This window comes from Colletotrichum graminicola (assembly GCF_000149035.1).
Source record: "Colletotrichum graminicola M1.001 genomic scaffold supercont1.2, whole genome shotgun sequence".
NCBI classification, from domain to species: Eukaryota; Fungi; Ascomycota; class Sordariomycetes; order Glomerellales; family Glomerellaceae; genus Colletotrichum; species Colletotrichum graminicola.
The window spans coordinates 811,889-948,849 of NW_007361006.1; the positions used below are offsets into that span (position 1 = coordinate 811,889).

At 53.4% G+C, this 136,961-nt stretch overlaps 30 protein-coding genes across 30 annotated transcripts; 18 read left to right on the forward strand and 12 right to left on the reverse strand.

Annotated features, from left to right (window-relative positions):
• Nucleotides 1-4,187: 4,187 nt before the first annotated feature.
• Nucleotides 4,188-6,545, forward strand: GLRG_00700 (uncharacterized protein; the record flags this gene model as incomplete). The annotated part of the gene is made up of 4 exons (XM_008091385.1): nt 4,188-4,891; nt 5,027-6,109; nt 6,171-6,351; nt 6,408-6,545. The coding sequence occupies 4 exons, from the start codon at nt 4,188-4,190 to the stop codon at nt 6,543-6,545; spliced, it is 2,106 nt and encodes a 701-aa protein (XP_008089576.1).
• A 1,232-nt stretch (nt 6,546-7,777) lies between these two features.
• Nucleotides 7,778-10,178, reverse strand: GLRG_00701 (kelch domain-containing protein; the record flags this gene model as incomplete). Its single annotated transcript, XM_008091386.1, has 3 exons — nt 7,778-8,696; nt 8,754-9,687; nt 9,746-10,178. 3 exons carry the CDS (start codon nt 10,176-10,178, stop codon nt 7,778-7,780), a joined length of 2,286 nt encoding a protein of 761 aa, XP_008089577.1.
• An 850-nt stretch (nt 10,179-11,028) lies between these two features.
• On the forward strand, nt 11,029-12,901 carry GLRG_00702 (WD domain-containing protein; the record flags this gene model as incomplete). The annotated part of the gene is made up of 2 exons (XM_008091387.1): nt 11,029-12,715; nt 12,780-12,901. 2 exons carry the CDS (start codon nt 11,029-11,031, stop codon nt 12,899-12,901), a joined length of 1,809 nt encoding a protein of 602 aa, XP_008089578.1.
• Nucleotides 12,902-13,914: 1,013 nt separating this feature from the next.
• GLRG_00703 (transcription factor IIA) lies at nt 13,915-15,042 on the forward strand (the record flags this gene model as incomplete). Its single annotated transcript, XM_008091388.1, has 1 exon — nt 13,915-15,042. One exon carries the CDS (start codon nt 13,915-13,917, stop codon nt 15,040-15,042), a length of 1,128 nt encoding a protein of 375 aa, XP_008089579.1.
• Nucleotides 15,043-19,560: 4,518 nt separating this feature from the next.
• On the forward strand, nt 19,561-19,986 carry GLRG_00704 (uncharacterized protein; the record flags this gene model as incomplete). Its single annotated transcript, XM_008091389.1, has 2 exons — nt 19,561-19,703; nt 19,764-19,986. The coding sequence occupies 2 exons, from the start codon at nt 19,561-19,563 to the stop codon at nt 19,984-19,986; spliced, it is 366 nt and encodes a 121-aa protein (XP_008089580.1).
• Nucleotides 19,987-29,465: 9,479 nt separating this feature from the next.
• On the forward strand, nt 29,466-30,622 carry GLRG_00705 (methyltransferase domain-containing protein; the record flags this gene model as incomplete). The annotated part of the gene is made up of 5 exons (XM_008091390.1): nt 29,466-29,479; nt 29,566-29,656; nt 29,721-29,863; nt 29,934-30,005; nt 30,061-30,622. 5 exons carry the CDS (start codon nt 29,466-29,468, stop codon nt 30,620-30,622), a joined length of 882 nt encoding a protein of 293 aa, XP_008089581.1.
• Nucleotides 30,623-37,160: 6,538 nt separating this feature from the next.
• GLRG_00706 (uncharacterized protein) lies at nt 37,161-37,965 on the reverse strand (the record flags this gene model as incomplete). The annotated part of the gene is made up of 3 exons (XM_008091391.1): nt 37,161-37,425; nt 37,479-37,563; nt 37,668-37,965. 3 exons carry the CDS (start codon nt 37,963-37,965, stop codon nt 37,161-37,163), a joined length of 648 nt encoding a protein of 215 aa, XP_008089582.1.
• A 1,061-nt stretch (nt 37,966-39,026) lies between these two features.
• GLRG_00707 (alcohol dehydrogenase GroES-like domain-containing protein) lies at nt 39,027-40,198 on the reverse strand (the record flags this gene model as incomplete). The annotated part of the gene is made up of 2 exons (XM_008091392.1): nt 39,027-39,957; nt 40,023-40,198. The coding sequence occupies 2 exons, from the start codon at nt 40,196-40,198 to the stop codon at nt 39,027-39,029; spliced, it is 1,107 nt and encodes a 368-aa protein (XP_008089583.1).
• A 1,503-nt stretch (nt 40,199-41,701) lies between these two features.
• On the forward strand, nt 41,702-42,761 carry GLRG_00708 (isochorismatase; the record flags this gene model as incomplete). The annotated part of the gene is made up of 3 exons (XM_008091393.1): nt 41,702-41,986; nt 42,111-42,587; nt 42,705-42,761. 3 exons carry the CDS (start codon nt 41,702-41,704, stop codon nt 42,759-42,761), a joined length of 819 nt encoding a protein of 272 aa, XP_008089584.1.
• Nucleotides 42,762-44,423: 1,662 nt separating this feature from the next.
• GLRG_00709 (uncharacterized protein) lies at nt 44,424-44,691 on the reverse strand (the record flags this gene model as incomplete). The annotated part of the gene is made up of 2 exons (XM_008091394.1): nt 44,424-44,519; nt 44,605-44,691. The coding sequence occupies 2 exons, from the start codon at nt 44,689-44,691 to the stop codon at nt 44,424-44,426; spliced, it is 183 nt and encodes a 60-aa protein (XP_008089585.1).
• A 3,087-nt stretch (nt 44,692-47,778) lies between these two features.
• Nucleotides 47,779-49,448, forward strand: GLRG_00710 (NCS1 nucleoside transporter; the record flags this gene model as incomplete). The annotated part of the gene is made up of 3 exons (XM_008091395.1): nt 47,779-48,024; nt 48,081-48,297; nt 48,352-49,448. The coding sequence occupies 3 exons, from the start codon at nt 47,779-47,781 to the stop codon at nt 49,446-49,448; spliced, it is 1,560 nt and encodes a 519-aa protein (XP_008089586.1).
• Nucleotides 49,449-51,611: 2,163 nt separating this feature from the next.
• Nucleotides 51,612-55,572, reverse strand: GLRG_00711 (SET domain-containing protein; the record flags this gene model as incomplete). The annotated part of the gene is made up of 2 exons (XM_008091396.1): nt 51,612-54,731; nt 54,796-55,572. The coding sequence occupies 2 exons, from the start codon at nt 55,570-55,572 to the stop codon at nt 51,612-51,614; spliced, it is 3,897 nt and encodes a 1,298-aa protein (XP_008089587.1).
• Nucleotides 55,573-58,394: 2,822 nt separating this feature from the next.
• GLRG_00712 (sphingolipid long chain base-responsive protein LSP1) lies at nt 58,395-59,748 on the forward strand (the record flags this gene model as incomplete). The annotated part of the gene is made up of 5 exons (XM_008091397.1): nt 58,395-58,451; nt 58,524-58,581; nt 58,680-58,813; nt 58,872-59,055; nt 59,114-59,748. 5 exons carry the CDS (start codon nt 58,395-58,397, stop codon nt 59,746-59,748), a joined length of 1,068 nt encoding a protein of 355 aa, XP_008089588.1.
• Nucleotides 59,749-60,109: 361 nt separating this feature from the next.
• On the reverse strand, nt 60,110-60,515 carry GLRG_00713 (LSM domain-containing protein; the record flags this gene model as incomplete). Its single annotated transcript, XM_008091398.1, has 2 exons — nt 60,110-60,340; nt 60,405-60,515. The coding sequence occupies 2 exons, from the start codon at nt 60,513-60,515 to the stop codon at nt 60,110-60,112; spliced, it is 342 nt and encodes a 113-aa protein (XP_008089589.1).
• A 5,355-nt stretch (nt 60,516-65,870) lies between these two features.
• GLRG_00714 (DNA excision repair protein) lies at nt 65,871-69,686 on the forward strand (the record flags this gene model as incomplete). Its single annotated transcript, XM_008091399.1, has 1 exon — nt 65,871-69,686. The coding sequence occupies one exon, from the start codon at nt 65,871-65,873 to the stop codon at nt 69,684-69,686; it is 3,816 nt and encodes a 1,271-aa protein (XP_008089590.1).
• A 3,796-nt stretch (nt 69,687-73,482) lies between these two features.
• On the forward strand, nt 73,483-75,055 carry GLRG_00715 (uncharacterized protein; the record flags this gene model as incomplete). The annotated part of the gene is made up of 4 exons (XM_008091400.1): nt 73,483-73,722; nt 73,801-74,318; nt 74,365-74,537; nt 74,592-75,055. The coding sequence occupies 4 exons, from the start codon at nt 73,483-73,485 to the stop codon at nt 75,053-75,055; spliced, it is 1,395 nt and encodes a 464-aa protein (XP_008089591.1).
• Nucleotides 75,056-76,972: 1,917 nt separating this feature from the next.
• On the forward strand, nt 76,973-78,120 carry GLRG_00716 (NmrA-like family protein; the record flags this gene model as incomplete). The annotated part of the gene is made up of 4 exons (XM_008091401.1): nt 76,973-77,149; nt 77,217-77,354; nt 77,407-77,458; nt 77,534-78,120. The coding sequence occupies 4 exons, from the start codon at nt 76,973-76,975 to the stop codon at nt 78,118-78,120; spliced, it is 954 nt and encodes a 317-aa protein (XP_008089592.1).
• Nucleotides 78,121-79,029: 909 nt separating this feature from the next.
• Nucleotides 79,030-80,433, forward strand: GLRG_00717 (peroxin 13; the record flags this gene model as incomplete). The annotated part of the gene is made up of 3 exons (XM_008091402.1): nt 79,030-79,087; nt 79,132-79,644; nt 79,697-80,433. 3 exons carry the CDS (start codon nt 79,030-79,032, stop codon nt 80,431-80,433), a joined length of 1,308 nt encoding a protein of 435 aa, XP_008089593.1.
• A 1,233-nt stretch (nt 80,434-81,666) lies between these two features.
• On the forward strand, nt 81,667-82,593 carry GLRG_00718 (uncharacterized protein; the record flags this gene model as incomplete). The annotated part of the gene is made up of 4 exons (XM_008091403.1): nt 81,667-81,687; nt 81,795-81,880; nt 81,961-82,110; nt 82,215-82,593. The coding sequence occupies 4 exons, from the start codon at nt 81,667-81,669 to the stop codon at nt 82,591-82,593; spliced, it is 636 nt and encodes a 211-aa protein (XP_008089594.1).
• A 977-nt stretch (nt 82,594-83,570) lies between these two features.
• On the reverse strand, nt 83,571-85,991 carry GLRG_00719 (dihydrouridine synthase; the record flags this gene model as incomplete). Its single annotated transcript, XM_008091404.1, has 3 exons — nt 83,571-83,652; nt 83,715-85,610; nt 85,666-85,991. The coding sequence occupies 3 exons, from the start codon at nt 85,989-85,991 to the stop codon at nt 83,571-83,573; spliced, it is 2,304 nt and encodes a 767-aa protein (XP_008089595.1).
• A 1,326-nt stretch (nt 85,992-87,317) lies between these two features.
• GLRG_00720 (calcineurin-like phosphoesterase) lies at nt 87,318-89,016 on the reverse strand (the record flags this gene model as incomplete). The annotated part of the gene is made up of 3 exons (XM_008091405.1): nt 87,318-87,347; nt 87,405-87,557; nt 87,610-89,016. The coding sequence occupies 3 exons, from the start codon at nt 89,014-89,016 to the stop codon at nt 87,318-87,320; spliced, it is 1,590 nt and encodes a 529-aa protein (XP_008089596.1).
• Nucleotides 89,017-96,163: 7,147 nt separating this feature from the next.
• Nucleotides 96,164-97,153, forward strand: GLRG_00721 (SUR7 protein; the record flags this gene model as incomplete). Its single annotated transcript, XM_008091406.1, has 1 exon — nt 96,164-97,153. One exon carries the CDS (start codon nt 96,164-96,166, stop codon nt 97,151-97,153), a length of 990 nt encoding a protein of 329 aa, XP_008089597.1.
• An 834-nt stretch (nt 97,154-97,987) lies between these two features.
• Nucleotides 97,988-101,557, forward strand: GLRG_00722 (WD domain-containing protein; the record flags this gene model as incomplete). The annotated part of the gene is made up of 2 exons (XM_008091407.1): nt 97,988-98,008; nt 98,150-101,557. The coding sequence occupies 2 exons, from the start codon at nt 97,988-97,990 to the stop codon at nt 101,555-101,557; spliced, it is 3,429 nt and encodes a 1,142-aa protein (XP_008089598.1).
• Nucleotides 101,558-102,099: 542 nt separating this feature from the next.
• On the reverse strand, nt 102,100-104,840 carry GLRG_00723 (uncharacterized protein; the record flags this gene model as incomplete). Its single annotated transcript, XM_008091408.1, has 2 exons — nt 102,100-104,554; nt 104,617-104,840. The coding sequence occupies 2 exons, from the start codon at nt 104,838-104,840 to the stop codon at nt 102,100-102,102; spliced, it is 2,679 nt and encodes an 892-aa protein (XP_008089599.1).
• Nucleotides 104,841-105,806: 966 nt separating this feature from the next.
• On the forward strand, nt 105,807-107,179 carry GLRG_00724 (uncharacterized protein; the record flags this gene model as incomplete). The annotated part of the gene is made up of 3 exons (XM_008091409.1): nt 105,807-105,942; nt 106,010-106,143; nt 106,217-107,179. 3 exons carry the CDS (start codon nt 105,807-105,809, stop codon nt 107,177-107,179), a joined length of 1,233 nt encoding a protein of 410 aa, XP_008089600.1.
• A 1,185-nt stretch (nt 107,180-108,364) lies between these two features.
• On the reverse strand, nt 108,365-109,577 carry GLRG_00725 (uncharacterized protein; the record flags this gene model as incomplete). The annotated part of the gene is made up of 3 exons (XM_008091410.1): nt 108,365-108,856; nt 108,915-109,386; nt 109,450-109,577. 3 exons carry the CDS (start codon nt 109,575-109,577, stop codon nt 108,365-108,367), a joined length of 1,092 nt encoding a protein of 363 aa, XP_008089601.1.
• A 6,351-nt stretch (nt 109,578-115,928) lies between these two features.
• GLRG_00726 (Tim10/DDP family zinc finger) lies at nt 115,929-116,325 on the reverse strand (the record flags this gene model as incomplete). Its single annotated transcript, XM_008091411.1, has 2 exons — nt 115,929-116,112; nt 116,228-116,325. 2 exons carry the CDS (start codon nt 116,323-116,325, stop codon nt 115,929-115,931), a joined length of 282 nt encoding a protein of 93 aa, XP_008089602.1.
• An 838-nt stretch (nt 116,326-117,163) lies between these two features.
• On the forward strand, nt 117,164-118,877 carry GLRG_00727 (lysyl-tRNA synthetase; the record flags this gene model as incomplete). Its single annotated transcript, XM_008091412.1, has 3 exons — nt 117,164-117,329; nt 117,392-117,565; nt 117,622-118,877. The coding sequence occupies 3 exons, from the start codon at nt 117,164-117,166 to the stop codon at nt 118,875-118,877; spliced, it is 1,596 nt and encodes a 531-aa protein (XP_008089603.1).
• Nucleotides 118,878-119,704: 827 nt separating this feature from the next.
• GLRG_00728 (uncharacterized protein) lies at nt 119,705-121,879 on the reverse strand (the record flags this gene model as incomplete). Its single annotated transcript, XM_008091413.1, has 3 exons — nt 119,705-120,900; nt 120,962-121,349; nt 121,406-121,879. The coding sequence occupies 3 exons, from the start codon at nt 121,877-121,879 to the stop codon at nt 119,705-119,707; spliced, it is 2,058 nt and encodes a 685-aa protein (XP_008089604.1).
• Nucleotides 121,880-133,346: 11,467 nt separating this feature from the next.
• GLRG_00729 (immunogenic protein) lies at nt 133,347-135,140 on the forward strand (the record flags this gene model as incomplete). Its single annotated transcript, XM_008091414.1, has 3 exons — nt 133,347-133,618; nt 133,673-133,862; nt 133,920-135,140. 3 exons carry the CDS (start codon nt 133,347-133,349, stop codon nt 135,138-135,140), a joined length of 1,683 nt encoding a protein of 560 aa, XP_008089605.1.
• Between the last annotated feature and the right edge of the window lie 1,821 nt (nt 135,141-136,961).

Below are 136,961 nucleotides of genomic sequence, written 5' to 3' on the forward strand. Positions count from 1 at the left end.
CACTAGTGGACGTACGGAGTAGATGTTTGGTTATGAGTCAAGCATGGAAGCTTGCAAGTGGTTGCGCAGCAGGCTTGTCCAGTCGCCTCGTGCGTGGTACAGCCATCCTTCGGTACCGTAGGACCCACTGCTGCGGAAAACACTGAGTTGTTCGTAGTTCGCTGACGTTGATTGTCTCTCCAATGTTGTTAAGCTTGGATTAGGTGCAGCCTACCGCGGAGGATGACATTATGCGTCTTCGCTCATAGCTCACCTATACGATGAGCGAGCAAGTCCGGAGAGGATCGGAGAAACGTGCTCCAAGACGCGCCTATTGCTCAGGGCCTCTTCGATGATCGGATGGATGGTCGATATGATTGGGTTGCCCGTGGTGACGTCTCGTTCGGTAACGCATGTCGGCGATCAGTCGCAAGACAGTCGAGCCAGTCCACCAACAACCAGCCTCCTAGATAATGAGGCCAGGAATGGTCAGCCATCAGCCTGCCTTTCAGTACGCAGGGCCCAGTGCACCGGGTAACTCGAAGTGGGCGGGCTTGCGTTTCCTTGTTTGGCAATCTGGATCGTGTCTGTTACGAATGAGCCGTCTTGGAGATGATAAATGATGAAATAATTCCGCGGTTCCAAGTGCGTAGCCGTCGCATGTACATACAGTACTCCGTACATACTAGGTATTAGGTAGGCTACGACCTGGTGTAAGGTGTGATTGGGCATGGTACGTATGGTCGACGGAGTCAGGACCCATTTATCGCAGCAGCCATGCCCATGTCGCGAATCCAGAAAGGTCTCCAACACACTGGGTCGATCACGTAAAGGTTTGGATCCCACTCCGTCCCCTGTACTTTGAGACGGCGGTTTCTTACACGGGAGGTGGAGACTCCTTCTTTGCTGTATCCTCCTGCACGTTCTCTGGAGAACTGAGATTGGTTATTGTGGGTGGTGGGAATACCTGAAAGTAGACAGTGGATACAATGGTGTTTCGATCATGGGGCGTGTAAGTCTTTGCGCCAAGACGGGCTGCTCTAACAGACTGGCGATGTTGGCGGATCTTCGCCTGGACCATCTTGTCGTGAAAGGCAGCCAAGGAACCGTTTTCCTTTTCGGGGCGGTGCGGGATAAGTGGTGTAGTGTAGTGCCGGTGGGGGCCGCCGTGTTGTAAGCGGATCCAGGAACAGTTCGATAAGATAGAACGAGCACGGTGCTGCTACCTGCGGTCCGATGTTCGTCGTCGATGCCAGGGGAGAAGCATCTCATGAACAATGAGGCATAGCGAAGTGCATTCACTGTCGGACATCATCGAAGAAGGACGTTTGGTCGGTAGAAAGAACCGTGGGCCAGCTGAAGGGGAGGGGATTGAGGAAGTAGAGCGAGCCAAACAGCATGGATGTTGGCACCGTTAGAATGTTAGAACGGATATCCATTCGCCAATACGCAACGTACCGCATTAGGCCAGGGTTGATTGATGCAAATGGGATGTCGATGTGCTCACGTGCAGGTCGGCTCTCGTCTTGATTAGATAGGTTGTTGCTTTTTTCTTTTTGATGTCCCTGGTTCTGCCTCATCTGCTGTCAGTCTGCGGTTCTCGGCCTCGAGTTCCCCGGGCGTCAGCTGGCCGACACACACTGAAGTCATTGCTTTTTTTACTTCCTCCCTGTCTCTCACTCTCTCGTCTGCCGCACCGTCTTTGGTGGATCGTGACACGCCCCTTCCTGTTTGCCTGGAGAGTAGCAAGAGGAGGTCCCCTTGGCCCGCTCTGGCCGGGTATGGCCTGGCTGGCCTTGCCTTGCCTTGCTTTGGGATCTTCATTCGTCGCCATCGTCTTTGCCCCGCGACGCACTTGCCTGTCCGGTCTCGACTCCAGTGTCTTGCCTCCCTCCTCCTTGGTTCCTTCCGTTGCCGCCTCCATCGTTAATGTGGAGCAGGAGCCCGTTCCGCGCTACGTACCTTGCCGTTCTTTCCTGGTCACTTCCATGCTGTGGGCGACGGCAAGTACCCCGTACTCTGCTCTGCACTACCCGCAAAGTACCTGGCCAGGCGCCACCCCAACTGCCTTACATGCACACCTCTGTAGGTATGTACAATGTAGGTAGGTATGGTAGTGTATCCGTACCTTCGTCCAGATATTCCTGTCTCCCGGACCAAGCAACCAATCAGCCAACTCCATGGGTAAACGGTGTACTTCTTCCCTTTTGCTTGTTTTCCAGCCTGCCAGCCTCTCTTCTCCTTTTGCCATAGGCTGAGGTAGACTTAACAGCGTACCTGCTACATCAGACAAGATCGGACCCGTCTTCACCTTAGCCGTCCTCCACCGTTTGTCGTCGAGGAGTCACACTTGCAGTCATCGGCCGTTAAGGTGTGCGTCTGTGTGGTGCCATTCGCCCGTGTTCCTCCAGCCCCTGCCCTCTCTCTTCAGGTTCCTTTCTGCCTTGTCTTTGGGACGAGGAGAGAAAGAAGGGGGGGGGGGGGGGGGGGCCTAAATGCTACTGGGCCGCTGTTACAGCAAACTCGTGCTCCAATCTGGAAACACCAAAGGTCAACCTTGTTGACTAGACGTACCTGGGACTCTAAGGTCGAAAGGGAGACTCCAACGATACGGACGATACGGACGATACGGACCGTTAGTTCCCATTGCCATTCCCACGGTTCATGTTGCTACGCTTGCCTAGCTACCTACCTAGGTAGGTAGAAAAGAGGTAATGGCAACGAATTCTTACGTAGGTAGGTAGCAGTCGCAGTCGATCGTAGACCAAAGTAACCAGTGACCTAGATTATCATACCCCAGTCGTCAAGACCCCCCAAATCCAAACCCCTAAACATTGGCCGAGCTTTCTTCGAGAGACCGTCTCCTGTGCTCTGGTTCTCGCTCTGCCTTATCCTATGGATACCCTCCCACCACTTTGACCCCGACACCAGGGCAACCCGGATTTGTTCCTGAGTCGAGTCAACGCATGCAAGCACATCTCCATCCAGATCTACCGTCCGACTTCTCATTCATAACCCCTCCCCCCTCCCGGCCGGCTCCTCGAGGTCTGCTCTGACCTCGACCTTTGACAGAAACCGCTGTTACAGATCACATTTGCATACTACCCACGCCCATCGCTCCCAATCCTCAGCTGCTTCGACAAACAGACTTGTCGTGTCGAGTTGTCAGGCTTACCGCATTCACAGCTGTGCTTGCACCGGAGCCAACGCTGTGTATACGGTACCCACGAATAACCTTGCCCAAACTATAAGACGACTGCGCATAATCATAATAATAACATCGACACCGCCCAAGCAGCCGGCCATCATTATATAGCTCCTCTCGACTCATCTCGACTGACCGTCTGTCTGACTATCGATAATCTGGAACCAGATCGCCACAAACCCTTTCGGCTTCACCGCCCAAGGAAGGACCTTCAGCGGCTAGACAGAGTTTCGGTCGCAGAGTCCGAGGATAGGCATCATCAAACCGTCATCAACATTGCTACCTACACCAATTCTCGGCCAGCGCTGGATCGGGCTTGCTTCTTAAAGACCAACGACTTGCGTACTCCGACAAAAACGATCAAGCCAAGTTCGTTTGCCCCCCTGATTTGATTCGTCTCTGGCCTTCGACGCGACTCTACAAGTCATTACCAATACCACGCGCCGTCGCCGGAAACACCATCCTCGGTCGGCCCCCAACCCACCTTTATTCGCCCCCCTGGTCAAGCACGGCTACGGTGAACCGTCCACTCAATCAGGTACAGGGCGGCTTGGCCTCAGGGTACCTTGACCACCACTGTCCTTCACTTTCAGCTGCCATCATCCATCCATATATTTCCACAGCGAGTCGCTTCTGCCGAAAGTCCCCCCTACCCCCGTCTCATCTCTCCGAGCTTTTCTCCAGTGGGAAAACACATCCACATAACAGCTTGTAAAAGGAGAGATCAGATCAATACAACAAGACAGAAAAAAACAAAAGGCAACCGCACAAACAGATCTTACAGAATTCCACCCCTCTTTTATTTTAACCCTTTGCTTTCTCCGACCTGGCCCTCTTGACATCTTGCTAGTTGAGACGCGGACTCGATCTCCTTTTTCGGGACTCATCCGACGGCTGCAGCAAGTGGCCCGATTTAATAAGTACCCACAGAAAGGGTCGAGAAACGTTCTGGGAGCCACGGGCCCCCCTACCTAACCCAATACAACGGCTACTTCCAGCCGTCATGAGGAGCGCTTTTCGCTGGTTCAACCCAACAAGTACCGAGGACCCAAGGGACCCGTCGCCCCGGTCCACCGCCGCCGCCCACAACAGCGAGGACAGGCGCACGCCCAGCAGAAGTGACTACGCCAGCGCCGATAATATTAGTTATCGTGCGTCGACCTCCTCCTTCACCACCACCGCCGCCGCCGCCGCTCCTGCATCTTCTACTCTTGACAACGCTGCCTTTGCGACTCCTTCGCCCGGCTCCTCCAATTCTGCCTATCTCACCTCCAACTCTCCCTCCCCTCAGCCACTCACGCCCACCCATCCTTTGGACGTGCGTGATTCCCGCGCAGGCCTCTGGACCTCCAAGCCAATCACCATTGCCACACCCACAAGCACGAGGGACCCTTCATCCACCTCCCCTCCAGTGCCCCCCGCCAAATCTAGCTTCGACAGAAATCCGTTCGCCTTGCCCGACGACGTTTTCGACTTCCCTCCTCCCCCCCCGACAAAGAGTATTGATATGACCACTGGCCCAGCCATGGATTCGGCCATGGGTCGGAGTCGTCAGGACTCCTTTGTCAGCGCTGGTCCCAAGCCAATTTCTATGGCGAATCCTAACCGCGATCATGTCAACCGCCAACGACGAGAGTCTCTGGCAGGCAGCCTGATGGGCGGCGCAAGCTGGGGAGGAATGTCTTTCGGCAGCTTTATTCGCGATGAGTATGTCCCCCATACCCGGCGTCAGTTCATCGTCTGCGTCTCCCGCATTCCTCGGTGGCGACCTGCCACATGTTGCCCGACTCACTAAAATCGCTGCCCTTGCGCGCAAGAAATCGTACTGACCGCCCTCACTAGCATTGCCATGGCCGGCACATCACCGTTTGCCCACCAAGCCTCGCCATCTTTCCATTCTGGTTCCTACCTGCCTAAACTCGAGGCTAGCTTCATGAAGGACTTCACCTGCTGCGGCCTCAACCTGCCCAACCTCCACGATCTTCTGCAGCACTATGAAGAATCGCATACTCAGCCCAGCCCAAACACAGCGCGTAACGCACCCTTCTCCTCTCAGTTCGCCGCGATACCTACCCAGCCATCTTCCAGAGCCAGCAGCGCAAGGCCCCAGACTCAGCAACAAAACACCACTTCCATGTCGCAGCTCGGCCAGCAAAGTCGCCCAGGCTCTAATCTCGGCGGGGGCATAGGAGGTCTTGGGATGCAGCTTGGTCAGCAAAACATGTCTGGTCAGCAGCACGCACAAATGTCGCATCTTGACGAAATGGATGCAGTTGGTGACATGGAGATGGACGACGCTTTGGGAACAATGGAGATGGACGACAGTGCTTCTTCAGTGTCTCAGACTCGACAAATGTTTGGTCAACAGCAAAGACCCCAGTTGCACGTCAACGCCTCGGGTCTCACTCAAGGTCTTCGGACATCTCAGCCGCCTACTCCTGCAGCCGCAAGCTTTGGTCTGCAGCACAACCCCACGGTATCCTCTGTCAACACGCCCACGCTTACTACTCAACAAACAACGCCACAGCAGCAGAGGCCGAACAACGGGTTTCTCCAAAACTCACAGATGCCTTCTATAGACGACATGGACGAAGACCTGCCGGGAATGCCTATGGGTGGCAACATGGAGCTCAACGGTTCCAACTTTGGGGACGTAAACTTCGGCAACTCCAACGGCAACTCCGAATTCTGTATCAACGACCCCGGCAAGCATCTTTTCAGCCCTGGCGGTGCTTTGACCAACCAGCAACGAGCTATCCAAGCACACCTCATCGGAATGGGCTTCGACCCTAGCCAGCCTAATAGCGCGGCCAACAAGGCTCTGATCCAGAAGTTTGGGGCAATGATGATTCCAGAGGAGCATAAACCTTTCAAGTGTCCTGTCATTGGCTGTGAAAAGGCATACAAGAACCAGAACGGTCTCAAGTAAGTTTCTCTTGACTCAGTAGCTTTAATGTGGTTTGTGGCTGAACATGACTCGAAACAGGTACCACAAGACGCACGGTCACCAGACACAACAGCTGCACGAAAACGGCGATGGAACTTTCTCAATCGTCAATCCCGAAACCAGCACACCGTATCCCGGCACGCTGGGAATGGAAAAGGAGAAGCCGTTCTCATGCGACGTGTGTGGCAAGCGCTACAAGAACCTTAACGGTCTCAAATACGTGAGTTCAATCCCTGCCTCAAACTATCGAGTTGCCAAGTCTAACCCGAAGAACAGCACAAAGGACACTCAGCACCTTGTAACCCCGACTTCAAGTTCCTGGCTGCGGGACTCAATAACCTCGCCAGCCTCCCGGGCCTCATGGAGAACTCGATGTCCAACCTGCCCGGTATCGGTGAAGACCAGATGATGTAACGGAGCATTCGACCATGCGATTCTCTCGCGCCCACCGGTCCCGACACTCGGTGGGTACTTTCAAAAGATTATCGTGGTCACCTAAATCTCTCCTGCAACCTGACTACGGTCGTGGAGTCGCGACTATATATTTCGGCCACATAGGTGGCTTGCGGCATACGGCGTGGCGTTTCGTTGCATTCATGGATAGCTCCCTGGTCGACCGAGCCTGCTCTTCTCCGTTTTTATACCCTCATAGACTTACCAGTATCGCTTTGCGACGCTTGGCACGCGGCACATCCCCTTTTAGATTAATACGCGCCTCTGCGAAAGCGAACGAGCGTAGATGGCTACGAGGCCATGATAGGAGGTCAGCGTTGTTTGGTTTTCTTTCTGATTGAGTTTTGTCGATAATTCGACTTCCTCGCGTTGGGGCGTCTTTTTCTTTGCCATTGGGAACGGCAGGCGACGAATGTGTTGCAGACACGTTTACAGTATGTGTATGCACAGGATGCTATCACGGAAATACACGAAAAGGCCAAAAGAAGGGCCATGGGGACATGACTGATGGATCTGGTCAGGAAGGTGGTCTTGTATGAGTTTGGACAACAAAGGAAGAACGAAAGAAAAGAAAAAAAGACCCAGACAAGGATGTCTGTTTTGCATCGCGGCCATCAAGTAGTTCCTTGCCTTGTCGTTTTCGTTGTCTTTTTGGAGATGATTGTCTCCCATAAGGTTTTGGGGGTTGCACGTTGATGACGCATGATTCGTCTCAAGGCGTCGAAGTCGGACATTGGATGGGAAAAGTTCGAGTTTTTGTTTTCATTGCGCTTTAAAATTTCCCAAATTATAGAATGAACGTGTGAATGGAATCAAGGACACTTCTGAAGTGAAGAAGGGGAAAAAAAAAAAACAAATCTCTTCTCTGCTACTGAACTTTCGGGATATCGCTGTCTACAATAAAGACTACAATGCCACAACTCCACCATCCAAGTAAAAAACAAGAACCGCACCTGTAGTAAAGCAAGCAACACCAGACCATGCAGTAAGCCATCTCGTCGTTACTTGTTCGCCATCGTAAAATTGAGGGAAGATAGACCGTGCCAGCACGTCTAGCAGCTCAGGTGGTCTTGAGTACCTCACCACCAGTTCGTCCGCTGCCGCATGTCCCCCTTTTGAAGCAAGCAAAGTATTTTGCGGGACCCAGCGCATTTTGCATCATTTACCATTTGGCATCTATTTGCCATGAGACCTCAGCTCATCTCCATGCCATCTTCATCATCGGCCTCGCTGTCAAGGAGTTGTGTGTGGTTGCTGCCAATACTCTCTTTCCGACTTACGATGGAACAGCCGTCACCAAAACGTGAGCCTGCCAGCCCGCCAACATACTCCAGTTCGTCGCCACCCACAACGCGGCCTTCCATATCAATTTCTTGAGACAGCTCAACCAGCGCTGATCGTGGCAGTCGCAGGAACCCCTGTGTGCGGACAATGCGACCCCAGTGTGTGAGGCAGAACTGCGCTGCACGTTTGCGGAGCCATTCCTCATTTGCAAGCCCAGCACAGTGCCAGATGATACAGGCATGATCGACATCTAGCTCCTTGGAAAGTCGATTCACGCAGAGCAGCCGGAGATGGGGAATGCCGTAGATGTTTGACATGACCAGTAGGCCTGCCACGTCCGACAAGTCCGTAGTGGCGCCACTCTCATTGACTGATGTTCCATGGATGCTGTCTGTGTATAAGTAGTACAGGAACGCCTTAACCACTGTATATGGTTCAGGTATGTGCATCTTCTTGGTATGGAACTCTGCCATCTGGGAGTTATAAAGTCGGGCAAAATGCGGCCAGCGAGCTTGAAGAATAAGTTTATGAACGTGAATCGGTTGAGACGTAGGGGCGTCAGGTGCCAACCAGTTCTGGTCAGCAGAGGCGTCAGCAGCTCGGCTCATCATATCATCGTCTTCGTAATCGCCCTCAAGGGCTGTGATGACAAAGTCAGTGCCACTGCCACTCTCAGGGGGCTGATCGAATAATTTAGCCAAATCAGCACCAAGGCCCTTGGAAGGCTGGTCGACCACTCGCGTCGTTGGCCTCGACTCTATGCGTGGCTCAGAGGATAGGTTGTTCCCGAGGAAGCCAAACCGGCGCAGATCAATCTCCATGATATCACTGTGAGATGTCTTGTCAGAAAGACACGTACGACCAGGTACTGTTGAAACAACTCACCTGAGGTATTCCTCAAACCCGTTAGGGCCCAAATCCGATGCAGCCGGGTCGGTCGGACAGCCAAGAAGCCAAGCCTTCGTGCCATCCTCGTTCATTGTGCAGTAGTGCCAGCGATAGCCCGACTTGAATATATCACGACCCTCAGCGAGCTTTTGCCATCGTAGAGTCGCCAGGTCCAAGGCTGATAGAGAGCACTCCTTGGAAGTAATCGTTGCCGCTGGAGTGACGAAGTCAAGGAGGGTACCCGAAGAGTACACATGAAAATGGATACCAGACCCTTGCGAGGGTATGTTGGGCCCGGACACGAACTTGAGGGACGAAATGGTTCCGGGAGCCATGGGAGCTAAAGCCTTGAGTTGAAATGATGGCGGGTTTACCTGCTGTGTCCGGGAGTTGGCGGCATACCCAGACGTCCCAACGACTGGCGGCGGATGTGCCAGTGAGTAGGGCTGTCGCGGCGAGCCAACAGCTCGACTGGTACCCGCTTGGCGGTCGTAAATACCAACTTGAGGTGTGGATTCGAAAGCTGGACTCCCTTTGAGGTCGAGCCACCAGAGATCACCGATCTTGTCCATATCCTCGGAAAGCCCGCCAAAGACCCATACTCTGTCACCCCATATATAGGCTGAGTGGTCAAATCGACCTACGAAACGCCAGGATCGTGACCAGGTAAAGGTCTTCAGGTCAAGGTAGCAAATGTCGTCGAGAACGTAATTATCATGACCGGTGATGCCGCCAACAATGAAAAGCTTGTCTTCGTGTAGAACTGCCGCGTGTCGTGCCCGGCCTTTCGGCACAGGACCTGTAACTTGGGGCTGTGTCCAATGCGCTGTCTTCAGGTTGAATATGATCAAATCGGATAGGTAGGTTCGATGCTCATTTTCGCCGCCAAAGACGAGTAACTTGTCGCCTTGATAAAGGGTAGCCGTGTGGCCTAGACTCCGTGTTAGATATGATGAAAGCCGCTGCGAGTCATCCCACAGAGAACTTACCCATGCGTACGCCGGGAATATCGCCGTAGTTATCCACTAGACTCCACTGATGGCTAACCAAGTCCAGTTTGAGAACGTGGTTGTACACTTCATCGGTGTACTGATCAAACCCTCCGAAGGCATAGATGTGGTTGTTGCCGCAGTACGTGACCGAGGCGTTGACCAAACATGCCGGTCGCTGCCCCAAGGTTCTTGTCACCCTGGGACGATACCCATCTAAGGTACCCCTGTTCTTAATAGGCGAGTTGGGCATGATGTAGGTATTGTTACTCGACGTGGCCGATCCTGGTGTTTGGTCCATCGGCGACGGGGTCGGCTGCGACAGCGCAGTCGAGGCTTGATTCGGCGTTGTCAAGGCTTGTGAGGCGGGTCCGCCGAAAAGAGACTGGGACAGCGCTCCGGGTGTTGCTGGTGACGGTTGGGGCTGGGCCATGATGGGCAACGTTGCTAACAAGTCATCTCAATCGCCGAAGTCGCTGAAGAGATGATGTCGCTGCGTTGTAGGCTGCCTAAGCAGGAGTGTATTGTGAGCAACGAAAGGGCGCGAAACGAGAAGGTGATAAAGGACGTACGGCGATGGTTGCCGTCGCACGCTGGGATAGTGGAGGTCCTAATGTTCCTGCATTGACAATCCGAGGCTCCGTCTCCTGTCGTGGCAACTGCAGACGGTGTGAAGAGGGGCTCCTCTGTTGATTGGCTTGCCTGGCTAGCGGCAGAGCCTGAGCAGACGACCACGTGATTGGCAGCAATGCCAGCGCCCCTTGCAAGGGTACACCAGTCGTCTCCTTGTCGAATTCCCAGAGCCGGTCCAAGCGTCGTTGCTCGGCCGCAACGTAGGTGGGGCACAAAGTAAATAAAAGATGTGAGAGTTCCTGACCAGCTTCAAGCTCTCCTCTCTCCGTATCCAACCTCAATCACTTCCACTCTTCACCCTCACACCCATCTCAGACTTTCTTCTTCTACACCCTCAAGCTGGCTCAAACCTCTTAAAAAGCCATCCGACAAGAATAACCAGAGTCTATTAGATCCCACTGCTGTCCTCAGCCATTTGGTCGCCCCCCGACTTAAAGCCTTTCTTGTCCAGGCACTACTTCGACTTTCGAGCAACACACAACGACAGAATACTAACAACAACCACAATATCCAGGAACCTTTAGCTAGAGTCTCTTGGAGCTCGTTCGATTTTCGGAGCTCTCAACACCTCTTCCTTCGGCGCATCTGTTGCATCCGTCGGAGATTCACCACTCGCTTTATCACGATACCACATACATACGCTATTCAAAATGGCCACTGCATCAGTATCAACACCCGTCAAGTCCCACAAGGGTCTTTTCTCTTCCCGTACCGCCGGCGGACGGATGCCTCTGACCCCTTCCCCCCGTCAGCATTCGACCACCTCTGTATCAGTGAACCTGAACTCCTCTCCCTTCACCCCTGAAAAGCAGTCGGGCAACGATGCCTACCGTGCATCTGGCAAGTCGACCTACGGTGGCAACCTGACTGCACACCTGGCAAGATCCACCACAATCAAGTCATCCCACCGCGACTCGCCCAAGTCCAACATTGCCCGAGGTGTCTCGACTCCCCGCAGAGCTCTTGAGCTTGGTGTCTCCGACTTCACACTGACCAGCTCTGGGGCCTCCAAGACTCCTTCTAGCGCCAAGTCTAAGAAGAGCTCCTTGAGACAAAAGACAGCCAAGACTACTGTCAACTATAGCGGTGACCGGTTCATCCCCAACCGTAGCGCCAGCTCCGCCATCTCCAACGCCGGTAGCAGCAAACTCGATCGCCCCGATAAGCGGTCCAAGGCTAGCTCTAGCGAGTCTTCAAATGTTCTTTCGTCTGCAACCGACGACGCTATCGCTGCCCTCGAGGGCCTCAACATCGAAGACGAGGAGCCTACTACCTATTCCCGTCTTTCTCCAAACACGGTCGCCTACCAAGATTCTCTTGCAAGTGCCTGCGGCGTTAGTCTCAACACCCGAATTCTTCAGTTCAAGCCTGCACCTCCTGAGTCTTCCAAGCCTATCGACCTTCGTCAACAGTACAACCGTCCCTTGAAGCCTGCCAGCGCTACCTCTGCCCAGTTTCGCCGTCGTGTCGCTACCGCGCCGGAGCGTGTCCTCGATGCCCCTGGGTTGATTGACGACTACTACCTCAACCTTCTCGACTGGAGCTCTGGCAACCAGGTCGCCATCGGTCTTGAGCGCAACGTCTACGTGTGGTCCGCCGACGAGGGAAGCGTCAGCTGCCTTCTCGAGACCAGTCCTGACACGTACGTCAGCAGTGTTAAATGGTCTGGTGACGGCGCGTACGTCGGTGTCGGGCTTGGCACCGGTGAAGTCCAGATCTGGGACGTTGCTGAGGCTCAAAAGGTTCGTAGCATGTTTGGCCACGACACCCGTGTTGGTGTCATGGGTTGGAACAAGCACCTCCTATCGACTGGTGCACGCAGCGGGCTTGTCTTCAATCACGATGTCCGCGTCGCGGAGCACAAGGTGGCAGAACTGGTCTCGCACACCTCTGAGGTTTGTGGCCTCGAATGGCGATCTGATGGCGCCCAGCTTGCTACTGGAGGCAACGACAACCTTGTCTCCATCTGGGATGCCCGCTCCCTTTCTGTCCCTAAGTTCACCAAGACCAACCACAAGGCCGCTGTCAAGGCCCTTGCCTGGTGCCCATGGAACATGAACCTCCTGGCTACGGGTGGTGGCTCGTATGACCGCCATATCCACTTCTGGAATTCTACTTCGGGTGCTCGCGTCAACAGTATCGACACCGGCTCGCAGGTCACTAGCCTCCGCTGGAGCCCTCACTACCGCGAGATTGTCAGCTCTAGTGGCTTTCCCGACAACTCGCTCAGCATCTGGAGCTACCCGACCTTAGTCCGCAACGTTGAGATTCCTGCACATGAGAGCAGAGTCTTGCACAGCTGCCTCAGCCCCGACGGACAGATGCTTGCTACCGCAGGTAAGTCAGAAACATGTAGCCCAATGTACTCCGACTATGACATTTGCTAATTCCCGCCCACCAGCCGCTGATGAGAGTTTGAAGTTCTGGAAGGTCTTCGAGAAGAAGGCGGGAACTAGCGCCGGTCTCGGCAGCAGCACCTCGTCGTCCAAGGCGGACATGGTCAAGCAGATGACGATTCGGTAAATGTCTTACCGACCAGGCCTGGCGAATGTCGGTCCAACGACGTCATCAAATGTAGGTATATCTCCTCTGGCATTTGTCGGTCATGGGTTCCTAGCGGTTGGGGTCATCTTCAGCGAGGAGTTTGGGTTTTGTTGCATCCGACTCTGCGTGGCATGAAAGGGCTTCTCCACGACGGGAAATGAAATTGCTTGGTCATGAGTGACCGCAGACGATACCATTCAGCACGGGATAGATTGATTTGTACTGCTTTTGAAGAAATGCACCCTAATTATGTGCTTCCTGGTCAGAGAGGGTCAGCAGCAGTTAAGTGACAGATTGCCACCCTCAAGCAAATAAAACTGGTTTTGAACACTTTGAAGGCTCATGCCAACCTTTCGAGACGTCTTCCCCGTGCAATTGCGGTCCTCCCTCACCCCGCATTTCGGACATACACTAGTGTACAACCCACTTGTCTTATCTTATCATATGAATGGGGCCTTGGTGATCATTAATACCGACACGTACCCACCTACCTCAGTACCTCTCTGAGTTTAGCCTTCCCGCAGCAGGTAGGCAGCTTACTAATGACCAAACGAACGCCTGCTTCGATCCTCAAATCGAAATCCACAACAAAGACAACCTTGTCCCATACACACCAACAGTCGCAAAATCAGGGTACCAGCGAGCCCCTTTCACCAACTGGGGTCCACGAGAACTACGAAGTAAACTTCCAGAGTCCAATCTCAGTTTTGCAGTCGTCGAGTTTTTGAGCGCGCACGCCATTCTGGGCAGCAAGTAGTGGTGGATTAGGCAGGCGAACGTCAAAACGGGCAATCCTCTGACTTGGCAAGCAACCTACAGCGTGACGACGGAATACTCGCCACAACCGATCGATTATCCCACAGAAGGAACGTTGCGTGGAGCAGAAAGTGCGTCCAGGTGCTTCGTCCATTGGTTTTCTCGCCCCCAGAAGCCTAGCTTTTACTGAACTCCCCGACAAGTACGCACGCGATAATTGTCAACGGATTTTCACCATGTCGAACAACGCGGTCGGTGCGGTCTATGAACAGATCATCGCCGAGGTCATAAACTCCTCGCGCGTCGATTTCGAAGAGGGCGGAGTTGATGAGAGCGTTCTCGATGAACTTAAGAAAGGCTGGCAGGAAAAGCTCTCCCAGCTCGAGGTGGCGAGTTTCCCTTGGGATCCCCCGAAGGATGCACCTGCTCCTGCTGCACCACCGCCAACGACTGCTGCACCCCCACCAGCCGCTCCATACTCTCAGGCTCAGCTGAGTCCTCAGATTCCGGGACCCGGCCTACCTCTGCCTGGTGCCCCTCCTGCCAACCAAGTTAGAAATGTGCCAGTCAAGGAGGAGCCGTACATCAAACCAGAGCCGGGCATGCAGAATGTGTCTATGCCTTCGGCTCAGCAGGAGGGTGCTGGCATTGCTGCTTACCGCGCAGCTCAACATATCCAGGGCCAATTCGGTGAGAAAGGAGCCGGCTCTATCAATGCCATTCAAGCCTCGGCGACCAACAGACCTGCCGGTCAGCCGGCCCTTCCTCAGATGCCTGGCCAGCCTACGCAACAGCAGCAGCAGTACCGGCCTGGCGTGCCTCAACAAGGCCAGCAGCAGCAGCAACGCCCCCCTAGTAACGGTCAACCCGGCGTGAATCCTTCGCAAACCGATGGGGCCGGTGACGACATCGACTTTGAAGGTGTACTGGTCCACCGCGATGCTGATGGCAACGAACGCGAGCTCGGGCGCATCGACATTGACCGCATGATACACGCACAGATTGCAGCGAACGCCAAGAGCATGGAGGGTGGTGGGTTGATGCTACCACTCAAGGAGGCCACGAGACACAAGTCCGCCGCCACTACGCACTCCAAGGGTAAAGAGCATGGTATAGCTTCCTACGATGGCTACGACGACGATGAAGTTGATGAAGACGCGATCAACTCGGATCTTGACGACCCTGACGAAGATAAGGACGAAGATGAAGTCGACGATGAGGGTTTGGGCCACATCATGCTCTGTATGTATGACAAGGTCCAGCGCGTCAAGAACAAGTGGAAGTGCGTCTTGAAGGATGGCGTCCTTACCGTCAACGGCAAGGAGTACGTCTTCCATAAGGCCACTGGAGAGTACGAGTGGTAAAGCACTCTTCACAGCCCACCTAACCAACTCGGGCTTTGAAGGCATGAAGAAACTACTGGGCTTCGCACTCATTGAACATGCGACGTCGAGTTCAGGGGTTTTCTTTCAGGAGATTGCAACCTTCTGGGCTACAAAGCGGGAAGTTGCTTTTTGCCTACTCGGTGCCTCATCAATATCGTTTCGGAACGGCTCTGTCTCCCCCCTCCACCCCTCGACACAGTGTTTTCGCTTGGACGCGAGAAACCCAATTGGATCACCCGACTAGGTTTTTTTTTCTTGCCTTCTCGACCAGCAACCGAGTTGATATCCATATCATTCGCAGCAACTTGGTGTTTGCCTTGACACACGAAGGAGACTTGCATTCAGAGAAGATACAAGAGGCGAGCTGGGCTGACGCTAATCAGAAGCAAGAGCTTAGAGAGAGAGAGAGAGAGAGAGAGAGAGAGAGAGAGAGAGAGAGAGAGAGAGAGAGAGAGCACGTCAGAAAGCATCACCTGCTGAGAGGGGGGCGAAGGAAAGGTTCATTGAAGCCATGCAGTTCGTCAACATGGGTGAAGTGTGCGTGCAGGTGACAATTTTACGGAGCAGGCGGATCAGAACAAGGTTTCCTTTGAGAGCATCAGGAAGGTTATGGATGGAATGCTGACCTCCTTTTTCATTTCACGACACCTAACAACTCCTACAAAAGTGTACAACAGTAAAACATGCGGTTTCGTTACCCTCAGAATAAAACCTGCTGCCACAACACCCCCTCTACCTGCTCCCCATCCTTGCGTTGACGTGAACGTGAACTGGTCGCGAGATGGCCTATAGTATTCCTAGAAAGCAAGTTCCCATTGCAGGACTGGCTTCCTTTTCATGGGGTAAGATTTACTTCCTCTGCTCTGGGGCTCTTAGCATATGGTAGCGCCCTCCTTCAACCCCGTTGGAACCGTCACCCAATGTCCAAAGGGCCATATCGACTACGGGATCATGCCACAAAGCTGCTTGTGCTCGATGTCTCGGCTTCGCTGTTCCAAACTCTATCTAACATGCCTCTTGGGTTGCCTTGCCGACCCCCCCTGGGGGGGGCCCGTCAAAGATGATTCCAAAACAAACAAAAAGCAGACAAACACACAATGATGCGTTTTTGTCTTCCGATTTGACTCTCTGCGCCGGCAGTTATCCCATGTGTACGGGAGACCGGCGGCCAGACCCAGAAACGGGCTGGCGACAGAACAAAAGACAAAAGCGGTCAAGACAGGTAAACCTGAGATGGCTGGCCCGTCAAGTCACACAAACATGTAGTCTCCATGGCTGCTACATCCCTTTTGCTCTGGAGCCACGGCCATTTCGTCTACAGCGGCCTCCCTCGATCTTCCCCATGTGACGTTCGGCACTGTCTTTGGAAGGCACCCGGGAAGACTGGGTCGGGGAATATACTTCACGCTGTCCGTTGCCGCGGCTTGATCAGAAGACGAGCCTAATAAGCGGCTCGCGCTAGTGGTGTATCATCCTACCCGGGCTTAAGCGGCAAGGCCAGATCGGCATTCCGCTAAGGGGCGTCTCTCAGCGTCTGCATTCTCGTCAACTGTGAACCAAGATTCCACTAGAGCAGCCATGTACAAGACCTAGGTCCGGTGGCCGAGTCGCCCTCGGGCCATTACAGACAACATATCCCATTCCGGATCTGATCCCATGTCCTCTAATGGTCTGTCAAAAATGCCAACTAGCCGTTGGCGTGTGTGGAGAATGGCCTATCACGCCCACGCTCGCGCGGGCCTGTCGACCATAGACCGCCGGTCCGTCCCCCAATCCTGCCCGCATCGAGATCGCCTCTCGCCTCGTCTGGCATCTTTATTGACTGGCGAAGGGACTTTCAGGACTTAGAGCTGCTGTATCGTTGAGCCGTGCCCATCCGGCTGGACGCAGAGCTAGACGTAGAGATCTACCCCCCACCCCCAAATGGGCGATCGAGTCGTGGTGCAACCGTTTTTGCCATCCGCATGCCCCAGTCCCTGCGTGATTGCGGTTTTCAAAGCCCAAGAGAGAGGCACAGGTGTGCCTTGACCGGGAAGGGAGATGCCAGGGGAGGGGTGCCAACGAGCTCCTCGGTCATGAGCACCGAGTAATCACCGGAGGGAGGGGCCATCCGTACGACGGCGAGCTCCTCTCCAGACTTGTCCACGGGGCCGAGAGGGCCCAGCTGATGAGAACCGAACCCATCGACAGGAACGAATCAAGGGCGTCGTCCACTTTGGACAACACCCGGCCCTGCCCACCGTCGCGTGCTCACAATGCTTGCTGGTCGCCAGTCTCCCTTGGTTAACCCCACAGCGGGTATTCGTGCAGAAACGCCAGCGACGTAAGGCTTCTACAGGGCTGCCATCCCGCCAGCAGGGTTCCGTTTAATTTGGAAGCCTGTTTGGGTAGAGGAGAGCGGTCTGTTCCATCGTCTAGAAATGCCCATAAGAGAGACTTGGTTTGTGGGTTCTGATCGTCATCTTCCTCGTGGCGGGTCCACCGGCGGCTGTCCTGAGGCCCCCGCCTCCCTGGGCCCGGACGGGTAAATGAAATAAAAACTAAAATTGAAAACTGTGCGATAGGCATCGATCGAATGGCACGCTGGAATCGACCCTGGCGAACAAGGGATGGCGGTGGCTGTTTCGGTCTCATACGTATCACCTTGGTATGGCTCGTCAACGGGGAAGGGTATCGATGCATGCGTGGCAGCCCGCGACAGTTGGACGATGTTCCTACTGGTCGTGGATGGGGCGAGACGCTCAGAAGCCGTGTGACGAGCCCGCCATTTCAGTTGCTTCTCAACTTTTCAAGGCGGGGACCTGGTGTTCAATGACGGCGCTTAGGTTAATGTAGAATCCGCTACCTGCTGCCTGAACATGCAATCTCTCTGAGCGGCGCAACAAGAGCGAGACGCCCATCAAGTGGCACCACCGCCCGTTATTGGCTAGTCTTCGAGCAATAGCCAGGGAATAATCCAACCCCCATGATCTCGAAGGTAAGGAGAGATCTTCGTATTATGTATTATGCATACCCTCGAGCTTGATGCAAGGTCTGATCCGATTCATTTGCAACTTGCCCTTGCTTTCGATGATTCCGGCCGCGCCAAGAGGACTGGCTAAAGCAGGGTGGATGGCCTCCAGGCGACGTTTGAATCGCATCACTGTTGGATGATGATTGCAAACTGCTGTCACCCGCGTCGTGCTATGCCCGAACTGAGCATGCACGTTGTCGTCAGGAACACATAGGATCTGCTTCCAGGCAGCTTACATTGCAGCCGTCTCGATCCACGGCCGTCTGGACAGTGGTACGAAAGTTTTTGAGAACATCCGTCCAGGATATGAAAACCGATGGGCTTTTTAACGCACACTTTAACCATCCATCTGGCTCTGGCATTTGGGAGAACAACTTGGTCTTTGTGGTCGCAAGTCAATGCCGAAGTTGTATTTGAAAGTACTCTGGTTACTGATTACCGTTGGATATGACCTACATGCAATCCAAGCCGAGATGGTAACAGCAGCAGCAGCAGCAGCAGCCATCTAAACAAGCCGGCCTTCGAGGTGTGCGGTTTCCGTTTGTGAATGAGGAGCAGGTAGTGCTGACCCGAGAACTCGGAACCGCTATTGCAGGATTACATCCAGAATTCTCCTCCTGTTGGTTAGCTTCATTCGGAAATTTTGCTCTTGTGTGCTCCTCATGTCGGACGTGGATTGCTTAAAAGGGAGGGGCCTAATTGGTGTAATCATTTATACGCGCTCTAAGATTGGCACCCTATCTCCAGTTCGTGGGCTGGTTGTATGTTGCCTGGCCGTGCTGCATATTCCATGATTGTACACCACCTTTTTTCTCTCTCTTCTCCCTCTAATCGTCTACGTAACGATTGATTATCAAGCTGCATTAATACCGCATCCAGAGCCATTGCGTCGCTGGTATGTGGTGGGCTATACACTGTATATTGTGTCAACAAGGCAAGGGCCCAGGCCTAGGGTATCTGCATGGGTGAGGCGATGGGCTTGAGGTAGTTCCCCAAAGGAAAACCCAACAGTGTTCCATAGTTATGCCAGCGCCCACGGCGCTGTAAGTAACTTCCATGCCGTAATCGTTGCGATCGGCGAGCAAGACCCAACGGCGGCATATAAGCGGCAACACTCGATTGCAGCAGCCCGCCGTAGCCGCAGTAATGACACGAATCGAATGAGTGTACGGATACATCGGCGCTGACATCACGTCGCTGGAGTTGTCCACAACGTCACAGTAAGCGCCAACCAGGTGGTCAAGGTAGGCAACGTCTTCAGAAGAGTATAAAAAGTAAAAATAGAAAAAGGAACCGGAAACTCCGGACGGGATTGATGAGCAAGTCCACTTTTGCTTCCAGAACGCTTCCCGCGGGCCAAGGATATGTCCTCTTGGAACCCCCGGCTCAAACGAAGCGCTGCTAGACCCTCGAGATGACCCATTGCACAGCCCAGTGTATTTAAGGGCTGCACAGAGCCTCGAAACGAGGCTCAAGGCTCCATCATGTCGGCGTATTTGACGCCTTCTGTGAATCGATCTGCCCCCTCCGAAAGGAGTGAGTGGTACACCCAGGTCATTCTACTCGGCCTGCTCGGTGGAGCCCATCAAGGTCCTCCGAGTTTGTGTTCCGAACTAGCGCCTGTCGTGTAAGATGCCATAGTACTATAGTAAGCACCCTGGTACAGTAGGAAGCTCACCATCATCAGAGGGACGGACAAGCGACCACCCAAAGGTACGAATGGACGGAAATTTGCCAACGAGCAACCCCTTGCCGTCGACGGGGGCGGAACCCCCTGGACCGTCGAGAAGCTGCGCGTCAACATCGATGCCTGCCTGGCCTGCGAGACGACGAACCGGCGACAGTCACTCGGCAGTAGCGTGGACAGGTTCCCAGGGAGGTTTCGCGTTCCAGACATGTTGGCAAAGTAGACTCATGCGATATCAACTCCAACCGTAGGTGCTGTAGTAGGCTATCTATCTCTCTTGGTTGTGAGTGACGATGCAAAACTCTCGCATCGCCAGCGTCGGGCTGTCATGTCTCTCCTCTCCGCGACGAGCACTTTGCAGGTAGCCCGAGGTTGAATTGAATATTCGGTCGCTAGCGCCTGGGTGGCGCACACATTGCTCTCCAGACGATCCGGCTGGCGTTGGCCATTGCAAAAGTCCCTCCTCGCACCGGTCATGTTCGATTAAGGTTTGGTGTCGTCAGCGGCGCCCAATGTCACGAAAAGATCACTAGCCTGGAGTTGAGACCTGCAGGTTGCCAATTAGTAGCTGCTCTGCTCAGTTGTCGGTTCCTGCCTTGCTGCGTCCCCGAGTCTTGCAAGAGGGCTTGAGAGAGCGCATCGTGTACCGGCTCGAGGCGAGGATTCGTCAACCTTGCAAATTGGGACATGGCAAGATAGGAGACGACTGACTGGAATCCCTGTTGCGTATTGTCCGCGGAGGCTGGGGTTCGTTCGGATTCAGAGACTGCGTGCACAAGAGGGCCCACATGGCTCTGCTCATCTCTGCCTACCTTACACTAGGCAGCTACCTAGTGTAGGTAGGTAGGTTGCGACTCAGGTGACTAGGTAGTCGGGTAGTGGATGGGCACGGTGTGGGTAGCGGCCAAATGCAGTACCAGAGTGTCGGGTCCTTAGTGTCAGGGGTCAAGGGTTGAGCACCACTGCCAGCTCATCTAACCCCCGATGTCAGCCTCAGGGCCCTCAGACAGCATTACGGACCCTGGGACGTTTTTGTATGCAGCGCCGAACGGAAGCGGGAAAGCCGTGGAACTTATGGCCAGCAACGGCCAATCATCCGGTCGAAACCCCATCCATCGTCTCGGCCATCGATGCCATGTTGGAAGGAACTTTGAGTACAATTTCCAACACAGAGGTTTCGTTCGATTAGGACTCCGTCTCCCAATGCTTGCAAGGGAACTTGATCTAGCCCCTTGACGCCCTTTTGAGGCTGGCTGGCAGCCTGCAGAACAAAGGATTTGGTGGGACTGAAGAGACAAGGGCAAAAAGCCGACCATGGCCACGCTAGGTATAGCCGCTTAGTCGTCAACCGTCTCGTGGAATTAATACCGCTCGCGCCGATCGGTCCCAGCAGGCTGGGACCAACCATGGCTTCCGATGATGCGTACGTACCCCTCGCAACGGTAGGTGGGCCACCGAGATTGTCTCAAGGGCAGCCTGGTATTGAATTAGTGGACTAGAGCCCATTGCATTGGACTCCATGATAAGCATGACCCAAACTCATTCCGATTCCTTGTCTGTATAAGTACTGAGATCTGTGTTTCAGGGGGTGGAGGGGAGCACACATAGGTATGCTGGAGCTCAAATGCCGCCGGAGCCTGCTGACGAGGCACCCCCCCCCCCCCATGCTGCAGAAGTGAGCTGGCTGCATGACGCGGTGCGACCAGACTCTTGGGAACGGGCCTTGCAATCAATGGGCTCAGGATATCCCTCCCCCCCCTCATCCCGGCCGCCAGCCATGGGGATCCGAGAGCTAGCGGCGAGCCGTGGTAGCATATTGTGTGTGCCACGTGAGTATCAAATGCCCGCGAAGGAGCAGCATGCTGGCCCCGGCCCCAATGAGGATCTCGTGGATCCAATTTCCATGTACTCTGTACTCCGTAGGCACGGAACCGGGCCTCCAGGTACAAATTGTGATGCATGTATACTTGGGAAATGGCTTCTAGGACCCGGGTGACTTGTGTTGTTTCGGATCTTGGCGGTCCTGTGTCTCGATGAAAATAGGATTGCAAGTTGGCCGCCCTACGCGGGACCGGTTCAGTATTGGACTTGGACGAGTGTTAGAGCATTAGAGCCATTGCGCCCGAAGCGCTGGCAGTCATTGAGTCCGATTCGCCCGTAACTGCGGCGTACCTATCATCGACGAGTTTCGAGGCACCATAGTCGGGAATGTCGGTTGCGTATTTTGAGAGAACTTGCAGTATTGTCGAGAATGCGGAACTTTTGCAGCACTCTAAAGGATGTCTGGAGCATGTCAAAAGCCGAGCCGGCTTTTTGAAGCAGCAAGGCAGCCAACCGGTTTCCTATCCTGGTGCGCGGTCAAGGCGGCTAAACTTGTCGTAGGATTCGCGAGAATTCCAAGAAACCCAAGTTGCCAGCGCGGTGGGGAGGGAGGGGGTGGGGAATCTGAGAAGCTGGGTGTTCTGACCTCACCCCTGCAGAAAAGAAAAGTACACTACTCTCACGACAGGGCGGTGGGAGTTGATGTGAACTGAACTTGGCGGGCTTGTGGACTGCGCAAAGAGTACCTGATCCAACGATTCGCTGTCGTTGCGTCACAGACGCTTATCCCCAACGGGCCGGCTGCGATTCGGTGCTGTGACTGACGAGCGTTAGGCAGTGAACCTGGTGGAGGCGGATTAAACATGGCTGTTTGATACGCCTTTGCACCTCTGTGGGAGGGCTACCAGACGAGAAAGGAACTGTGACAACTCCTCATTTACGGTGACGGTGAATAAGGAGCTAGGGTGTGTACCAATGTAGGTTGGGAGCGCTGCGGCGGGGGAGGAGGGGCGGTGTGCGTCAAGTTTTGCTCAGGCCCATGTGTGATTGTACCCTTATCTGGCTAGGTAGGTACCTGCCATCTTTGATATGTTTCTGCGCTAAGACATCCGGCAATATGGACCGTCTCATGATCGTCGTCTCGCTCGGCAACTTGCTTTTGCTAGCGGAGAAGTCGCAGTGACTGTTTGTGAGAAATAGAGTAGAGTGCCGGTACACGGGTCCAAGAGGATTGGTTATTCAAGTGCGCGTGTTGGATCTCAGGAACCGAGGGTGGGATCGGGTAGAAGCTGAGTCGGTGAGCTTAGTTGGTATCGGTGGATGGACTCGATGGGTTGTTGTCTGTTTCCTTGGCTGTCAACGTTGCATCCAATAGGTAGAGTAGGACCACTAGTCGACGGAGGAGGGATACCGGAGGCGACTCCCGGCAGACGGTCTGAAAGGTTCTTGTGTCTTTATGTCTCGACATCGTCCGAAACCCGGCACGCGCTGATGTGACGCAGAGACATTGGACAGGCGAAGGTGCATCCATTCAAGGGGCGGGACTTGAGCTATAGGTGAGGTGGGCGGGTTCGGAACAGTGAAATGCCTGAGATTGATTGATGGGATCACTTGTTCGTTTTCCTGTCTGGCAGTCTTGTGTGTTTGGCGAGCGGGGGGGTTCTCCTAGCGCAAAGTGCAAAAAACCCCAGTTGCGTCTGCCGATGGATGTCGGCCGAAGGTGTCCGATGTGACGAGAAGCCGCATGAAATGTCCGCATGACGGCAGGAGCATCCTTCGACGGATTTCAGGGGTGCAGTTACTGGTTGTTCCTTCTTGCCGTATTTCTTTTTGACAGTGCACGTATTTATTTGTACGTGGCAGGCAAGGTTGACATCGGACGGTACCGGAGCAGAGAAGCACCGAGGGCCGGTCCTGAGACGCCCGCCGTACCCTACGTACCTGTCTAAAGGAGATACTCGAGGATGAAATGAGGTGCCAGTGGCATGACAGACGACAAGCTGGCGGGACAGATTTTTGAAGGCGTGCGGGTTCGCCGACGTATCCTACTTTACTTTGGTGCCTAGTTTAGCATCACAAACACGAATTGGTACCCGTCGCTGGTCTGCTGGTCTGCTTGGCTTGTAATGCTTACTTGGTCCCACCCCACTCGACCCATGCCGCGACGCTCAACTTCTCAAAGTGTGAGTCCATCTTGTTTCACCGAATCAGGGTTGAGCGGAGAGGCGCGCACGATTGGAATGGGGCGGCGGGAGGGGGATACAAGGGGCTAAGGTGGTCGAAGATGAACATCTGAGTCTCTTTGGTCAAGGTGGCTTGCAGGGGACGGGGCCGATGCCGGGGCCGGGGTCGGGGTGAGGCGGGACCAGTACCTTTTTGCTCGGATAGTCAAGACAGGCCGTGTCGGGCACTATGCACCTTGCTTTGTAGTGTATTGTAGAAAGTTAAATGGGGAGCATCCGGATGCAGCTGATGCCGGTACGGCCTCAGACGCCTCTTGTCGATATAGCTTACTAACCCACCACGACCTTGTACGGTGGTGACTGTCTGTCAACGGGTTGCTCATTACTGCTCTCTAGCCGCTCTGTAACTGCCACAGTCCGATAACACATGGGTGGCGCAGAGAATCAAGGTTGTCACATGTACATCCGCAATGAGATGGCTCGACCTTGGGCGTCCGTACGCGGTTTACGTACAAAGAAGATGTTGGACGGACGGCTTACAGCCCTGTTCATATCTCAGTCCCTAGGGACATAACATGGCATGGAGGTGGGAATTTGAAATGGGCTGGCGGGTACCCTCCCCTGACTCTCCACCAAATCTACCCTTCTGGTACCTTACCTACCTAGGTAGTCGACGTACTTATAGTACACTAGCGCCGTTGCCATACTACTGGAGTGTGAGAGGGACGGACCCTGGACATGCAACGAAATGAGTGAACCAAAGTGAGGAACATGGAGTTCGCAGTGGGTTACCGATACTACTTACCTACTCCCTTTGGACTTTGTAGGGACCAAAAGAGAAGACACACCAGCCCCCCTTTCGTTCCTAATCCCCTTCTCTCACATCTTCTTCCCCTCTCCCGCCCTCCCGCCGTTTTCTTGCCGACCGGGCAGTCGAGAGCGGGTTTCAGATCGACATGTGCCGCCCGATCAGCAGTGGTACCTAGTGCAGCCTAGGTAGGTACGAGGCTCTTGGATTCGACAAATACCTAGGTACGTACCTAGGAAGGTGGGACATGGTGGAAGTTGCCTTTGGGACGATGACCACCGCGGGTTGCGTGGGGCGGCGGCGAGGTTGAAGACGAACAAGCGGCTGCTTCAGTGGCGCCGGATGCCGTACGCTAGACCGATGCAGGCATGGCAAGTCAAGTCCTCCCAGGGTCAAGCTAAGCCGAGTCAAGCCAAGCCAAGCTGTTTGCTCACATACCTAAACTCAGTCGGTTTCTCGTAGTTTTTACACTAGATGGTGTATGTATGGTACGTATACCAGAAATAACTTGAAGACGGGCACACACTTATATTACCTCCTACCTCTTTAGATAGAGAGGTACCTAGGTACCTAGGTAGATACTTCCAAGTTTAAGCCTTAGACTGGGGTGGGTTCCTACTTCCGTAATTAGACGCCATGTACAAAGAAGAGAACAATGTGAAGGAACGGCATGGTAGGATGAGGTGAGAAATAGGAGCAGGAGGCATGAGTGGTGCAGGCAGGCAGGCAGGCAGGGCCGAGAGGAGGCGGAAGGGGAAGGAGGGGAGGAAGGAGGACAAGGGGAATGAGGAGAAGGAAATGACGATGGTGAACAAAATCGGACCTGCCTTCATCCTGGCAGTGGCAGGCTGGTTAATGGAACGTGGGAATTTGACGCAAAGAAAGTAGGTACACTACCTGCTCTGCTCCGTACACCATCGTCGCCAAAATAGAACCACGGAGCCCCAGGATACGGGTTCCGGTTCCCTATTCCCTACCCGCCATTCTTCCCGTCTTTTTTGACTGGAGCTTCCCCTCCTCGGGTTTGCCTTGCTCTGCCCGTACATTCGTCCTTGTGTTGTGTTGCGTTGCGTTGCGTTGCGTTAGCTCAGCCCACGTACTTGGTCCGGGTAATTTGGGCAAGTATAGGACATGCGCGCTATCCTGCGAGCTGCTGCTACTGAATGTATGGGCGGATGGGAACCCACCCGCTCCTGTCCTATCCTGTCCTGTCTTGTTCCGAACCTCACCTCACCTCACTCGCACGATATTATCTCAATCGACTTTTCCCATCTCGCCGGGTCTCCCAGGTATATCACGAGCCACCCTGTTCGCTCCTCGGTACCGACATTGTCCCTTGCCTTGCTGGCCGACCATTCTCTCTTTTGCCTTGCCGTCCTCCTCGATCCTCGATACCTTCACCAGACATCCATCCGGACGGACTGCTCAGCCCGTAGTTAAGATTGCAGCCAAGGTAAGAAGACATCAGGCCCTCATCTGCATTTGCAGTTGCCTCTCCCCAACTGTCATGACCCATGATGACCGGGGCCAGGAGAAAGCCTAGGGTCGGCAAGGCGAAATGGAGATAGAACGACGACTCGATGAGAGACGAACACAATAATAAGCACGCGTGCGCGCGCTCCCACACGCACCTGCCAAGGCGAGACTCTGGAAGCCCACCAGGGATGGATCTTGGAGATTTGATTAAACTTTGCCGTTTCCTACCTTCAAGTTACAACCCATCATCTCAAGGCCCCATTCATCACATCGACGCGCCCTCCAGTCTCCAGGGGTGGGGGGGCGTCCGGGAACCTTTGCCCCAATTCTTACAGCACCGATGGCAATGGCGGCCGTAGTAGTGCAAGGGACAGGGGGTGCGGGGGGACTCGAGAATGGAGCGCAAAACAAAAGAAGCCCACTGACTCTACTTACTTAATAGCGGAGGATCCCCTCGAGCCACGGAACGCCTGCCAAAGAGTGTTCAACATCTATACAAGAAGAGCAACGTTTTAACAAGACCTGCCCGTAGAATTTCGAGTATCAACCCGCCCGTTGCCGTCACTCCATCCTCGTCTCCAACCAACGACGTCACCCTTTCTTTGGTCTACATCTATCGTCTTTTAACGCCGCCGCCGTTTCTCCACCGGCCGAGAGGACACGACTCGAACCCGACCCGCCTCTTACACGCACGACCTCTGCCGTGCTGTTCCCCAAGACCTAGGTACAGATAAAACCACACTACCTGGGGTGGCCTTGCATACGGATACAACAACTACTACTATACTACTACTACCACTACTACTCCTCCCACCTCTGTCGCAAGTACACGAGACCGAGGGGATATCTCTCTCGCTTCCTTTCCCTCTGGACACCATCTCAAAGTAGCAACAGCAGCACCATCACTAACCGCTTCCCCACTATTGCCACCACCACTACCGTGGGCAGCCGTATGCAGTAGACTGACGATTGCTCTCTCACTGAGCCCGTTCGCCTACATCTGCACCAACTTTGCGTCTTACCTGGAACGTTCACTGGCAAAGCTTTGTCTTGCAGTGTTCCCTCCCCCTTTTTAACGTCGCAGAGTACGTCTCTCTGCTCTCTCTCCCACTTGCACACCACTCGCACACCACACACACACACACACACACACACACACGACTGCACAAATCACTCCATCGCATTAGCCTCCGCCCCTCAAGACGGGTACCAAGGTCGGGAGGTCCTTGTCTCTGCAGGCCCTGCCCTTTGCGCGTTCGTGCTCTCTCGGCGATTGGTATTTGCCCCTTGTTTTTCGCTCCATACCCATCAGATCGCTGCTCCTCCCGCTCCCGCCCGTCGCCGAAACGAACCCGACCCAACCTGCCCAACAGAGACTTCAACCTCGTCAATCACATACATCACCTTGCAGCACCAGCGCCAGCGGCCACTTTGAACCTCGACCCCGGTCGCGGCCTTGAACTCGACCCGAAACTTGACCACCGTCTGGTCGACATCTTTCTCTCTCTTTCTCCCCTGCCATTCTTTTGTTCGTTTGTTTATTCCTTATGCCTCGGTCTGGCTGGTCAACGTAACTTCTCACCGTTGCCGCATAACCTGCCTCAACCGGCCTGGCTGTATTCCCCATTCTTTCCCTCGTTTGCGGCCCTGAACCCATCTACACCAACGCCAAGACATCAAACCGAAACCCTTCTTCTGAAACTTCAACCCCAACCCATCCAACCCGACCCGACCAACGGCTTCTCGCCTCCTGCAACGCCGCCCGTTGTCTCGCAACCTATCACCTCCATCCAGTCAACACGCAACGACAAGAAAGCCGCCGATTACCGCAGCGCCGGTCCTCGTCTGTACGACCACTCCAACTCGTTGTGTGACCCCGGTCGACTCTTTTGGCCATCCAGCCGAGCCACGACGAGGCTGCCCGCTCGCTCTTACCATGTACGTCAATTGCAGCGCATTTTCTTTTGCCGCCTGACCCCTTGGCTCTCACTTCAACCTCATTCTGCTTCGTCTCTTTGTCCCTCTCCCTCTCTCTTTCACTTCCACCCTAGCATTGGTCATCTTGTTACGTTCCCCTATATCTTGCCCTGCCTTGTTTGGTGCACAATCTGTTCCTCCTCTATTCTGGCTCTTCCTGGTGCCTGTGGCAGTGTTGCGAATGGCCAAGGCCCAGCAAAGGTGATGTGGGAAAGATCAGCCTGTTCCACAGATGAACACCTACATACACACACAAGTATACGCACACATGTACTCTGTACAATTTTACTGCCGTTCTAGCTACAGGCTCAATTGCAACTGTGTGCATGCAGGTACATGTACTGTTACGCTATCGAGGCCCATCACTTGGCCCTTGTCTCTGCCCTAAGTTAATGCACCTCAACCCTTGTCATCCTCATCCTCATGCCTACCTTGAAGGCAAAGGGCGTCCTGCAGTCACATAACCATTCGCCAGCTTGTTGGTTGGGCCATGAGTTGCTGACAACCTTGTATTGCACTGAAGAGGTGTCCTAGGGGGACCCAAAGCAGAAAGATGCGTTCAAGTCAATGTATGCGCGCGCTCGCGCACGTCAGCTGGTGCAAGTGCAAGTGCATAGGCATAGGGTGTCATGTGTATTGATGTGGCACCCATGTTGGCCAACGCTGCTGCTGCTGTGTGTGAGAGAGGAAGAGGGAGAGAATGAAGCGGTGTCAGTGTACCAATCCTCGGAATACAAGAAGCTGTCGAGCTACCCAGATCCCTTGACGCAGGAACAGGACTTTGGTTTCGTCACAGTCCCCCTCCCCTCTTTTTCCTACTGATGTCCGTTACATCTCGCTGCAGCTGGCTCGTTCCTTCGTTTCCGGCACCCTCTTCCTCTCGCAAAGAAGGGCTCGCTCTTGCGTGGGTCCCCTTCTCCATAAAAGTCAGTTGTACTGGGCGGCCTTATTCCCTGGATGCCATCAGCGAGTGCTTCTATCGACTTGCAGCCGCCTGCACCGCTGCCATCACTTCGTTTCGTTTCCCGGTCCAGACTGCACACACACACACACACACACACACACACACACGCACACACTCTTAAATTGCCCGCTTCTCAATCCCGCCACATCTACTTCCCTTTTCATGTTTCAGGAATCACCAGCATCATCTCATAGCTTGAGCTGTTGATCCCTTGTCAACGCATGTTTCGACAAAGCTGACTTGCCAAAGTTCATCGAAAGGAAGGCTGCCGCAGAGGCAAGGCGGTTCTCTACTGACTTACGACTCCTGCTCCCGGCTCTTGAAGATCTCCATCCAGCGCTTCCTGGTTGATGTCCCAGTCCCATCTCTCACTGGGGAATCATCTGTTCAGCCATCTCGCTCTCTCGTCTTGAACAGCGAACTCCATCAAAGCCCACCAGCCTCACAATCCGCATATTGTCTGTGGAGTGACAATGTCTCAAAATAGGTATGTCTTTCTCATGATTATGGCCATTGCCATGGCTTCGACATAGTTGTGTTCGCCGAGGCCAATCGCTAACCTGCCCTCTCCAGTGGGACCCCCGATACCTCGTCGCATTACTCTGATCACGGCCGCGTTTATGAAGGGTTTCGGCGAGGAAGATATCTGCTTCCAATCGATGAGGCAAGTTGCTCTGAGAGTCGACTTGTGAGAGATGGAAGCCCCCTCCCCGACTAACAATCTCTAGGCCGAACAAGACAGACTGGACATATTCCACAAGCTCATCTTCCTGGCAAGAAAAAGCAAGTTACATGACGCGCTACTTCCTGATAGGGCCCAAGTTCTTGATCTTGGGACGGGCACTGGCATTTGGGCGATCGACGTCGCTGAGTAAGAAAGCCTATCCTACTCCTTCTGCGCCAGATTTTAGCACTATCGTTTGCTAACACCCTCGCCATAGTTCGCTTTACAAGGGCCCGGACAACCAGGGTCGCGTACTAGGGCTCGACCTTGCTTACATCCAGCCCCATGTGTATGTTATCGTGTATTTCCCGCGGGCTTGGCAACATAGGCTGACTTTTCCCCAGAATTCCCACATGTGTTTCGTTCGTGCGCGCCGATGTTGAGGCGCCGTGGCCAGCACCAGAGCAGACCTTCGATCTGATCCACATACAAATGCTACTCGGGTCCATACGAGACTGGCCAGACCTCTACCGAAAATCTTTCAGACATATCAGGCCCGGTGGCTCGATTGAGCATGTGGAAATCGAGTGGATGTTCCGTAGCGACGATAACACCTTACCAACGGACTCGCCCCTCGTTCTTTGGGGTAACACCTTGCGACGTGCGATGCAGACGTACAGGCAACCAATTGACATTTTCGATACTAGAGCCGAACTTCACGCAGCGGGTTTCACCAACATCACCGAGAACATAGTCAAACTACCGATCAACCCGTGGAGCGCCGACAAATTCGAGCAGGAGATTGGCCGATGGTTCAACCTTGGCCTCACTCATGGGTTCGAGGCATTGACACTCGCACCTTTCGTCCAAATAGAAGGTTGGCCAAGGCATCAGGTGGACAGGCTGGTGGAAGACCTGAAGATGGATATCTGTCGGCTGCACGTCCATGCCTACTGTAGAATGTGAGTTTCCGTATGCAGATTGCCGCCGAGGTATCTGTAAGCTCTTCTTCTGAGCGCGGTATTCTAATTGACGGGTCTAGGTTTGTCTGGACGGCTAGGAAACCCGGCCAATGATCTGAAAGGGGGCAACCCAACCTGCCGAGGGGGGTTCCCCATTACACAAGACGGGGTTTGCCAACGTTGGTGATTCTCATGCCGTTATCCTCCCGTTTGCAAGCCGGTGTGGGCCCGAAATGAGACGAGGCGAGCCTGCAAAGTCGGACATCTCGCAAAGAGACGCCTATCAATTGGACCGCTATAGCGATTCTGTTTTCTATGTTTACACCATCCAACTTTCCATCACCTCGGGCTCACTGCCAACTGCCTAATTAATTCGGTTGCCGCGCTGTCAGCGAGCCAACCTGCAACTTACGATTCCCTTTGCGGCGCTTCTTCACCCAACCAACGGCATGATTTCCACCCTGCAGCCCCTCGGAAATGCGGTTTGCGCTGTCTAGACTCGGTCTTCCTCAGGGTGGGTGGACTTGTGGACGATGATATTGGTCATACCGAATTACGCTCGCGGATTCCTGCCTGAGATCTCGTCGGAGTCTGGTCTGGTCCTACACGTCACCACATATCTCTCGATCCGTCCAGGGCCGCCGGCTGCCCGCATCACGTTGGCTAGATGCATGCACACACGGTGGGAGACGCAACGAGTCTTGCAACCAGCCTGCAGCTTTTCCTACGCGATGTCAATCCACCTTGCTCGAGTAGATCTGTCGCTAAAGTCACTCTACCTGGCTTACAATCACGCGTCGTACAGAATATACCACAAAGTCAGCCAAGCCTCCCCCTAGAAGCCGCCTTTAGTGCCTCTACATGGGCTACATGCAAGCAAGCACCGACCCTCGCACGCATTAACAATATAACCCAATTCGGCGCGTTAACCCACCGTGGTATATGATTATACCAACATCATTCGTCCTATCCAGGCCCTCTGCCTTCCTAAGAAAGCACCTGGCACACTGAGTTGGCTCATGTAAAGTACTGGCCAAGGTCGGTTTGCCTCCTTGTTCCCTATGTCTTTCGTTATACAATGCACTAGTAGGGATGAAACGGCCCGGTCCAACTAGAATATAGATGTAGTTGAGGGTTTCCGTACTTGTTATTTCCCTTTCTTTCCTCCACGGCGTCGAGCGCGGGCCTGAACTTGAGGCGTTGTCTATCTGCATGCGCATGGGAAAACGGGATGGTGTGGATAGAGAAGGTCGACGAGAGACACGTCAGCCGGCGGATCGAGCCACGACTGCGTTAAGGATGGGGAAGGGCTGGTGTCTGCGGCCGTTGTTTGTTTTCTTTCGAACCTGTTACAAGTTGGCTGTGTAAATAAAATAAAACCGGACTATGATGGATGATGATGCCAAATTGCGGCCGCGCCATGAGGCCGCTTGAGACCTTGACTGACGGCCCGGCCTGGGTCACGGCCGGGTTTGGTGTTCTCATCCATTGATGAGTCGTGCTCTGTGGCTGAGCTACGAGTACGATCTGATGTTGCAAGACGAAGACTCGATCGAGGTGGGCTTTTTGGCGCAGGGCGAGGAAGAAGACTCGCCGTATCTCTTTCCGAGTTCGCAAACAACGCAATCCTAGATGGGATTGTAACTGAGTTGTTGCCTCGAGCCTTGTGGAACAGTTGGTTCTCCTTGTCTTTCCCCCTCTACCCTGCCCTGCCATCTCCATATTCTGCAGATCACATTTCTCCCGCATTGCTCATCCGCATCAGTCAGCCACTCCTGGTTGGATGGTTCGACTGTTAGCCGGCCCTTTTCGCCCATTCCACTGAAAACGTGTCAGTCGTGGGCTACCTGGCAACGTTGCAATCCCTTCGTCAAAGACCCCTACCAGGTTGGGCAACTACACTACTGCATGGGCTTTGGCCGGGCAATAAGACGTTCAGGGATGCCTAGCCGACCGGCGTACATATGCGGAAATGGGAGAAACGCAAAAACGGCATTGTCGGTCGAGCATGCCGCTAAGGAACGACAGATCATGTACGTGCTTCATGCCGTAGGTTCGCAACTGAGAACAATGCGTATTTGCGTATCCCCGGGTCCTCGACGAACCGTCCCGTTTGCACGTTTGAACGTCTTCTGAGGTTTTCCCTAATGCCTTCCTTCCCTGCCGATCAGGCCACGCCCTCATCTTCTTCCTCCTCGCCCCTGCCCCCCACCCTCTACCCTTCTCAATGTTTGCCTGTGGCATTTCGCTCAGCCCGGGTGAGGTTGGAATAGGGCAGGATTCGCCCACACCGTGGAGTCGGCTGGCCGCACCAGCCTCCTCGAAGTGCGACGTGCATGCCGCGGAGAGAAGCCAGACGCCTCCGGACCCTGCAGTCGCCGTTGGTGGATTTGCCGACCTCTCTTTACCCAAATAACTCGCTTCAGAATTCCACCCCGCGCCCTTCTCGCCCCCCCCCTCCTCCTCCTCCTCCTCTTGTCTCTCCCCACCCACACGCGATGCAATACATGTGCATGCGCTCTCACGGATTAGCAAAGGCCACCCCCACATGTCCTGTTTGTCTCTCCCTTTTCCACTATGGATGTACCTGTACACGATCGAGCGCCTGGAGCCGGGAATACGGATCCCTGATATGAGTGGCCCGCGTGAAAATGGGGGTTGCCGTCGGCCATTTCCTCTATCCTGTGGCCGTTTGGGGTGACAGCGAATGTGTAGGCTACGGTAGAAGGTAGGAGTAGGACCAAACGCGAACACAAGAGTAGCCTCCTATCCTCCCTTTTCCCTTTCTTTTGAATCGGGGTTTTTCTTTTCCTTCTTCTTTTTTCTTTTTTCAATTTCCTTTTTCTTTCCCCTCTCTTCTGTCTTCCACAACCGCTCGTATCTTTTCGTGACTTAGCCCAAACAGAACCAAGCTTGGCCCAAGGCTTTCAGGCCGCTTGTCGGGTGGGAGCTGTTATGCGGGAACAGCTGGCTCTGCAGGTTGGTTGGGCACGAAGTTGGACGGCCGCGCCCGTTGGTAGGGTCGGCAGGATCACGGCCCGCAGCGATCCACCCCCTTTACCTGGAACCAGGTTGGCAGTACTCGGGAAACAGGTTGCCAATGACGACGTTGGACGAGGCGCGGTGATGGGAGACAGAGGGCGGGGGGAGGAGCGGAGCTGGCAGGCAATCGAGGAGGCGGAGACGAGCATTGAATATTTGTTGTTCATCTTGTCCATTGTGGGGGCCAAGGCGTGAATCGATGTCCTCGTATCTCGGGGAAGGGGGTTCCGGTGTGCTGTTGCTTCCGCCGTCTTGGATGCGGTTGCTGTCTATCGCTTATGCTACACTACTTCTCTGTTGTTGACGTGGTGAGGGATATGCAGGTTAAGGGCGCCGATCTCGATCTTTTCCGGGCCAAGAGCACACTGCCCTGCTTTGACATTTTTCTCTACTCTGCATCAAGACCAGATCTTGCTTCTACACATACATCAGCGCTGTTACATGAGTACGGAAACTCAGAATCACCAGAAGTCACCTTTTGAGACTACATGCTTCATCTCGACCGCTCTGGGCTGCTTTCTCTGTGCCGGGTCGTGGTCCTGTGAACTCGGAGCTGGACTCAAAAGTCTGTATACCCTACATATCCGATGCAAGGGTACAGCATAGGAACCTATATACCTCCCCTGGATATGAATATCATGAATGATATTCTTGGCAAAACATGTCTCTCGATCTTTCGTTGCTTTTGGCTGATGTATCAATGTACTGTAGTGTGAGCCACCATGGTCCTTACTGGCTGCCCGCCTAGGCTGACCACCACCGCGGAAAATCATTGCTCCCATTCGACCACTTTGTTTGCTTCCATGTATCAACCCGAGGGATTGGTACCGTAGCGTGGGGAGGTAGTGGCGGTGGATTTGCGAAAGTCCCCAAACTTTTGTATTCGTCTTGGGGGATAGGACCCTCCGGCCTTGGTCCCCGGACGAATAGTATCCATATCGTCCAGTCCTTGGAGGCAGATCCATGCTCCTGCTTGCGGTACTCAGTCGTGTTCTGTACACATGCGGTTAGAGAAGCATGATAGCAATCGTTCGCAGCCCCCCTGGTTGCCACGGGAAGCATTGGTCGACATTGATATCTTGCACGGTGCGTAGTCCACAGGGTGTACTACGGTGCAGGGCAACTTTGGGTTTCCCGGCTTCCTTTTCCTGGGCCTGTAGACGGACAGGGCTCCGGGGAGGTGGACGCGGTTGATGCCCAAATTACGAAGGCGGCGCGACAATAGCTCTGCAGCACCAGAATATGGCCTCATCGTACCCGGCCTTGTTCTCAGCCCGGTGGTGAAGTCCGTTGCTACCTTTCTCCAAGCCCCGTGGTTGCGGTGGTGTGTAGGCTGGGCTAAAGAGGTGTCTGGTTTGGTTTGGTTTGAAGGGGGATCCAAAAGACCGGATCATGAAGATGCACAATCGGGCTCAAGAGACCTTTGTAACGCGCTTTCGATAGAGCCAGATGACATGAATATTGACGATACTTGGCCGGCGCCCTTGTAGGGAGCAGTTTGTTCGTCGATTAAAGGCGGACTTGAACACCAAATAAGACTGGCTAGCCGGCCTTTCATCGCCGTAAGGCTTCATTATCTGGAGGTTGTTGGTACGGCAGCTTGCCTGCTGATCCTCACCGCCTACTCATCTAGAGCTTCCGAGCCTGCGGCAGTCGCTGATGAAGGAATGATCGAATACTTGCAGCTGTTACCAAGTCTACTTTGGGGTTCTTTCTGGAACGTACGTGTCCTAGTTGGTACTTGTCATCGAGGTGCGGGAATCGTATCGATACGAGCAGATGCTGGCTGATGGGGTCGTGGATGGAAGCGATTCAGACGTCGGCCGAAGTTGACGCATGGGTTCATCCTCTTTGTGGACCATGGGTTGATGAAGACAACGAGGCACAACTCAAGAGTTATAAAATGGACTCAGAGGCATGACTATGGGAGGCCAACTGCTGACGAAGAGTGCGTTCCACCTATGGATGCTCGCTGGCTTGTGTTGCAGAGGATAGTCTTGAGTTTCCTGCCACAAGTAGCAATAAGGGAAGCGTCAAATGTTTTTCGCCTCACTCGAGTATCATATTTGCTGCCCTCAAGGGAAATATGGAACTCAAGGTGATGTGCGTCTGCGCGGAAGTCTCAACATGATTCAAAAATACATACGCATGCACGCTATCATACAGCTATTCGGCAATCCAGACCTACGAGCAACAAGCAAAGGGAACCGACAAGCACTGAAACGTTTCGACATAACATCAAAACGCTCATCCCGTGCCGATTTCTGTTCATCGTGATCAGGCTGACACAGTAGCTCCCGTTCATGCACGTCCTTTCCATCGGCTCATGGGTCTAGCATGTGGGTTGTAGCCTCTGATGATGGCATGATGTTACTTATACTGAAAATGAGAATGACACGTCCGGTTGCAAGCTGACGGCGGCAAATCAGACCTTGCTAATAATTTTCAAAGGGTCTAAACATTCAGCATTGGCTACACACTCATATCGAAACTACACCATCCGGTTCTTACCACAGGCTATAGTACGAAGAGGAAGGGGAGTAGGTTGGTAGATTGTAAGCCTGCGTAAGAATACTGTTTGAAACGGCATGCCATGACGCCGAAATACCCGTCAGACGAAAGGAATACATGAGAGATGAAGAGAAGACAGAAGGGGGACGAGTTTCTCGAGAGATTGTCTTTGGCACCATCATAATAGGCTTTACGGCTTGTCCTGTTGCCATCTCCAGATATTCCCCCAGGGGCCATTCTCATTCTGGTTTCCCGTGCAGGTCCAAGCCATACTATGGCTTGGTTTGTGCGGATTCCTTTGCTGAACAGCCACTGTGTCATGACGGGTTCCGAGCCAGATAAGGGTTGGGAATCACCTCGAGGCCTGTCGCGGGAACCGGCTGCCTCGCCTCGGGGTCACTGGGACCTGTTCCGCGAGTTCCATATTCTTGCCGCAGCTAGGCAGCTTCCTGAAAGTCTTGCAGAGTTGCGCATGCGCGAGGGAGAAGGGCCGCTCCAGTCTTGACGCCATACAAAGGGATGGCTCGTTCGAGATACGAGAGGAACAAAACGAATGGTTCAAATAGTTTCCTGTTATTTACCCGCAGGAGGCAGGTTTCGCAGCGTGCGTAGGCTGCGTTTGACGTGTGATGTACAGAGTCTACATAAGGAAATAATAAGGTGCCTGTCAAGGAAGCGATCCAACGACCGAATCCAAGGCCGTCAGACCGTTCTCTTTCTGCGTTTCCCAGACAACCAGCTCCGTAGCGGTCCAACAGGTCTCGACCGGGAGCTGTGCGACGGGATACATGAACCTCTACCAAGGGCATCGAGCATTCACGTCATGGTTCCAAAAAAACACACCCTCCACCGATTTCTATATCCCTCCCGATACCACCAATTGCGCTCTTTCCCTTTAGATGCAGTTAGAATTAATGAGGGAGCAACCAGCCCCCGTCACGTTTTCCCTTCGAATCGACACGAGATGGGGAAGCTCGGAGTCGGCGCGTTTAGTGGTGGGCGGCGTGGGTCTCGCCGTGGTAGCCGACAATCTTGAAGCGGCCGAGCATCTCTCCGACGGTGAAGAAACCGAGGCACTCGGCGGCGACGACAGCACCGAAGGCCACAGAGGCGGTGTTGATGCGCGAGGCGATGTCGGCGGGCTTGGCGGCGGCGGCGGAGTTGGCGGTCGATGACACGGATTTCAGGAGGGTGTTGGGGTTCTTCAGGATACCCAGGGCGCGCTGGAAGTAGGACTGAAAGGTGCTGACGGGGCTATACCGGCCGTTAGAAGCTAGAAGGCGGATTCCAATACCAGCGCCACTTACGGAGGAGCCATCTTCTGGCCGTGGAAGACGATCTTGGACAGCTCAAGGCCGACGCGGGAGTAATAGACAACCCAAGGAACTTGCTCTGTAGTGGCATATCCGTCAGCAATCGACCAAGCAAAGTTGCGGGAGAAGGCGCTCTCGATCACGCTAGTCCTCAAGGGACCGTTTGTCCCGGGTGACACGTACTCTCAATGAAGTTGACGACCTTGCCAGTGCGGCCGCCGGCCTTGCCGAGGGCGCTGACGGCACTGGAGAGGGCGGGACCGGCGGCGCTGGCGGCGCGGCTCAGGCCCTGGGCGGCCTTGGCCGAGTACTCGCTGGCCTTGTTGGCGGCATCCTTGGCGGACTCGGTGGCCTTGTTGGCGGCATCCTTAGCGGACTCGGTGGCCTTCTTGGTGGTGGTGGACTCGAAACGGAGGGCGAGGCGCGAAGGGAGAGTGCGAGCGGTGGTCCGCATCAGCGGGCGAGCGAGAGCGGAAGACATTTTGAGGGCCGTATGGGGACGTCGAGGTCGGAGAGAAGGGGATTAAAACGGGGTATCTAGAAGTCGAATCGGAAAAGGTCGATGTGGGCGGCTCCGGGGTCGAAGAGGGAGCTTCGTTGGCGGCCAATTGATGGGAAGGGGGTGGTGATGGGGGTGTGTTTTTGCGTGAGGTGAAAAAAAGAGCTCTCCTGCCAGAGTCTGCCTCCGACCTCTCGGAAGATTTCGCTTGTGCTGTTGTTGCGAGCCGGACGAGTGGTCCGTGCGTGCGATTTCCAGCCTGGGTGCTGGGTGCTGGGTGCTGGGCGCTGGGCAAGCTGCTAGCGCTAGCCAAGGCAAAGAGATGAAAAAACCCAATGGTCAGGCACTCACTCACCTAGGTAGGTTGTTCAGGTACAAGGGACGACAGCGTATTGATTGTTATCGCGCTGACAGGGACGGACGGGTTATGCCGCTTTAGGATCTGGCCAATCAGATGCGGGAGATCTCTCCTCCAAGGTGAGTGGGGCCGGGCAGTAGGTATTCCCTTTACTACGGAGTATCCGTACAGAGTACTCAGCTCAGCAGCTCTTGCCGCCGTGAGAGAAGCCTGTGGCTGTGGCTTGTCTGGTGAACTAAACCTGACAAGCGGGCAGCAAGATATGCACTGGGGTAGGTAGGTCGAAAGAGGTCTTGCATTCAACTGCCCCCTTCCATTCCAGGCTTGCCTCTGGCAGTCGGTTATACTATATTAGATGACGGATATCCGTTGCATCAAATCTCAGCGTCACGTCCTTCAAGCACTTTGCACCATCGACGTTGCCGCTCCAATACCGTATCTATCCTTACTCGCCGCACCAGATCCCAAGCACCACCTTCCTTAGGTACGTAACACAACAACCGCTCGCACAAAACCATGCATCGCAAACATTCAGTGTCGTAATGTGATTTCATTAAGAAACATTTCTGAATCTTATCGGGAGAGAAAAAAGAAGAACAAGAGAGAAAATAAAGCCATCCGTGGCACCAGATCGCCAACACCACCAGAGTATGCCCAAAACACCAACCATGTCGCGCCACATAGCCTAGTCCAGGCTCTGGATCATAACCTTGATGGCACCCGACTTGGGATCTCTGGCTGCCTCAAAGGCGCCGAGGGCATCCTCAAGCGTGAACTTGTGTGTCACCAGCTTGCTGAGGTCGACGACGCCGCTCTCCACCAGTCGGATGGCTCTGGGCCATGTGTTGCAGTAACGGTACTGCAGCTGGATGTCAACCTCGCGAACGCTGGCGCGCATGAAGGGGAAGTTGATCTCGTTGCGGCCAACACCGATGATGAAGACCTTGCCGCCAAACTTGCTGGCCCAGACGGCCGACGCGATACTGCTCTCCACGCCGGTGCACTCCATGGCCACAGCCGGCTCGATGCCTCCGAAGGATTCGACGATACGCTTCGCCTCCTCCTCGGCTGTGCCACGGCCGACCTTGTGGGTTATAGCCGTGGGCACCAGTTCCTTGGCGAAGGCCAGGCGTCCGTCATCAATATCCGTGATGACCAACGGACAGGCGCCGGCCGCCTTGGCGCAGAGGAGAGTGATGAGACCGATGGGGCCCGCACCGCAGACCAGGACCGGGTCACCGAGCCGCACGCCGGCACGCTGCATGCCGGCGAGGGCGACACTCAGGGGCTCCAACATGGCACCGTTCTCGTATGACATGTTGCCAATTTTGTGGCACCAAACCGCAGGATGGTTGACGTATCGGCGCAGAAGACCCGGAACGGGCGGGGTGGACAGGAATTGGACCTGCTCGCAGCCGTTGTAGCGGCCGGTCAAGCAGGGCTCGCAGGCGTTGCAGATGACGTTGGGCTCGACCGCGACGCGGTCGCCGACCTTGAGGTGGGTGACGCTGGGGTGAACCGCGAGAATCTCACCCGCCGATTCGTGGCCGAGGATGTGGTCACCGTCGACTATCATGGGGCCGATGCATCCGTGCTTCCAGAAGTGAACGTCAGACCTGTACGGCCTTTGTCAGTCTCGTCCTCTCCAACAGCACACGTTGCCCGTCGTCAGAATTCTTACCCGCAGATGCCAGTGCTTCGGATCGCCACAGTGACCTCGCCATGCTTCAATCCCTCTCCGGCCTGGACAGCTTCCAACTTGGGCTCGGCCTCGTTGATCCACAGGTCGTGTGCGGGGTTGGTAAACACACCAATGTTAGCCTTGGACGGCTTGACGGAGCCGACGGTTGCGGACATTGTGAGATACGACTCTGGAGTTTGTTCTGCCTGTTTATGCGTATGTGATGTAGCAGGGCTGGGAGGGGGGAAGAGAAGGATGCGGCGGGGTATGAGACGCGGATTCAAGGCCTACGAGACGACTGATGGCTACAGACGGCGGAGCCTGAAGGGCGGCAGAATGGAACAAGAAGAGAGGCGAAGGAGACGGGGCAGAAGAGAGTAGGACTGGAGGGCGACCAGACGGCTGAACAGTCTTTCGGCTGGATATATACCACGGAGGCCTTGTGGGCTTCTTGTTGTGTTTTATTTTATGCCGGGCCAGCAAGCAACCAGGAGCTTCTTCGGCCCCTCGATGCCGAGCTCCAGCCCCTCATCAACCTCGTCGAGAACGCCCCCCCAAGTTCCCCACGCCGCAACGTCACGCAGGGTCGAAGCTTGTTGGCAGGGTGTGGGGCGCTGCCCGCAAGGTGGGAATTGTTCGGTCGCTGTAAGACCGATTTTTCCTCTTTGCGACTTCCCGCTCCAATCACGACGACGGTCCGTACCCGACATTGACCCTTCCCCTGCGACACGCTGGCCAAACGAAGCGGCTCGCAACTCGCAATTCAGGCGCGTCGGTAGCGGAGGGACCATCTGAAGACTCATCCCGCAGAGCGCCGCAGAGCGCCGCAGAGCGGGGATTTTTTTTCTTTCTTTTTTTCATGTGTTCACGTGGTATCTGGACTGGAGCTTTGATGGGGTTCGAAGATTCCCTGCCCTTTTTCCATTGTCTCTCTCATCGTCTTGTCGCTAGTTGGGGACCATGTCGCTCGACGAATTACGACGGTCCCCGAAGCAAGATAGGTAGGTCCCTTGTAGATTGTACATGGACTTTCTACATGCACTCTGCTAGTCTTGAAACAACCCGGCGGTCGGCCCCGAACTGCTCCCTGTTTCCCCTGGACCCGGAGCGGTATGGGCTATTGATCGCATGCGGCAAAGCCCGTGGGTGTTGACTCTGGCACCTCGGGCCTACCTACACCTCCCATTTCGATATGCGCCTGCATGGAACGGCTCTCCTGGTAGCTGTCTGGTTCCCCTCTATGTGCACGTAGAAACGAATTACCTGCCCTTGCGAGATTTCTTTTCTGCGCTGGCAGGGCGAGGTGATGCAGTATGCGGCCGAGTTATGAGACTCTTCACGTTTCTTTCCCTGTACGTCGGGATCGACAATTGCTCGTCCGTGATCGGCCAATAGCCGCGCCGACGCATGCTCCTTCCCGCTGGATGGACGGGTGGGTAGACGTTACTGACACGTACATCCGGCGCAAGCGCTGCGCTGCACTGCGGGATTTCTTATCAGATGACTCTTCTTTTCGTCTCTCATCCTCTCGACTACACCAGCCATACTCATTCCGCCCAATCGCTTGAGAAGGAAAAAAAAAACAGAATCCCCGCAATCTGGGGGAGGTTTCTGACTTATACCCGCAGCCAGAGCTACAATACCCGAGGAGAAAATCCCGGGCCCTCCTCACCTTTGTCATGCGCCCAGACTTGACCTTTGGCCCGCCGGGCGACGAGTGGCACTACGAGCGACCATCGCGAACCTATGATCTCACCAGGGGCCGGTCCCCGACCTGGACCGTCCGCACGAGCCAAGGGCCCGAGGAGACGTCCATCTCCGTGGCAGCCCACAGCACGGCTCTCGTCATTGTCGATACGCAGAACTACTTCCTGCACCCGAAGTGTCGAGACCACCCGGCCGGTCTGGCCGCGGTGGAGAGGATCGAGAAGGTCATTGAGAAATGCCGCGAATTAGGTGTCCAGGTACGGTTTGTCATTTCCGCCCGTCGAACGTTCGGGTCTCTACGGCAGACGTCACCTCCCCCGTCTTACCCTACGGGAGGCGGTGTTGGGTAGCTAAGCTCACCCTTGCACGCGCGGAACACAGGTAATCTGGCTAAATTGGGGCCTGACCGACGGCGACCTCGCGGCAATGCCCGCCAGCGTCCAACGCGGCTTCTCTCGGTCGCTCATCCTTGGGGAGTCGGACGACAAGGTGGTCCGCCTCGGCCTCGGCGGGGACCTGGGCGACGGCCAGGGGCGGTGCCTTGTCGCCGGGGAGTGGAACGCCGACATCTACGAGCCGCTGAAGCGGAGCGCCCGCCCGGAGGACGTGCGCTGCAACAAGAACCGCATGTCAGGCCTGTGGAGCCGGGAACAGCCGCTGCGGAGGTACCTGGAGCGGTCCGGGGCCGCCGCCGAGGGGGGCAAGCGCACGCTGCTCTTCGCCGGCGTCAACACGGACCAGTGCGTCCTGAGCACGCTGACGGATGCCTACAACGCCGGGTGGGACTGCGTCATGATCGAGGACTGCTGCGCGACCAAGTCGCCCGGCGCCCAGGAGGTATGTCTGTACAATGTTGCCGTAAGTCGCTCCCCTCCTTCCCAACGCCCTCCGTGCCCGAATCACGTTCTGGTGCGGATTTCGCGTGATTCGTGCTGGAAAAGCCACGGGCGACCGGGCGCTCACTAACCGCCGCAGGGCTCGTACGGCTTTGTCATCTCTAGCGAGGCCTTTCTCGCGGGGAGAGTCTCGTAAACAGGTCTCGTGAGAAGGGTTGACGAAAGTCCCTTTTATTCAACACGATGTCAGCCCAACCCGCCTCGTACTGCTGTAGAGTGGTCTGCCCGTGACTTAACCCGATACGCCAGTGGCTTCCCCCCCCCCCCCCCCCCCCCCCTGGTGTGAGCGCAATCCCTGACGGTGGGTGGGAGGCGCAGACCGGACTGCTGAAAGGGAGACCCTCTTGTCGCCAGGGTTAGGAAAAAATACTTAAGTATAAGTAAAAGTACAAGTATACTCAAGTAAGTAAGTATAAGTCTAGGGTTAAAAGTACTTACTAAGTATAAGTCTAGGGTTAAAAGTACTTACTAAGTATAAGTAAGTAAAATTCTCTAAAGCAGATACTTAAGTATACTTAAGTAAGTCTTAAATATACTTAAATACTTACTTATATAAGAAAAAGACAAATAACAAGGTATATAATAGGCTAGATTAGCTAGCTATCTAGGTCATGTGACTAGTTATATACCTAAAGACCTAGAGTATTAGCTTTATCTCTTTTACTTTACTAAGAAATTATTTCAAAATATTACGTAATAAGTATTTAAGTATACTTAGGAATTACTTAAGTATACTTAAGTAAGTATCTTCTTAGCTTAAGTAAACTTGAGTATCTTATAGGCCTAAGTATACTTAAGTAAGTATTTTTTTAGAAATAATTACTTCAAGTTACTTATTCCTAACCCTGCTTGTCGCGACACGAGACAGCGGGCCAATAGACGAACGCGTGGGTTTGGGGGGTGGTTACGAATTATCTTTTCGGGCGGCGCTCCAGTCAGCACGATTTTGACGCACGTTTCTTCCAAAATAAAGTTTTTTTATTAAAAAAAACAATTCAACTAGTCAATCCTGGTTGACGGCATGTCTCGTAATACCCGGTCTACGGCCCTGCCATGTGGCTCGTTATTTATGCGTGTTGATTCGTGATATCGCTTCATCGGCATGACCGTCTCAGGCGATGTCGCTGAGCGTAAAGCCTGGCTCATTCTCGAGCCCCGGCTCGAACGCCTTCACGCCTCGCCGGGCTCACCAACGACGATCCGGTCCCTATGCATTCCCCGTTCTCCGTTCGAAGTTAACGTGGCCATCTCATGCACAACCAGTCCCGCTTCTCTCGTTTCTTTGGTCCGGCCAGTGGGCCGGGGGGGGGGGGGGGTGGCCGAAGCCCACTCCCGGTGATCCCATTCGTCGACCAAGGATTTCAAGATAGCGGGATGTGCAGCATGGGCTGACTGTGTACGCCCGACCGCTTCTTTTGCGTAAAATCTGCAACCAATCCCGAAAGGGCAATCTGAGTGCATGCGTTTGCAACTCGACCATGGACAAGAGCCTCTCCCCCCTCCCTCACAAACTGCATGGAGAGTCGTCGATGGTTGCGTCCGTAACGCTGCTATCGATGATGCAACCTGTTGGAACGCCGATGTATGCATATGCTGTAGCGAGTGTGTGTGTGTGTGTGTGTGGATGGGTGTGTGTCAGAAAGAGAAAAGGGCGAATGTATGCGACTTGGTGAGAAGAGGCGCAGTGATCGATGCTTTGATCTTGTCGTTGCTGTGGCAGTATTCGTTTTGTTGGCGAGTGATTTGCTCGCGCAACGCTACTATCCAAGCATCTTCTGGGTCCCTGCGTCCGGCTCGTTCAACCGCTCCTGACGACGACGTCGCCTTTGCAGATACCGTAGGAGCAGCAGATCTCGGGGTTGGCCTTGCCGTTCAGGATATCATCACGCTTCGCCTGTGACATAAAGAGTTAGAAAGATGATAAGAAGAAACGTCTTGATTTTGTCTGTGGGAGCGCAGCAGCGGGACTGGGGACGCACATCGGGACAAGGGAGCGGGCGGCCCTGGACGAAAACGCTGAGAGAAGCGGCTGCAAGAGCCAAGGACAAGATCGTGGGAAGCTGCATATTTGCTTCGTGCGTGTTCTGAAGAGGGTCGGGGAGAAAAGAGTTGCGAATATAGAAGGGTGCTCTCGAGTGGTTCGTACACGGGTAGTGATGGTGGAGGGCGAGTGTCTTGATGTTGTTGCTTTGTTGATGACAGCAAGAGCCGAGGATGGTATAGACCACTTGAGGAAAACAAGCCCGAAGCGAGGGAAAAGAGTGCTGATATAACAGAAACGAGAACCGGGAGAAGTCTTGAAGAAGATGCAGACCAGGGGACTGACGGAATGCAACCGACCAGAAGCCGGTTAACGAGGCGGGAGGAATGCTCTTTAATACGAGCAAACAAACAGAGACGTATACCAACGCCGCTCTGACAGGAAACTGCGGGAGCAATGGGTGACGGCGTTAGCCCCCCCACTCGGCATACCTTGCAGCACATTCTGCTTCGAAACCTTCTTAGGTAGCACGCAGGCAACCACCATCTTCCACGCGTGGCAGGGTGATGGACGGCGGGGGGGGGGGGGCAAGAATGAGGGCCGTTTGGAGGCCAGGGGTCCTCATGGACGGATGCTCTGGGAAGCAATGATGGACCAAAGGGGTGAATGAACGAGGCCAGAATTGTGGGCTGGCAGAAAAAAAAAGGTTTTCTCCGTCACATCTCAAATCCGCGCAAGATCTGCACGGTATCACTGAGACACAGCAACCCGTCATTTCCCCCAGCGTACACATGGTGCTATTATGAATCGTTGCTAGTGGCTTCACACCCGCCAGAGATACCGTGTGTTTCCCATGCCACGGAGAGATACTTGACGTGGAAGGATTTTAGCCGAGTGGTTATCAATCCGTCAGCCTCTGTCAGGAACGAGATATAGCGAGGGCGTAAGGTGTGGTGAGACTGTGGAAAGGGATACAAGCGCTACTGACAATTTGTCACGAACTCTTTCCCGCAGGGACCGAGAATGCTTCGGGAATGCCTAGTATAGCTGGGGTTCTTCGGCGGGACTAGTACAGAAGCGGCTTGGCACTGTTTGTATACTACGTATGTTGTGGTGGGGAGCTGAGTCGCACGAAGAGTCTGAGCAAGAATGAAGCGCGGCACAAGGGAAGACGAGGATGGAAACCGTGGCGGAGAGGAGACAACGCAAGTCAGGTGATGGCGGACACAGATAGAGTGCGCGAAGGGGACGTTATTCTAATGAGTGGACCAATGGCGCCAAAGCCGGCCGTCTTTGTTACAATCGAAAAGCAAACAGTCAAGTATTGACCATGTTTTGCTCTTGTCTTGCACGCTTGTCTCTCGGCCACCAGACTCGACGGTGAGGTTCATTGCCCGAGGGCCTTGCCTCGTTTGGGTTCCACCATGGCCCTAGGAGTCGATGTCTGTCTCCCTTGTATTCAATATACGGACGAGGCCGTTCCAATCGCGCCGTTTGGACGTCCGCTCGAGACCGTGCAACGACCTGAGGGCGAACGGCGATAGTCTAACAGTCACACGTGTAACTAGGCAGGTGTGTGATGGGAGAAGTGCGCTCCAAGCGGCCGAAACTCGGTTGGAGATGCGCATTTGCTAAACCTATACGAGGGATGGAAGGGGGTGTCAAGATGGGTGCTATTGAACGGGTGACTGAGGTCTTGCTCCCCCTGCGTCGACGGGGGTTCGGGACGAAGACGAGCTCGTAGAACAACCCGCAGCGAACGGCATGTCTAGCCTCGACTTGACTTTCGCCCGTAACTCTCTGTACTCACTTGCGCATCAACCCGAGGTCGCAAGGAGACATGACGGCTGTCGCGTAGTGCCGGCGATCAACGACGATGCTGTGTCCCGTTCGCCCCGTAATCCTGAAATGCAATGGCCTGGGCCGGGGGGGGGGGGGGGGGGGGGGGGGGGGCAGATTTACTTCGTTTGTTTGCAACGCGCGGTGAGTGGCGCACACAGCATCGCCTTCGCCATATGGCAGTTGTTGGTATGCAATCCAGCCACACAAAGTTCTTTGGAAACAACCTGCCGCCGCGGTACAGGCGCCAACGAGGGAAAGCGTGACGGAGGTAGGAATGCAATGCTGACCTTTCCGTGGCGTGCCGTGGCGTGGGGTGGGGACGTGTTGAGGACTAGGTGAGGAAGTCCCGATCCACCGGTCGACATGCACCGCCACGTCAGTCTGTGGCTGATGGCCCAATTGCTAAGCTTTGTGGGCACGAGCCCTGCCTGCCCTCTTGATTTTGCTGTTGCCCCCCTTCCTCACCTCGGCGATAACCCTCTTCCCCCCCCAGGCTGACACTTGGGTTAGTATCAACGTCTTTTACCCGACGGAGAACACTAAGCAAAGGCTTGAAAGAAACACCCATCAACCACCAATCTCTCTTAGATATCCACCAAAGGCCAGGAAGGCCAGTGTGACTCGAGATAATTTCGCATCGCAGCACATTCCGACATGTCCTCAGTGACGTCCGCGGTTGTCGCTGGACTGCCTCCATCTTGACCGGAGAGTAGTTACCCGGAGATCCTCTTCCTCCAAGACTCATGATTGGGCGGACAAATCCGGCACACCCGAACTTGGCCTCCCAATTCCTCGACTGTCAAGTGCCGGCCTACTTCCGAACCACATCGGGCCCCCCATCAGGAACGCGTTGGTGGGCCATCAAACGTCTTCCATGCTGCGATTCTTATCTTTGATCGCTCCATTACGCCCCACCAGTTTCGCGTCGGAAACCTAGGTACTGCTCCGAGTAAAATTAAATAACATAAAATATAAAATAAAAAATAGGGCCCGCGACTAGACGATATCTCCAACCCGGAGATATGGCGAAGCAGCATCGGTCCGCTGCCTGTCGCGCTCTGATAAGGGCACCTCCACTTTCCGCAATGAATATTACTGTTGGGTTCGCCACCGTATGCCCTGGCATCAGACGCGGATCTTCCATCCTCTCACAGTCGCTGGTGCTTTGAGCATCTGCTTGTCTCTGTCGAGTATCTGCCGCCAAACATCCCGCCCGTCCAGATAGGCCTCCTCCTTCCCGACTTGTCGAGTAGAGCTATGAGCTATCGGTGAACCCCTGATTCCAACCTGATAACCAACCCAGCGGGAAGCGCCGTCCGTAAACCGGAAGATGGCTGTATTCGAGACCAAGAGCAATGTCTCTTCGAGCGGCGGGGAGAAGAAGCCGGCCAGCGACGTCGAGCAAGGATTCGTGACCAATGACGGCGCCATCCACGAGGCCGACTTCGCAGCCAGCACCAGCACATATGCCAAACTCCAAACGCTGGCGGGCAAGTTGGGTGTAGAGCAGAGGGGCATTGAAAGAGTCCCTGAAGACGAGCGAATCAACGATACCATCGCCAACGTCGGAACGTTGGTAAGTCCAGCCGATAGCCGCACTCGGTCCCGGGAACCGTCCTGACTCTTTCACAGTGGTGTTCGGCCAACATGGTTGTATCCTCCTTTGCTATCGGCGTACTGGCTATTCCCGTCTTCAATCTCGGCTTCGCCGACACGGCTTTGACCATCATTTTCATCAACTTCTTGGGAATCATGCCCGTCTGCTTCTTTTCGACCTTTGGTCCCGTCTTCGGATTGCGACAGATGGTCCTCTCCCGTTACTGGTTTGGTTTCTACACAGTCAAGCTGAGTACGTATGCCAAGAGAACTACACGAGGGGCAACACACTAACTTCTTGGCCCAGTCGCAATATTCAATATCCTGGCATGTCTGGGCTGGTCGGCCGTCAATTGCATCGTCGGCGCTCAGCTGTTTAACGCCGTCAACAACGACATGCCTGGTTGGGCCGGCATCCTCGTCATCGCCATTTCGACACTCATCATCTGCACCTTCGGCTACCGTCTGGTCCACACCTACGAGCGGTTCTCCTGGATTCCCTGCGCCATCATCTTCCTTATCGTCCTTGGGGTGTTCGCCCACTCGGGCAAGTTCAACAGCATGCTCCCCATGAGTTCAGGGCCCGCCGAAGCAGGCTCAGTTCTCTCATTCGCTGCCAGCGTCTACGGCTTCGCGACCGGCTGGACTTCCTATGCCGCTGACTATACGTGTTACTACCCGGCGTCCACATCTCGGATGAAGGTCTTCCTTGTCACCTTCTGCGGCCTCTTCTTCACCCTCTGCTTCACCGAGCTTCTGGGCGCTGCCGTCATGACCGCGAGTGTCTCCGACCCCGCCTACTCCGACGCCTACGCGGCCTCCGGCATCGGCGGCCTGCTAGCTACCGTGCTCGTTCCCCGCCTAGGTGGCTTCGGCCAGTTTTGCCTCGTCATCCTTGCCCTGTCCATCATCGCCAACAACTGCCCCAACATCTATTCCGTCTCCCTCTCATTGCAGCTGCTTTCCAAGCAGACGGAGAGGGTACCGCGCTTCGTATGGGTCTTTTTCGGTACCGGCATCTACATCGCCATCAGCATCCCGGGCTATAACCGCTTTGAGGCCTGGCTCGAGAACTTCATGCTCGTCATAGCCTACTGGCTCGCTATTTATGCGGGCATTAGCGTCACCGACCATGTGGTCTTCCGCCGCGGCATCACCGGGTACGATATCAAGGACTATGAAACGCCGTCGCGTCTGCCGCCGGGGTTGGCGGCCGTGGCGGCCTTCTTGGTCGGTATTATGGGGGCCGTCCTCGGCATGTCGCAGACATGGTTCACTGGCCCTATCGGCAAGCTTGCCGGTGGCAGCCTTGGCGGTGACATTGGCTTTGAGCTGGCTTTTGCCTTTGCGTCGATTTCGTATATAGGATTGCGTACACTTGAAAAGCGCTTCTTCAAGAGGTAGATCTTGTATGATGGGCACATGTGAGTTGTATGTATTAGAGTTATGGGTGTATATGGGCGTCTGGGGTATTTGGCATCGAATGTATTCTAGCTATCTGAACTTTGAGCCGTTCGTTCTGTCGGCTTGAGTGAGCACTCTCGGATATTATCTGGGTTATGTTTGACAGCCATCAAGCAGCTGTCAAAGTCAAAAATTGAATCCTGTAAACCCGCAAACAGAAACCCAACAAAGCCCCCATGTGCAAATCCAGTTTACTTAAACAGGAGGGGGCGGGCGCAGGTTCCCCAGTCCTTCGTCTCGTTTGTCTTTATGTCATAGTGCTTTGCGCAGCCGGATTATTGAATTGTCGTTCTGATACGTACTTTGGATCCAACCAATGCGCGCTAGTCATGCAAATTGAACATTTTCGGATCCGGGCTTTGTTTGCTCTGTTCTCTCATACAGACGCAGAGTCACTGATGACTATGCACCCGCTCGACCTTTCCACCACGTTCTTGAGAAAACAGAAGTAAAAGCCATTGCCGTATATGACTTGGCCAGAATACTGCGAGAGTTGTAGTTTCATATTTCTGGGCCCTCTGCTGTCTTCTCTTCTACTGTCAATCTTTTGCAAAGAACTTGGTAGGAAAGGCGCTGTGGGAAGTAGAAAACTTGGGGCAAAGGGACATCTGCGCAAAGGCTGGAAACCGTTATCAACTTTGCCTGATGAATATTGATGTAGACATGTGGAAGTCACTTTCGCTTGCCCGTATGCACATGGCATGGTTCCTTTTTTCTCTCAGCTGCGCAGTCTTTGGGGCCCAAAAGATGTGAGCAGTCAAGAAATAGACCTGAACTCTGAGTTGGTGGCACACCGCAATGGGCACAGAAATGATGCTATTACCTCAACGTATAGCATGGCATTTCATGAGGGCCAAAATGAGACATGGTATGGTAATTGTCGGAATCTCGTTGGCCTACTAAACAGGCATGTTTTGCTTTACAGGTGTGCGGAATATCACTTGTGCCTTTCTAGTTGTTAGGGACAGCTTTCCATGTATTGCATGTGATGTGAACCTCGACAAAATGTGAAGTCACAAGGTCATCTTTTACAGCATTGGCTTTTTCAGTGCATATAAGCCCAAGATCGTGGGCATGGGTAATGTAGTTTATGTCAGAGAAGAATGTTGCGAGTACACACAGAAGGAAAAGAAAACATAGCAACTCCTGTCTCGTGAACAGTAGCGGCCCTTTAAAAGTATAATTGCAAGTGAGTCACCTCGCTCTCCCATTTGATAGGTGATCAGGACTGAAAGGAGACTCTTTGACCTTATATGCACTAAACCTCGCCAAAGCCTTGCAGGTTGCCAGTGAAAAAAAAAAAGAAAAGAAAAAAAGTCCTACATCTCTTTTGGAGTAGTGATGTTAATCATTATCGGGAGAGGGATTTGCAAGATGGAGATACCTGTACATTAATAGGCCTCGCTTTCATGTCAGTCTGAAGAGAGAATTCTAATACCGACTTGTGGAATGTTGCAATGCCTGAAACTAGAAAGCCTAAAGACGTGGTTCTAGGAATTCTAGATAGTCAAAAACATGCTTGTATTATACAAGGTATATAGGCTTAACAATATACCATAGCTTTAATTTACTTCAGACTTTAGACTTTAGACTAATAAAGATATATGAAACCCTAAACTGGCGACAGGAGTTTCACAGCTCAACCACAATTAGACCACTTCCAAATAAATGCAGCTCAGGTTGAAACCAGCACCACACAAACACTGCCAAATCGGTTAACCATATTTGGAAGACATAGCCAGATGGCACAATTGCATGCAAGTACGTATATTCAAAGCTAAGGTGTTTGTCCATGTGAATGAGGCACTTTGCCATGCGTCCCATCCGCACCAATAACGATGTATGCTTTGTACTCCTGAATGCGCCAATCAAATGTACACCCCCCAGCTAAGCAGCCAAGTGACTCGCACAACCGAGCCCTGCGAGAAGACTAGTAAAGCCTGCCAACTGGGTGCTGTTTGTGAAATGCCAAAAACAAGCCTGCACTACCTCTTCAATGATAACCTTCTGCGTCCATCATTTCACACATGGCATTTTTGAGGCATTGGCTGACGCATCCATGCCCAGCAATACTTCCGGGAAGTGTGTGTGTAGTTGATACCTTTAGGACTCCTCGTCTGATGACGATCTAAACCGAGCCGGTAATTTCTTTTTTCTGGAGGAACGACTGAGAGAAGAAATAGGCCCATCGTCGTCGTCGTCGTCATCATCGTCAGAGTCCGTGCCAGTACCATGCATCTTATAGCTGGACTCGCTGTCATTGTTCTCCAGGGAAATCAGAAATGGTTTCTGTATACGCTTTTGTCTGGATGCTGAGGTGAGCGTCAAATGCTCCTCATCCGATTCCATTGCACCGTCTGTTTCAATAGTCAGACGACGGGTCGTACGTCCAGTCCGCGATGGTCCTCGAGCTGTGATCACGTCTTCTCCAGCCCCTTTCCGGCCTCTGGACCGTGTCGGGGTCGCGTCCATCTCGGGCTCGTTTTTATCAATGTCCATTGGATCTTCCATCGACTGGCTGAAGCTGGCTGCAATGATCTTCCGCCCACGGGCAGATCTGGGACGATTATCCAAGTCGACGGAGATCGTATTGTCATCGGCTTCTGATTGTCGAACGGCGTTCGAATGAGCACGAATCCCATTTCCGACGTGCTCAACCTGTGGTTCATTTGCTGTAACCGGGCTAGGTGGGCGAGGATTCTTGGGCGGACGACCACGACGTTTCTTCTGTGGCGGTATTACGTTTGCTGGCTTCGCAAGCTTCACGCCATTCTTCGCGGTCGGCTGGGGCCCGCTAGCAAGTTGAGAACCGGACGAACGTCCTTGTACACGCTTATCATGAGCTGCCGTCTTCATCGAGCCCTCTAGTTCTGAGTCTGATGGCATAATAGAACCCATCGACCTCACGCGGCGGATCCCACCTCGTCGACGAGATGTTGACCCACGCTTCTCCGCGCCCCGCGTCTCACCGTTCTCTTCAGATTCCAAAGAAGGGTGAAACTCTTCGTCCTCATCGTCGCTTTTTGCGGTTCGCTTTCGCTTTCGATTCGAACTCGGCATCGGTTCGAAATCCGCCAAAGCCTCGTAGTCATCTACCACCACCGTCGGCGCCTCTTTACGAGCTCCCGTGTTGACGCTTTTTGCAATTTTCGCCTTGGTGAGCCTCTGCGTGGCTGGCTTCTCGGTGCCGGTCGTTGCCCGGCGGCGGCCGCCTCGTCCACGTTTGACTGGTCCCGCACCCTCTTCCGCGACTTCTTCTCCGTCGCCGGCCTTCTCTTTGATCATTTTCTCCGTTAGGTTAGGGAAATTCTCGCCATAATTGAAAAAGAGTTCTTCGCCGGCCTTGATATTACGTGTGGCAGTAAATCGTATGCGAAATTCGCCATTGACGTAGAGAATGCCAGGCTGAACATTGGCGTTCTCTACAGCGTGGTTGATGTAGCGACTGAGATTGCCATAAATAGCAGCGTCGACCCAGATGCCTTCGTAATCCAGGAGGCTGAATACGTATGATGTACTCTTCTCTATAGAGAAAGCTTCGCCGCGCCTGGCCTCTCTCCTAACACCCTCATCCGCAACGATGAGCTCGCCCGTGTATTCAATGACGAACTCGTCCTGGGCAATGTCTTCCACTGTGAAGAGACCATAACCGCAGCCTTCCAGTTGACTCTTGCCGAGGATAACAGCTTTGCTTACGCCCCGTTGGATGGCGGTGTTCTGACAGCCTGTCTGAAAAAGGGCATCATCGTGCCGATTCGCAGGGTCTGCGCGTTCTACGGCACCGCATGTACCACATAGGTCAGGGTCACATTCGCGGTTCAGTTGTACGCAAATGCAAGGCCGGCCTTCTTTTTGCTTCTGCAAGCATGTCTTGCCGCTAGCGTGACAGGCGCAGCCGGTGAACTTGTACGCGCAACAATCCTCCGTACAGCGGCAGAAGCGCTCGCAGAGTATGTCGTTGAGGACACAAGGGCACTCATTGTCGGCAGTGCAGGGGCCTTCGTGATGGCACGGATCGTTAGACGGGCGCACCTTGGTGTCGTGGGAATTGGTGTGGTCCTGCCAGTCGCCAATGAGCATCTTCTTCTTGCGATCGTACCAAGGAAGGTTTTTGGCTCTTGGTTGGTCAATCGTGGTGATGGGCGGAAGCTTGATGCCGAGAGATTGCAAATGACGATGCACATCCCAACATTCTCTATCCAAGATCTCCGCGGTGGCGCATTGTGCCTTGACCCGGACTTTGTTGTGGTCCAAGATGGAGTAGAGACTGCGGAGCAGAAATGTTTCGTCTTCGGTCCATGGCCTTGACTGGGCTTCATCAGAACTGCCGCTGTCGAGAATCCGATAGCACTTTCGCTTGCACGGCAGTGGAGGTGGCGCATGCTCAATCGGATCATTGGAGGACAGGACTCGGTTCGCCGAGAACATCCGCCCATACATTCCAATGCAGTCCATGGAAAAGTTGCGCTTGTGGTTTTCCAGACTGTAGTCCCCATGCTCGCACGAGTTGCTGTAGCAGATGAGGCATCCCATTACTGTATGCGTTTCAATCCAGTGCTCGAGAGAATCCACCCTATCACTGTCGTCCTGGCCGACCTTGGCCGTCTTCTTCGTTTCGACGATTTCATCAACGGACTTGTCGAGCTTCAAGACATCTGATAGCAAGATGCCCATATTCTGAGGACCGCTGTGATAGAACACCTGGTCAAAAGCATCAGTGAATACCCTTGCCGCTTTCAGGGCTCGTGGCGTTGCAGCCATGTTGTCGTCGCTGTGCAGGTTTACAAGGCTCGACTTCTGCTGCGGCGTGATAGCGTCGTCGAGGTTTGAGCTAGCCATATGGCGAATTAATGTGGTTCGGTTGCAGTTGTCAATGGCAAGCTTTCTGAGCCACGAGTCTAGGAACAGCGACAGGGTGGCAGTCCTTTCCTTCTTGATAGTTCGGGTGACTCGTTGGTCGCGACTTCCTAGGGTTTTGAAACCGCAACTTTCGTCCATCCTCTCCAGCTCCCCTAACCAGGTGTTATACTTCCGCTCTTCCTCGGGTGCAAGATCTCGAATAACAGGCACGAACTTGAGCAAGGAGTTGGGGGAAAGGAAGTTTTTGACAATTTCCGTATGATGAAAGCGATACTTGGGCACGGCAGGCTTGTTAGACTTGATACAAGTCGGCACGTAATGCGCAGTTTTGGCTTGGTCAGACTTCCTCCCACGGAAATGTTGCTGTATCAAGGTCAGTATTGAGAGCCAAAGACAGTGAAAATTAAACTAGGTTGACCACACTGACCTTGGTCCTGATTGACATGGTTGTCCCCTCGCTTTCTTCAACTGGGTTAAGCTTGACGTTGGCAAAAAAATCAACGCCGGTCTTGACACGTGTTTCAATGGGCTTTGTGGATTTGAGGGCGTAAAGAGCGAGCTGCGAATGAGCCTTGCCAATATCGGCAGAGAAACCCTTCAGCAAAGTGACAACCTGCCTGACATCAGGAATCTCCTTCTTTGGGGTCTGCCTCTTGGAGATGGCGCTATTCTTGGGAGACTGGTGGCTTAGTGGACGCGTAGAAGACGGCGGCGTCACCTGCTGAGGGCTCTTCAGGAAGGCTTCAGACGGCGCCGGTCGAGTCATCTCGGCATCCAAACCGTCGTCGAGGTCAACAGACGAGACCGAGGGCTGAACTGATACAGGCGGGGGCGAAGGGTCCAAAATCGAGGCTGCATTGCTGGAAACAGCGGTAGAGCCTCCACTGGGGTCCGAAAGGCAATGTGCGGAGCCTAATGAGAATGCCGGATGAGGTTGACTAGCCTCAGCCTTGGCTGCAACGAGTGACGCGCGGTCGGCATCCGGATCGTGACAACTCTGTGGACGGAAGAGCGGGCTTGAGTTGATGGTCAAGTCGATGACATCAATCGTCTTTCCCGACAGTCTATGAGAACGAGAATGAGGCTCGAGTTGAGTGTCGTCAGGAGAGACCCGGTCGCTGACGGGACGGAAAATAGCGTAGTCGTTGTAGGGGCCTCTTTGAGTAGGAGCGTCCCGGTCGGTCCCGGCGCGGAATGGAGACATGTCGAGTAAAAGGAAGCGAGCGGGAGGCGCGAAGGAAGTAGCAACAGTAGCGGTCTCCTCCCGAGCCGCTGGTGGTTGCAACGTCCCCCTCACTTGCAAGCGCAGACACAGACGTAGACACGGTCGCTCACCATGTCCTCGTCCCCGTGGTCAGCGTCGGTGAGGCCTGTAAACATTGGCTAGGAAACTACCATGCCAGGCTGCGGTGGGCGTACGACGATAGCGCGCAAGACTTCTAGAGGCTTAGAGATGACTGAGGATGATTACAGGTGTGGGTAATCACCAAAGCCGTTCCTCTGGGATGAGGTTGATGATGAGAGAGAAGATGAGATATTGTGAGACGCGTTGGTGAACTGCGAGACTAAGCGCGTTCAGGGAAGGAAAGAGCTGCTGGAGGGAGAGATTGCAAGGCGCTAGACCCCCCCCCCCCCCCCCCCCCCCCAAAAAAAAAGCGGGGGCAAGGATTGTACCTCGAGCCACCCGATACAAAACCCGGCCAGACAAGCATCTGGACCCTATTGTCGCGGGCTGAAAATCGTCAAAAGGTGTTCTTAAACAGACTAGTCTTTGCTATTCTTTCTTTGCAAGGTCAGGCGATGCATCTTTCCATAAATACTTACTCATTCCCATCCCCATTGTCGCGCAATCTCGTTTGTTATCAACCTCTTGCCTCCAGTCCTCTGCCCGGACGTCCGAGTTTGGTAGATGCGCTTCCTCACGAGATGAATTCTCCAATGGGTGTCACGGAAACCGTGCACAGCAACTCCGGATTTTCGATACCATTGTCCCTCTTACAATTCGACGTCTCCAAGCGCTGATTATGTGCAGAGACGTCGGACACGTCTCAGCTGAACATTAAGTCAACAGGTGTTTTCCCCTTTCTTTCTGTAGGAACATGGCTCTATCAGCCCTTCAACGTTGCAATCAACCAGAAACTCTAGGGGGCTTCTTTGTAGTCGCTGGTTACCGAGCACTCGACTAGATCTTCCAACCCTAGCCTGTAAAGTTCATAACTAAGAAAAAATTCACTCAAAATGAATAGGGACACTGAACTCAGGTCGTGTTCGAAACTGGATGTTGAAATGCGAATGGGATCGCCCATGACCACGGAGTATGTGTGTGTAGTGGGTGCGCTAGGCTGTTCAGTCACTTGAAAACGATGACAGTCTCGAAGTATCCGTAGAGTTGAGACAAATGTGTTTATGACCACAGCGTGCGGTGAGCAAATGTTAGTTTTCGCAATGCTCAATGCATTTCAAGCAAAAGCAAGCGTTTCAGCTAGCAACTAAAAAAAATGGCGACTGAGTCGCGTCATGATCCGCCATGATGGCCTTGGACTAGAGTCGGCTCCTCGTAGTAGTAACTGACCGGATAGTCTTGATCCGACAAGCACGTCGCACAGGCACATGTGGCTGGGGTCGAAAGGCCAGGCCAACGGCATAAGCCCGCGCTAAGGAAGTATTTGGCAGTTGTTGGAGGAGAGATCTATGAAATCATCGCTCATTTCTTGGGCCCAGCACAATCAACTTCGCTTCCAAATGCCCGTGCAAGACGACGACGAAGAACTGGGCGGCAAGCGCACTAGCCTCGGAGCCACAGACAGAGAAGCGACCAGTCAGTCGAATTTGACTGATGCCCCGGAGACGCCGGATTGTCAGCCCATGAAGCAAACCACCCGCCCTGCGACTACCCATCCTCAAAGTCTGCCATCGCACTGAACCAGTCTTGGTGACAACCTAGGCATAGGGTATTGCGAAGCGAACATGGAATCGTAGGGGACGTCTCTGCACCGAGGTTTGTTAGGCGCAAACGGCAGTCCAAAAACGTGAAAGGATGAGTGAGATGGACCGACCCTCTTGCGAGAGCTATGTAAGTAGTTGAGTGTCCCCGTCGGAACCTGCAGCCTGCGTCGAAAGCTTGCTGTGTTTCTCATCCCATATTGGTCCCAAACAGCTCCTCGGTTCCCCAGCCGTTTGTTTCATGAACCCGCATTGGGCAAAGGGTTCGAAAAGACGGCGCTATCCCGGATGGCGATCATCGTAGCTGTGCGAGGGGATTCGGTTGTATGTGAGAGCCTTTGCCCTTTGCCCCAGATATATGCGGTGCGGCGCAGCGGTGCTCTCCATCTTCCCGCGCCATCGACCACGGGCTGGCCAAGCAAGGTTCGTCAGGTCGACAGACCGTATCGGGCTAAGGCTGGCCCAGGAAAGGGCGGGAGTGAGTGACCACGGTCAAAGCTTTGGTGCTGTAGCTCCTGACGACGGAACCAGCCATGAACAGCGCAAAGAGTACTTTGGGTGTGGAGCAAGGTCCTTGTACCTTTCCGTGTACCGTGTTTTGCGGTAGGCACCAGGTTAGCTAGGTACCTAGGTGACGCTGCGAACAACGCCAAAAAAGACGAGCTAATAGCACCGATGACGTCGTCAGCATGAAAGAGGCACACGAGAGGGAGACTACTGGACCAGTTGGGGACAGCAGGCCAGCCGTCACCTCCCACCCTTGCGCTGCTTCGTCCCGTCCTTCCAGCCCAACTCCCGCTCGTCAAAGTCCCCGTCACCTCCGCAACATCCACCAGCATAGACGCCGACGCCGACGCAGACCACACCTAGTTGGACCCTTTTTCATGCCCTACATATAAACACCCGGCTTCGCATCACCCCAAGGTTTGTCTCCCGACCCTCACTTGAACTTCTCCCACCCATACTCCTTGTCACAACCCGCGATACCCTACCTCCAAGCGTGTTACTGTATCGACGCTTGCATCTTCTCGATACCGTGCCATACTGCAGTCGCCGCTTCACTACGCCGTAAACGCCAATAACATGCATCGCACATACTCCATGCGCCAGACACGGGCGCCTACCGCCTCCCAACTACAGGTATGCGCCGCGGAAACATAGACAGTGGTTCTCCGCTGAGACTATCCGGCATGATGCTGACTTTGTTTCTAGAACCCTCCTCCGCCTACTTCCTCAACCAAGTCTGGCCGCCTGTTTCGTGGTGGCTTTGGTATGTCGCCCTATTCGTATTCCTTGTGCCGCCATCTTCCCCATTCTACGACGCGCAGCTTGAACAAGTGGTTTCCATTGACTGATATGTTTGCATAGGCCATGCCCTCCGCCACAGGTCTGCAGGCGCTTTCGGGCCAGACCTCGCCAAGAAGTTGTCACAGTTGGTAAAGATGGAGAAGAATGTCATGCGCAGTCTCGAACAAGTAGCCAGAGAGCGTATGGAGGTCGCTGTGAGTTGCCTAACTTGCTGCCAGTTTCGTAAACATATCCTGATTCTTTCATGTGCAGCAACAACTTTCAATCTGGGGCGAAGCCTGTGACGAGGATGTTTCCGATGTCACCGACAAGCTTGGCGTTTTGCTTTACGAGATCGGCGAACTTGAAGACCAATACGTCGACCGATATGATCAGTACCGTGTGACGATCAAGAGTATCCGCAACATTGAGGCTTCGGTGCAGCCAAGCCGAGACCGTGAGCCAGACTCCATATGTGACTATACACTGCTCCTTGCTGACTTTGTCGTCCGTAGGTAAACAAAAGATCACCGACCAGATTGCCCAGCTTAAGTACAAGGAACCCAATTCCCCCAAGATTGTTGTTCTCGAACAGGAACTGGTTCGCGCTGAAGCCGAGTCACTGGTTGCGGAAGCCCAGCTGTCCAACATCACGCGCGAAAAGATCAAGGCTGCGTACACCTACCAATTCGATGCTTTGAGAGAACACTGTGAGAAGGTCGCCATCATTGCCGGGTACGGGAAGCATCTTCTCGAGCTCATTGATGACACGCCCGTCACTCCTGGCGAAACCCGTGCAGCCTATGATGGTTATGAAGCCAGCAAAGCCATCATCCAGGACTGCGAAGATGCTCTTACCAACTGGGTCACGTCTCAGGCCGCCGTCTCATCTAAGCTGTCGACCCGTGCACGCACCCTGTCAATGCGCCGTAGGAACAATATTAGGACGCGTGTTGAGGGAGGCCACGACCTCTCTGGACAGGATGTGCCGTTGAACGACGACTCCTCGTGGACCCGAGCACACAACAAGGAGACAGAGTACACGGATGAGGAAGAGGAAGAAGATGACATCCACCACTCCGCAACCGGTACGGACGATGGATTGAACGGTGAAACCAGAGGCCGTCAACACGAGAACATTGTTGCATAAAAACAGGATACATTAACCTTGGATTTGTGTTTCCCGCATTCATGTTGCCCTTGCACGACTTTGAGCACATGGCTCGTAATGGCAGTAATGTTCGTACGTTAACAATGGTAAGGGTTGCTCGGTTCTGGTGTTTGGGGATCGGTGCCTCGGTAATTCGGTCGAAGACGGCTCGCAATGACAAAGGCAGGCAGGGGGGGTTGTCACGGTTAAAACAGTTTCTGTGTAGTTTCAATGTTCAGTTATTACGCCATCCGAAGGCGTGTAACTTGCGACCATGTCCTTGGGCTTCTGATCTCTTGCCCAGTATTGTAGGATCTGCGGGACTCCACACATCATCCCTGAAGCCAATGCTATCTGCTACTTAGACAACGACATCTGAATATGGATTCTGGCCCTTGATTTGGCTTGTGAATTCCTCAACCTCGATCTTGACTATATACTGTCCAGGGACGACCACCAGCCCCAGGTATCGGGATGTCATGTCCATCGAGACGGTGCCTGTTCTCTCAGCCGCCTTTTGGGCTGCTTCGGCCCGCCGCTGCGCCGACGGCTGGCGGTACTCGTAGGTATGTGCTAAGACAACATTTCGGTCCTGTCAAGAGTTGAGATGTCAGCAAGGCGTTCTTGAAAGAGAGGACGGCGGAGGGGGTACCTACTGGGTCTGTGCACTTGAACTGGCCCAGAAACATGCGGCCGTCAGTGGCAAAGATGCGCAGATTCTTGTTGAGAAGCGAGGTCAAGAAGTTTCTTCCCTCGTCTTTGTCCATGGCGACCTCTTGACAGCGATGGTGGGCATCGCTCTGTTAGTGTCGTTGAGTGGTTTGTAGGAAGAGCGCGCTGATGCGCTTCGCTAACAGTGGTTGTCGGCGGCAAAGGCTTGTGCGCCCATCGCTCTCGCACGTCCCCCAGCCAATAAGCAATAAGGCACAATAACGACGCCTCTGGTGGAGAGGAGTCTACAGACAAGCTAATAATACCCCCCCCTTAACAACCTGAGAGTACTGTGCGCGCTAGCCTGTGCACAGTTAAGCTAAGAGTAGAGTAGGTAATAAGGCTCTAACTAATAGATACGTATACACACGTCATAAAGGTCTATAGTTCTAAATTAAACAAGAATTTTTGTTCTTCTTGCTTTATATAGTCTAGTAGTAAGTAGTGCTCCTAATAATCTAAAGGCTATAGGTTTAATTCTAGCTTTTTCTAACTTTTTCTGACTTTTTCTTTAGGTAATTCTAAAACAGCTCTGCTAGGGAGGGTTAGAATAGTCTATCCTACCTTACTTCTTTTACTACGCTCTAGGTTAGGATAGGCTAAGACTATCCTTTTTTTCCCTCTGTTTTTTTCCTCTATTTTTTTCCCTCTGTTACCTTTATTACCTTTATTTTTTTACCTTTATTTTTACTTTTTTTTTATTACCTTTATTTTTTAGCCTCTATTTTTACTTTTTCTTTTTATTTATACCTTTATTTATTAGCTAAAACTATATCTACTATTAGCTTAACTATATATAGGCTAGTATATATAGTACTCTTAGGTTATTAAGGAGGAGGTATTATTAGCTTATTTAATTACTTAGTAAAGAAAGTAATTAGATAAGCTAATAATACCTCTCCCCTTAATAACTTAAGAGAACTATATATAATAACTAATAAGGGCCTATATAAAGTTAAGCTAATAGTAAAGTAAGTAATAAGGTTCTAGCTAATAAATATATATATATATATTAATACTTTATAGTCTTAAATTAAAAATGAATTTTTATTTTTCTTACTTTATATAGTCTAGTAGTAAGTAGTTAGAGAGTTAAAGAAAAATATAAAATACAATATAATATAAAAATATAATATAAATATAATATAATATAATATAAATATAATATATATATTTATATTATATTGTATTAAGAAAAAAATACATGTATTTATATTATATTATATTATATTTTATATTATATCTTGTATTTAATATAACAATACAAGATATAAAATAAATATTAGTATTTTATAGTATAATTATACTTTTAGGACTTTATTATACTTAGTAATACTATATATTCTAATTATAAATACTATAAAAAATATATATAAATATTTAATAAGAAATAAGTAAAGATTATTAGTATTATTAAATATAAAAGTAATAAACTCTATTTAAGTACTTTTATTTAGGTATTATATAACTATTTAATCTATATATAATTTAAATATTTTATATAGTAAAGCTTTACTTTAAACTATATAAGTAAGATAAGATTAGTATTTAAGTAATAATAAACTTCTTATTATATATTAAGATCTTTTTTAATTAATAAAGACTATTTAAGTATATTTAGCTAATAATAACTTAATATAAATATATATAACTTAGTACTTAAATTCTTTTTATATTCTGAATTTTCTAATTATGTTTTTTCTTTATACTACTAATTTCTTATTTTAAAAAAAGTATTTAAATCTTATATTTAAGAGATTATTATATATATTAACTTATTAAGAGTATTAAATATACTATCTAGATTATCTAAACTACTAGATTCTTACTATTTCTTTATAAGTATTAATCTTTTTCTAGTAGTATTAAACAAATTAGTTCTTCTTTTAGTATTAATATTACTAAATTAATTAAAGCTACTTTTTACTATAATAAGAGTAGAAGGTATAGCTAAGTATTAACTAGCTAATATAAATAATATAAGTAATTTCTTTATATTACTATTCTACTAGTCTATAGAATTTATATATATAATAGTTAGTAAGTATTATATTATATTCTATATATTAAAGTAGTAGTTTTATAATATCTTAGAGATTAAGTATTATAGTATTTAAAGTATTATATAGTATAATATATATAGAGAAGTATAAAGAAATATATAAAATATATCTTATATTATTAAGGTTAAGCTTAATAGAAAATAAAACTAAAATGTTTACTTTTAAATTACTCTTTTATTTAAGTAAGTAAACTACTAGCCCTACTAATCACCTAACTAGGTAACCTTTTATACTTATAAGACTTATAAAATTTAAAAACTTTCTAATTTCTTTCTTTTTATATATTATATAATATATTATATATATTATCCTATTAATATTATTTTATATTATAATATATAGTAGTATTAAAACTAGTTACCTAATATATATAAGCTCTATACTTTAGGTATTATAACCTTTTATCTTATTATAGTATTTAATATATATTTAATCTATAATTATTTAATTTCTACTTTATATTTATACTTATTAAGAACTCTTTTTTTATATTATACTTTATAGTTATAATCTATACTTATGTTATCTTTATTTTTTATAACTAGAATATATTTATTATATATATTATATCTTATAGTTATATAGTGTATATTAGTTTCTATTAAGGTATAATTATACTTTAAAACTTTATATACTATATAGTTTATTCTTATTATAAACCTTATTTTACTTTTATTATTTATAAATATTAAATATACTTTATATAGCTAGTAACTACTTACTAATTACTATATATATAGCTTATAGTTATTTTAGTTTACTAAGTTCTTAATCTTTATTAACTTAACCTCTATTTAAGTCTTATTAGTTATTACTATACTATATTTAAGTTATTATTATATAACTTACTTTATTACTTTAGACTATAAGTATAATATTTAAATACTTTATTATTTCTAAGCTAGTAGTATATACTTTATCTAATAAAACTTATTTCTATTAAAGTAAGTATTTACTTTACTAATATATTAATATTATTTAAATCTCTACTTTTTAATAGTATTAATATATAACTACTAATATTATATTATATAAATTACTAATAAATAATACGTTTTTAAATAGATTTTACTATATCTTTAAGTCTACTTTAGTATAAGAAGTACTTAGACCTAAAAGAAAAAGTTAACTATTATAATACTATAGATACTATAATTAATACTACTACTAATCCTAATATTATAGATTTAGTTAACTTAATAAAAGAATTAAATAGTTCTATTTCTTTTATATATCTTAGTTTATTAAATAACTTAGAAAATATAAAACGTAGATAATAATAATTATAAGAAAAGTAAAATTATAATACTTAAGAAGTATTTAACTCTTATAGTATATTATATAATATTATTATAAATAATAAAGATACTATAGTTACTAATACCTTAAAGCTATTATTATATAAGACCTATAATAATAAGATTATTAATAATAATAAGATTATTAATAATAATAAGATTATTAATAATAATAAGATTATTAATAATAATAATAATAGTACCTTTAAAGACTTTAAAGTAAGTTATTTTTTATTTTAATCTTTAATTTATTACTATTACTAACTTACTAGGTTATAAAACACTATTAGTAACACTATAGAGTATAGTATTTACTTTAGCTATTATATATAAAAAGAAAGTAATATAAATATTATATTAAATTATAATATTAAAGAAGTAAAGGAATATTATATTATTAATATTCTTTTAAGTAATTTTTATAGTAATAAAGTTAAAAGTCTTAGTATTATTAACTAATATATATAATAATATTAATAAGGTTATACTACTATACTTTTATATCTTACTTAATTATAGTATATATTAATATATAAAGGAATTAATAATTTTATATTCTATTTTTATATTTTTATATTAAATATATAATATAATACATGTACTTATATTTATATTATATTATATAAAGTAAAAAATATAAATATAAATATATATATTATATTATATTAGAAAAAAATATAAATATATATATTTATATTATATTTTATTTATATTATATTTTTTTAACTCTCTATAAGTAGTACTCCTAATAATCTAAAGGCTATAGGTTTAATCCTAGCTTTTTTTTATTTTTTTCTAACTTTTTTTTTTTAAGTAATTTTAAAACAGCTCTACTAGAGAGGGTTAGAATAGTCTATCTTACTCTACTATACTCTAGGTTAAGATAAAGTCTATAGATAAGCTAATAATACCCCCCCCTTAATAACCTAAGAGTACTATACGCACTAGCCTATATATAGTTAAGCTAACAGTAGAGTAAGTAATAAGGCTCTAACTAATAGATATATATATATACGTTATAAAGGTCTATAGGTCTAAGAAAAATAAGAAATTTTATTCTTCTTGCTCTATATAGTCTAGTAGTAAGTAATGCTCCTAACAATCTAAAGGCTATAGGTTTAATCCTAGCTTTTTCTGACTTTTTCTAACTTTTTCTTTAGGTAATTTTAAAACGGCTCTACTAGGGAGGGTTAGAATAGTCTATCTTACCCTGCTTCCTCTGCTGCGCTCTAGGTTGGGATAGGCCAAGACTATCCCTTTTTTCCCTGTTTTTTCCCTCTGTTTTTTCCCTCTGTTTTTTCCCTCTGTTTTTTCCCTCTGTTTTTTCCCTCTGTTTTTTCCCTCTGTTACCTCTATTACCTCTATTTTTTTGCCTCTATTTCTACTTTTTCCCTCTGTTGCCCCTGTTTTTTTACCTCTATTTCTACTTTTTCCCTCTATCTATACCCTTATCTATTGGCTATAACTGTATCCATTGTCAGCTTAAGCCTGCACAGGCTAGCGCGCACGGTACTCTCGGGTTGTTAAGGGGGGGGCATTATCAGCTTGTCTGATCGCTCGTTAGGATAGGCTAAGACTATCCCTTTTTATATCCCTGTTTTTTACCTCTGTTTTTTGCCTCTGTTTCCACTTTTTCCCTCTATCTATACCCTTATCTATTAGCTATAACTATACGGATATCCATTGTCAGCTTAACTCTGCACGGACCCCTATTAGTTATTGTGCACGGTACTCTCGGGTTGTTAGGGGGGGGGGCATTATTAGCTTGTCTGATCCCTCGGTGGAGACAGGCGCGTCATTGACCAGAGCTCTTTGTGAATGGCCTGCAGGCAGCCACAGCTGCCTACGTTCTTCACAATAGTTATCACGTCCTCAGGGGTTTAATTGCTTGACATACGCTCGTTTGGAAGTAATCCGAGCAATCGTAACTATTACTTACAATGAGATTACCTAATTTTTAGATGAGAAGAACGCTTCTTGCAGCAACTATCATCCCATCGAGCAAACCCCTCTGTGAATACCGATCCGACACCGCCATCCCCTCACAGCAATGGGTGTGAACGGTCTCTGGACAGTTGTGCAGCCTTGCGCGCGCCCGACGAACCTCGCAACCCTCAACCGAAAGCGCCTTGCTGTCGATGCCTCCATCTGGATATACCAATTTCTCAAGGCGGTTCGCGACAAGGAGGGCAATGCGCTGCGGAACTCTCACGTCGTCGGCTTCTTCCGTCGCATCTGCAAGCTCCTTTGGTTTGGTATCAAGCCCGTCTTCGTATTCGATGGTGGCGCTCCGGCCCTCAAGCGCCAGACGATCCAGGGTCGTAAGCAGCGCCGCGAAGGCCGCAGAGAGGATGCTGTTCGCACTGCCGGGAAGCTGTTGGCTGTACAGATGCAGCGCATCGCAGAAGAGGAAGGGGAGAGAAGGAAACGCGATGCGGACAGGGGCATTCAAAGAGAACGAGAGGAGCCCCAGGAGGAGATACCCGATGCGGACAACATCGTCTACGTTGATGAAGTCGGCATGTCCCGGCAGGAGCGACAGCAAACGAGGAAGTTCTTCAAACAAGACGCGTACCATCTGCCCGAACTCGACGGGGACATTGCTTCAATGGCCAAAGCAGACGATCCCAGGGTCATGAGCATCGAAGAGCTAGAGGAATATGCGCGGCAATTTCACAACGGAGAGGATATCAATCTCTACGATTTTAGCAAGATCGACTTCGACGGCGAGTTCTTCCAAAGTCTGCCCGCGGCGGACAGGTACAACATCCTAAATGCAGCCAGATTGAGGAGTCGTCTCAGAATGGGGTTGAGCAAAGAACAGCTGGACGACATGTTCCCGGACCGTATGGCATTCTCGAGGTTTCAAATCGAAAGAGTCCGTGAGCGGAACAATCTGACTCAGCGCCTCATGAAAGAAGCTGGCATGACAGGTCTCGATCTCACTTTGACGGGCGGCGGAAGGATCGCCGGTGAGAGAGACAGAGAGTACATACTTGTAAAGAATGACGGAGCAGAGGGCGGCTGGGCGCTGGGTGTCGTGAGCAAAGAGAAGGACTTGGGCGAGGCCCATAAGCCTATCGATGTCGATGCTCTAGACTTTCAGTTTCAGCAAAAGGACAAGGTCGAGGAGTCCGACGAGGGCGACTTCGAGGACGTTCCCGTAGAGGGATTAAACCGACTGCCCAAGATTTCATCCAGGGAAGTCGCGCTTCGGAGACAACAACTGTACGGAAGCCAAGGAGGGGGCGAGGGCGAGGTCGAGGTCGACAACTTATTTGAAGAGGAAGAAGAACAAAGTCTCTTCGTAGGCGGCGATGTTCCCAAAGCACATGATCGAAGGAAGCACAGCGGCGATGAGGCAGCGCACCCTGATGAAGAGGACGATATCAATCGTGCTATTGCCATGTCCTTGCAAAATCAGCACAGCAAGGATATAGAGAATTCCGAGGAGGATGAACAGTTTGAAGACGTGGAAATGGAAGCTCCAACCTGGAAGCAGAAAGCAGTCGAGGGACCCAGGCCAATTGCTGTAACGAGCGGCCGCATGGTGGCTCACATTGTCAATAACAGGTCTACTGCAGCCGTCCCGAAGAGACGCGCTAACAGTGTCAGTAGTAGTGACGATGAAATGGACTTGCAAGCAGCTTTAAAGGCGTCCCGGCAGAAGAAGAGAGCCCTGCCGAAGCCGGCGGTGCCTAACATCAAGAATCCTTTCGACGGTCCATTGCCGTTCCCTAAGCTCGCTTGGGGGTCTTCTCTCTTCTCAATGAAGGCTCCATCGAAGAAGCCTGAAGGCACGTCGACAACAAAGCAACCAACACCAAATACACAGAAGTCAGGGTTAAACAACGGTGACGCCGAGTTTGGTGGTGGTTTTATAGCGGAGGATTCTGTGGAGGAACCAGTCGCCGCCGCCGCCGATGACGACGACGACGAAGGTGGTTTCGAAAAAGGGCCGCAAGAAGAACGACCCAAGCCGTTGCCCCCTTGGATGGTGGACAACACGGATATCCGTGAATCGATTAAGCAACAACGACAGGTGGAAAGCGAGATCAATACGGAAGACAGGGAGGCAGCAATAGAAGAGGAGCGTCGGCTCGAGCGCCAGAGGCAAAACCAACTCATTGAAATCCAGTCGTCCGATGACGAAGGCAGCGACATTGAAATACTCGAGATACCCCCTTCACCGAAGCAGGTTTCCACTCAGGAGGAAACTGCCTTTGCTGATGGAGCCATATCGAACGACGCTACTCCGAGCGCCCAGATTGGGTCACTCGAGAAGAAAGAATCAGCAGCTGCGTCTTTGGAGAAGTCGGACGCCACTTCTCGGAAGCCGCCACCGTCGCCAGAACCCGACTTCGGAGAAGTGTGGCCAGAGAACGCTGATGAAGATATGGGAGCTACCATTACGCAAGTGCCCGACTCCCCGGAACCAGAAATGGAAGATATCACAGTCGATGCCGAGCAACAAAAGCCCGACTCTCCAGACCTGGCGATGCAGGACGCGTCTATCGATGCAGAACAAACAAAGCTTGCTCAAGAAGAACAAGAGCTCACCTTCGAAGAACTCATGGGCGGGCCCCAATCGGACAATCCCAACACGGTGGGCGACCCCGTGCAGGATGCCGAGGCTGCCGTCTTCGCCGAGAGTGACGACGAGTTCAGCGACCCAGAGGACGAGGAGCTGTTCGCCAACCTGGCCCAGGAAGCAGAGGAACACGCCCGTTTCGCCAGCGAGTTGAACAACAAGTCGGAGTACGAGAACAAAGAGGCTTATGAGAGGGAATTGAAGGCGCTCCGCACGCAACAGAAAAAGGATCGTCGAGACGCCGATGAGGTCACACAGGTCATGGTCACCGAGTGCCAGGCCCTGCTCCGTCTCTTTGGCATCCCCTACATCACAGCGCCAATGGAGGCCGAAGCTCAGTGTGCGGAGCTCGTGCAACTGGGCTTGGTGGACGGCATTGTCACCGACGACTCCGATTGTTTCCTGTTTGGCGGCACGCGTATCTACAAAAACATGTTCAACAGCAACAAATTTGTCGAGTGCTATCTCAGCTCGGACCTCGAGAAGGAGCTCTCCTTGTCGCGCGAACAACTCATTGCCATTGCTCAGCTCCTGGGGTCGGATTATACAGAGGGCCTACCCGGCGTGGGTCCTGTCACGGCCGTAGAGATTCTCTCAGAGTTTCCCGGCAAGGATGGCCTCGACAGGTTCAAGGAGTGGTGGCAGGACGTGCAGATGAACAATCGCCCCAAGGAGGCCGACGCGGTGTCCCCTTTCCGCCGCAAGTTCCGCAAGTCACAAGCCACAAAGCTTTTTCTTCCGTCGGGATTCCCGAACCCTGCCGTCACGGACGCGTACATACGCCCGGAGGTCGACAGCAGCCCTGAGCACTTCCAGTGGGGCGTGCCGGACCTCGAGGGTCTGCGGCAGTTTCTCATGGCGACCATCGGGTGGAGCAAGGAGCGCACCGACGAGGTGCTGGTTCCCGTCATCCGGGATATGAACAAGCGCGACATGGAGGGCACGCAGACGAACATCACGAGGTACTTTGAAGGCACTGTAGGTGTTGGCGCGAGAGACGCCTTTGCGCCGAGGCAGAAGGGCGCGACGAGCAAGAGGATGGCGGACGCCGTCAGTAGGCTAAGGGCCAATACCAACGGCGAGCAAACGACTGTTGCGGGGCTGGAGGATGTGTCGGCATCAGCCAAGGTTACGAGGAAAAGAAAGACCAGGGCGAGGACTGCGGCAGTGGAGGAGGAGGAGGATGAGTTTGTTGATGACGCCGAGGAGGAGCGGTCGGAACAGGGTACCCAAACGAGAGCCCGTCGGGGGAAGAAGGCCAAGGCATCTAAGTAGATGCGAAATGAATGATGCCATGACATGGAAACCTTTGCCTATGATGCATTTCCCTCCACATATGGCGAGTTGACGTCTTGACTGCTAGAGTCTGCTGATGGGTTTTTCGTCGATGCCATCGACGGGGTTGTGCCCCATAGCCTATGCTACCTGCTGGCCTATAGTAACGAGGTGAGTTCGTAAACGGCATCTTATCTTCTCTGACTGGTTCCTGAGCTCACAGCCCTATTGCGATCCTGATGTGGCGATCACTTGGGGTCAAGGACCACCCCCCGCGCGGGAGGACAGAAGAGAAGAAAAAAACGCATGAATCCACAAAGACAAATTCTAGAACCGGATGAGTCACATGCGGTCGGCGGCACTTGTCCGAGATCTGATCGAGAGGAGGGCGAGCGGATTCCTACATGTAGGTCCGGATACAAGACCGTTGTCGCTCTTCGAGGCTTGATCTTGCAGGCTGCAGCAGGGTCGTCGAATTAAGTGGCGGGCTAGGGCTGAACCAGATGTGTACAAGCGTTCGCCAGTCCGCTTTTCCAGAGCGATTATCGGGTAGCTACCGTACGACGTTGTTCCATTCCCAGGCGGGCACGTATGATAGCCAAGAAAAAATCGGTTCTTGACAACAATCGGACGGGAGGGGAGGGAAAATCTTTGGGGAGTCCCACGTGGCGGGTCCTCCCGTGTGTGCGTGTGTGTTCAAGAGAGAGTGAGACTTCGGGGGAGGCGAAAGCTCGGTTTTTTTCACTTGTGGTTGGAGTTTTACACCGCAGAAATGCCGTACGAGGTCGCTGTAGGCGGGGAGAGACAAGAGTCGGATGGGTGGACAACCAGTTCAATCAAAATCAAGAGACCAACATGTCGTTATCAGTGCTTTGATAGTAATCATCGCGGGCGAGGGTATGTGAATTGACCTCGGCCGGCATCGAAGGATTGACTCATTAATGGCTAAGCGGAGGATTGGACAGCGTGGTGGCATATCCAACCAAATGTGATGCGCTCTGACCCGCTTCGCCGACTGTGACAGACAGGCGGCTGCAGACTACCTAATCAAAAAGTGGATAGTGACAGTGTGCGATGCCGTCGAATGAGGATTCGCCACAGCTAGGATAGATGGAGTGCACCACGGCAGATGCAGACGTAGGTCCAGGGCAGCCAATCGAGGCACCAGGTTAAGCGGTTCTGCTAATGCAGGAACAGCGAACGCAAGATGTCGTGGACTGATGGCAATGATTCTTGTCCATCTCTCGTCAGTCGTTGGCGTAACCTTTCATTTCATCTCAGACAGCTTCGACTTGCTTATTCTTGTTGAGTGATGGGTGACCTTGTCTTCTTCCGATACGCTCGTGGTTTGGGGCGTTCCGCTGTAACTTCTGCCCTGCCACAGCATATTACCCGCGTCCTAGTAGTATGGCTGGGTCTGCGGATCAACGACGTCAGCGTGGACGGTGGTCGTCGAAAGAACCAATACCAGATCGCTGCCATGTGGCACAACGACTGGCAAAGAGGGGGTCGGCGGTGGGGGATACATGAGCGGTTTTCCTGCGTTTTGAACTTTTAATATTTTTTCATCTCGTCGGAAAATCTCCTCATTGTCCCACAGGTTATCGTGCCAGGCTTTCTTGCTTTTGTGCCGACCGCGAAGACCGGGTTGCGAATCAGTTGGCCATGGGGCCATTCATCACAGAGAAGAGAAAGAACAAACGGCCTAACAGAGCTAGGACTCCCGAACTGCGGGTTTCTCCAAATGAGAGGAGTGATCGCCGGCATTTTCTGCAGGCTGCTGGGCGGGCTCCAGAATGGAGGGGTGGAGGCAAAGTAGTGTCAAAGTTGAAAGAGAGGGTCATCCCGTTCTTCCGCGGTGTGGAAACATGGGCTGGGACGCGATGTTGGGATGTCACCTGCCGAGCGGTGTGATGCGTGATTAACCATCGGATGAAATGGGCCGTCCGTTCGTATTGGATGAGCGTGGTGATTGGGACGGCGAGAGGGTTCGAGATGTCTACCCAAGTCAGGAATCAGGATACACCGTAGGGGGAGGGGGGGGCGACGGTAAGGTAAGCTTGATTCTGTCACGGGCCAGTCGACCAGCAACGCCGGTGTTATTACTGGCAGAGGCGATGGCAGGGCTCTTTGCGGGTGTTGTAATCCTTGGATAGCCTGAAACGGATTGGCAGGACAAGGTGCCAGACTGTCGATTGCAGTTAGCTGATAATAGGTAGCTAATATGGACCTACTCCGTAACTGTAGATTTACCTAGTTTAAGGTTCTTTGCGCAGCTAGGGGATGGACGTGATGAATAGCAGGGAGGATTTCCCAGGGAACCAAACCAAGTTCCAGCCACAATCACGCATGAGGATTGCGGAGGCTATCATCTGGTCAGTGAGTGCTACTCAGTCAGCACTGGCCACTCAATGGCGGACGAATCTAAGCGGGTGGTTTCTTCATCGTGGTCTGCTGATCTACTATCTCGAACGGGCTGGCTCTGTCACGTTCTGGCCAGACTAGGTTCGTGCCTTTGTGCCGTTATCGTGTTGGGATATGAGCGCCAGTCGGCGCCGTGGTTGCCCTTGAATAGCAAATTTGGCTGAAGATTGGAGCCCAGAACGCCGAGAAAGCCCAGCTCTGCGTGCCAGGTGATGGTTGGTTGTCTCTGCCAAGGCCTCAATAAGCAGAGCGAAACGGGCTATCTTGGCACTTGGCGTTTACGGTGGGAGCACGCCGTACAGAGTAGAGCATCCGTAGTGAGGTGAGAGTGCCGGCTTTTCGGTCGGCAAGGAGGAGAAGAGGAAGGTCGAGATGTAGGTACACTCGCGGCTGTTGAGCCCAAGGTCGGCCAAGGAAGGGCGACCCCCCTGTGAATAGGTAGCTCTAGCTGCAAGGTACAGCCCCCCTAGCACGGCCGAGCCAGTGTTTCATGAACCCTACGACTGGATTGGTCGGCTGGCTCAGTTGGGTTTCCTCAGTTCGTCCAATTATCCAACGTCTTTTTCTTTCTTTCTCTTGGCCTGCTGCGCTCTTCTTTCCGCATAGAGAGGAGCCCACTCACACAATTCACTTCCACACGCAGAATGGCAAAGAAGGAAGGAGGCGGTGGCGTGTGAATATCAATGGCCATGCATCAAAGAGTCTGCTGTATTGTATTCACCTTCAAATTCCAGGGAAGGAGTGACTGGACCCCCCCCTGCTGGCTCCTGCCCGTTCCTGGCCCGTCCCTGCCAGGGTCCAAAGTCCACCACCATGTTGGATCCCAGCTGAAGTTCACCTCACCAATATGCGCTTCTTTCTATCTCCCCGTCTAGTGTATTTTGGTCGATTTATTATTAACGTAGACCTCGCACACCTTTTACCTACCTTCCCTTCTACCTCCCCTTCCCTTCTCCCACTCTCCAAGATCAAGTGTCGATACACAACTCCTTCCTGCCGGATTCCGAATAGCATCGTCACTCCTTACACGAGACTCACCGTCTCCAGTCATTCATTATTCACACACTCGACACTTGGTCTCCCTTTAGCACATCACACCACGTTGATTCAGAGACGCCACACCGTTGAACAGGGTTCAAGACAGTATCTTACCATTCTGACTATTCCCAGTCACACCTCGCAAGCCGAGTCAAAGAACAATCTGGACCATATCTTTACCTCGTTCAACCATTCCAGCATCCTTTCTACCAGCCACCCACAACTCTCTTTAAGGCGGGTCAAATACTCGAGGAAACTCACGCAGATCTCTCAGAAATATCGATACTTTAACTTTTATTCCAAGAAAGCTCTGTGCAACCCACACTAGAACAGCATGAAGTCTTCCACTGTCGTCATGCTGGCTTCAGCCGCTGTTGGCCAGGCCATTCAACAGTGCTCCGGCGTTGCTAAGAACGAGGGTGGCAACTGGTGGTGCGGTGCTGTCGACCAGATCCTGTACTCTAACGTCGGCCACCCAGGCACTTACAAGGCTGTGAGCAACATGGCCGATGACGGATCCTGCTCCTTTGAGGATGTCCCCTTCTCTGGTCCCCTGGCCCCTTTCAACGAAGAAGTGAGTTTTCATTGTTCTTCATTTAAATTCTAATTCAAGTGGCTCGAGCATATCACACGTGTACTAATATGAGCATAGCTTGTCCCCGTCTTTCGTGGTCCTATGAACCTCAAGCAGGTAGCCATCTACAACCTGTCTCCCAAGGCCAAGCGGTCTCCTGCTGTTTCTCACAGCCATGCCCGCCGTCACGGCCACCATGGCCACCAGCACTTGCACAAGAAGCATGCTGAGCATGAGCACAACGAGGAGAAGCGTGGCGACGTCTGGGTCACCGCGACCATTGACGGCATTGTCCAGTCTTGGATCAACACCTACCATGGCCCTACCCCTGAGGCTGCCCCTCCTGCCCCTCCTGCCATCGCTCCCATCGCCCCGCCTGTTGCGGCCCCAAGCCCTACCCCCGCTCCGTCTAAGCCTGCTGTTGCTGCTGCGGCTATCCCTAAGCCTGCTAGTAACTCCAAGGCTGCCGGCTCCAGCTCGGGCACCGCCACTGGCGATTACACCCGCGTTGGCTACTACAACGCTGACAAGGCTGTTGCTGATGGCATCGTCTTTCTCGGCAACTACGGTGGCCAGGGCTCCGGCAAGTTTGACAAGTAAGTACCAAGCTCAAATTCCCGGGCGAATTCTGACTAGAAACAGCGTCTTTGGCAACTCTCTGTCGTACCTGAACTCTGATGCTACCGGTGGTGCCGCCTCCCCTCAGGTCCTGAACCCGGTCACCCTCAAGTCCAACCAGGAGTTCCTTATTGCCAGTGACAAGTCTTGCGACGACGGAGGCTGCGGCTACTCGCGTCCTGGTTCAGTTGCTTACCGTAAGCCATATCCTTGATACATACCTATACATTACTGAACTAACAATTCTGTAGACGGCTTCAAGGGTGAGGACTCTGTTTGGCTCTTCGAGCTCAACATGCCCCTTGACGGTACATCGGGTTTCAACGCAGACATGTCCGCGCTCTGGTTCCTCAACGCTCGCATCCCTCGCACTGCCCAGTACAACAAGTGCTCCTGCTGGCCTGACTGCGGTGAGCTCGACATCCTCGAGGTCCTTGCCCCTGGCGATACCAAGTGCAAGTCCACCTTCCACTCCAACGTTCCTGGAGGTTCTTCCGATTACTTTGACCGTCCTACTGGCAAGCCCATCAAGGTCGCCGTCGTCCTCGATGGTGGCTCAGGCCAAGTCTCTGTCAAGGTTCTCAGCGACAACGTCGACTTCTCCACTGGCCTCTCTCGCTCGCAAGTTGACAGCTGGCTCTCAGCCGATTCCTTTTCGGCCGCCAGCACCGGTGGGAAAACCAACAGGGTCAGCTTGTTTGCTCTTTCTTCCTAAGCATTTCGGAAAAAAAGACAATTTTGGGATTTGGGATGCACCATTATTGCATATCTGTGATGGAAAGGCATTCGCAAATTCTCCATTCACCATTTCCTTGACCGTGTCAAGCGAGCTTCTTGCATTGTATCCACGGCATTCGATGACGCGATCACGACTTTTCCGATTCTTTTTACTCTTTTGATACAAGAGGATGCCAGTCATGCCTCGCTCCGGGTAGTTCGGGGTCTTGCAAAACCAGCATACCTCTCAGGCGTCGAAGACAGAATATACCCGGCCCCAGAAAAGTGCGCCTCTTTGATGATGATTTTTTTTACAGGGGTCCAGAGGCGGACGGAGTTTTCTTCTCTGAAGTATAGAGAAGCAGTCAATTGATGCGAAATTTCTGAAAACCTGTTCGCAGCACTGTACAATGTCTGACTCACGTGATAGATCGACCAGAGTTCTGTTCCCATTCCTGTGACTCACTTGAGTGAAGACAACATAATAGTATGATTGGGTGCGACTGGCGACGTTACACAAGCCCTTTGGCTTACCAACGTAACAACCTCTCGGGGCGAAAAGCGCTCAACGACCGACTTGGCGCTGACGTTGCCGGGTTATATCTGGCTTTTTGTCTTTCCAGCTTGTCCTAACCGCGAGAGCTGGGTGGTGGCTCGTAACCGGTCATGATAATACTGACGTTCTGCGGATTGACCCAAGATTCTTAGTGACTGGGCAGAGTGAAGAGATTTCATCAAATTCGAGAGAACTGTCTAGGCAGTAAACGTGGCGCTCGCGCCTGCAGTCATGGACGGAAATCCGAGCTGCCATTCGTCCGCACCCTTACAAATGCTTTCCAGTTATGCTAGTGTAAGACAGAGTGAACCCCCCTCCTCGAGGATTCCGCGCGGTAGGTCCACTTAAGTCCAACCCGCAAGAGTCTTGATCTGAGGTAGATTCACATTGAAGTGGTGTCCGCCTCTGAACATTCCTAATCGCGTTGGTACGGCATTCGGGACAGATGTGACGTCTCGCGCTTTCGCGTTCTGGAGATTGGAAGCTCGTGGACTCTTTGTGGGGTCGGAAGCTCGGGTTATAGTAGGCTTGCTAAGCTTGCATCTGAGCGGGGAAGGGCCCATGACATTGACAGATCTGCCGGCTGGCCTGAAGGAAAGGAGCATACGTGATAGGTAGCTACTCCACTCCACTTCCAAAGCTCGTGGATCTTCCTTACGAATGAGGCATGTGATCGGTCTGTACGTGTAGGCGAACGTGACGCCATATTGTAGTTGTGTGTGTAAAGATTCTCTATAGTCTGGACTGATAGAATGATCAGCTGCATTGATTGAATGGCAGAACATCTCCTGCGAAGTACCTAGATCTAGGCGCTTGGAGAAGATACGACGTACTCTAGACACCTAGGTAGGTAGGTAAGTAGGTAATAGGGACGGATGATGACTATGTAGATGTACATACAGATATACATGTCCAAAGTACAAATTCAAATGAAGCAATTGCGCGAGGGGGAGAAGCCAAGCTTACGAGCACGACAGCGCGGGACCGAGCTGCAAGCGAGGATGTGTTCTAGCGCAGTAGCGCATCCCAATCTGGCAATGCATATCGAGGTGCGTCGGTACGTCCTGGAGGGGTGAGGGAGAAGTCCAGCCTCATGGACACTCCAGATGTGTATAAAGGCGCGATGGCCGCCGTCTCACCTCGATACTGAACTTTAAACCTCATCAAACAAGCAACATTTCACTATTACTTACATCGACTACCTACCTATTCAACACTCGATTGAGACAAGCTGCTCAAGGTATGGGGGCCCATACCTATCCCAATCACATGGTGTATTTTTGCCAAGGCTGTATCTAATGTAGCAGCGCAGTGCAAGTTCCACTTGAATACCAAGAAGCACAATCATCGACCTTCAAAATGTCCAAGAAGCTCATCACTGTGTTCGGTGCCACCGGTGCCCAGGGTGGCAGCGTCGTTTCTATTTTCCTCAGCGACCCCAAGCTCAGCAAAGACTGGCAAGTCCGCGGCGTCACTCGCGATACCAGCAAGGACTCGTCCAAGGCTCTAGCAGCCAAGGGCGTCGAGATTGTCGCTGTAAGTCAAGTTCACGGATGCTCCAGGAGCTGGGAAAATCCCCGTGCTAATAATCTTCGCTCGACAGGCCGATCTCGGTGATAAGTCCTCGCTCGCCGCGGCCGTAAAGGGCGCCTCAGCCGTATTCGCCGTGACCAACTACTGGGAAAAGCTTGATAAGGAGCTCGAGGTCCAACAGGGCAAGAACATTGCCGACGCTGCTCTGGTGCGTAGATTGGCTGCCGTCCCTGCGGAGAATGCACACTGACTTGTAGTAGGAGGCTGGCGTTGAGCACTTCATCTTTAGCTCGCTTCTCGACATCACCAAGTGTAAGTCGTTCCCCTCTTCTCTGACATTGCCATGCTCACGATGCGAGACGAGCGACTGACATGTCACAAAAACAGTGTCTAACGGCGTTCTCCCCGACGTCTATCACTTTGACAGCAAGGCCGCCGTGGAGGAGTACATCCGCACAACCTCCCTTCCATCAACCTTCTTCCTTCCCGGTTTCTACATGTCCAACCTCCCCGGCGGCATGCTCCGCCAGACGCCGCCGGACAACGCCTGGGCCCTCACCCTCCCTATCCCGGCCAGCTCGCCGATTCCGTTCTTCGACCCGGCCGCCGACACGGGCAAGTTCGTTAAGGGTATCGTGCTGAACCGCGAAAAGCTGCTCGGCAAGCGGGTCCTGGCGGCAACAGCGTACACGACGGCTGGCGAGGCCGTTGACGTGTTCAAGAAGGTGTACCCAGAGGCGGGCAAGACGGCGCGGTACAACGAGGCCTCGCACGATGCCTTCCGTGGCGCGCTCAAGAGCCAGGGCATGCCCGACTTTGCTGCGGAGGAGTTGCTGCAGAACATGAGGCTGCTCAATGAGTTTGGGTACTACGGCGGCGAGAAGCTGGACGAGTCGCATGCGATTGTGGAGGACAAGCTGACGACTTTGGAGGAGCATGTGAAGAACTCCAAGGCTTTTGCCGGGCTACAGTGAGTTACTTGGGCGGTTGGCTAGTTTCTGAAGGCACTGGATGATAAAATGCGTTGAGCTTGAAGAATCGATGTTCCATTGCTCGCTGAACTCTTGAAGCCCATTTTAATTCAATATCTAAGCCGCTGACTGACGAACGTGAGCTTCCGGGATGCTGAAGTCATTGGAATCGCCGCTGGCCTGTAGCTTGACAGCCACGACACGTTGGCAAATGCGAAAATGCGATTGAGGTAAGCGTAGGAGGAGGCCAGGAATGTCGACTATGGGTGTATAGTCGACAACGAGGATGATTCGACGCCGGAATATTAATAAAAAGCAATGTCCCACGGTTGTAAGCCGGTGCGTAAAGATACCGAGGCCCAAAAAATGGCAGTGCAGTGGTGGGCCATCCGCCTGAGAAAACGAACCGAGGCAAAGCAATTGTAGAGGGGACCCGCCTCGACCCCGAGTACATGAGTTCTACCATACAAACGCTAAGCACGAGCCCCCAGGCCACTTGCCCGCCACCCAATGTGACTGACTGGCTACACGTACAGACAGTATAGGTAGTCACCGACTCCTCCCCAGAGCGCGAGCCCACTAGGAGCCCCAATCTGCCTTTGCCATCCGTCTCTTCCCTAGACTCGAATTCCACCCCCCTCTTCTTCTTCTTCTTCTTCGACGCATCATTCAGCGCCGCTGTCTTATCATCCGATATCGCGACTGATCGAAGTCGATTGCTCGCTTTCACTCTGAGGACCTGGCTCGGTTGAAGCCATCCTTCGTCGCTTTTCCGGAGCCTGGCGTGCACACCGACCGAAAACACGCGCCCGAGGGAATTCGCCACCACTTTCCCCGATAGGTGGGATTGCGAGATAACGCCGAACCGACTCAGTATCCAAGGAAAACTCCTTCCTCACGGGAAAAGTAACTATGGCTTCCCCTCCAAAACCCTGGGAAAGGGCCGGTGCTACAACAACAGCTGCCCCAAGTGCGTTGAACACCAAATGAATGTCCATGACGCCACAAACAGAGATTTGCTAACAACAACTCCAGCAGCGGTCCCGACTACCGCCTCATTTGCGAGCCCGTCACCGGCAACCTCCCTCGCCTCCTCCGGCAGTACCCCGCCCGTGGTCCCCGAGCGACCGGCTTCCCTCAACGCTGCCGTCAACCAGAACGCCGCTGCTTACAGTAGCGGTGTCGGTGCGACGAACAGCCCTTACGGAACCTACGGTGGCGCCTACTCCTCGCCCTACAGCAGTCCCTACTCTAGGATGGGTTCCTACGGCGGATACGGCGGAGGCATGTATGGCGGCTACGGCGGCATGGGCGGCGGCATGTACGGCGGGGGTATGTACGGCGGCATGGGAGGTTATGGAGGCATGGGGATGGGTGGAATGCCCAACGACCCGAATAGTTTGACGAACCGATTCAATAACAGCACCCAAGCGACGTTCCAGATGCTCGAGGGCATCGTCGGTGCCTTCGGAGGCTTTGCTCAGATGTTGGAAAGTACATACATGGCCACACACTCGAGCTTCTTCGGTATATATCCCGTCCTTCAACCGGTATATCACGTGGGCTAACATCACTTCAGCCATGGTATCGGTAGCCGAGCAGTTCAGCAACCTGAGAGATACTCTGGGCTCGATCCTCGGCATCTTTACCTTGATGCGCTGGATCCGCACACTCATCGCCAAGATCACCGGCCGTCCACCCCCGGCTGATGCGACAGCGCTTACACCGGCAGCCTTTGCCAAGTTCGAGGGCCGTCAGCCCATCGGTCCCGACGGCGCTCCTCTGGGACCTCCCAAGGCCTCCCGCAAGCCGCTCTTCTTCTTCCTTCTTGCCGCGTTCGGTCTTCCGTACCTCATGCGCAAAATGATCAACACCATGGCTGCCTCGGCAGAGGAAGAGGAAAGGCGTCGCATGGCAATGGCTGGCGAGCAACAACCTCTAGACCCCTCCAAGCTCGACTACTGTCGTCTTCTCTACGACTACACCCCTCAGCCCGGCAATGCCGTAAAGGACGTCGACATGGCCGTGCGCAAGGGTGACCTCGTCGCGGTCCTTTCCAAGAGCGATCCTATGGGCAATCCTAGTGAGTGGTGGAGGTGTCGCGCCCGTGATGGCCGTCAGGGATACCTCCCATCGACCTACCTCGAGGTCATCAAGCGGCCTGGCCAGCCTCTGGCCGCCATCAAGGCCGCCCCTAGCGACAGCAGTCGAACCAACTCGCTGACTAGTGCCGTTCTGGAGAAGGCACCAGAAGTCAAGTCGAAGATTGGCGACGTGTCACCAGAGAGCTTCCAGAAGAGCGTATTTTATAACTAAACAAGAAACGAACCTGCAGTCAGCGGGGCAACCTCGATGGCGGAACGATACGGCGGTGCTATAGGTTTTCTTTGTAAGATTTGTACGATCCAGCCCTCTTTTTGGGGGTTTCTTTTTCATCTTGTCTCGTTTTGAGGAGGTCCTCTGTTTCTTTTTGGACTCAAAAGCTGGGCGTTTAGGTTTACGAATAAGTTGTGGCATGAGAAGCGGTTATGTGGCCGCATGGTTGCTTTGGTTTCAATTTGCCATGAATACCCAAAGTGAAGCCACGAAGGCGGGTCGCACGTATTAGGTCAAGAGAGTTAGCTGTTTATTGATGGCGATTCTTATCACCTGCCAAGTCCTGGGCAAGATATTGCGATGTGTGATGGGCGAGAGGCGTGCGGCAAGAAGCGGGCTCTCGATCACGATGAGTATGCTGTTGCAGCTTGACTGTGGCTTAGAGCAGACCCAGGACTAATTCACATGAATATCCGCAATCCGCATCCTAATCGTTCTGCATTGGGTCATTCCCGCGATTGACGTCAGATGGATGGCGGGCCAGTTGTGAATTTCAGGCTTGTCTGGGGTCTTGGGAAGAGCAGCCAGGCGCGTTGCAGTCCTCATTACATCTGGTGCCAGCTGTGAAACTCAGCCGCATCCGAATACCTACCGTTTAGGACACGAAGCCACCGTCAGCTGAAGCCGGAAGCCGCAGCACCCTGAAAAAGTGCGTACCTCAGCTCACACTAGGTACGAATACCCCCCCCCAATTGAAGCCGCACGAGCCACCGATGACGTTGTTGACTTACGTCCCATTTTCAACAGCTGTGCTGCTCCCAGCCAGCCCTGGTCAAGGTCCCTCTCAAGCTACGTAACCCGTAGAAGGTCGGTCCGGGTCCCTGCCTCCGCAGAGAAAGAGAAGGTACCTTGCTGTGCGTACCTGCCACCTCTGCCAGAAGGAATTACCTTACCCCATCGTCACCTCTTACGTACATCCTACATAAAGCCAGCTCCGCCCGGCTTTGTCGACACCACTTCTACAAACCACAGCAAAACCCCGAAAAACACAGCTCCCACCAAGGTATTCCGACACTCACCGCAAACAAACACCACCGGAACAAGTCAGTTTGGGCTTCCGAGTGTATCCACCATCACTACTGCTTCTCTCCTGCCTTCAAAGGAGAGCACACGACCAACCGAGTTTTTTGACAGACTGTTCCGGGTGCAAAAGCTTTCCCCTCACCGTTCAAGATGACTCTCTACTACACTCTCGTACGTCTCTCGCCCGCGCTCGATCCTTATCTTTCCTTCCAGTCGAGTTTGAGAGAAGGAACCATCTTCTCGTGGACGGCGGTCGATACTGACTCTTCCCGCGTTAGGTGTTCGTGCTGCTCATGGCAGAGATGGGGCTGTTCATGCTCCTGATCGTGCCTCTTCCCTTCACTGTCAAGCGCAAGCTGTTTACGTAAGTTTCACCTTTTTCTTCGGCTCTTGGTCCTGCCCTTCCCGGTGATTCGATCGCTAACGTTGATTTTATGCTCGCAGCTTCATCTCCGAAAGTCCAATCGTTGCAAAAGTCCAGTATTGGATGAAGATCACATTCGTCTTCATCCTTATCCTCTTCATAGACAGCGTCAACCGCGTCTATCGCGTCCAGGTCGAGCTCGCGCTTGCTACTGAGAAGCAGAACAGCGGGTACGTTTCCTCCACTCGCGTGACGCTTCCTTGAATCCCTCCTGCAACAATAGACCCTCGAGGACGATCAAAGCATACGATACTAACAATGGTCGTTTCTGCAGTGGAGCCGCTGTTATGGGTCACGAACGCCTCGAGGTGCAGGCTCGCAAGTTCTACTCCCAGCGTAACATGTACCTCTGCGGCTTTACCCTCTTCCTCTCGTTGATCCTGAACCGTACCTACGTCATGATCCTCGAGGTGATGCGTCTTGAGGATAAGGTGCGTAGCTACGAGGGCACCAAGGGCAACGCCAAGGAGAGCGAGAAGCTTGCCGTCGCCGGTGAGCCCGGTGAGATTGCCAGGCTCCGCAAGGAGCTCGAACAGAAGAACCGCGACATTGAGACGCTCAAGAAACAGAGCGCTGGCCTACACAAGAGCTACGATGAGCTTTCGGACCAGTATGCTAAGACGCAGCCCCAGGGCAACAAGAAGGCGCAGTAAAGGGAAAGAAAAGAAGTTATGTCTTGATGGTCTCAACGTTTGTTAAAACCCTAGTATAGAAAACCGCCGCGCGTGGAGGCAGGTGGAAAAAGGAGAAGTGAGCTATAGAACATACTCCGGGTCAAGGATCCGTCTGGATGAGATGTAGGCGTGGGAAGCCTGGACGGCGTTGAGTTATAGCTATAATCAAGGTCTTGCTTTTTGACGCAAATCACTACCTTTGGCCCACATCATCCCTCACGTTCTATCATGTCACCATAATGCTGTCTACAAGCAGACTTACAGGAAAGTTTCACACGGCAAGAGAAGACCTCGCGGCGTCTTGACATTTACACCTCCGACTCCAAACAGAACGAGCTTCCCTTCTACGCACATTCCCAAAAATCCCGCCTTGTCCGACTCATGGGTATGACAACTGTTGACCGTTCTTCCAACTTCGTCTTGTTTGTAAGCGAGAGCGGCACAAGCAGCAAGCATGCGGCTGGACCCTAACCTGCGCAGCCCTCCTGTGATCGATCGGTGTATGGGACATGAGGAATAAAGGCATCATGCACGGCCACCAGGTTGTCCACCTTGCCATCGGACGGCATGGGAAGGAGCTAGCAATTCAACATCCCAAACGTCGCACCAAGAGCGGTTGCCCTTTGTTCCTAACATCGTGACAATGCCTTTTAAGCAGCAGCCTCCGGCTTGTTTGCATTTCGATGCTATTCTACATACGAGCTTGAGCTCCCTCTGTCGCCTTGAAAAAGGACCAGGAAGGCAGCATCCATACGCGGCATTCCGCGCAAGAGAGCGAAGAAGAAGAAAAGGAAAGAAAACAGCAACCAGAGATAGCAAATGCCCATTTCCGTCTCCATGGCCTCCTAATCTGGGGCGGTGATCGTCAGAAACATCCTCGCACATTGCTTCTCGGCTATGGGAGATGAAAGTTTCCAGACTTTTCCGTTGACGAAAGCACTGAGTTGACGTATCATCTAGCCCTCGGCCTCATACGAGTGGGACTTATGCTTGGGCTGGAAGGTGAAGTTGGGGTGGGCCGGGCCCAGATACATCTCACTAGCAAGAGTTAGCAAATCGTTCCCCCCTGGTTCGAAAGCCGTCGGCGAGGGTTCGCATACCTGATCTTAATCCAGTCGCGGTAGTTCTTGCTGGCAAGTAGGGTCTCGAGGTCGTTGCGGCCGTGATATGCCGGGGGCCGGTCGTTAAGGTTGGGCGGGAGGTACTCGAGCAGGCCGATGGGCACGTAGCGGTGCGCAAAGCTGAGCCACTCTAGCAAAAAGCGACGCGTGAAGCCGAGGCCGAGCTCGTCGGTGCCCCAGGCCTCCATGCCGAAGCGGCAGAACTTCTCAACGTAGGCAAGGCGCTCCGTCGCCGACTTGTCGAGGTATTGGCCCTTCTCGATCTCCTCGAAAAGCCAGGGCTTGACGAGAGCGCCGCGGCCGATCATGACAGTGTCGACCTTTGCTTTCTCAATGTGCTCGTAGTACTCGACGTGCGAGTAACAGTCGCCGTTTCCGAGGAAGAACATGCGGCCGTCCTTTGCATTGGGGAGGGTGGACTCATCGGGCTCACGCGCCGTGTCGGTAATCTTGTCCTTCTCCTCGTTGTACGACTTGATCATGGCGGCACACTCGGCGATGTAGCCCCAGTCGGCCTTCTTGGTGTACCGCTGCTCCCTGCTACGGCCGTGGAGGGTGATGGCGGCGCAGCCGGGGGCGCCGAGACGGTCGCGATTCTCGCGGGAACCGAAGGCAAGCTTGCCAAGGATGGTGGTCGCCGTAGGGCGGTTCTGCCGGACGCCCGTGCGGAGCTTGACCGTGATGGGGATCTCGCCTGACACGGTGTTCATACCACGGACCATGCGCTCAAGCTTGCCGTGGGCTTCGAGCAGCGCGGAGCCGCCTCCGGCCTTGAAGACCATGTCGATGGGGCAGCCGCAGTTGAGGTCGATAAGACGCAGGTGCGGAACGTAGCGGTTGAGGAGGTCGACCGCCTTGACGCAGTGCCAGGCCTGGCTGCCCGAGATCTGCGCACCGAACTTGAGGTCACGGGAGTTGTCGTAACCCTGGACGATATTGCTGCTGACCTGATTGACCTTGGGTGGGCTGATCTCGCTCTCGTGGGCCTTCATCAGCGCCCAGTCATTTTTTACGCCCTGCACCAGGGGCATACCCAGGGCCATCTCCGAGTAGGTGAGCTGGGCGCCGAGGTCGACGCAGAGTCGGCGGAAGGGCAGGTTGCCCTGGGTGGTCAGCGGCGCGAGGGCTGGCGTCTCCTTACCAAAGTAAAGCTTACGCTTCTCGGACGGCTTCAGGGGCGGGTCGACGAACTGCGCGCGCAGATCCTCTTGATTGCTAATGATTTGGTCCTTACGGCGCTGGTGGAACTCGTCGCCGAGCCTGGCTTCCTTGTTCATCCAGGTGATGTACTTGTCCGTTTCGGTGAAGTCGACACGCTTGCGGCTGAGATCGATCTTGAGCTGGTTCTCCGTGTTATTGTAGACCCCCGGCCTAAGATCCTCGCGTCCGGCGTCAGTGGGGGCCTCGCCGCTCATCTTCGCCTCCTTGGGCTCCTCAACGAGAACCAGCTCCTTGCGGCCGTCCTCGTGATCGATCTCCTTCATGTGGCTCTTGACGAAACGGCACTTCCAGCCGGAGGGACAGACACCCAGCTGCTCGAAGACGGGGCACTTGCCGTCGAACGTTTCGAGGTCTTCGCGACGACCCTCCTTAAGGTACTTGCGCAGGTCATGAAGCATGTTGCACCTGTCACCGAACTTGCAATCGCGAGGAGAGAACTCGGGGGTGTAGGCACGACTGTTGCAGAGGCGGAGGGCATCGTCAAAGTGGCCAAAGCTGCGCTCCTTGTTCTGGCCCTTCTCACGCTTCTTCTTGTCGCGCTTGTCACGGCTGTCCCGGGCATCTCTGCCGTCACCTTGATCGCGACCCTCTGCCGCATCGTCATCAATGACCTCTTCTTGCTCCTTCGCCTGGCCTTCCCTATAAACGAGGAACCTACAAGGGCAGTCAGTAAAGTAGACCTCTCCAAAGGTCTTGAAATGTATCTTACTCGGCCTTGATAGGAGCCTGGCCACGTCTCACATCTCTGTCGTCCTTTTTCGGCTCTGCGGTCGCATCGCTCGTCTGGACAGCAGCAGAGCCACCGTTGGCCGGTCTCTTCTCATCGGCAGCAGGGGCCTCGCTCATCTGGACGTCGACCTTCTCACCGGCGTTGCCATTGGCAGGAACAGGTTCCACGTGCTCGTAAGCCTCATTAACTGCGGCACGCTGCTCCTCCGCAGCGGCAACTTCGGACGGCTGCGTAGAATCGTCCACCTTAAGGCGCTTCGCTGCGCGTTGCTCAGACTCGTCGATATGAGGGGCCTGGTTCTCCATCTTGCTCGGATCTACCCTGTACCTGACAGAGGTGTGAGCGTGGGTGGTATCTCTGGCGAATGGGATACCGGCGAGGTAGAACAAATGGCCAGCTGCAAGGTGGTTGGGGAAGAAAGTGTGGGTTGGTTCAAGGAAAGAAAAGACCGAGCCAACTGGTGAAATGGTTTGAGAGGGAGAGGGAAGAAAGGAAAATCTCACTTTACGCTGCGTGCCAATTTTGGCATGGGAAGAAGGCATGCACCCGAGGAAGAATCCACAATCTCAGTTGGATGGGTTGAATCGAATCTCCCGGGTTGGTTTGCTGCTTCCCCCACAGCAATTGAAAGATATCGAAATGATTCAGTCTAATCACACCGAGTCTCTGTCAAGTCGGTGGTGGAAAAGAGAAAAAAAAGAGGCTCAGCTAAGGCGGAAAGTGGGGCTGTCTCATGGAGGGGCACAACTGCCTCGCCTCAACTCGCCCGCGCAAAAGTAGACAGGCGGCGTGTTTACAGGCGTGGCGGGCAGGTGGTGCGAAACCAACCTTTAGCTTGTAATCAAGAAGTGCCTAGGTAGGTAGGTGGGTGTCCTTCTTCCTACTAGGCACCTTGGACCTCAATGCGACGGCCCTTCGTGATTGCACCAGCTGTTCATATTGTGCAAAGACTCTCTCGTAGGGACAGGTCTTTCCACTGTCACCGAGTCCGGAAGGCAAATTTGCAAAAGAATAAAAAATAAACCAAGTCCCAGTACCACTACATGACTATCTCTTTGTGTAAAAGATGATAAAACACCGCTAGCCGATGCTTTCATCGATACACGTTCACGTTCGTAAACGAACTAGATGTACGCAGTATCGCTAGCTCCTTGTTGCGTCTGCCCAAGACAGGCCGGTATCAAGAGCCGACCCCCTTCATCGCCAGCCAGACTCGGTAACAAACCAAGTCTTACCCTGGCACTTCCTTGAATAAACTCGCTTGTTTCCCAGCTGTCTCCAGCTCTTGTCCAAGCCCGTGTCTAGACCTGAAACATTAACGAATGGCACCTGCTGGAGTTTGACCCTGCCAAGTATCCCAACCTGGCCATCGCTCGACTCGGCTGTTACGCCTTTTGCAGGCATCTTCCGTCCGTAATCATCGGACTCGAGTTGGCGCTCATGTCCTTCGGGGAGTTCCACCTGCCGAGGGTATTCGTCATGACGCCTAAGCCGCACCGATCGCCTTGAAGAGCTCTGGTCTGAAAATGTTCTGCCCGGTTGCCCGACTAATTGTAATTCGTAGTATTGATCCATCAGTGAATGGAGATTTGTCTGCTGCTGTCCCTCGTCTCCCCAGCACGGCCACCTCATCAAACGCTTCGCGGCTCGACGTGTGCAGGCTGCCATGTTTGTCAGTCTCCTTTCATTTCCGCGTCACGCATCTCGAATCGACTCACCGGACTGTTGAGCATGCTCTGTCTCTTGTTCCTGCCTTTCTTGATGTGGCTCTTCAGCGCGCTCGAGTCTAGCGGCTTAAGCAGCTCGAAGCTGCAGAGCAGCTCGTTGGAGACGGACATGACGGCGCCCCAGTTGTCGAACTCGCCGCAGTACTGTCGTTTCGTGTTAGCGAACTTTACAGTGCAGACAAGACGCGAGACTTACGTTGGGGGCACTGAATACCGTCACAAGCACCCTATCATTGAAGAATTCGTACCCGTCCTCAACCACCATGTGTGCGCGACAAATCAAGTCGAAATCGTGCGTCGCAAGGAAATCCAGTATCACTCTCTTGCCGAAGCAGTAGCTCACGCCTCTTTCGTTGGCTTCCCAGTCTTGCTCCATATCGGCCGGATCAGACCACAAGAGGTCGTTCAGCAAGCCGTAGTCGGGGACATCGGTGGGACGAGCAATGTTGCGAATATCGTCCATGTGACCCAGAGCGGGGGACAGACCGCCGTGGACGCAAAATATCTTCCCTGCAACAATGGCGGCGATGGGCAGCGTGTTGAAGCAGTCAATGAACGTCTTCCAGATCTTGACGTTGCAGCGGCGCTTACACTCGTCATAGAATCCGTAGACCCTGGTGACGTTGGCACACTCATGGTTTCCTCTCAGCAAGAAAAAGTTCTCGGGAAACTTGAGCTTGTAGCAGAGCAGGAGGAGGATGGTCTCGAGCGACTGCTTGCCGCGGTCGACGTAGTCACCCAAGCAGAGGTAGTTGGACGAGGGCGGGAAGCCGCACATTTCGAACATGCGAAGGATGTCCGTGTATTGGCCATGGACGTCACCGACAATCTTGACCGGAGCATCGAGTTCCAGGAGGGCGGGCTGGGAGAGAAAGACCTCGCGGGCTCGTTGGCAGATGGCCACAATCTCGGCGTTCTTCAGGCACACGCTCTTGGTAACCTTGCCGGCGTAGCCAGCATCGAGAAGCCGCTTGATGAAGTCGTCGAGGTCGATGTCTTTGATTTCGCCCATGGCAACGCCGCCCTCCTGCTTGTCGCCAGAGTTTGTCGAGGCCGTCTTCGCAACGGGCGTGGCAGTGCCGTCACCGCCCTTTGTGGCCAGAATTGACTTGCCCGGCTGCTGCATGTGGGTGTTCAAGCTGCCTCCGGCACACGGGGGCTGGTCAGAGACGTGGTCGACCTCGCCCGAGGCCTGGGCGGCGCTCACATCATGAACCCCGTTCTTGATGGTGCTCGACTGCGTGGGAGATGGCGGCGGCTGAGAGTCGTCGAGGGGGGATTCGATATCGCCCGAGGGCGACATGGGCGACGTGATGGAGTCGTTGCGGCCTCGGGAGGTACCAGACTTTGCGCTCTTGCCCGACTTGACAGAAGCAGCGTCGGACTTTTCGTCGGTGGGGGAGGTGATGATGGAGTTCCTCGGGCTGTCGGCAGTCTTGCTGGAACCGGGGATCTTGGATCGAAGGGCTTTGAACGAGCGCGACGAGTCCTTGGTGTCGGATCTGCCAAAGGAAGGGTAGGACTTTAGAGTTTCGGCGGTGCCGTCAACGCCGGCGCCCTTGCTAGATGCATGGCCGCCGTCTTTTGATGGCTGGTTTCCCATGGTGTGTGTATCTCGTGTGGATGCAAAGGAAAACGAACGGTGGCGGGTGTTTGTTCCGCCGGTCGGGTTGTACGCGTGGGCTGGCCTCGTCTTTCGTCTGACGTGTGGGCTAGCCTAGACGTCTCGCCGCAGCAGCCTAGGTCTGGCAGGGGCTCGAAATGGTAATATGCGGTGTTGCGTTGCAGTGCAGGGCCTAGGGAGGATGGAAGAGGCGATCGAGAATGGACAGGAAGCGGATGCGGGAGGGAGAGCGGCGTCCACTTGAGTTGTCCGTTTTGGGCGTGTGAAGGCGATTGCCTTTGATCGGTGGCTAGAGAGGAGTCGGAGTCGTTCTGTGAGCAAAGAAAGCGGGCGGGCGAGTGACGTATACGTGGCTCGCAGGCGGCGGGCGGGTGCGCTGGGGCTGGGCGACAAGGAGAGAAAGCGGGTGAGGTTAGTCGTCGGCGGGCACGGATGGAATGAAGTTGCTGAAGCGTTCGTTCGAAGCGGTGCACTGGTTAGAAGGGAAGAAAAAATACGGTCAGCTTCGGTCGGATTGCGAAGGCGGAAGATAAGGCGAAAGGTCCGAATTGCCGTTGCGGTCAGAAGGGTGAGGGGGGGACGAATGAATGCAGGACGGCGGCAGTGCTGAGGCGACACGCATGGGACAAGCCCGGCGGATATTAGGTTTGGGCTCCGTACCTCGATAGATGATGGACCCAGAGACGCCCGTGACTTGCGACCCTTTCGGTGAAAGGAAGGAGACAAGTTCGTTCAGTCTATGGAATGTGGGGTAGTGGTAGTAGTAGTAGTAGTAGTAGTAGTAGTAGTAGTAGTAGTAGTAGTAGTAGTAGTAGCAGTAGGACGGATGTAGACAGCGAGCGATGCAGCAGGCAAATAGTAGTCAGTCAGTAGGAGAGATGGCAAGACTTTTTGAGTGTCTTTTTGTTGTTGGCCAAGCTTGGTCAAGGCGTTCAGAGGTGGCACACGGCGTTTGGGGCGATGGCAGTTGGTGTGTCTGTGAGGAGGAAGAGAGGAAGTGAGAGTGTTTATGTGTTCGTGTGTGTGTGTGTGTTCGTGTGTGTGTGTGTGTGTGTGTGTGTGTGTGTGTGTGTGTGTGTGTGTGTGTGTGTGTGTGTGTGAGTGTGAGGGAGGGAGAGAGAGAGGGAGAGAGAGAGGGGAGAAAAGCACGAGAGAGGCAAGGTGGTGGTGGTGGTGGTGGTGAGAAAGTTTAGTCGATCGGATTCTGCAAAGAAGAAGTCGAGTCCCGTCCTGGTCCTCTGGATTTACCCAGTGGCGCCGCCCGGCTGTCCCAAGGTCTTGGTTTGGCGGCCGGGTGCTAGGTTGCTTTTGCCAAGGACCCCAAGATGGAGTTAGAGCAGCTCTTGGGAGGGGGAAGAGGGAGGGGGGTGAATGGTCTCACGGAGGAGCAGGTAGCAAGCAGATGCTGTCTCGCTATTTTCCTTGTCACTCACTGTCTTTCTTCCCTGTCGAAATGGCGCCTGAAACTCGTCGGGTTTACTGGCCCAGTGGGCTGGGCTGACCCAACCAAGGATGTTTTCTGGTAGGCCACTCTCCTTCTATTGTCTGTGCTGCTTCTCTCCCGGGGGTTGCTCTGGTCGTTAAAGCAGCCTCGCCTCGCCCTCTCCTCGCGTTGCAATAAGTTGGGCAGGGGGTGGATGAGTGAATGAATGGGTTGATGGATTATATTGGGTTGGGCAGATATCAAGCACCAACAAACTGCCGTTTGGGTGCTTATCTCCGTCCACCCCGGCTCGGCGAGAGGTCGATGCGGTAGAGAGGAGTCTGGTAGGTATCCGTCTTGATAAGTATCCGTATTAAGGAGCAACCGGTGCAAAAGGGCAAACGGCGCTTAGATGGATGGCTGGTGCTTCTGGTGCTCGGCCCCTGTGTCGATGTTGGACGATGAGAACTCGGGCGCAAGGCGGGAATACAAGATTGAGACGAGCACAAGAGATGGGCGCGGGTGGAGCAGCCTTGGCGGGATGTAAATCCGTTTGGTCGTCAGTCAGGGACGAAGTCTGAAAGATGGGATGGGATGGCCCCCAATATTGCACCACATCCGTACACAAGCCAGCAGAGTAAATGCTCACTCGCCATCATCGAGTGCTCGAGGTTACAAAGAAGATACAGTCACGCCGTGTGCTGTGCCGGCAGCACATGGCGTCGCATATGTGCACATATTTCCCACCCAGGAAGGAGGCTCCTCCTTTCTGTCACATCATATGCTAATCCACTGATTGCTCGCCGCTTCGCTTGGTCCGTGCCAAGTGAAGCTCAAGTGTCCTATCCCAAGTGCCTACAGTAAGGTTAATAGGTAGGCAGGTAGGTAGGTAGGTAAGGTGCACTGAAGCCCAGTGAGATTGGATGCGGTGCAGATCGGCTCAGGACACCGTAAAATGATAATACGACAGTATTGGGCCATTCCATGCTGTCGTACGGATACGATGTTGAAAGCTCTCCGCATGCACCTCGACGGTGACTGATGCAATCAATGCATGGTAAAATGACAGACCGGGTGCCAATCGGGTCGCGGGCTGGGTGTGAGACGACTCCGCCCCGTCCGATAGACCCCGGCCTGGGCTCTCCTCTCATCCTCCTCCTCCTTCTCCGCCGCCGCACCGCTGCACCGCTTGCAGCCAGATGTTGCATCCCGCGGAGGGAGGCACCTAGTGTACCTAGTTGTGGGTAGGTACCCTTTTACCGTTTGTTTGCGCAGAGGGACATGTTCCTCTGGCCATCCGTCACCCCCTCCCCTCATCCTTTCCTTCCTCCACAGTCCCGCCTCCACTGGATCAGGAATGAATGAGTTCGAGGCTCCTGCCTGCCCTGTGACGACACTCTGGCGTCTAGTAGCTGTCCACCGTCTTTTGGTAGCGCAAGGGTGTTTGCTACTAACGCGAACCGTCCATGTCTGAGATGCAAGCGCACACGACCGTTCTGTCAACGCGTGGCCAACTGCTGGTATAGTCGAGAATGATCCCGCCCGCCGATGCTGGCACGCTTCCTTCACACCCTAATGGTTCCGGAAGGCATTCCACTGCCATCATCCATCGTCCATCCTCGCAGAGCTGTCGCCGAGCGCCGCGGAACCGGTGACAATTGGGTCTGACTTCCCCGCTGACATCGTCCGAGCGATCCGCGAGCCCGCACACAAGCCTGGTGGATGGCGCCGCCAATCGCCACCTGGACCCGTCCTTGTGTCCTTACGCATCCATTGCCTTCTCCGTCCTTCAAGTCTCCAGAATCCTATCTCCATCCGACTGCGGTCCAACGGTGCGAGAATGCATCAACCACCCTACACGGCTACGGCCACGGTCACAGGCAGTCTTCCTTCTGACAGCTTCGGACTCGACAGACGATGCATAACGGCAAGACGTGCTTGCCGTGGGAGTCTTGGCAGCGCCAACTGCTTCTGCACCGGCATGGCTCCTGTAACAACCATCGCTTGCCAACTCAGATATCTGAATCCTGACACCAATCGCTGCACGTTCCAATCCCGCTTACCTACATTCCTTCGCTGCGCTGTCCCCGCATCGGCACGAGCACGTGCTATAGCTGCCTGCTGTGCAACAGTCGAGGGCCTCAAAATATATATATGTATATAATTATCAGCCGGGGTTACGCCGCTTCGGTGGCATTGATCGAGCCCCACCGCGGCGCGAACTCGGAATGCCGTGGAAGCGGAAGCCGTCCAAAAAAAGGTTGCGTGGTCATGCCCACGGAGGGACGCTATTGCAGGCCTCTGCCCCGTCACCATAGACAAGCGAGAGAGGAGGGGGAAAAAACAACAACCAGATGCCACTTCTTGTCGCTGAAACAGGCCTCGAGTCGAGTTGACCTTTTTTGATCAGTCGAGGCTCTTGCAGTCGCGGCATGAGGTGAGTGGGACGGAACAGCCTGAGGTTTGATGGCGTGGTTTTTCCCGGCATCTGGGGAGGGCTGTTCGTTCCTCGACGTGCAGTGTTGCAGCCAAGACCGGCATCTCGTGAAATGCCGTCCGAGTACCACCAGATAAAGGAAGAAACAAAACGTCGAGAGCTTCAGTAAAAAAGGGGACTCGCAACATATGGAACGTAAATAGCGCGGGCGCCGACTAGCGTTGTCAGGTGAGGCTTTGAAGAGTCTCCCGCGTGAACTTTTCGCAAGCAGTCGGGGTCGGATATTGTGGGGTCACAGGGTCGTAATGAGGTTTGCACGGCCGAGCCGTCATGTGCGGGAGCTGCCAACATGGCGTCAAGCTCGGGACTATGGAGGGGAGGTTGCCATGTCGTTGGACCCTTGTTAAATAGCGGTTTGCTAGATTGTCAACAGTGAGGATGGGGGTCTACTTCCGACGTCCAAAGCCCTTTCTGATAGGTACGTTAACTGCCGCAGCCGCAGCGTAGCGATGACCAGATAAGCTGCTAGGTCGTGTTCCTCCCGAAATGCTCTGCCGAGGGACAGGCAGAACGGTAACTACCTAGCGGACCAGGCCCCGGCAGTCATAGGTTTTTGAGCTCGACGATGGTGGCGCATGTTCGAGACTGCTGCTCCATCTTCCGGTGCCGACGACCGGAGAGTGGTTGGTGGTATCCCGGCGTGTGCGAAGAAGACGAATGGCTTCTAATTTTAGAGATGAATGCCTGAGTTCCACCTCGTCGGCTTTCTCGCTAGCGAGAATTGGGCAAAGTGTTGTACAGCATGTATGTATAGTGTACAGACAGATACGGTTTTGCTTTTTTAGAGTGGCGGGGAGCGGGGCCCTGAGTGGGGGATCTGGCGAGCCCCGAAAAAGATAGTCAACCAAACATTACATCGTGCCTACCTACCTACCTCCGCCACCATACCACCTCGCGCACCCGATAACCGGTTGCCACCATATATTGTTCCGTGGGGGCTGAGTCCCCCTCACCTTACCTGCCTCTGACCGATGAGCGATAGTATTCGATAGAGATGATAACTGAGGTGAGGATGTGGTCTGGGAACGTGGGCTTTGGATAGTTCCTGCTTAAAGTGTTGTTGCGCTTGAGAATCGTGTGTGTGCGTGTGTGTGTCCCGTTGCTCTCTGTTTCTCACACGGTCTGTCATGCTCATACCTACCTTTCTCTCTCCCGCGTTAGTGTCGGTCGGTGTGGGAGAGAAACACAAGAGCTGAGCCCCCGCAGGATGACGAACCCCCGAGCCACTTTTAAACTGCGTGGCCGTAAGGGGGCCCGACTCGGAGCTTGGACGTGTCAGACTGCAAGACTGGCGCCGATCAAGGCAGATCTTGCAGGATGGGACTCTACGAGCCAGGTTTGGTGGGTGTTGTTTTAGGGGTTCGCTCTCTTGTCAACTCAGCAACATGCCACCGATCCTCTGCTCACGGATAGTGATTGACAGCGAATCTTGCTGATGGTCGCAGTGGAGAGCCAATCGTTCCTGGATTGGGTCTTTTTCTTCTTTTTCTTGGAGGTTGGCATATCTCTCTCTCTCTCTCTCTCTCTCTCTCACATGTATCTGTACACAGTGTGACAGCCATCATGGCACTTACTATGTATGTGCCCGTTCCGTCTGAAGTTCACGAGGTTCTGAAAGTCCGACAGACACAGGTCGCCCAAGGGCGAATGAGAGGCCCAGGGAGCAGGCCGCGTACGACAATGTGAAGAAGAAGAGGCAGCAGCAGCAGCAGCAGCAGGCCCGAGGGTGTGTTCTTGGCCCGGCTTGCATCTTAATCAATCTGCGGCGGCTTGTCTGATGAGATGGCAGGATCGGTTTATTCTTTCGTCTCGCAGGCCACAGCAGTCCAGGCATGACGGCTTCGAACTGCACAATGAGCGAAGTGCCGCATCTGGACGATGACTCGAACAGCCGAGTGCGTGCAGTCTCATCAGCGAATGGCTAAAGGTAGTAGTTTCGCAGAAGGAAGTGAATGATAGCAATCCCGGACTCTAAGCTAAGGTTTGGCGGCTGTGTCAGAAAGTACCCGTGCGCGGGTAGCACAGCCAGAATGTACCTCCCGCTGGCGTCACCAGTCCTGCACCACAAGGGCCTGTGTAGGTACGGATACTGTATGAGTATGTGCCCCCACCGGGAATTTCCAAGCTGTCACCAGCCGTCATCGTCAAAGTTTATACTGAAGAGAAGCTAAATCAATCATGTTCAGAATCACTAGAGAGCAGAAGTGGATGCTGATTCGGGGCCGCGTTTGATACAGTGTTTTCGCACGGTATGTGAGAAGGCATCACAAACGCTCTTCAGGCTCCCTCCGCCTTTCGACCCCGTTGCTCGGTCGAGGGATCATGGATGCTCCCAGAAGGGCCGGGGCTGAGTCGTGGCCGCTAGCTGCGTGGAGGCGGGTTGGGTAGCAGCCCGTCAGCAACGTAATGTAATGTCGACTTCGGCGCCGCCCAGCCAGCCAATAGTCAAGAAGAGGCGTGCTGGGCAAAGGCAGTAGAAGCAGGGTGAGAAGGTACCCGAATCATGGAACCTGTTTACCGCAGGCTGAGCTCACTCCGTGTCTCTCTCTCTCTCTCTCTCTCTCTCTCTCTCTCACTTAGTCACCCAGCTGCGTGGTGTATTTGCTGTGCAGCCAACGGCGCAAAGCTGCGCATCCACCCGTCCCATCTCCACAAAGAAAAAAAGAAAAGGAAAAAATGACGGTTGGTTCTTGCTTTGCTGCGCTCACATGTAGCGTAGGTACTCGGTACTGCGCCACGGCCCACGTCCCTGCCCCTGTCGTGTTTCCTGTCCCAATCCTAACCTGTTCTTGCCCTGCGCCTTCTTGCACGTACCGGTACTGTCGTCGTGCCTTACAGCCGAAGTAGGTAGGTACGTAACGGCTCCTTGCATCCTCCTCGTCCTCGCCCTCGTCTGTTTTATAAACATCAGCATTCGTCCGTCCGTCCTGTGTCAGCCTCCTGCCTCGTGCCTCTTACACTTATCGCCCACATCCGTTTGCCTCCCGAACAAACATAATACTGTCAAAGGGCTCTTTCTCACCGCCCTTCCCTCCTTCGCTACCTACCTATCTCTCCTCTTTTGCTCCATCCGCCGGCCCTCGTTTACTTCCTAGACACATTCGTTGTTGAAGAAGGTCGACCCACTTACCCGAATAAGCCTATTCCTTAATTCAGCATCACAACCTCTCGCGTCTTAGTAGGAATACTCCAACATCACAGCGAAAATGGGTGTCGGTCGGGTCATCTGCGTGGCGCTGCCATTCATCCTCACCGTCGGCTCTCTCATCTTCCTCATGATCGCTGCCCTCGGTGGCGTCTCCAACAAGGACCTGTACATGTTCCGTGTCAACCTCACAGACTTGGAAGTCAGCCCGGCCTCGGTATCAAGTATAGTATCGAGAGACGCCAGTGCTGTCAGCTTCGGTACTCTCCACAGCCGCGCTCCACAGGCTGCCACCGACGGTACCCAGACGAGCAACATCACCGCCGCCGACCTCGGCCTGAACAACCTCTACGACATCGCTCTTTGGGGCTACTGCACCACCGGCACCGACGGCAGCAAGACCTGCACCAAACCCAAGTTCGACTGGGCTTCCGACTACCTCAACACTTCTACCCTCGAGGCCATCGGTACCGCTGCTGGCCGTAAGATTGAACTGCCCAAGGAGGTGAAGACTGCTCTTTCCGCCTTCAAGACCGCCACCAAGTGGACCCAGGTCGCCTATATCATCGCATTCATCGCTCTGGGTCTCGAGATCGTCTTCGGCATCTTCGCCAACTGCACCCGCGCCATGTCCTGCATCACCTTCCTCGTCGCCTCGGTTGCTTCCCTCGCCGTCTGCGCTTCCGCCGCCCTGTCCACCGCCATGTCCGTAATCGTTGTCGGCGCCGTTGAGGGCACCGCCAGATTCTACGGCGTCTCTGCCGGCTTCAACAACAGCTACCTCGCCCTCGTCTGGGTCTCTGCCGCCATGGCTCTCGGCGCCGGCTTCTTCTGGATGTTTACCATCTGCTGCTGTGCCCCCAACCACACCAAGAAATCCAAGCGCAACAGCGACGGCGAGAAGCTCCTGCCCCAGACCGCCAGCTATCAACCCATCCACGAGGACAACGGTTATTACAAGCAGCAGCAAGCCGCTCAGTACGGTGCTCCCCGCTACGCCAACGGCGCCCGTGGTGATATGGCCTACGAGCCCTACTCTCACCGGCCTTAAATCTATCTTGGGATCTGGTAATGTGGCGGCAGTCGCCAGACAAAGCTGCTTTTATGGATACGGCAACTTTCTTTTTATCAATACACATTACTCGTTACGGCATTTTTGGCGTTGGGGTAACGGCTCACTCTATGAGAACAAACGAACGACACGCACAGAGGTGGATATGAGTATTTGTTTTGGCAACGGAGATGATTGTCAGAGGGGGTGACGATTGCTATGGGCTTGCTGGTGGATTCGGATTTCTGGGGATTGGAGATACCCATCCAGGCTCGACTGTCTATAGACCTCGGATGTGCTTATTGCAATCAAAAACATGATTAGTTTGACCAACAAATCTCCTGCCAGTCACAAACCTGGGCGTTTCATGTGACAGCCTTATCATGAGTCGGATAAATCTGACATGCGTCTAAGTGCTGAGCAGGATTACCTTACACAACGTGTGCCCTCCCGGTGATTGGCACTGTTCGAGGGATTTCCTCGAAATTTCTCACAAAGCCACTTGGGAAAAAAAGGGAAGAAAAAAAAGAGAGAAAGGAAAACCCCACAAGGCGGCAGAAGGAGGCGAATGATTCGATCCACCACATAATACATACCTACACCTCCAACTGCATACATACTTTTGCTAACGGAGGATGCCCTTTTCTGCCACAGTTCAGCTCAGCTCAGCTCAGCCGCAAACTAGCATCATGATCCTGGGTCTCTAGGCAACCACTTCACAAGAAACGCATTCTCCTACCGTTGACCACGTCCGAGGCCAGGGTGGTGAGACTCTAAAAGTCAGATATTACCTGACTTGGGCAGGCCTGATTTGGCGGCCGCCCGCTCTTCCTCATGAACCAAACAAACTCCGCAGTTAGTAATTGAGGCTATTCCTAAACCACAAACACAGACGGCATTTTGCTATTCTTGGTTTTTTTTTATTAACCCCGTTCCTCCCCGTCTCCCTACGAATGAGGCCAAGAAATGGGCTAGGTGACTGACCAACGAACACAGCCATCCGTAGCCCGGCCCCTACGACGGGACCACTACTTCACCCCGGTCACCGGTCTCAGCTTCTTCAACGCTAGGGACCGTGAGACATATCTCCTCGCCGGTGAAGACTCGGAGCTCAAGATCTATGACTTCGAGGGTCGGCTGCGTGGCCAGCTCAAGATCTTCCGTGCCCAGTCCATCCATGGCATTCACATCCGTGCCGGTAAAGAGAACGGCCACCAACGGCGGCAAGTGCTCCTCTGGGGAAACCAAGCGGTGACTGTGATTCCCGCCAGCCTTGTCGAGGATCTTATCCTTGCCGATGGAAAGACGGATGAGCCTTCGGTGCCGCTGGGCGTCGTGGAAGCCAGAGCGCCGGACTGGATCTACGACGGCGCCATCTCGCCCGAGGATGCGGGCCGTGGCGTGCTAGTCACGGCGCACAATGAGGTCCTCGAGTTTTCCATCGGGGACGACGACCGAACTCTTGAGTTCGGTCGCATCATCTCGCCCTCGCGGCCAATCCTGTACTCGGCCAGCCTCACGTGGATATCAAAGACCTCCGTCCTAGTGGCCGGGGGCACCGTCTTTGGTGAGATTGTCGTCTGGAAGTGCCACTTCTCTGGCGATGCGGTGGAGGCTGAGAAGAAGCCGTGGAGCGAGGTCTTTTTCGTATTCACTGGCCACGAGGGCTCCATCTTTGGCGTGGACATTTCCCCCGAGATCGATATTGGCGAGGGGGGCAAGGCGAGGCTGTTGGCCAGCTGCAGCGACGACAGGACGATACGAGTCTGGGACATCACCGAGAGGCCCGAGGCCCCGCGGCTGCAGTACGGCGCCTTCGGCGAAGTTCGAGAGACGGGGTTTGGAGGTGCTACCGCAGCAGCTGCCGCGGCCGCCGCGGATCTCACTGCGACGCAGGTGGCGTCAAACGCGCCCCTGGCCATGGTCATGGGCCACATCTCGCGCATCTGGAACGTCAGGTTCCCGCAGACACTGGACGATCTGGCGAGCCACTCCGCGACGACGATATACTCATTTGGAGAGGACTCGACGTTGCAAACCTGGTCCCTGGAGATCGACGTCGGGCAATGGCGGCGGAAGTCCCTTGCCCCTGCGGCCGCGGATGACGTCCAAGTCGGCGCTACGATCACGCACAAGGAGACGTACGCCCGCCACGACGGCAAGCACATCTGGGCCACGGCGCTCACGCAAGCGGCAGGCGGCGAGGTGGTGGTCGCCACTGGCGGCGCCGATAGTAAGATCAACCTTCTCTCGGACCGTTCGCGCGCGTTTCGTGGTGGGATGTCCCAGGTGAGGGACTTGCCGAGCGAGCTGCGCACTTTGGTGATGCGGGACGTGATCGGCAAACTGCCGGCACGGGACCCCAACTTTGCGACCCCGTCTGAGGTGAAGAAGGCGTTCCACAGGCTCACGTTCATTTCGAGGGAAGCACTGCTCGCCACGAGCAACACCGGCCGTCTCCTGATCGGCACATTCGGGACGGAGCTGACGTGGTCTGAAGTCGGGACCGATGCGGATACACTGCAGGCGCTGAGGACCTGCACCAGCGTCAAGAGCCCTGCGCCAGGCATGGCGCTGCTAGGCACGGCGAGCAAGAAGGTCTTCCTCTACAGCGACTCGGCCATCCGGCAGATCGGCACGGTACCGGGTAAGATTGCCGACATCTTCTGCTTGGGCAGCGCTTCGGGGACGACGCCGAAGCTGGATTTCCTCGTTACCATGCTGGGAGGCGAGGAGGCCACGCAGATCCTGACTCTGGACCTGGCGACCTACACAGTCACTTCCATGGTCTCGGTTCCCGAGCTGGATAGCAGGTTCGTTGTCACAGCCGCCTGCCAGGTGAACGACCTCCTAATCCTCGGCTCCCGCCACGGGTACATGTCCGTCTTCCGCCGCACCGACGGCCAACTCGACACGCTCGCGGCGCCGGGCAGACGCACCAACGACGCCATAACCTCCATCAACCCCCTCCCCGCCCCGTCCCCTTCTTCTGCAGCAGCCCACATCATCACAACAAGCCGCGACGGAAACTACCGCATCTACGAACTCCCCCCCTCCGCCTTCTCGTCCCCACTGTGTCTCCGCCACGAGACCGCCCCCGCCGCGGTCCCGAACATCGAAGATGCTTGGGTCGCTGGAACGGACCTCGTCCTCTGCGGCTTCCGCAGCAAGCACTTCATTGTCTGGAACGAGACGCGCCACGAGGAGCTTCTCCGCGTCGACTGCGGCGGCGCGCACCGCGCTTTCGCCTACATCCCGCAAGACGGCAACGGCGACGACGGGCTGCGCTTCGTCTACAACAAGGCCGCTACGTTGGGCGTCTACGTCCAGCCGCACGCGTCGGCCGCCGTCGCCCACCACCGCACCCTCAAGCGCGGCTCGCACGGTCGCGAAGTCCGCGCCGTTGCGTACTCCGGGCGTCGGTACATCGCGTCGGGTGCCGAGGACACGGCCATTCGCATTTGGGAGTACACCGCTATCCCGGAGTCGGGTTCGTCGAGACGGGAACTGCGCTGCGTCAAGGTAGTCAAGGTGCACACTGCGGGGCTACAGTCCCTTAAGTGGCTCGGCGAGGAGCTTCTCTTTAGCTGCAGCGGCAACGAGGAGTTCATGGTCTGGCGGGCGAGCGACCTCGGCAGTGTGGCCGGTCTGGGCCTGATGCGTGAGGCTGTGTTCGCGGACCTGAGCGCAGACGGGGACCTCAGGATCACGAGCTTCGACGTTGAAAGGCTGGAGGACGGGGCCGCCGCCATCACGATGGCGTTCTCCAACTCGTTTGTCAAGACGTATAGGTACACGCCCGACAACGGCTTCGAGCTGCTGTTCCAGGGGCAGTACACCGGGGCGTGTCTGACGCAGGCGCGGCACCTCCGGGTCCGGGAAGGGGCGTTCGACGTCGTCACCGCTGCGACGGACGGGTGTATTGCCGTCTGGCGGTCAGCGGGTGCCGAGTACGTTCTCCAGAAGACGGTGCGGGTCCACCAGAGCAGCATCAAGGCGCTCGACATACACGCTCCGTCTGCGGGGCGGGCTGTGGTCCTGACCGGAGGCGATGACAACGCGCTGGGCATCACGACGCTCGGCTTGTCGGCAGACGGCGGCGGCTTTGCGCCCGTGGCCAGGGCGGGCGTCAGGAAGGCCCACGCGGCGGCCATCAACGGGCTTACAGTCCTAGGGGCCAAGGGAGCCGACGGCGAGGTGGTCTTCGCGACGGCGAGCAACGATCAGAGGGTCAAGGCGTGGAGGCTAAGGTGGCGCGAAGGCGTGGAAGAGGTCACGCTCGTGGCTGACGAGTACAGCGGCGTTGCGGATGCCGGCGACATCGAGGTCATCGGGGATGGGAAGCTCGTCGTCGGCGGCGTTGGGTTGGAGGTTTGGGATTGGTCCAGAGTGAGTGGCTACTAAAAAGGGGGCTTATGACGGTCATGCGATGGAGAAAATCGAGACTTGGTATACAAGGTGGTGGCTCGAGAGGGGCCATTTTGTTTAGGCCGTTCTTGCTCTTGGAATAGGAGCTCCTATCACTTGCTTGGGCTCAGACATCTATACCGAACATGATGTTCCCAGTCCCAGAGACCCTGCTGTCCTTAGGCTGTCCCGAAAGAAGACACACCCTCTCCCTGTCCGAGTCTGGGGTCATAGTTGTCAACAAGACTCTGACCAGAAGTAGAGTACACTGCTGTTTCCTGTTCTGGTGGCGATATGCAATGGAAGTGCCCAGCACTTGTATGGCTGGTTAAAACATTATGCTTATATTTCCCTAGAAGCAACCATGGGCCTCGGTCGGCAAGTATGTAAACCCTTGTGCGTTGAATGAATCATGTAGCCCTTTCTGGAACGAAGATGCATAAACAAGCACTCGTTGTTGGGTATTTTCCCGATGCGGACAATAAAGATGAACCACGCTATGCAGCTTGAAGACCACCGGCCTTCCTTCCTCCCGTCTTTCACGTCCCCCTTGTGATGTTGGGCCCCGTACCGATTCCTGTCAGTGTCCTGACGAACCAGTGCGCCCAGCTCTCCGTCTCGAGCGTCCTCTTGAGCTCCTCGGCGCGCTTCTCCACGTCTTCGACCTGCCTTTCGAAAAGCCGGACTCCGTCTTCGACGTCGTCCACCTTGCTAACGAGCCCGTTGATCTCGTACTCGAGCCGCGCCACGAGCACCTCAACCTCCTTAATCGCCTCGGTGATGTGCGCCCGCTCCTCGGCGATGAGCTCCGTCGAGCTCTGCTTGACTCGGTGGTACGCCTCGCTGAGCTGGTAGTAGAGAGTCTGCAGGCCTTCCTGCTCACGGCTGTAGTGCTCGTCCAGAGAGTCCACGGCCTTGATTTTGGACTCGACCCACGGGTTGACCTCGCGCGTGATGGTCGCGATAGAGTCGTACAGACTGCGGGCAAACTCGGCCAGACTAGCCTGCTGTTGCAAGGCGTCGGCCGTGGAAAAATGCTTGTCATCGTATAGCTCAGTGATTTCCTCCCATCTCAAGACCGCCTCTTCTGCATCTCCAAAGGACAGCCGCCGGGGCCAGCGAGCCTCGTTCATAGGGTGCTTGTACGAAAGCCTTGAGACGGCGATGCTGTGTCGACGCTGAAGAAAGCTCAAGGCAGTGTTGCCTGTCCTTTCTGCTTCGAAGGGGCCGTGCAGATCAGCTTCGTCAACCACAGACCCAGCAACCGACGTCTGAACCCGATCAAGCCCTTCTTTCACCGACTCGTTGGGAGGCGTTGAAAATCCGCCCTCCAGATGCGCCGAGCTGGGATCCAATGCTTCGCGGGTTGGCTTGGACACTACCGGCGTATTTTCGAGTTCTTGTGATGACTCTCGCAGCTCCTGCGCGGCCTCTGCCTCCTTCTTAAAGGCAGTGAGGTATTCCTCCGGCTTGTTCTTCCACGTGAAGGCCCTACCAACCATGACCGGTGATAGAGTCGCAGAAGACTGTACCAAGTTTGAGATGCCGGGCGCGCTGTTACTGTATCCATTCTCGCCAAAGTCGTCTCTACTAGGACGGCTCGCATGGCCTCTGAGGCCGGTACCTACGACGTCTTTGATGCGGCCGAGGCCAGATTTGGCGTCACTGACTCTGCCGGCGACGGATTTGAAGACTGTTTTCCTAAGTGCATCCTTCTCTGCCGGGTTATCGACCACACTCACGGCTGAAGCAGGCGCCGGGGTCGAATAAACACCAGGTGACTCCTCCTTCTGTCGCTGAAGTTCCTCTTCCAGCGGTAACGATTGTGTTCGTTTGCCTGACGGCGGAGGAACCTCATCTTTCCCGAACAATGGCTGCGCCACGTCCTTTGGCTTCTCGTGGAGCTCTGGCGCGGTCCTTCTGGGCTTCCCGTACCAGAGCCACTTTGCGCGCTCACCGTACGCCAGGGCAATGAACCTATCAATGTCGATGGTCTCGATGTCAGCTATACCGGCTTTGTCCTTTCCGGCGACCATGCCGATGACAAGCTCGCCCCTTTTACCGCCAATTTCGGCGACGGTGGACTTGACAGCCTTTTGCACGCCCCATCCTTCGCCGGCAGCTGCTTTCGCTGTAACGGCGTGGAGTTTGAGAATCGTCTGGCGATCCAGTCGCCTTGTCCGCTCAAGCTTGTATGCTTTCTGGAAGTAGCCGACTCCCCTTTTCGTGCTCTCGATGTCGAAAACATCTTTTGAAACAGGTGCACCGTAGTAATGCAGCCGGTTCCGGGCACCCATCAGCAATCCCAGCAACGCTGCCACAGTCGTCGGCCCCAGGATGCCATCTGTAGGCTCGACATTGTAGCATTCGGCCCCAATCTCTGTCCACCAGTTCCCGATAGACTCTTCCGTCTTGTCGCATAACAGGCCATCGATGTACTCCATGTCTAGCTTTCCAAACATGAATAGGGATACTTGGCATAGTTTGACTAGTTCCACCGCGGACTGTGAAAAGGGAACCTTTTCGCTTGTCTTGAACAGCTGATAAAATTTGGCCTGAGTCGCAGGAGTAGGGTCCGAAAGATTCATGCCAGACCTCCCAGAGCATCCTAACCGCTTGAGGTTCTCATTGACAATAAAGGCCTGGCGATGGGTGCGGATATCGCCCTCAGGGACGGGTATGACTGTCAGAGCTGACGGAAAGCTACTGAGGTTCGTGACCATCACATCTCCCAACGGCGTCTCCTTCGGCCGTGCATGGTACTGATGGATGGCCTTGAAGTAGAATCGCAGGCGGTCAGACCAGATGCTCTCATCTGCCGGGACGGCCAGCACCCCGACGACGACCGAGTGCTTCGGGTCACCCGTATATGTAACGATAACTAGCGTCGGCGACTTTCGTGAACACGCCCATTGTTCGACCAAGTATAGCTCGTACCCTTGCAATACCCCCCTCCGCTCGAGGACAGTGACTGACGGATCGCTTTCTAGATATCTATTTGAAGGAAACGTGGTCAGCGTAATGAACCGTATGGGTACAATACCTAGAGCACTTACCTGAAGGCCACTGGGTCGGCAAAGACCCATTTCCTCTTCATGGCCGACAATGGAGACGGCACCGCGGGCTCTGTGGAGGCCTCCTTTTGCGGCTCGGGCGGTAAGGGGGTGTCCAGAGGAGACGGCCGGTTGCCCCCACGCTGGGAAGCAACTCTCGCCAGAGTCAGCTCCTCCTCGCGGTGCATGCGCGGGTCGTTGGTCGGAAAGGGGAAACGGAATGCCATCTCCATTTGCGGAAGCGCACGGTGTGGGCGGTGGGCGGTGACACTTTTGAGAGCGCCTACAACAACGCAGCGACTATCTGCAGGAAGACGAAGGCATAGTCGTCGGACTGGCCTGCCTGCGGTGAGTTTTTGTGTCCTAGGGCTCGGTCGCTATTCAAGGTGCCGAAGTCGAATTAAATCAAAGAAGTCGGCGTTGCCCTGTCCTACATGTGACTCGCACGGGTATCTCTGGGGTTAAGCCGCTGTCGTTGTCTCTCGATGGGTTTCTCGTCTCGTCCTCTCTCGCTGTCCCTGGGTGGCCGGGCATGTGACGCAATGTCCCTTCGTTGTCGTGGCTTAGTTGATTGGGCCGGCAGCTGCACCGCCATCTCGCTGGAAGGGTAGCACAAAGGCAAGCGGCAGACGCTAGCGGTGGACCCCCATCTCCGCAATGGCCTCGATCTGCCCCAAGCAAGCACTAAACCTGCTCTGTCCCCCCTGTTCCTCCATGGCACCCCCCCCTCGTCCCTAAACGCTCACCGTTTCCCGGGCCGCTGTTTCGCCGGCAGTTCGGTTAGTTGCCTGACTGACAGCGTGCCACCTGAGCGGTCTGCGGCCAGCCACATCTGGTGTTTTGTCAGTGGCCCCGCAGCCGAGGAAGCTTTCCGCTACCGCACTATCGGTGGCTATCGGTGATCGTCTAGACGTGTGCCGACTCCAACCACAACCTTCAACTACTTACCTACTAAGCGCAGCAGGGACCAGTGAACATACGCGAACTCACGCCTCCCGACAGTGAACTCTGCCTTTTTCCTTCTTCTTTTTTTGTTTGGCCTCGTTGAAAATTCGGACTTTCTAGGACGACTCGTAGCAATGTTCTGCCCGTCATAGTCTCCCGACATTCGAGCTACACGCAACAGCAGCAGCATACATTAACTAAACCCGTTAGACATACCAACAATCCGCACCACCAACTCCGCCACCATCATGGCGGAACACAACCCCATGATGACGCTCCAGGCTGAGCTCTCTCGTTTCCGTAAGGCGACACTCAACTCGGCCGTCAGTGACGCCGACAAACTCCTCGACCTGCTCGTGCAGGCAAGAGAGCAGATTGCAAATGGTATGTCACTCGCCCCGCCGTCATTTCCTGGTGGTCGTGTGCTCATCGGTGTCCCTCAACCCCACAGCGTCCGATCCGCACCGCGCGAGCTTGACCATGACCAAGCTTCAAAACCCAGTCAACGCAGGCTTCGAGGCAATCAACAATGACCTGAAGGAGGTCTCTAAAGCACAAAAGGCCTTTGGCAAGGCCCTCGACAAGGTGAGCGCCTGTCGAGCACGAAAGACACGGATGAAACCCCCTCTTCCGACTAACACCAGCCCCTCCCCTCTAGTCTTTCCCTCAGCGACCCCTATCGACAGATTACGACGCGATGGCTCCATATTCCTCTCTCATCAACCGCGCTGTCGCCATGCACATGCTTCGGGAGGGTCAGTTCAGCGTGGCCTCGACCTTCCTTCGAGAAGCCCACGAGCGACCTCCCCCTGCGTCCCCGAACCACCCCGCCTTCGATACCGATATACACTCGCTGCAGTCTCAAGAGCTCCAAGACAAGTTCGCCAACATGTACGAGATCCTGCACGAGCTCAAGAATAGGAACCTCGTCCCCGCCATCGAATGGGCGCGGGCCAACAGCGAGGAGCTCGAGGGCCGCGGCTCCAACCTCGAGTTTGAGCTCAGCAAGCTTCAGTTCGTCTGGCTATTCAAGGGTCCTGAAGTCAACGGCCTCCCCGACGACGCCCGCAACGGCCGCACGGGGGCCCTCGGCTACGCGCAGGCTAGCTTCGGCCGCTTCCAGGCCCGCCACCTCAAGGAGATCCAGCAGCTGTCGTGCGCCATGGTGTACGCGTCCAACATCAGCCAGTCACCCTACGCAAATGTCTTCGACACATCGGCCGCCTTCGACGACGTCGCCCTCTCCTTCACCCGCGAGTTCTGCTCCCTGCTCGGCCTGTCCGCCGAGTCCCCTCTCTACGTCGCCGTCACAGCGGGTGCCATCGCCTTGCCGCAGCTCATCAAGTACACCACCTACATGAAGGCCAAGCGCACCGAGTGGACAACGGAGAACGAGCTAGCCTTCGAGACGCCTCTGCCTCGCAGCATGATCTACCACCCCATCTTCGTCTGCCCCGTAAGTAAGGAGCAGACGACGGAGCAGAACCCGCCCATGATGCTGCCGTGCGGCCACGTCATTTGCAAGGATTCGCTGCAGCGCCTGACCAAGGGATCCCGCTTCAAGTGTCCGTACTGCCCCAACGAAGGCCACATCAAGGACGCTCGGGAGATCAAGCTGTAGGACGAGTTCAGATTCTTCGAGCTGGAGCAGGAGGACGATCCGAGCCATCAAAGACACCTTCTGGAACAAATAGGCTCTTATTTTACGATAGGCTGTCGGGAATAGGCGACGCGATGTAGGCACGGCCCTCGGGCATGTGGGGTAGGGCACAAAGGCGTTTCACGGGCAACGAACGGTATAACAGTCTGGGAGCCATTTTTTCTTCTTTTCTTTTCTCACGGTTTCCTCTTTATTGTTTCTGGGAAAGGCACAACAGGAATCCTCTTCTCTTTCTCTCTTTGGAGGGGGTCTCGGTTTTGGGTCGCAGGTATGGGACAGCGAATCTGGTTATTGTTCAGAATAGCGAAGAGTGAAACGGGAAATGCAAGTACAACTCTGCCACGACGATCGCCCAAACCAGCGTAAGCTGTTCCTAGGTGACTCAAGCCCGGTTTAGTTGAACTAGTGGGCCGTAGTCCTTGGCAAAGATGCCAAAGTCTAAGTCAAGGTCGGAGGCACAGCCCGGACGGACCGTAAAGACATAGGCGAGCATCCAGAACGGGGAGGAACGTGTGAGTTGAGACACACAGCCAAGGGTCACATTCACGTAAGATTGCCATTTTCAGCCTGCCCAGGTTTGAAGACGTTGAGGTGGAAGAAAGTGGTTTGATCATGAACACGTTCAAGGACACAGTTTTCATCAATGGTTTTGAATTACCTTAATGCTGAGTGACACTGGGTTGCACCAAGGAAACTTTAAAGCAAATCGCTGGTTTCGACGGCATGTAATGCGTACAAAGGCTTATTAGCCCCCTTTCGCTCCTGCCCAAGTCCATCGTGTCGTCCTGACCAAGGGCCTGGTCGCCAGCGCAACTTTACATAAAACATGTCCATAACTCCACCGTTGGACCAGTCTTCATCCCCCGCGGCAGGTGGAGAGAGAGCAGGCATCATCAACGCCATATAGTGTGTTTCACACATGAAAAGGGAAGAAAAAGAAAAAGAAAAACAGAGTCGATGGGGAATCTCAAGCAGTCCAACAAGCGCCCGGCCCTGCGTGTTTGCCGTGTCCGTCCACAATCCCATTAGGGGGTTTGGATGAAAAAGGTGGCATTGTGTCGTAAATCATGTCTTTGTACAATCGAGCGGTATCTCTTTTGATCTTGCGTTTGCCTCGTCGGGTCAAGCCAGCTCCACCCCTTTTCCTTAATCGATCGTCATCCTGCTTGCAATCTGCGGTTTGACATCTTGCAGGTTGATAGAATTCAAGTCCGGATTCTTCTCGAGGTCCCGGGACGGCTTGCGGAGGTGGTTCTTCAGACCAGCTCCGAAGTTGCGCATGCATATAATGCAGTTGGCGATGGTGCAAATGATGAGGAGGATGGTGATGACAGCAAAGGCAGTGAGCGATTTACGCACCGCCTTGTACTGCTGTTCTGTTTGCGGCTGGTAAATGCGGACGAGCTTGTATATGAAGTAGGTCAGGCCGCCGAGATAGAGAACAATAACCGTACTCATGCCGACTTTGTTTTCGATTCTGGTGAACCAGGCTGCCAAAAGCAAAATGGCGATAGTGATGGGGACCGCGGCTATCGTCAGTCCGAATTCGGCGTCGGTATTGGGGGTAACAATGACCAAGAACTGAACGGTGAACCCAAGGAAAAAGAAGAAATCGAACTTCAGAAGTGCGATATAAATCTAGATTCGGTCAGTATGCAGACGAATGGTAGGCTTCGTAGATGGTGAAGACCCGTACCTGATAGTGTAGGAAACGCTTCTTCATCCTGTAGTCGGCTCCTATCGTCTTGAGAATGTCCCAGGCAAAGACTTGGTACAGCTTCCAGGCAGTGAAGCCCATGGCAATGGAACCAAAGGCTAGGATGCAAGGGATGGCCACCAAGTACGGCTTGACATCTGCCCACATGTCATCTTGAGGGTTCTTGAGGGACTGGTTGACCTTCAACTGGTCCAAGGCCTCTTCGATCTGTTCGACTTGAATGGCAGTGTAGACCATCAATGCGAGGTTGGCGATGCACACGCCAATGACTTGAATAGTGTTCTTGGCCCGCAAGGCATCCCAGACGACAACCAGTTCGTACAAAAAGCCGAAGATGAAAAGGGTCAGGAACGTCGGGATTGTCCGCCTTGGTGAGTCGATGTTGGCTTCGTTCGATTGCGTAGTAGAGTCCTGGTCGGTCAAGCCGGTCTGGAATTTCCAAAAGACGTAGCTGCGGGATGATTAGTATTGAGCAGCACGATATGCGCGACAGTACCGGTGGACGATGACTTACCACTCGAATGCCAGACAAATTATGGCCTGGACGAGAGTGATGAGGAAGAAGATCCTCGGCCATTTGACGCCCATGAAGCCAAAGCCGAGCGGGCCACTGGCACCACTGCTAGGACGCGAGCCGTTCATGGTGGACGGGGCGAGACCTTCGCGAAAAGCGTAGCCTTGGTTGTTTGATGCCGGGGGCGGGTTGTATTGCTGTTGATATTGTTGTTGGTATTCCTGAGCGTATTGTCTTGCAGCAAGTTCTTGGTCGAAGGCTGCAAAGTTTGGGTCGCCGCCGAGCAAAGAACGGCGGGAGTCTAGCCTCGTAGCCAGGTCGACGGTGTTAGCGACTCCCTGGGAGGAGTCGAGATGGGACGATGCGTAATGGTAGTGGGAAGGTGTCGTGGTGGTAAGGTGGTATGGTGGTATGGTTGTGTGCGACGAATTGGAGTTACTTGGAGTGTACGACGGCACGGCGGGTAGGCGTCAACTATCGGGGAAACGACGGTCGAAATGGACAAGACTTGTTCTCTTTTGGGGGATCCGGTTCTGGTCAAGGGATAAAAAGCAAGTGGAGATTGCGAGGGAGTGCCCGGTCGGTGGGAGATTCGAAAATAAGCCAGGCGCGCAGGTTAATGAGAAGATTACTATGCGAAAGAAAGATAGGGAAAAGGGAGGAAGATGGCAAGGCAGAGCCGTCGGGTTTCCTTAACGACAGTAGGTTTTCTTTGGGGTGTGTATGAGAGTGTTCGAGGTCGCAGCAAGGGGGGAAGCTGTTCAGGAAAGAGAGAATGCGAAGGTGTTGTTGGTGCGAAGCTGAAACAGGTTGGGGAGTTTGATCGGTTCGAAGGCGGACAGGGCTCCTTTTTCGCAGTCTCCGGATTTTGACAAGCGCAAAAGAAAGAAGAGAAAAAAAAAAGAAAAAGAAAAAAAGGGAACGACTAGGCGTGGTCGTGGAGGAGGAGGGAGGGAGGGAGTGAGGGAGTGAGGAGGAGGGTCAAAGGCTACAGGTAGCGCAGGACTCAGGAGCACGCTACCTATACCTGTACAATCCGCTGTAGGCCAGCAAACAGGAGCCTAGGTACTAAGGTATGTAAGACGGGACACCACGGCCTTCTGCGGTCTTGGGTGGAGCCTTGAGCCGGGGTGTGCTAGGAGGAAAAAGGTGTAGTTGCCAGAAGTTGGGAGGTGTGTGGGGCCAAGAGATGCTACGCGAGTGGGGCAAGGACCAAGGGACCGTGGGCCAAGAACCAGAAGGGGGGGAGCCAAGGACGAGGACTGATGGGCGAGGGAGGTGTAGGTAGACAAGGACAGCCTTGGAGAAGGGTTGGAATCGCAGGTCGATGGGCGGGGGGAACAGGACTTGGTACTGAGTGGAGAGGGAGAGAGAGGGAGAGAGGGAAAGAGAGAGAGAGAGAGAGGATAATGGGAAGAAAAATAAGCAGCGTCGATGGGTTCTTTCCAGGTCTGCTCTTTTGTTCTCTTGGGGATTAATTGCTGCGCGTGCTGGCTGTAGCGGGTGAGGTAAGACGATCCAGATGCTGTTCTTCGTTTGGGTGTAGGAGGGCCAGCTTGGGGGGGCGGGCTCCAAGGAAAGGCCTGGGCCGGCTTCGATTCGTCGGGGCGGCCGATCAGTCGGGTGATGGATGGCTGATCGGTTGAAGGGATTGCATCAGAAGAATCCTTCTACAGCTGGCGACGAAGTGAGGTAAATGATGGAGTGAGAGCGGGAGTGAAGAGAGGGAGAGAGAATGAGAGAGAGACACACAGCGTCTGCAAGGCGGGTGGGTCACTCTGTGGTCTGGTCGACAATAGATGGGCCAGCGTCTTCTTGGTGTTACGGATTTCCTACTTTCTCGTATTCGTGCGATGGTCGACCGGTCGACTTGTGGCTGTTTGGCGTCCAGAGTTTGGAGGGGGGGGGTGGAAGAACTGGGCAAGGCAAGGAGCATACGTCTCATTCATGAAATAGAAATTCCGACAGCAAGAGGCCTCAACAGCAATGAGGTCAATCATGTAACCCCAGACCCGAAGAATCAAGGCGCGCATATGACAGTCACTCAAACAACGTCCAATGTCGGCTCCCCGTACCGTACTTTGGCCCATGATCCCCCATTCATCAGAGGGGGAGGGGAGGGGAGCGCCGGCACGGCACGGCACAGCACGGCACAGCACAGCACAGCACAGCACAGCCGGAAAACCAGTACACCACACGCGCAGTCTCCAGACCTTTTCCCAAGGAAAAAGTGGCTGGTTCCGCCAGGGATAGTAGGGCTGTGCAGAAACCCCGGGCCCGAGGTGGTAGTATAGCGGGCTGGCTGCGCCAGGAATAGGACTTATGGGTTCGCTGCCTTGCGTGTTACTCTCCACTCTGCTAGTGCGCGACATGGCCGATGACTATGAATGGCTGGGGAGGGATGCACTCGGCTAACATGGAATTCTCCAGTGGGCCTCTCGCGCTGCACTATCGAAATGGCAGCTCCTCCTCTCCTCTCCTGCAAGCAAGTCAATCCTGGCCACCAACCCGCTCTCGCCAAATGCAGAACACGCGACCCATTTCCCCTTAACATGCACGACTTTATTGACATTGGCACCACTAATATCTTCGGCTCAGCAACCCAGCCAGATCATCTCAGCATCAAGGCTAGACTAGGACTGCCTGGGCCTGAGAGATGAGGCTTCCTCACAGCCACAGTCTCGCCAGTCCTACACTACCGAGTAGGTATGGATACACTATCCGTACCTAGTAGTAGGTACCTAATCCAAGCCTCTCTCTCCGTCTTCCTTGTTCTGTCGATTCTCTGCATGAGACCTGCATCGTCCCCTTACCTTACCTTAATTCTGCCCAACCAGACTGAAGATTCCCGACCTGACAAGATGCCCAGCCGGACTACGCCGTGGCGCTCCCAGCTGCTAGCCTCGTCGACGAACCGTCACCAACGCTCGGCGCGCTTCCTGGCGTTTTCTGACGTCCTGATGCTCAAAGGACCCCTTCACATGCCGTGCTTGCAGGTGGCTGGGCCCAATCCCATGCCTTCTCAGTAAGCACTCTTGACTTTTGTGTCATTTGCATTCATTCGTACCAAACTAGCGGCATCTTCCGCCACGGATTGGTTGTGTTACGGATACAGAGTGCGGTAAAGAAACGACCAATATCCCAATAATAATAATAATAATAATAATAATAATAATAATAATAATAATAATAATAATAATAATAATAACAACAACGTTATCTTAATCAAGCAAAGACAGAATACGGCGCCTCTCTTTTCTCCCGCTGCCCTTAGGTATCCGCAGACGCACCGTCAGCCAGGTGAACACTCGCTCTGCTCCGTCCTACCCAACTACCTACACAGTACCCAAGTATGTACGGATATCTACATTGTACATCTCCTTGTCGGCTCACACTGTCATTTCCACAACCCCGCCATGCCACTCTTCTTTCGCTCCATCCCTCCCACTCATCAATGCCGTGCCCATCCGCGCACCCTGTTGTTGGCCCACATGCTGTGATCCCAGGCCAACCCCCCTCCCCCCACTGAGAACCGGGAGTCAGTCCGCGTGCGCCGTTCCGAGCAATGTGCGATGATGAAAGAGAGATTATTGACATCGACCCTGTTGCGGCGGTGACGACAGACGCATCTGAGGACGCCAAGCCACTCCAGGAACTCCACCGCGGCATCACGGTGGTTTGAGGCTCAGTCAAGGTTGAACCACCACGGCAAGACACAATTCTCACACTGACACTCTCACACTGACACAAACCCTTCCGTCGTCTCACGGTTCATGCTCAACTTTCGAGTGAGATCGGATAACCCGCCGATGAACCGCCCGCACGGCGGCCTTTGCCCTACCAGCCTGATTAGCGCGGATCTTATTGCGGTTGACGTCTCCATTTCAATGCTTCGCATCTTGCAAAACACCGTCTGGGCCGCAGATCGCGCCCCGTGCCAGACTTTTATTATCCCCGTCCGAAGTATTGAAACAACATCCTTCTTTTTCCCCTTTTGCCCAAACCTCCGAGGTTGCCCAACTTGGACGCACTGGCCAGGAGAGCCACCACTCCTCGGCCATCCTGTGAACCCCGTCCCGTTCCATCCTCTGTTCCTCGGGGGAAAAAGGGTCACCACAATCCCTGTTCCGGATCTGGACGAGTCAAACGAGCAGTGAGTGCCCGAACCCTCGGTCGTCGGTCGCTCAGCATAGTTGCGATTGGCATCGTTGTCCATGCAAGCGGCCGGCGATGCCTACAGTGGATCAACCGATATTACTTCCCCGACCATGGTCATTACCGCGGCCTATCCTGACGACTTTTTTTTATCCAAAACAAGTTGCCTAGGCTATAAAAGAAAAAGAAAAAAAAGGAAAAAGGAAAAAGAATTCTTGCCACCCGTCTGAAAGGCTACTTACTACCTAGAGACTTCAGGTCTGAGCACGGAGCTGGATGTCAGTTGATAATATCATACCTTGTCTTCTCGGCTTCGTCGGTGCTTGCTATGCTTAATGCATACCAAAGTACTGGATGGTGTCACGGTTGTCCCGTCAAACCCTCCTGCCCGTGCGGTAACAAGGCAGTATCAACAACAGCCCGGCACCTCGCTCGCTCACTTATGCGGTCATGCTTCAGGAGAAAACTCTGAGGGAGAAAAGGCCATGTTCAGATTCGAGGTCTTGGGACAGGAAATGTGCATCCTGGTACCGATACAGGCTTCTGTGTAGGCTGCAATCAAGTCTGCGTGGTTCCTAATTACGTAGTAATGGCTAGTCTGAGTCTCCTTTCCACCATTTCTCCAGATGACACGTCTAGGATGGTCTAGCTTTTTCCCGCGAGGCCCTCGGTGCTTCATGTGTGCCAACGCGACATCGTTGTATTTTTTTCTTCACCGTTGGTTTAAGTGAGAACTGTCAACTGGGGCCCGGCATACCCAAAGTACTGGGTTCCTAGGCTTATGGCCTGTTCACATCCCAGTTGGCGGCATGTCACGGCTGCTTCCCAGCTCGCAGCACGTCGGCCGAATCTGTTCGGCAATATAGCTACAAGAGGAACTTCTCGGCCGTCTTCCATTATGCCGAGTAGAAGGAACCATTCTACCATCGACGCCCGAACATACGAAGACAATACGAGTCACGTGTGAGACCGGACCCGCCCAAGATCCGATGCGGTCTTTCTTCTCATGGTTCATGTGCAAGACGATTCCACCTGCGCACCAACCAAGACGAGTAGTATCGAGTACTGTGTATCCATGCAGTGATTTGAAACGGCCCAACGGTGCCCTGATGTAAAGGCTGGATCGTAGAATGCGGATGACGGCACTCTCGGGGAAGCCCTCCGTGGGCGAGGGAACAAAACCACTCCACAATGCCGAGGTGAAGACCAAGATCGTCCCGCTCGACGACTCCCGATTCTCGGATCCGGGTTGCCGCCAAGTACGACGATACCACGCGTTGCTGTTTGGGTTCTGCCCACTAAGAGTTGTTATGCAATGGTAGGGGAGTGTTGAACAAGACGATCAAACGTGTGACGAAGTGAATGATCAAATCTGGTTGGCGGAAGCCGCGAGCTCGGTCGACTGTGTCGAAGCATCTAAGACTATCGTCGTCTGACTGAGCAGCCACGGTCTGTCAAGACACGCATGTTACTTTGATGGATCGAGCGGGCGGGATTTGCGCACCAAGATCGCTCCAACCAATTCCCCTAGGCTCCATGGTTTAGATTCTCTTCGTTAGAATTTCGGCTCCAAATGGTTTGGCTGAGCCTGAGAAGTCCTTCGGTGTCAGACATGCCATGCGTTCCGACCCCAACCTTCTTCGCGAGGCGAGCCATGTGCTATCCCAGTTGACCATATCAGATATTGCTGGTTTTGGGATGCCTCGTCGAATCTGCTAGGCGCAGCTGGGAATGTCCTCCATCCTATGGAATACAATCCTATTGAATACAGAGCATCGCTCTCCTCACCCGGCATTGAAGTAGGGCAAGGTTTGCAAGATCCCGGTAAATATCAAGTCAAAAGCACTGAGAGGGCGCTAAGGGCATCTGCCATGCCTGTGAGATGCGATGAGGGTGACTTTCTGCATGTCTCACGGGCTCGCAGCGTCCGGATATGTCCCCAAACCAGGAGCAGGCTTCGAGGAGTGTGCAAAGCGGAATGTGAGAGTAGTTCTCTTCATTGAAAGGACCTTCTGCTGGTCCTTCCCATATTATACACGAAGCCCCCAGTTGCGGGGCTGCTTCTAAATGCCACATCAAAATCCCCAAGGTATCGCAACCCCCAATACAGAGACCAAGAGGCCTGGCGACGTCGATACGGGGACCCGCTCCCATCAATAATCTCATCCGTGATATACATGTCGCCACCGCGTTCAGAGTCCTAAAGGAAGCAGACCGGTCGTCTCACGGTAATGCTATGTCGTTGCTCCTTTTCCCAAAGCTCTGTTATGCTTCGGCTTTCGTTTCTTTGCCCTTCAACGCTTGTTGTTGTTGCCGTTGTTCTTTTAGAACATGCCGCCTCCCATGCCACCGCCTCTCTTCTGGCTCTCATTCTGCATCACTTCGGACGCCTTCATGTGCGCCTCGAAGAACTTGGCGGCGCAGCGATCGAGGCAAACGGACTCGCCCTTGTTCAGGTCGGCCTCGCGGTAGTCGGGGAGGCACTTGGACTGGCAAATCTTGGTCAGGCTGATTGCGCGCGGATAGCATGTTAGCAAACATATCCTCATTTCGCGCATCCACGATGCATTGCTCATTGACGCTGCGAAAGGTCCTTCAGCGGGTAAATATCGTGGTAACGCACCGGTTGTGCATGTCAGCCAGCAGACGCATCTCCTGCTCGGCCATGGCGATCTTCTCCTCCGAGGAGAGCTTGGGGCGACCCATTCCAAAGAAAGACATGTTGGCGGTTGGGGGGATAGATGAGTGGAAGGTTTGGGTGATGGGTTCGACTTGGATTCCGTTGGATACGACGAGGGAGCGTTGTTTTGATTATGGGCAGCTAGCTTTGCTTGCTCGGAAGGCTGCTTGACGTGCTAAGTCGAGATTTTACGAAGCTCCTTTGCCTTATCTTATCACACTTCTCTTGGAGTTCAGCACTCGTCGGAGAGCCCCGCTTCGAAGTTCGATGTCCAATCACCAGCCGTTTGACATGGGCTCGTTCCGGGCCGGTTTGTCCCGCCGCTCGTGTCCAGGCGTTATCGATAACGTCAGGGACTACGATAAAAGTGCGCCGGCGCAAAATTTCTTTGCGAGTGTTCCTAACATACTTGGCCACCTCAAGAGGAGCCAAAATCTTCTTAAGCAACTATGGTGGTAAGTCTAGCTCGGGAATTGCATTTCCACCCTTCCAACTTCCCCCCTCATATGATGATTGCAAGCAATTCAGAACCGCTGCGACTTACACAGCTTCTGCTGTGGTTGATTTAAACCGCCTATTATCTGACATCCTACTCCTACCCTTACTTCATGCATCCATGCCTGATTGGACAACGGAGCTAACAGGAGATAACCAGATGCAATGACTTCAATTCAGAGTCTACGGCTGTTCCGGCCGTTGGTGCGCGCACCGCGGGTCGCCAGGTTCGCGCAGTTTTTCCATGCTGGGCAGCCAAGTGGCACAAGCATACTTCAGCAAAATGGGGCTAGGAGGAAGAAGGATAGGATAGCAACTCGGACAGAAGAACAAGACGCTTCAGCGCATGGTGGAGAGGAGACTAGGGTATCGGAGTTCAAGAAGATGCGCACCAAGGCGCTGGAGGAGGCCAGCGAGAAGGGACTATTCCAGGAGACGCATCCACGGCTGGTCCATCGCAAGAAGCCTATGTCTGTCCCTGCCTTTAGGAAGAGTTGGAAGAATGCCAAGCTGGACGACCCGGGCAATACTGAGGTCGTCACCCTGTATGGTACGCAGAATGAATACAAGTCGTCCCTAATCACCATCGGCGCCTTGCTGACAGGGCCACAGGCCGCGTCCAATCCATCCGCTTGCACGGGAACAGGCTCGTCTTCGTTACCATTGTCAATGAGTTTGAAAAGATTCAGGGCATGGTCAACTACCGTAACCTCGACAACCTCCCCGACATGACCCTTGACTCCTTCAAGCTCTTTGCCCGGCTGATCGAGAAGGGCGACCACATATGTAAGCGCCCGCCAAGGTACTTCTTCATGGTGACCAAATGCTAAACAAACCCGCAGCCATCACTGGCAAGCCCACTCGTACGAGCACTGGCGAGCTCACCATCCAGGCCGTAGTGCTCCCGGAGCTGCTCTCCCCGGCCATGGAGCAAATCCCGCAGACCCTGACGGACCCGGAGACGAAGTCGCGCAAGCGGCACGTCGACATGATTGTCAACCCCGAGGTCGCCGACATCTTGCGGCTGCGCTCCCACATCACAAAGTACATGCGCGATTACTTCCACGAGCAGTCCTTCCTCGAGTTCCAGACGCCCATCCTTGCTGAGAACGCTGGCGGCGCCGTTGCGCGCTCCTTCACTACCCAGGCCACCGAGTTCCCCTCCAAGGAGCTCTCCCTCCGCATCGCGCCCGAGCTCTGGCTCAAGCGCCTCGTCGTTGGCGGCGTCCACAAGGTCTTCGAGATCGGCCCGGCCTTCCGCAACGAGGGCATCGACGGCACCCACAACCCCGAGTTCACAATGTGCGAGTTCTACAGCGCCTATACGAACCTACCCGAGCTCATCGCCCGCACCGAAGAGCTCCTCGCGGGCCTCGCGGCCCACTGTCAGCACCTCATCGAGACCCAGCTCACCTCCCTCGAGCCCATCGACGCCTCCAAGTTCGCCCGTCCCTTCCGTCAGCTCGAGTTCATCCCAGCCCTCGAAGAAGCACTCGGCTTCCGCTTGCCCAAGCTCACCGGCAAGGATGCCTACCCGGAGCTCATCGCCGCGCTGGCCCTCTGCAAGATCGAAGTTCCCGGTGGCATCCCGCCGACGATGCCCAAGCTCCTCGACCGCCTGGCAGCCGTCTACCTCGAGCCCAAGTCCTTCGAGGGCCCGCTCTTCATCACGCACCACCCGACGTGCATGTCGCCGCTCGCCAAGAGCTTCGTCTGTCCCGCCACGCTACAGCTCGTGTCGGCGCGCACAGAGCTCTTCGTCAACGGCCGCGAGCTGGCCAACATGTACGAGGAGGAAAACGACCCGGCGGCACAGGCGCGCAAGCTCGCGGAGCACCGCTTCTTCGGCACCGGAAAGGACCAGGCGCTGCTCGAGGACAAGGACGAGCCGCACCCGCACAGGGACGCGCCCCTCGACAAGAGCTACATCCGGGCGCTCGAGGCCGGGTTGCCGCCGACGGGGGGCTGGGGCTGTGGCGTCGAGAGGCTGGTTATGCTGTTCTCCGGCGCCAACCGGATAAGCGATTGCTTGAGCTTCGGGACGTTGAAGAACGTGGTCGGCCTAACGTCCGAGGCGCAGAACCGCACAGAGTCTTAGTGAGCGTCGTCATGATGACGGCGTTGGTATATTTCTCCCGTTCTTTTATGCTTTGCCACTTTTATTTTTCTGTCTCAATTTTTTTTTTTTTTGCGTGAGCCAACGAGCATTGGAATTGTCTGACTTGAGTCGAAGCCGTCTGGAGATGAGTCAGGCGAAGGGAGTATGGAGAGGAGTTCAGAAGCATGTAATAACCTGTACAACATCGGACCAGCGTAGATGTACCACTTTGTTAGAATACCCAAGCATAAGAGGAGCTTGAGGGCAGCAAGGCCACCTTTTCGGAAAGGATTCACCAATGATTGCCCGTGATTTGTCTGAATTCAACCCGCTTTTGCTCATGAACTACCAAACTATGCTAACTTGGAGAGAATATAGGCAGTGCCTATGACCCTCCAAGAAAATGCTACGCATCAAGCTGCAATAATAGAAAGCCAGATAAACCAAGGAGGTGGCAAAATCAACCGAACTAAACTGCCATCGTTCTTCCAGAAACCTCTTTCGTCTAGGAGCACTGTGGCATGTAACCAGAATCCGAGAGTTCGTCCAAGGCAAAATTGCGCCTTACCCAATGCTGTTTTCCGATTTTCTATGCGCGCTCTTCCTTTCCTTCCATTTATTGCATCGGCATTCCATAGATTATCCAATGCTCAAAGTCACGTTCGTTTCGCCACGGTGTAATATTGAGAATTATTCGTCGGAGTCTAGAATGCAAACGATGCCGCTGATCGATATACGCTGCCCGTCGCCAGTATGTAATTGCCGGGGGTATAAGCTTAGACGAGAAGCAGTCGCACAAAAATGTGATGCTGATTTTCTCCGTATCCTTACCAGAATCGACTCGCTTGGTGCTCCGCAGAGTCTTTCACCGCGTCCTTCCAGAGAATATATTCCCATGACTGGTTACGGATTCTTTTGCCGTTAAGCCGAGCCCAGGTGGGAATAGTCTGCTTCGTAAGCGTTGGATGGTCCATATAGATACCCCTCAGCTCCTGTAGCTTGTTATGCACGTCAAGCAGTGCTGCCTCTCCAGAAGCTCCGAGAATGGCGTAATCCCTCTCGGGCGCGATGAGGTCCAGTACTCTGGGCAGGTTTTGGTGGTTTCGAACGGCTTCGGCACGAGCCACGCTGTGGAGTGCCGGAGAACGAGCAAAGGGGTTGACGAGGAGCGGTGCGACGGTATCTTGGAGGTCTCTGTCCATGACCTGGCCCGGGCTCTGCACACTTTCATCCGACGAGGAAAGGAACGTGTTGAGGAGTTCCCTCTTCTCGATCAACCGATGGTGAGCCTCTCCGTTGAGGGCGTATTGCAGGTCACACATGCGACAAACCCAATGCTCTGGCCGCCGGATTTCCATCTCCAGTCGGAAAAAGGTTCGAATCAGGGTATTGCTGCATCGATTACAGGTGTGTTGCTTGAATTGCTCGTTGCGTTGACGATACTTCATCTTCTGGTCGCGGCCCTGAAGCAGGCTCATTAGAACCTGGTCCTCGAGGCCTTCCTTGACAATGTCAGGGAGAAGGAAGTAGGAAGGGGTACTCATGGCCGAGTCAATCCATGTGAAGATATGATGAAGAAAGGCAGCACCTTGTCCGGGCTTCATCGGTACGAGGTCGAAAAACCTGCGGAAATCTTGGCGTTCGGAGAGTAGTTCTATACCCATTGGAATGGCTTTCATGACGGCCAGGAAGACTGTGGTGAAGAAGCTGGTTAGAACGTTGACATTGATCGGGTCCCATGAGACGATGTGAGTACCAAGACGATTGTTTAGCGGGCCAAAGTACGTTCGAGGATAGAACTGAAGAACAACTGGTTTCTTTACCATCCTTTTTGAGTTCCAGTAGACAAGGTCCAGTAGTGGGATGAGATGGCCAACGTGAAGTAGCTCGCAGTTAATGGCTCCTAAAATCTCGAGCTGTGGGCATGTCACGAGAATCATCTCAACGATTCGCGTGTCCATCATGGGAACTTCGTGCAGACGGATATTCTTCAGGGCACCGCCGTATTGGTTGAGCGAACGTACTGTCAGTGAATTAGCATCAAACACAAGTCATGTACAACCCATGTTGGGTGATCAACGTACACATTGGGATGTTGTATGACACCTCTTGTAGATAGTGGTTCGCCGCCTCCATATAGAACAGACCCTGCTCTTGAAGCCTAGCACCTAACTTGGCTTCAGCATCGAGGAGTCTCTTGTCATTGACTAGGAACGGGAAAAATTTCTCATAGGTGTCCGCGTCCGCTTTGTTGTCCTGCGCAATGTTCCACAACGTGTTGCGCGTCTTGTGGCTCAACCAGGCCTTCGGAATGCCCTTGATGTCCCCGGGAGCAACACTGGGATCTCTACCCCGAATGAAGAGGTTGCAGCCGATCCCAATCGTCGATCGTCGTGCGTCATCGATCCCGTCAAGCGCAGAGGGAAGCCAATCGCAGTCTTGGTAATCGCCGAGAGGGAGATGAAAGCGAGACTGCGGCAGGTTAGTGGTATGAAAGGGGATCCGATTGGTACTGGACTGGGACCTACCACATAGATAGCTACTGCATCCAAACAAGCCTTGGAAGCGGAGGCAAGTCTGCCAACCGCTGGGGTATCCATAGACCAAAGGCATGCTATCACTTCGTGGCCGATAGGCACGACAGCAAGAACCTGCTCGAAAAGAGTTGTGAGGCTAGGTAATACTGTCTCGTTGGGGAGCTCCTCATCCTGGTGAGCTTCTCTGATGGACTCTCCACTTTCTTCGGCGGAAATTGAATGGTTCAACTCTGTATCGTTGTCTGGAACCTGCCGCAGTTCGTTCCAAAACACTGGTCCTGGAAATTCCTTACAGGGTAGCTTCGGCAAAGACTTCTTGCCTCCCGTTATCAGACCGATGACGGTGCCAAGCTGGTCCCGGCACTGCTCCGTGTACGTGCGGCCCACCACCGGGTGACACTTGTCGTTATGGGGAACCACAAGCTTCATCTCACCGGGATGGATGGCTTTCTCGGGATAGGCCATTACAGATACTGATCTCTCACCTACCAGACTGGTGATTGAAGGCAAGCGGAGAAAGAACTGACTAGCTTCGCCAAACTGTCTGAAGCTAGCCCACGCGATTGGAGTAAATATAACTGAATGAAGGAGCAACGAAGTAGCAATAGAAGATGAGGAAGAGGAGTCACAAGTGAGATCGAAAGGTACAGCCCGGATAGTGAAGCTTGCTTACGGCCAATATAGGAATGTGAGATCAAAAGATGATTTAGGGTTCGAGTATTTTCCAAAAGAGCCTCTCGCTGTTACCCCTGACTGGTTAGCTACGAGGAAATGAAGCTAAGACTGGAAGTGGTATGCTATTGAGAAAAGGCCTGCCAGAGCCGAAGGTGAGGTGTGGAAAGCCGGTTGATAGATAGCTGATCAACTCCAAGGTGAACCCACGGGAATTAAGCAGGAATTGAAGCAGACCAGACGAAAACACACGAACTCGAGCGTCGTTTCCTCTTGAATGTTGGAGATTAGTAAGGACGCCGAGGTGAGTTGGTATGTATCTATAACGAGGGGAGCAAAGCTAGGCGCACCAAACGTGATGGACAACGTGAACTGTGTATCAAATTAGAGGCGAGGCGAATATGAAGTGTGATCGTGGCACTTGAATGAATTCAAGGACCAAAGTTTGATGGGATCTTTAACTTGCGATGTTGGCCGAGAGAGGGAAATGAAGACGAGGGGGGTTTTCTGAATACTTGGGAGGGCAAAGTCGAAAAAGGCAAGCAGGGGAAGGAAGGAGGGACCTACCGCTGTTGAGGGAACTACTTTCAAGAAATGAACCGACTTTTATGTAGCAGGATAATTGCGAAGTAATTAATGATGACGATTTCTACCATGCATAGGAGAGCTAATATGTGCATGACCTACATGAGCCGCAGCATCCCCTCGTTGCTTGATATCAAGAGAAATCCGGAATACACCAGAACTGACATTCAGTTAGGTAGAATCAAACAACTCCATTGGGAAGGCCCGTTCTTCGCACGGGCCGGAGATACTGGCTCGCCGATATGGGCTAATTAATATAAGCCGTCGTTTGACAGGCGGGAGACTACTCCAACGAGATTTCGCAGAAAGGGACTCAACCGCATTCGAGCAACAACATGTGATGGATTGGGAACGTTCTTGCCAAAACAAGCAAGAGTCTGGGCCTGCCAATGTAGCTCAAAAACAGGATGGGCCCTCCTGCTGGCCTTCACCAAATAGATACAATATGTTTAGGTATTGCATAGGTAGCAGGTAAAAGCGGGTGAGATCTTGCCAAAAGACCTAAGAACATGAAGGTTGCATGGACTTCATACTGTTTGGATGGCATCTGCCAAGCCGGGGGAGACAATTTGTTTGCTGCCTCCTGCATTCGTCGCCTTATGCTTGTTTGTGTAAGGGGAAATGGGTTTCACGGACTTCTGTCCTCAGAGATGTTTGATATGATACGTTTCAGTAAATAAAAGACTGCTATATACGATCACTAAGCCTGTGAAAACCTAGGAAGGCTAAACTTATTTGACTATTGGCTGCAACATCTCTCCCTCGTGCTTGACTGTAAAACCGTAAGCATCTATTTCCTGCACTGCTGATATAACCTACAATCAACCCCCCCTTCTCTCTCTCACCGTCGTTCTTGGCGGCTTAGGACTCATGAACTATTAGGACGATTGCGAGATTGCCTTCACTAGGGGCTGGCCGACGTTGGGTCTGCGTCACCGCTTTCGACTGGCACAGCATAGCAGAGCCTGATGGCCAAAGAAACAAGCAAGCAAGCGTATGTTTAAGAACCCATTCCTTGGTATCGAATAACAATCACATGCAGTCATTCGAATACCGGAAGAGCTTGAGAATTGGTACTCTGCACCAGATTGAACCTCATTGAAAAAACCCGAGGCGTAGACGTAACTTCCTTCACGACTCAGAACGGCACAAGAATATAAATAGCGTTGAGTTGAGGATAATAACATGCCATTTCAATTTTCAAGGAGCGTAAGGTTGCAGTCAACTTCTCAGCGCTTGCGTTGAAGTCAAAACCAGCCGAAGTAAAGCCTAATGGCCCAAGTCAAAGCTCCCATCTAGGATAATGAGTCTTTGGTGCCACAAAGCCCATTGCAAATCCGTCTCGAGTGGCTTCATGTCTCGTCCTGTGGTGTGACAGGAGCTGCATCCCCCTACAAGGAGTACCGCATAAGCCACCCACAATGGGCTCCACCGACGGCACCGAAAATGACCGCTAAGACGGACGGTACCGTCGGATACGTCCATGGATTCGCGGCACTAGCGGCGACGATGGAAATAGGTTCGAAATGTGGTACGGCTGACGTCGAGAGCCGGCCAATGCGACCTACCCCAAGATAAGAAGACTCATGCGGCCCACCTATAGCTTGATGGCGGGCACTTGACTCGTCATGGTGCGATGCAAGCATCGGTACGCGGGAATCTTGGTACGTGATGAGGGGAAGAAGCCTAGAGAGAAGGCGCATCATGTGCGTGCTGCTCAATGGCGGGGTTTGCATAAACGTTTCCGACGTGTGCTGGCCAGGCTTTGCAAGCGGGCGTGCATGGTGAGGACGTCGAGGATTGATACCTGGATAGCAATGGTATGGTGTCGAACCCCAGGCGGGTCCAGGTAGATCGGACACCGTCACCGCAACTTTGTTTCGACAAGGACGCCGGTTTAGCAAAAACCAGGCTCGGAAGGGGCGGGAACGGTCGGTCGTTGGGAATAGACTCAACAGGGAAGGCTACGCATCGACGCCGGTTGGTGCCCGCCTATCGTCAACGATGAAAGAAGTTTCAGTAGTCATGAGCTAGTGTAACGTCAGTCACATATGAACAAGAACACCCTTATGGGTTAACAGAGGCCAGAAAGATCGCTACCCCGTATTCAATACTGCGCAGTTGCCCTTAGATAGGTAGTAAGCTGCGACAACAGACCTGGTTAGTGGCAATTCAGCCCAGTCTGGGAAAATAAATAGCATACATGGTATGTTCGGGCAGAGGCACTGGAATGACTTGGATCACCTTGTAACCAACAGCAAAGCAGGTGTGCTGTATTTGTCTTTGTTGCGTTCCATAGCCGGCCGACCTTGGTGTCGATTCGCTACCTCTGCAGCGGAATGCCTGCCTTTCTTCGGGTTGTCTCGACGAGGCCCCACCTGTATCAAACGAGAGACGGGTTTGTTTCAGTTACGGCATCGAGGACGGCCAACAAGCAACACCTGGTTGGCTAGCCCCTCCGTATTAGTTGGGTGTGCTCAGTAAGACCATCGACCGCCAGAGCCATCGGTGTTGGATTATTGTATAAGGCCCGACAAAATGCGCCATCGTGGCGAGGGAATGTATGTCGCGGCAGGATATTGTTGATTTCCCGGATCTCACTGGCAACGCCCGCAGCACAGCAACACAGTCATCCATGACGGTGCCGGCCAGGGAGATAATGCCCTCAACTGACGCTCAAAAAGTGAACGTTCCACGGCTGAAACTACGGATATGCGAGCAGATAATGAGGTAGGTCCCTTGGGCTGAAGTAGAAGGTAAGTTGCCTGTAGGAAACCCTGTTTCAAGCAAGCCGGCGGACTCGGCGCAGAACTTCCGGAACGTCCCGTGAGCCTGGTAGTAGTACATCGTACGAGCAAACCGAAGGGCGGAGGCAAGCAAGGGAAGACCTGGGTGCCGTATGAGCCTAGGCTCGCGGCGATGGTTGTAATATTCCTTGGTATATCAATGTTTCACTCCGCAAAGCCGTCGTAAGCTACCCCAATGCCGTCTGTCTCAGATAGTGGGCGACGGCATGCACGTCCAATGAGGCCGGCACGCGAAGCTTCTCTGGACGAAGAGCAGCGAGTGCTCGCATATAAAGGCGTCCGGTACTCTACGACCCACGCTGGAGCAGGTTAGCGACTCTGCAGCAATGACAGCGATGGCAACGATGAATTTCCTTATATGGCAACTACTGGACTGGATTAACGAACGATAGCCGTGTTGAAGTCGGCAGAGGGCAACGACAGCCCCAACAATGATGCAAAACGGACGGCCGGACCAGGGGTGGCATTTCAACCAAGAATAGCCACTGCTTGAAAACGCAACAGAAAGTGATCATGCGCATACGCAGGAAAGACAGGGAGGAGGGGCGATGGATGTGCTGGTAGCCCAGTCGTAGATCTGCTGGCCACCATCAGTCAATACAGTCCAAAGTGCTGTAGTCAGTCAGGGGATAGGAGGGTGGCCATCGACGCAGACCCATCGAGAAGGGTTGTGGTTGCGTTCAACGTGGGATGAAAAGGGTGGTGGCCAACCCCCCAACACCAACAAGTCGCCGGCACATCTCGATTGGCAAAGTATGTATCCGTAGACGTGAATTAAAAGAAACCGGCTTGGATGGAATCTGGTACTTGGAAGGCAACATGCACGGTACAACAAACAAGCCTTGGCCTTAGGCAACTAAACCACCATAGTACCTGCTCGATTGCTGGTCGCCCTTTCCACAACTTTCCATTCCTGCTTCCTACCTTAGGTAGGTAGAGTAGGAAACTTCCTGGCTACGCCACGGTCACTCGCAGGCGGCGACGATCAAGATCGTGAGAGCAACCATTCACCAGGACCCCAGCCCGCTATCTCGAGTTCTTGACCTACGCCATCGGCATAGCCCAATGAGACTCGTTAGACGATGCCCACCCGCGGCATGCTGCAAAAAAAGCGCCGCCACACACAGCACACTGCCTTGCTTCTGCAATGTCACGCCAGGTAATTGGGTACGATAATCTACCTACCATCCTTCATGGGCGCCATTCTTGGCCAGGCCATCCACACCTCCTAACTTCTGCGGCGACTCGTCGGTCATGTGTACAATATCTGAGACTGTAACCACGGCCCCAGTTTAGACCTGGGTGACCCGCTGCGCGATGCTGCAGTTCATCGTCACAGATGGCGAGATGCCTTGCACCGAGATCGAGCGGATGGCGATGTCGCCATCCAGCCAAGCAGGGCTGTACGCCGTCTGATGAACAGCAGTCAGTCTCTTGCGTCCACCCAGCGTCCCGTTATCCGACTGTTCCTTTTCTGCGCAAATACGGATACTGTTCGCCAATAACCGCTAGCGAAGCCCAAGGCTTGCCCTATACCAGAGATCCAGTGAACTTAAAATATCACCCGGCCGTTCTAGATATTGCCTGAAAATCCACTTGGGCGACAATACAAATTGACACCATCACGGATCTTCGGTTTCGAGGGCAAGTCATGCCCGGCTCCGAGCCTTGCTCTGCTGCGATGAGCTGTCCACCGACAGCCGGGCTTCTCCCTGGAGTCACCACCAGCGTGACTGGTCACGACGTGGGGCCAGATGAAAATCTGCTCCAAATGTAACTTCCTAACCCAGAAAGTAAAATCGACGAGGAACAGGACAGGGGTCGGCTGGCAGGGTTGCTATGTGCTGTCCTGAGGGTGGTACGCGCAACCAGCACATAACAAACATTGATCATGGGCACCCTGGAAGTTGGACCGCATTCCACAGGTGGCAACCTCATCCCAAGCCAACACACACCATCCCAAGAAGTTTTCGGTGTGGGTTGTTCGACGGCCTCCAACGGATCCAGACGACGGACTGCGGCGGCGTTCAGGGGCAAGACATACATACATACACGACGCCCGAATCCGTAATAGCCAACCGAGCATGATTCCCATAATTCTCGTCTTTCGGACTGCGGGATAGGTAATCTGCTAATAGCCGCCAGACGCCGCCCACCTATCTGCTATCGCTCGTCAGCCCACTTGGAATAACGTCGTTCGCCCGTCACATTGAGCAAGGTACGGATACTGGACCGTGGCCTTTCATCTATCGCTCGAGCCTGCAGGTTAAGTACGCCTCAGGCCAAGTGGTCTAATAGGGTCGCGATGGTAGCGCCGCGCTGGAACCCCAAAGCCAATAGTGGCCGATTCGGACGGCCCAAGGGTCTTTATTGAAATGAACGCCGTGCCCATCAGCACTTTTTAGCTCGGCAGCGGCTGCAATTTACCGTCCTTGTGCACCTGCATCGCAGCCCCGTTACGGATGGTCACCAAAGCAGCCAGCAACGCCCTAGCTTGGGTCTGTTAGGAATAATATGTTGTGTCCTCGGCGGGCTAGAATTAGCCTCCGGACTGATGTGTGCTCGAACAAAAGTTGCCACAGGTGTCGTCCGGAATCTGTTTTTTTCTTCTTCTTCTTCTTTGTGGTTGCTGAAGGGTTGGCAAGGCAAGTCGTCGGCGCGTGTGCTTATTTCCAGGTCGGCTTCCAGGATGGATGGTGGAGGAGGAAGAAGAGGTTTGATGTCCCTGGTTCTTATGCTGTGGTCCTGAGAATCTCGAGAGGAAAGAAGACGAGAATCATTGGAGACCAGGAGGGGCGATCCCCCTACATCCCCGTCAGTTCCTGTATGTCCAAGACTAGGCCTGGCAGCAGCTAGGGTTATTTGGATCAAATATGCGGAATGGGTCCAGAGGCCAAGCAAGGGCTTGTAGACCTCTGATTGATTGGCTGTGCGTCGGGGCGGCTTTCGTTTCTGCTTGTCATGAGAAGAGTGGCCGTCCCCGTCGTCCTCTGGCTCTGGTGGATCCATCGTGCCGGTCTGACGACGAATCTTCTTTGAACGACTTCTCCTTTTTTTTTTTCCTGATCCGCAACCATTGGGAATGCCAACGCCCCAGATACCCGCGAGGCAGCCTTTTGCGCAGGCATGGTGCCATATTAGGTGTACGGAGCGCATAGCGCATCAGACGGACACATCTGGACCAAACATACGGAGCAGAGGCATGACATGCGCAGCCGGTGAACAACACCAAGATGAGGCTACAGGAATGCCTGCTCTGCTATCCCACCTGTATCCTTTTATGCATGAAGAGCATTACTATGATGGCCCAGCCCAGATTTGAGGGTTCTCTGGGGTTTGGATTCCCCCACAAACAGGGCCAGCGCACACGGAGTCAGGACAGGCAGGTCGCTCAAGAGCATATATCTTGGGCACATCAAGATAACAGGAAGCCCATACTATGCAGGTTGGGCTGCCGCATATCTCGTTACCCAACTTGGTTTGTGCGCAAGTGTCATGGCCAAGGAGAGCGCCATCGGCTTGCTGGTTGACGATACGCACCCACCCACACGCGTACGGTCAGAGAGGCGTGGCTGACATCCATCACCCATCGGCCAGTCAGGTTGTTGTGCAGCCTGACAGGCAATCAGTCCAATCAAGCATCAGGATAAGTTGCACAGGGCGATTGATCAACGACTGTTGCCCTCGACGGTCCTGTGTCCTGAGTCACATGGTTCTAACGAGGATGCAGCTAGTGGGCTAGCGGCACATCTCAAGTACATTACCCTCCGTCTTCCCCATTGTTGCCCTATGGTGTGGTCGGTTGGATAAGGGTCCACTTTGGCTCCTAGTTTTCCTCATCCTCGTGCTTGTACGGAGTAGTGTACGGATACTGTACACTACACTACCGCTCTGACCATGTAGACCCCGACCTGATAGGACAAAGATTTGTGTCGCAAAGTAGTGGGGGCGAAAGAGTAGCAAGTACCTAGGAGACCCCTTTCCTCACCATGGTATGTGCAGTACGGAGTACTGTAGGTATGTATCCGTACAGCATGATGGCCAAGTAAAAACTCCTTGACCGGGAAGTGTGGAGTTGTGACCTACCTGTACGTACGTACGTACGTTGAGACTCTCTCACTGACCAGATTTTGTGATGAATGTCGTCGCTGAGATAACTGAAGATGTACGACCACATTTACCTGACTGACATGGGGGTTTTGTCCTTTTTCTCCTTTTCTTCTTCTTTGGTTTTGCCAAATAGGGCAGGCGTACACGCTCCTCTTTTTTGTTTGGCGGCACTCGAACGGTTCATTTCGAGATGTTTCCCGACGGAAGCAACGTGGTGATGGTTGTTGTTTAGAGGCAAGTCCTCAAGAAACGGCGGCCTGCGTAGTTTAGACAAACGGTCACCGGCTTTTGGAGCAGGGGGGGTGTAAGACGGAATATCTGAAGCGCTACGGATGTACGCCCAGCCATGCCGGCACTTGGCGGCCGGTCGCAACGCCGCACTCTCTCCCATGTGCTTTCTTGTAGGGCAGAGGAACACCAGGCCCGGTCGGAGACGTCTGCGGCGCATGCGATGAGTTACGAGAGCAGGATATGATCAGCCGGTAGGCCCTTCTTGAGCGGGTAGTGGTGGTGGTGTTCGTCAAGAGTCCCTCCCTCCCTCGTCCTGGAAGGTGGTGGGATGCGATGCGCGCCAGTTGCAGGCCTGGTGCTACTGTTGAATGTTGTGTGGTTGTCATGCCACACAAAAAGCTAGCATGCAATGCACGAAAATGGAGCACATCAACGGCAACCGTCGAGGCCCAGAGTGTGACGTCCGTCGCGGGCTGGCTGCATGACCATCACGCGAGTGCAGTCGTCTAGCTCAAGGGTTGTTCTTCTCGTGATCGTGATTGTATCCATACCGGTCGGTAGTGTAGGTATTTGTACGACTTTTTTTTTTCCTTTTTTTTTTCCCTCTTTCTTTTTTTGAATTTTCTTCTCTTCCCCATGTACGTACTTGGTAGGCCCCCTGTATTCCAATCAGGGGAGCAGAAGAGGACATTATGTCCCGTGGTTTGTTTATGCAGCTTGCATCTCATCCACTTCCGATCGTCGCGTTGTGGCCTTGGAGTGTAACGGTATCCGTACCTATTCTGCAGATATTCCATCCAACTTTGGAAAACGTTGGGAACGGCAAGGGCAGTGAGCAAAAGAGCGGCATTGGGGGGGAGGGTACGGATACAGGAGGCAGAATCGGGGGCCTTGCTGGTTCGATTGTGCAACACGAGTCACTTCGCGAAACGTTGCTGGAAATCATGCCAGATTACGGATACATCGTCCCGCCGACGATGGAGGGTTGGCCAGGCTAGTATTACTCCCTAGTGTGCTCTGTAAAGATTGAGCGAGGAGAGGGAGCGCGATGCGGACGGCCGCTCGCCCCCTATTTACCTTTTCCCTGCCTACCTTATCTCGACAGGAGGAGAGAAAGGGTCGGTCGCCCAGGTCTAGGTCCAGGTTCAGCGCGTATCGAAATCACCCAGCCATCTCGTTCTGGTCCACCAGCTCTGGGCTGCAAGATGAAAGGAGTGGGTTCTATTGGGTAAAACGACTGGACAAACGAAACGGCTGAGCGGTTACCGGGCTGTTGAGGAGAGAAGAGGAAAGTGAAGGGGGGAAAAAACAAATAAACAGGAAGATGAGGAATTCCTGCCACCCACGAGTTTTATTCCCTCTTCAACGATACTCACGCTCATTTACGCATTCCTGTTCTCCTTCTTCTCAAAGTGTACATACAGCAATCACGTCTTAGCGTCTGTCGTTGCATCGGTGAGGAATGACCGTTCGACAGGCACAGGGGAGAGACACAGTGACACCGCTCGCAGAGAGGCTCTAAGCAGAAGAGAAAAAAGGAAAGAAGGGGGAAAAAAAACATTGGTAAATGAATTATGGCTGCTAACGTCTGGGATTGACGGTCAGGGGTAGGCCCCACATGGCATATCCCCGGCAAAGCAGCAGGGTCTGGGAGGTTACGAGCCCCTGATGCCGGCCAAAGTACCTATAGAAATGCTTGTCCTCATCCTCACCTCGGTCGTCGTCGTCGTCGTCGTTCCCGTCTGTCCGTCCTGCATCTTTCTCGATCGCCTGACTGTTCTTGTCCGTCAGCACTATGTAGCGCAGAAACTTTAGGATTGATCCCCCTTTCCTTTCTCTTCCTTTCCCTTTCCTTCCCTTTCCTTCCCTCTCTCTCCATAGTACAGCGCGCAGCCTGCAACGCAACGCAACGCTACGCGACTACCACCTACCTGTGTAGTAGTGTAGTTTACACTAGGTAGAAAAAAAGGGATCCCGTTACGGGTCTCGCAAATTTCGTCCCACCCGCTTGCATGTTGCACAGACCAGTCTGCGTTCTCATCTCGCCCACCTGGCAACCGAGCGACACACCTAAGCGCATTGACAGGCAAGGAAAGAGCTACCAGATGCGACGCCCCGCTCCCATTTTAAAGTGCAAAGTACCGTGTACAAAGCACCGTAGGTAGGAGGAAGGTAGGTAGGCAGGTAGGTACCTGCGCCGGGAAAGGTATCTGGTCCTGTGCAGCATTCTGCGATGCATGCCCTCCCTGTACGTGCAAAAGTCTAGTAGTATACCTGAACATGTGGTGGCTCTTTCTCTATACATATCGTCCCGTTGCTTGGCATTCCTCTACATACATACCTACCTGCTCCGTCGTAAAATAGCAATGTCAAACAACATCAGAATCTTGGCCGTCGTGAGCAGACCAGTCCAGAAGAGACAGACCAACAGACACCAATGACAGGCACGGGCGGCGAAGGGAAGGAACGAGATGGGAGGTTCCACCACCATACGAGCAAGGCGACGCGATGCAGGGTCAGTGTGGTCTTTGACAATGACTGACTGGCTGCTGACTTGTACGTACAAGTACGTACTGCCCTACCATTGTAGATAGATACTTATACGGCAGTACGAGTTTGACGGGACTGCAAGGGAAAGTACCCCCACTACCAAGTATCCGTTTGGAACCAGACCCTTGTCGTCGATTGCACCTCACTCGTCGAACCTCACACACACACACAATACAGAGAGAGTGTGTGTCACTCACACCTCTCACACACACGCCGCGCCCTCTCTTTTTGCCCCCCCAAAGCTGCTCAGCAGACCGGCCACCAGACAAACCTTTGACCTTCGTCGCACTTGCCTGGACCTGGTCACTGCTCTCAAGCCCAGACAAGCATCCTCACAGCCCATCATCCTACCCCATACCGCCCGCCCCCTTCCCCCTTCTCGCGCTCTCTACGGTTTGGATCAAGCCCACCGTCCAGTCCATACCGTATCGCCTCCCGTACCGTCCTTGTCTTCACCCAAGCAACGAGACAGCTTCCAAGCCAGTGCCGCCCTACGAGCTGACACTGACACACTCTGTACGAGATACATCCCTACCTCTTTTCTCCGACCAATCTAGAGAGGTGCCTCTCACACACCCGGCGGGGAGCCACTCCGAACGGGGCCACGCCTCTTTTTTCCTTCGCAAGGGACTAACTAGCTGGACCGTGTGAACCTCGTTCAACCGGGCCTCCTGACAAGGGCAAAGCCTCTTCTTGTCACGCTTTTGCGAATAAGTACCCCCAGCATCCCACACGACCTCCCGTTTTTCTTCTCTTCTTTCCCGTCTTTCCTCTGCCACCATTTACAGGTCTTCCTTTTCCTTCTGCCACTATTCCCCCCTCTTGACTATTCCCGACTAAGAGATCACACCACCCCTCTCTGAACCCATACAGTACTTTCAATAGTGCCTTTGTTTTAACCCCTTTTCATTGTGATACCCAAGTCTGTCGCCTGACTTTTTGATACCCCCCCCTTCCTCAACCACACACCAGACACAATGGCCGAAGAACAGAAGCCCGTCGAAGTCCCCAAGGAGACTGTCCCTGCCACCACCGAGCAGCCCGCTGCCGAGACGAAGCCCGTCGAGACCACTGAGACTCCTGCCGACGCCGCTCCCGCTGCTGACGCGACCGTCGAGACTCCGGCTGCCGCCACCGAGACCCCCGCTGAGGCTGTCGCCGAGGCTGCTGCTCCCACTGAGGAGGCCAAGAAGGAGGCCGTCCCCGTCGAGGAGGGTACCCTTGAGCACAAGGGCGTCAACTTCCCCAAGTAAGTCGCATTTGCCAATCGCTAGTTATTGTGTCTTCTAACAGCTATTCTCAGGAACTTCATCTACTCCAAGGAGTTCTTCTGGTTCGGAAACGATGCCGTCGAGTCCAAGAGCCTCTCCTCCTACCTGAAGAGCGAGAAGTCCGCCGAGACTGCTCACCACAACGCTGCCTGGGCTTCCCACACCGGCAAGGGCCTCCTTTTCTTCGGCGACAAGGCCGCTCCTCAGGGAGTCATCAACTTGGTAAGACCTCTCGAGATAACGCGCCCCCGGAAGTCATTCCGCTAACAAGCATCCCAGGCCGATGCCTCTGAGCCCGCCGCTGATGGCGCCAACAAGTTCCACTTCACTGCCAAGGGTCAGAAGCACACTTTCAAGGCCCCCAACGCCGAGGACCGTGACAACTGGATTTCCCAGCTGAAGCTTAAGATCGCCGAGGCTAAGGAGCTTGCCCCTACCGTCACCGAGACTGAGGCCTACAAGACCGCTCTTGAGAGCTTCAAGCCTGCCAAGAAGGAAGAGAAGAAGGAGGATAAGCCCGCCGAAGCTCCCGCTGCCGAGGCCGCTGCTGTCGCCGAGACCCCTGCTGCTGAGACTCCTGCCGCCCCCGCACCTACCGAGGAGGCTGTCAAGGAGGAGGAGACGAAGAAGGAGGACCCCAAGCGCCGCTCTGCTAGCCGCAAGCGTGCCTCCATCTTCGGCAGCCTCCTCGGCAAGAAGGATGAGAAGAAGGAAGAGAAGGAGGAGGCTGCTGCCACTCCTGCTGAGGCCGCCAAGGAGGAGACTCCCGCCGCCGAGGTCCCCGTTGTTGAGGAGCCCGCTGCCGAGACCCCGGCCGCTCCCGTTGCCGAGGCTGCTGTCACTGAGACTGCTGCTGAGGACAAGCCCGCAGAGGCCGCCAAGGACGAGAAGAAGGAGAAGCCTATCCCTACCAAGCGCAACAGCATCTTTGGCGTCTTCGGCAAGAAGGAGAAGAAGGCTGCCGTCGCTGCCGAGCCGGAGGCCGCCCCCGCCCCCGCTAAGGAGGGCGAGGTTACCCCCGCTGCTGAGAATGCTCCCGTTATCCCTCCCGTTGAGGCTACCACCCCTCTGGCCGTTGATGTTGCCAACCCCAGCACCGTTCCTACTGAGGTTAAGGAGACCGCTCCCGCTACCAATGGCGAGACTCGCCCTGAGCTCAAGGAGAAGCGCAAGTCTTCCCTGCCGTTCGGCTTCGGGAAGCGCGACAAGTCTCCTGCCAAGTCCCCCGTTCAGTCTGAGGGCGAGGAGGCTGAGAAGCAGGAGAAGACCAGCGCCTTCTCCAAGCTCCGCGCTACCATCAAGGCCCGTGGCAAGGCCGACAAGCCTGCCGACAAGGTAGAGAAGACTGAGGAGAAGACCGAGGAGACCCCTGCTACCGATGGTGCTGAGCCCGCCGCCGAGACTCCCGCCGCCGAGACCTCCAAGGCCACCGAGGAGCCCGAGAACAAGCCTGAGAACGTCGCCTCCTCTACCCCTGCCCCTGTCACCGCCGCCGCATAGAGTGCGCGCCTGGGCTCGACGTCGCTTCCTCGCAAGCGGAAGTCACGCTCAAAGGAATGAAGCAAGCAAAAAACAGAAATCAAATCACCAAAAAAAAAAAAAAAAACAAGTGCACACGCATCGAATCGAGATTCGGAGGAAGAGCAACAAACATCACGTGACTTGTTTCACTCGGATGGGTTTGTTCGGGAATCGGATCTGCATTTCAAGATACCCCGTCAAGACTGGTTCTACCTGATACCCTTTCCTATTTCCCTCTTTACGGCACACGCATTGGAAGGCGAAACCCGGCGGGAGGTGATTCCGTTTCATTTTCTGTCGTTCTCGAAGTCAGTTTCCTCCGTCTTTGCTCTCTTTTGTTTGGCTTGGTTTTTATCTCGTTTTTCTTTTTACAAGTATCGTGCTTTGATACCCAGTTATACCCGTCGCTCCAGACAAGAACACGAAAAAAGGAAAATACCCACGACAAAAAATCGAAGTTGCCTTGGGTCGACAGGATGGACGGATCTCTTGTGTTTGGTTCAACTCTCGGGCAAGGGTCAGGAATTGTCAGACTCGAGTTTGGAGACGTTGCTGTTGATGGACAAAGACTGCATGAAACTGTCTGTGCTGGCCATTAGGGCTAGTGTCAGCTTGTTCGCATCCACTTAATACTTAATAGAAGCTCGTTGCGTATTGCCTAGTCGTGTATTTTTGGTCCGTTTCGATTCAGCCCTAGTAGTGACTTTCGGCGGATGTGAGGTAGTCAAGTGCTCGGCCTTGGTCGCTCAAGCCTGTGTCTACGTAAGCTGGAAGCCCTCGCGCCTCGTCACGTCCGTCTGCATGCCTTGCAGCGTCAAAAATGCGGTGGGCAAATCCCGCCAACGGTCATGTCGTCGATTCTCGAAACGGGCGAACAAGCGTGAGAGTCTGAACCCTGCCACCACACCACACCACGTGCAGCTGCGAAGCCTGCTAGCCACGTTCCAGAAGGTTGATAAGCGTGAAACGTATGCGACGATGCACGGCTCCATCGGCCTGCCCTTGCTGGCCCGATCTCTTGTCTGGACGGGCTGTTCGTGTTCATGTACACTATAACCTGCCTTGCCACGCCGTCCTGCACCTGAGGGGAGGAGATGAAGCGGGGTTCGCGGGGAAGGTGATCGCTGCTCTCGCTTGTTTGACCGGTGCCACACAGCGTTTGCGACAGTCTGTGTCGTAGTAGAGGGGACGGACAAAGGGGACCCCGGGCGTCAGTCAAGTGCATGGATGGGATAAGCCTCTTCGGTGCAGCGTTCCGCTCTCTCCCCAGTACTCGTTTGGTTCCCCGGGCCTTCGCGCTGCCTCAGTCCGTGTGTATCTCTCTCTCTCTCTCTCTCTCTCTCTCTCTAGTACTGACAAAGGCGACAGGCGGGCAAAGAGGGGTTTCGGCTGGGAGCTTTGACTGCGAACTAGTCCTCGGCGGGGATCTCTCGGGCAAGGGAGGCCTTAGCTGACAGACGGACGAACGGTCGGCACGTGCTCTGTTTCGTGTCGTCTCTGCCTCTCGATGACGAGGGATGGGTTCAACAGTTGTCCCGAGAGCTTGCCAGACTCGGACGCCTTGGTCTCGACGTTGAGACCCCGGAGGCTCTTGCGGGCGACTTTTCCGGTTCGAGCGCTGACAGGTGGCCACTCCGTCTTCTGATCTGGCAAATACGGTCCAGTAACCGACGCGGCCGATACGGCCCATACACGGGTCGCGGCCGGGACGGCGTTGGTAGTACTGGGGGCGTGGGGGGAGGATCGATGGACGCACGCGCTCAGCCAACCGTTCTGCACCCTGACTCGGGCCGGGCTCGC